At 41.7% G+C, this 143149-nt stretch overlaps 6 protein-coding genes and 2 pseudogenes across 14 annotated transcripts; 5 read left to right on the forward strand and 3 right to left on the reverse strand.

The window, feature by feature from the left end:
* Nucleotides 1-5640: 5640 nt before the first annotated feature.
* GFRA3 (GDNF family receptor alpha 3) lies at nt 5641-21133 on the reverse strand. The gene is made up of 8 exons (XM_032476841.1): nt 20856-21133; nt 14900-15190; nt 11102-11194; nt 9528-9840; nt 7199-7302; nt 6932-7066; nt 6485-6573; nt 5641-6306 (listed from the first exon to the last, which is right to left on the reverse strand). The coding sequence occupies exons 1-8, from the start codon at nt 20953-20955 to the stop codon at nt 6217-6219; spliced, it is 1215 nt and encodes a 404-aa protein (XP_032332732.1). The 5' UTR covers nt 20956-21133; the 3' UTR covers nt 5641-6216.
* A 6523-nt stretch (nt 21134-27656) lies between these two features.
* Nucleotides 27657-28278, forward strand: LOC102523488 (annotated as a pseudogene).
* On the reverse strand, nt 27783-52677 carry CDC25C (cell division cycle 25C). 7 transcript variants are annotated; one of them, XM_032476837.1, is made up of 16 exons: nt 52440-52677; nt 52256-52274; nt 51824-52033; nt 50992-51086; nt 50269-50314; nt 49059-49092; nt 48854-48943; nt 47795-47893; nt 45253-45411; nt 33980-34132; nt 32830-32931; nt 32094-32156; nt 30726-30824; nt 30058-30191; nt 29580-29691; nt 28423-29379 (listed from the first exon to the last, which is right to left on the reverse strand). In XM_032476837.1, the coding sequence occupies exons 3-16, from the start codon at nt 52015-52017 to the stop codon at nt 29230-29232; spliced, it is 1530 nt and encodes a 509-aa protein (XP_032332728.1). In that variant the 5' UTR covers nt 52018-52033; nt 52256-52274; nt 52440-52677; the 3' UTR covers nt 28423-29229. The 7 variants fall into 7 exon arrangements, with proteins under 7 accessions (XP_032332725.1, XP_032332728.1, XP_032332726.1 ...); XM_032476835.1 differs by having other exon boundaries at nt 52217-52274; XM_032476834.1 differs by having other exon boundaries at nt 27783-29379; nt 51824-52274.
* Nucleotides 52678-52941: 264 nt separating this feature from the next.
* LOC102523738 (histone RNA hairpin-binding protein-like) lies at nt 52942-57108 on the forward strand. The gene is made up of 6 exons (XM_014555564.2): nt 52942-53178; nt 54037-54117; nt 54224-54328; nt 55791-55943; nt 56086-56194; nt 56956-57108. The coding sequence occupies exons 1-6, from the start codon at nt 53135-53137 to the stop codon at nt 57031-57033; spliced, it is 570 nt and encodes a 189-aa protein (XP_014411050.2). The 5' UTR covers nt 52942-53134; the 3' UTR covers nt 57034-57108.
* LOC102516938 lies at nt 54402-57743 on the reverse strand (annotated as a pseudogene).
* Nucleotides 57744-57994: 251 nt separating this feature from the next.
* On the forward strand, nt 57995-67964 carry FAM53C (family with sequence similarity 53 member C). Its single transcript, XM_006180321.3, has 5 exons — nt 57995-58365; nt 61237-61466; nt 61864-61921; nt 63246-64030; nt 64957-67964. Exons 2-5 carry the CDS (start codon nt 61389-61391, stop codon nt 65212-65214), a joined length of 1179 nt encoding a protein of 392 aa, XP_006180383.1. The 5' UTR covers nt 57995-58365; nt 61237-61388; the 3' UTR covers nt 65215-67964.
* Nucleotides 67965-70883: 2919 nt separating this feature from the next.
* KDM3B (lysine demethylase 3B) lies at nt 70884-130367 on the forward strand. Its single transcript, XM_032476833.1, is given in 25 exon segments — nt 70884-71179; nt 84623-84790; nt 89917-90030; nt 91666-91771; nt 93338-93462; nt 95183-95257; nt 97929-98528; nt 102317-103553; nt 104430-104515; nt 104517-104632; nt 107412-107626; nt 108395-108547; nt 115404-115511; nt 116551-116678; nt 117930-118209; nt 118964-119220; nt 121596-121862; nt 122651-122822; nt 123212-123302; nt 123435-123565; nt 124242-124361; nt 125373-125512; nt 125794-125970; nt 126461-126595; nt 128935-130367. Coding segments are annotated over 25 exon segments (5274 nt in total). The 5' UTR covers nt 70884-70987; the 3' UTR covers nt 129016-130367.
* A 1854-nt stretch (nt 130368-132221) lies between these two features.
* Nucleotides 132222-138391, forward strand: REEP2 (receptor accessory protein 2). Of its 3 annotated transcripts, none has more exons than XM_032476842.1 (8): nt 132222-132404; nt 134213-134285; nt 134574-134650; nt 135842-135962; nt 136183-136296; nt 136647-136794; nt 136895-137025; nt 137111-138391. In XM_032476842.1, the coding sequence occupies exons 1-8, from the start codon at nt 132373-132375 to the stop codon at nt 137177-137179; spliced, it is 765 nt and encodes a 254-aa protein (XP_032332733.1). In that variant the 5' UTR covers nt 132222-132372; the 3' UTR covers nt 137180-138391. The 3 variants fall into 3 exon arrangements, with proteins under 3 accessions (XP_032332733.1, XP_032332734.1, XP_032332735.1); XM_032476843.1 differs by having other exon boundaries at nt 136653-136794; XM_032476844.1 differs by lacking the exon at nt 136183-136296.
* Nucleotides 138392-143149: the final 4758 nt, after the last annotated feature.

Below are 143149 nucleotides of genomic sequence, written 5' to 3' on the forward strand. Positions count from 1 at the left end.
GGGCCGTGAGAAAATTTAAATTGGAAGACACAAGTGAGACAAAGAAAAAATATTAACTATATATAGTTTTATATATATATCTATAGATAGATAGATATCCATGGTGTAAATCTCTCCTCTGAGGATCATGGAGTGAGAAGAGGCTCTGTGGAGAAGGCTACTTCGTGTGTGCAATAGAGAGAGACAGATGGGGAAAGAGGGTTTCAAGTTTGCTTTATATTTTTTTCAAGACTGTACAATAATGATTTTAAATTTTTTTCAAATATTGTGGATGCCAGATGATACTACGTAGAGACAAGCTTGTGAAGCAGCTCAGCTGTGTTTTCTTCCTTTTTTCTTTATGGCAGCTCAGCTTTTAAAAGGATACACCTGTGAGGCTCTGAGTGCGGTGTTCCAACATGTATCAATTCCTCGAATAATGATGTCTGTATAATTTGTATCTCCACCACAAAACTTGTCTTCATCTGTATGCCAACCTACCACCTGCCTTACCCAGCCCACAGTAGGTGTAGCAGGAAGAAACATCCAAGGGAACCCCAAAGCTAACCAAAGTCTGGGAGGACCAGATTCTTAGAACAAATGCCCTGACACTTCAGCTGACTATAGCAACCGGGAGCGGGGGTGAAGGGGCTATCTGCTGGTATCCCTCTGTGGGAGATGGGCTCTCCTTTCCTGCTTGTCACCATTCCCAGACCAGAAGACCAGACACAGGCTCACTTTATCCTTTTACCCCCACACACTGACCTCTGTGTCCTGGGATGTCACTGGGAGGTCAAGGGGCCATGGAGCTCCCCATGGCCAAGGAAGTCAAGCATGCCAAGCCAGAGTTCTGCACGCCAGTTCCCCAGGACTCTTGCCTGCTACACAGGCTTTACAACCACAGCTCTGCAGTTGGATCTTTCCTCAGAGGAGACCTCTCCCCCAGGACAGTGGGATAGGGAGTTAAGTGACAGGAAGACCTGGGAGCACCTCCTCTCAAAGAACTCCAATCACAGCAACTACTTGCCATCCTCCTAGCACTCCCTGTCCTTTCAAGCTCTGCATTTACTCACTCTGATTTTGAGGTGCCCTTTCCCCATTTATGCCTAATAAACCCTACTGATTCAAAGTTCAACCCAAATATCTTCTCTTTCAGTTAAATCATGTTTGTAGCCTAAAAGAGCTCCTTCTGATCCCACACTCTTCATTATGGCCTCAGTTGTAATTTAAGACATGGGGTCTCACCTCATCACTGGACAAACACAATGAGAATCAAAGACTGTGCCTGGGAGTAAGGGAGATTGAGGCTTGATTCCTGGATCACCCAGTTGCTAGCCCTGTAGCCTTGGTCAAGTTGCTTAGCTTTGCTAAATCCCCTTGTAAAACAAGGAAAATAAACAGGATACTTCTGAAAAGTAAACAAGATAATGCTCTTTAAGCCATTAAGCTCATAATAAATGTAAGTTATTATTGTCTGTCTCTCCTCCACCCCCACACCTACAGTATGTCAGAAAAGGCCTTGACCAGTTCAGTATCTGAGGGTGGGATTTTCCTAGTCCAAGTTTCCCATGTAAGTAGACTTTCTCCTACTCACATCTAGAGATGTGAACAGGCTTCCTCCTGAGAGAAGCCAAGATGCTGAAAAGATACTGGAATTTCTGAGAACCCAAGATTCTCAGAGAGGAGTGTGAGCTTATGCCTGTTGGTAAGATGGGATATAGAAGCAAAGATGGAGGGTTATCTGCCAAGGACGTGGCAATGCTTCTGTTGGGGAGGAGAAATCTTTTCCTCTACCCTGTTAGGTTCAGTGAATGGAAGCCTGTGAATTAAGCTCCCAGAAGACATAATAACAGGAGATAAGGCACAAGTTTCACTAGTATTTACCTGCATGGGAGTTTACAGAAAGGAAGTAAAATTCATAGAAGACTTGGGGCCTCATATACCCTTTTAACAAAGGATAGAGGGTTTGGGCACCAAGGGAACAATAAATTGTGTGAAGTAACTAGGAAATATATGGGGGAATATATGGAAGATAAGAGCTATTTTAGTGAGGTCTGTTTATGCAGACTTATCTTGATGTTGACTCCCTATCTTCAATTATACCGTTCAAGTAGTTAAGAGGAGGACAGAGAACTCTTCCTGTTGATTCTTAACTGCCTTCAGGTCAAAATAATCCTTATGCCAAAGTGACATATTTTGGAGTGGCATATTCTGATCCCTTGACTTTGTGTTATTCTTCAACTGCTGGGACCAGAAATCAAGCAAGTTCCACAGTAGCAAAGCCTCCTTCTGCAGCCATAAAGAATCTCCATGTTGGTCTCAGGATGGTTCTCAGACTCAAAGGAGCCACAGCATCTGGCCTGCATTCCTACATTCCCATCCCTTCAGAGCATCCGAGAAGGAAGCTCAAAGAAGACACTCTGAGACCAGGAAGGAAGCTACAAAAGACGTAAAGCTGGACCTCAGGTGATTAAGATCCACCCTGATTCCCTGCCAAGAGTCTGTGCTTTTGGGGTCTTGCTGAGCCACACTGCCTTCTCTGAGAACTGCCCTCCACTAACAGGCCTAGGACTCTGTAATTACTTCAGTAGTATATGGATCTATGTTTCTTTTACCCAGATGATAGACCTGGGATGGACCCTCAAACTAGGAAAGCCAATCTAGAACCTGTGCACAATCAGATTTTCTGTGAATTTGGAATTGGGGTGGGAGATCATTTTTTTTGATGGTACTGGCCCTGGAAGGTCATGCAGAAGAAGTAGGTCTGCAGAGAGAACGAAGTAGATGGCCCAAGATGTCTAGGACTTCAACAGATGGGGCTCAAGACTGGTTCCTGACTTACCTGTCCCATCTCCCCTCAAAGCCTGGCTGAACTTCCTGGGATTGGATTGCATGACATTCCCCTTTTACTAAGTAATTTCAATATTTCTGTCACTTGCAGCCAAAAGATCGTTGACTAAGACACTGACTGTCTTCAACTCCATGCCTGGTCCAAGGTCCCTCGGGGCCTGAGCTACATATCCAGAGCTCTGGCTTCCATCCTGGAGTTCAGAGCTTGACTAGTGAGTCTCCTAGGAACAGCCCCACCCAGAATTCAGCCCACTATTGGAGGGAGAGCCAGTACCATCACTCACCACTGTTTCAGGGCAGGGAGCAGAGTATATGTACCCATAGATCCCCTCCCAGAAGTAATATAGCAATAGTTGCCATTTATTGATGTTCATCCTGAATCAGGCATTATGTTAAGTGTTATAATTATTTCTAATCTTCAAACAACCCTGGTTGTTTTAATATTTTTACTGTTATCTAACTTAAATATACATGGAGACCAAAACGAGAACACATTCCTCATGCTTATAAGCTTTTATAAAGCCAAAAAAATTGCCAACCAAAACCATTTAAATGTATATAAACATTAGTTGAGACTACCAATTACTGTTTTGGCTGAAATTAAATTGCTAGTGTTGTATTTATTAAAAATGAAAGCACACAACATTGTAAAATGACTATAACTCAATAAAAAAATGTTAAAAAAAATGAAAGCAAAACAAAAACTGCAACCCCTGAAGTATTCCTATTGGCATCCCCACTGGAGACGAGGTTATGGTAGCTTAGAGTGGTAAATAATATCTCCCAAGGTTAAACACTGAGTGTTATAGTTGACCAGGATAAATGAAAAGTCCCAACTGCCTAAAGCTGAGATCCAGCTGCCAGAGGTCCTGGGCTGCCCTTTCACTGAAATGGTGAAATGGACAGGGGCATATCTTGAAAACTATAGCTGAGCACAGAGCAAATGCTTGTCAGAGGTTTGTTGAATGAATACATGATTGAATGGATACATTTGAAGATAGTTGTTTAAAAGAAAGTCTGCTTCACCCAAGCCATGCAAGAGTCGTGTAATTCAGCATGTTCCACTTACCACTGCTGCCAGCAGCCCTTCCCACCTCATTACCCAGAAACTAGTCTAATGGCATTAACTTTCCCAGCCAGCCAGGATACCATTAAAAGCTTCAGTCCAGCCACTGTGCCCCCACCCTGGGTCTTGGCTCTGGGCCCTAGGCTGGGAGAGTGGTCTGTTTGTTTACCAGGAATTTGGACCTTCTTCAGAGAAAAGTACAGATGACCTATTAGTCTAATTCAAGCACTTAGCAAGGAATGGCTGTTCTATTCACACCACCACCCTCGGGATAATGGAGCCAAAGCAAAGGGAGAGGCTTGACAGTTCAGAGATCTTCCTGGGAGAGGAGGAAGGGTAAAGTTCACCCAGTGCCTGACTGAAGTTTGCAGGAAGGCAAGTTGGCTGGACATTTTCTGGGGCAGGGTGGGGTATGGTGATACAGGAATGTAGGAAGAGGCTTCCCTTTTCCACCCACCATCTGGCAGCTCTTTTGTACTTCACACCCTCAGTCACCTCCTCACTGCCTTAAAACTTGGCTCAGAAAAAAATGGGAAGACAACCAAATACTCATCAATACAGAACTAGTTAAATAAACTATGTATGTAGGAATATGCATTCATACAAGTTCATGTTATACAGCTGATAAGAAGGATGATGTTTTTCAAGCTCTACATATGGATGTGGAAAGATGTCTGTGGCTTACACATTGATATGCAGTGTCCGATCTCAGTTACCTAAAATTATACATACCCATAGATTCTCACATGCACAGATATAAAGGGAGTAGTTTGGAAGTTTGAGAATGAGATTTTAAAGATTTTCATTTTCTTCTTTATAATTGTCTGTATTGTCCAAATTTTCCACAAAAAAACATACGCTGTAATTTCTAACTTTTTTCAGTTCTTATTATGTGTCAGACACATGGATTTCTTTCACATGGGTTATCTCCTTCCTAGTGAGGCAGTTCTATGCCTTTTCATGTTACAGATGTAGAAAATGAGGCACAGAAAGGTTAATACCAAGGTCACACAGCTACTGAATGACAAAGTCAAATGTTGTTGAAGGATTAAATGAATTATGCAGATACTTGCACACAGTAGGGACACAGTCATACTTGGCACACAGTAGGGGCTCAGTAACTGAGGATTATCATTAGTATTTATCACACTGCATTTTCTTATTGAATGTCTCATCTGTTCCCCTGCTGTGATGTGTGAAAGGCTTAAAAATAGGATCTGAGCATTATTATCTCAGAACCTCCCCCAGCGTCTCTTAGAGATAGCACTCATCAGATACGTATAAAAGAGTAAGCAAATGAATTAACGGACAAACGTCCACAGTTCTATAAATATATTTTCCCAACTACACTGCATGGGTGGCTGTCTCCTTATCCCAACTGGATTGCACACGAGTTCAAGGACAGTCTCTCCTTTCCTCTGGCCCCCATTATGGTTTGGGGCAGACCAATAACACAAGCAGGGGATCAAATGTTGTGGCTGCCTATGGACCCTCCCCATCACAGCTGCTGTGGCAGATCCCAGACAGTACCCCAAAACGGCTGTAAGTGGGACAGGTACCAGGTCCACAGCCTCCCATAAGCTATTTTTCTTCCAGCTCCACGTCAAGTACACAGAGAGGCTGAATCTTGCCTGGGGTCACAAAGCAGTTGGTGGCAGGGGTCCTGTGTCTCCTATATCACCTGGTCTGTGATGCTGTGTCTGTAATACCCGTATTTCTGTATAAACTCACAATGTGAGACAATGGGAAAAGAGCAAATTTTTAAGTCAAAATGTTTAATCATGATGCAAGAGCCTGGGGGGACTTTGGGACAGTAGCAGGAAGAGAGCAAGGCCCAAATGCTTTGCAGAATCCCAGGATCCCAGGGCAGGGCAGGGCAGGCAGTAGGTTCCCACCCCCTATTCAGAGGAGGAGACAAAGGGCCAGTAGTCTTGCTCTAGCCTTCCTCGTCATGAGGAATGTCTTTTTAGGCTGCCTCAGAATACCCAGCCCTGCCTACCTGGAGAACGCAACAGAGCATGATTAATTTGTTAGAGCCTGGGTGATCTGCTGGGCAGAAGGAAGGAATAAGGAGAGAGCCTGGTAGAGCTGGACACCACCAGAAGACATGGCTAAACCATGGTAACCAAGTCCTAAGGAAGGGAAAAGCCTGAGTCAGAAGTGGAGGGAACGAGAACTACACTAGTCCGTTTCTGTGGGCTGGGACTAGGGTTGCAACATTGTTCACTGAACCTCCTTCCTGATGCTGTCCTTTCCTCACCCCTTCCAGGCAGCAGGTCAGGCTGGGTGTGGTAGAGAAGAGAGCCACCCGGGAAGTCCAGCTACCAGAGGCTCGGGAGCAGAAGCAATGTAAGTACACAGGAGAAAAGAGAGGGCACCCAGGGCCGTGACCTCAGAGCAGGGTTTTTGTTCTGTGGAAGAAATGGAATGGAGTCAGCTCCACCCTTTCCACCACCTCAGCCTCAGTCAAGGCCTATCCCCCCTCCCGAGGTGTCCATCAGAGGAGATCACCCCTCTCCAACCCCTTGTCTGGGCTTCCCCCAGCCGGTCTGGTAGAGATAGGAGGGGGCGTAATAGAGGAGTCCTTACCTGGCGTTCCATCATGGAAATGGTAGGGTCTGCCCAGTCCTGGGATAAGAGTTGGCTGTGAAAATGCATCTTAGCTGCAATGGCCTCCACTAAGGAGAGAGAGAAAGTGGGTTGGAGGCAGGCAGATGTTCGAGATTTCTCAGGCTCCCAAAGAAGGAAAGGGAATGTCTCATGGACCCTGGGGTATAGGAGGGTAGGTGGGTGGCAGGTGGGAATGGGATGTTATCTCATCCTGCTTGCTATTCCTTGAGCTGAAGACTGTCCCTGGGGCCCAGAGAAGTGAAGAGGCAGCTTGGGGGTCACTCAGTGGGTGGGAGAAGGCAGAAAGTCCCAGGCTGGGGGGATGCTCTGAATGCAGGAGATGGACCAGAATGGACCAAAGAGCTGACCCCTTCCCTCTCAAGCTGAGCCAGTCTCAGGGACTGGGAGCAGGTGGAGCGCACTCACTGAGGCAGGGGTTGTGGGAGAAGGAATCTTCCAGCCGCTCACACTCCTCCTGCAGGTTGCCACTGCCTCGGCAGGTGCAGCTTAAGGCAACACTGGTGCTGACGTTGCTGACAAAGTTGGGAGTCATGGCAGTCCCTGTAGGGTGAAGAGAGGATGGTCAACTTTAGCTCCCACCCTCTCCCACCAGTCTCAGGACCACACCATCTGGGTTCAGCCTCCAGAGCATTTTCATTGCAAGAGCTCCCTACACATGCCCCCCAGCCTCACCAATCAGCCCCATGTAGGCTCGCAGACATCTGGACTGATCTGTTGCACAGGTCCCTAGGATGTCAATGGGATGGCAGTGGGTCTGAAAATCCGCCAGGCGCGATCTGGAAGAAGGGAATTTTAAGAGACCCTGTTGAGGATCTGTCCTGCAGCCTTCACCTTGCTGCAGCCTTCACCTGTGCTGCCCCTTTAGTTGACATGCCCATCTTAATACCAAATCCTCCCCTGCATTTCAGAGCCTTGTTCACAGTTTCCTCCATGAAGCATGCTCCTGTCACAATTAAATGCACTATCACCCTAGCCTCCACAGCATATCACTTTGAATTTGCTCTCCACAATCCCTAATTATGAGATATCAAGCAGCTTCTTTAATCTCAGCTTCCTCGACAGTAAATAGAGATGAAAACAGCACTACCTTGTGGATTTTTGTGCGGATGAAAAAGAGACTGCATGTATAGCATTTAACATAGTACTTGGTGTATAGTAAACTATTCAGTAAATGTTAAATATTGTTATTTTTAACACTCACCCTACAATAGCTAAAGCTGGTTATCTTTAAGTGATAGAATTATGAGTATATTTTTCTGTACATATTTCTGCCGTTTTCCATTTGGCCTTGTGTTAGATTGGTGGATTAGTTCTCTGTCATCCCACTCAATCATAAACTCCTTGAAGGAAGGGACATTATCTTAGTCATCTAGTCCAGCACTTGTTATGTAATAGTAACAGCTACCAGCTTGATAACAGGCAGCACAGCACAGCCTTTAGGAACACAGACTCTAGGCCAGACCTTCCTTCATCCCAAATCTCATTAACAAATCTGACTTAGCACCTAGGTGAATTTGAGCAAGCTATTTAAACTTTCTCCACTATAGTTTCTTCATTTGTAAACTGAGGATGATAAAAAAAAAAAAAAAACCCAGCATCTATTTTATAGGGTTCTTGTGAAGTTTAGATGGGTTAATACATGCTAAATACTTAAACAGTACTTGGCCCATAGTAAGTACTTAGCCTAAGTATTATGATTATTGAGAGCTCTGACTATGTAATATTTACAGAAGAGGAAGTGGGACTCAGAGAGGTAAAGTAACTTTCCCAAAGTTACAGAGAAGTGGTAGAACTAGGTTGCAAAACAAGGTTGGTGTGACTCTGTCAACAAATATCACTTGAAAGGATGATAACTTCAGTTTTGTGAGAGTTTGTCCTGAGAAGGCTAAGGAAACAGAGACCAGAGTTTTGCTTAAGAAAATGTATCAGACACCTTATAAATCTTGATGTCCGTTGATTTGGTTATGCCATTTGTAGCAACACAATCTAAACAGTAATTAGATTTGTGCATGAAGATTAATGAATAAGAATGATATTTTTTGCAGCATTATGTATAGCAATAAAGAAAGGAAACTAAATATCTAAAAATAGAAGGACGAATAAAGTATGAGGCATCCATAAAATGAAATACAACGTAGGCACTTAAAAATCAAGTTACCAGGGGGAGGGTATAGCTCAGTGGTAGAGTGCATGCCTAGCTTGCATGAGGTCCTGGGTTCAATCCCTAGTACTGTCATTAAAATAAATAAGTAAATAAATAAACTTAATTACCTCCCTCCACCAAAATAAAAAAAAAAAAAAAATCAAGTTGTCAAAGGCCAGAAAATGCAAAATAAACACTACCATTTACTGAGTGCTTACTCTATACCAGTAAACTAACTCTCTTCATAAATTATGCAATTTAACTCTCACCAGAATCCCATGAGGTCTGCATTACAATCCCAATTTTTACAGAGGACTAAGTGGAACCTTAAGTTAAGTGATAGAATTTTAGGTTAAGTGATGGGCTCAAGGTAACAGAGACCCAGGATTTAAATTCCAGTCTGACCTCAGAGCCTGTCTTCATGAACTCTATTCCATACTGCCTCCATCTGAAATGTTCACCAGATGCATACCATAAATGAAAAACAAAAACAAAAACAAAACTATACAAATATAGTCCCAGAATGTTTGATTTTGTTTATTTGTATAAGGGGGAAAACAAACAAACTAGAAGGAAATCCTCCCCAAAGTATGGTAGATTACCTTCTGGTGACAGATTTTGGGTGATATTTTTACACATTTTAATATTTTCTAAAGTTTTCACACAAAGGAGAAAAAATATATATGTGTGTATATATATATATATACACATTCTTTTTGAGAAAAGAGTTTCAGGAAGTATCGAAGGTAGATAGTGGCGAAGTCGGTCCATGGGCCCTGGCGGGGGTCAGCCGGGCACAGGAAGGCGTCCCGGAAGGAGTGGCGCCCACCCTGCCCGCCCGCACCCAGCACCCCGCACCTGCACAGCGGGTCGGCCAGGCAAAGGCGCCGCAGCTCCAGGCAGTTGCGGGGCTCGGAGGGCAGCGCGCAGCCGGGGGCGATGGTGTTGCGTCGGCGCTGTCCGCAGCCCTGGTCGGTGGGCGCGCACGGGCAGAGCAGCAGGCCCTGCGCGTGAGGCTCCGACGCCTTCTCGAAGAAGGCACGTAGCTGCCCTTGGCAGGCGTGGCGCTGGCAGCGGGACCCGGAACACGCCTCCCCGTAGGCCTTGCGCAGCCGGTCACACTTGTCATTAAGAGTGCACAACATGGCGAACTTGAGGCAGAGATCCGAGTCTAGCGGAGAGGGACACCAAGTCAGCGGTCCTCTCTGTAAACCTGCAGCCCAGCCGCCCTGGGAACTCCGGCAACCCTCTGATTTAAGGACGGTAGTCGGGGTAGGAGGAAAGGGAAGACTGCCCAGAGTAAGGCCACTCCACTCCTAATCCAGGGCGCTCCCTCTACCCACAAACTATATCTGCTCCTCATCATGACTAGGTTAAAAAAACAAAAAACAAAAAACACCTCCAGATACATCTAACACAATTATCTAGAATTCAAGCAGCCAGAAAACTCAAATAACCAAAACCCTTTCCTCAGTCCTATGCAGTGAGTGAGAGCTCATGGTGGAAAGCATAACCTAGAGGCCCTACAACATTCTAAAGTACTTTTTGAATGGTCCCAAAGAGATGCAACCAAACTCTATTTAGGATTTTCATTTTGCATCTGTCTATTGTGCTCAGTTTTAATATCACCTGCCCATCTTTCATTGACTGATACATGCATAAACATTCTCCATACTCTGAATCTTAGAAAACTATAGTGATATGTCTATTAACAGAATATTCCAGCAGCCAGAACAAGGGAGTAACTGGAACAGGTTATTCCCAGATTCCCTGTAACTAAGAGTTTGTTATGTATAAATCTTCACACTTTTCTCTCAAAATTCTAGTAATTCCAATAAACAGACTGTACAACAAAGCACACATCTCTCTCAAAAAGACAGTGCATGTGTGTGTTCTCTTCCAATTAACACAACAGCCTCACTTTCCTGAAAAACATGCATCATAGTACTTGGCAGACAGATGACTCCCCTTCCTCAGTCACCCCTGAGGAGTCACATTCTCTCTCACCATTTTCCCTGCCCAACACCTCACCCATCCCATTAAAATGGTTGAAAACAAGCAATTTCCTACTCTTTAGGGACAAAAGGCTGCTTTCCTGGCTGCCTTGAATGTGTGTAAATACTCCATTTCAGCACATTTTTTTCTGGGACTGCTGCCACTCCCACCAAACCCTTTGCAGAGACCCATCTTTTGGAACCAGGGAGCCCTAATGGGCTCTCTTCAAATGTCTCCCTAATAACTATTGCTCTTTGTTGACTCATGAAACTAGACTACGCCTCATAGCTCAAACTTGCACCCTGAGAGTACTTCTTTAGTTAGCCAGCATGCTAGAACTCTCCCCAGCCATGCTCCCAGCTTGTGTTCCTCACCAGCCACCCTTCCCTCAGGGTCCAGCCCCCCTCCCACACCTGAGCCCCAGGTTGCCTCCACACCTGGTTTGAGCATGTTCAGTTTGCTGAGATCCATTTTCCAAGGTTTTCTGGTCACTGTGTCTTCATAGGGGGAGACATCCAGCTCATAGTCACCTAGAGAGAAAGGTGGGGAGCAGCAGAATCCTGAGCACTGGGCTGGGGGTGGCGGCAGGAGGGACTGAGACTGCTGGGTCAGACCTCAAAGCCCTTCAGGGGAAGGGAAAAGGCAGAGTCTCTACCTAACTAACTGCATGCTGGGCAGAGGTAAGAAAAAAACAAGACCATAAATATACAGGCTGGGCTCAATGAATAAACTGGGTTTAATGATAAGAATAATAAGCTATCACTGGATGAGCACTCTGTACTAGGTACTGTGGTGTAAGTGAAAAATATATTCAATCTCAGTTAGTCTTCCTAGAAGTTTCTGGGTGAGTAAGAAGAAACTGAGGATGAGAGAGGTTAAAGCACTTGCTCAGGCTCATATAAGCTAATATGTGGAACTGGGATTTGAAACCCAGATTATCTGATTCCAGAGTCTCTGCTCCTGACCACTAAACACACTGCCTGTGGGCACATAAGCGGGCAAGTGGACTTGTTTTCTCTTGGTACTAGAGAAGGGGCAGTGGTGGACTGTGTTCCAGGCCCGACCACTTGGCTATGGAGATGCATCACATGCCGAGGAGAAAGAAATGAGACCAGGTCTGGAACTGAATTTGACTGAGAAAAGCAGAGAAGTCTTAAAAAAAATAAACTTAAAAATAAAAAATAAAAAAAATAAAAAAAAGTGAAGGAAGAGGCAATGATCTCAAAGGAAACAGCTTTCTCAGTCACCCTCATGGGGTTGTGAGCTCTTAAAAGGGACATACTAGGTCTTATAAAATCACTGCATAGCTCATACACATGGCAGGTGTTCAATAAATGTTAGTTAATAAATTTTGTTTGAAGGGAGAGGTGAGCTTGCAGGGATGTTACCCAATAGGCTTTTGTGAATGCATCTTTAGGAGGGAAGGGATATGGATGATATCAAACAAACAGGAAAGGATGGTTTAGATACTTGGGAAAACCTGGGAGCTCCCAAGGGAAAAGGAGGGGGGAGACAAGTGGATTCAGGGAGATGTCTCACAGGAAGTTCTGAAAGAGAGCTGATTAGGATGAGGTGTAGGAGTATGGTGAACTCTATTAGTGTTTCCAGTTGCTTGCTGTGGGAGGGTTATACAACCCCATCTGTTGCCATGTGATTTTCGGGCCCCCTATGAGAAGACTCTACTTTTCCACCCAACTGCAAGGCCTGGCCATGTGACTTGCTGTGGCCTGTGAGTTGTGAGCTGACGAGATGCAAATCATAACTGAACAGAAGCTTTCAGAACCATCACATGGTCCTGCTGCAGCCCTTTTCCCTCTACTATCCAGGCTCTGAAGAAGACAGGTGGAGCAAATACAAAGCTAACTCAGGGAAGCCCGCAGCAGATGTGTAATATGAACAAAAGATACATCTTTGTTGTTGAAAGCCAGAGATTTGGGGGTTGGTTGTTACTACACCATAACTTAGCAAATTCTTACCAAAAATGTAATTGGTATCTAGAAATGGAGTGCTGAAGTAACAAATGAAGATCTAAAATAAATGGTATTTGGCTTTGGGATTGGGCAGTGGGTGGTGAATAAACTGTTACTGGGGGCTGGGAAGATGGCAGCCCTCATTATGCAGTGGCAAAGCATTTGGTAAAATTGTTGTCTGCAGTAATTTGGAAGGAAGGTGATGTACTGAGTGAGCTTATACCTTAAAGGGAAGAAAGCAAGAAGCTGAAGATTACTAGTATGTCTTGACTGCTGATGGCTACATTTGGCAAGGTACTACAAGAAAGAAGCAAGCTCAGAGAAGAATTGACGAGTTTACAAATAGGGAGGAAACATAAAAGAGAAAAATAGAAATTCTAGGACTTGCAGGGTCCTAGAGATGCAATTGCTTCTCATCTTCAAATGGTAAAAGATAAAACTGAAAAATGCTTTGAGTAATAAGGTTGATTACAACTCAGCCTTGGGGGTAAAGACCAATTCAAGTTTGTGGCTATCATGCCCTTTGTGGAGATCTCTCATTGATTAAAATGGTATCCAATAAATCCTGCCAGTTGGATAAATGTGCTTAGGGAAAAAGACTAAGATAGTGGCTCTCTCACAGAAACCTGATAAGGGTAAGGTACTTTTAATTAGGTCTCGAAAGAGACGCATGTCTTGGAAAGGATTATAGGAAAGGCTACTGGCACATGAGGTGACAGTCAAAGGTATAAAAAGCAATTATGTTTTGAGAGAGTTGTATTGCTAGCAGCCACCAGCCTGGATTAAAAGAGCTTCTGACTATTTGAGACTTAAGGTGCTCCAACATTCCTCAGGTAGGAAGCAAGCTAAGAATGCTACTCAGTCCCTAAGGAGGTTGTAATTTCCAGTGCCCTTTTCAGATGTAGCCCAAGAAAATAATGGAAAAGAAAGGACCTCCCAAGGGGCTGGTAAGCTCCTGGGCTTTTTGCTCCCCAGTGGAGCAAAAGCAGGTCCTTATCAGAGAGCAATCCCTACTCCCAGGGAGGATTCATGTAGCAGGACTTCAGAACTGCTATGAATCAATGCTGTGTGCCTCCAATTACTCCCCTTTCTAACTGAGAGAGTTTGCTGTGCTTCTCCTGTTCCTGTTTCATTACTGTATATTAAGTACAGATGGGATGTAGGTGACTTTTCAGTCCATAGGCTTCCAGATTAAGAGGAACCACATCCAGACCTGATACAGAAATTATCACAAGATCCTAGACTTGGAGCCCGATGTCCTGCTTGGACAGAACTCTTAGGGCACCTTCCTTAGAAAGTGGGTTGGTATATTTTGCTTGTGGAAGGGAGGAAAACGAATGTTTTGACCAAGAGATGGACTATGGTAGATTGCATTATTGTTTCCAATCATTTTTGCCTTCTCTGTAAAAGTATACATCCTCATTTATGACCATGTGATTTTCAGTGTGTTCTGTGGGAGGAGTATACTTCTCCTTCCTACTGATGTCAGGCTTGGCCATGCAATTTGCTTTGTCAATGGAATGTGAGCAGATGTATTTTATGTAACAACTGAGCAGAAGCTATTAAAGGCACCACATGGTTCTGCCATTGCTCATTCTCCTCTGCCATGAGAAAGGAACATCCCAGGTAGAGGCTGCACCGGATCCCACAATGAAGAGGACACATGACACAGCCAAGATGGAACATCAGCAAAAACTTGACCTTTGTTTTACAAGTCCCTGTTTTGTCATTGCAGCACAGTCTAGTAAAACCTGACTCATCCAGAAAGGGATCTCTAGAGTCAGAGGAAGCTCCTCTCTTTGGCTCTTTCAGTGCCTTCTCTCTCTTACCATCTCCTGTCTGGTTAATGAGTACCCTCTTCATTAAAGGCTGGACCAGGACATTGCCTCCCAGTTTCTCTGAACTTATGGATTATGTTGTATTTGCAGCCTGTTTATGGGTTAAGACCATTTCCCTCCATTTGCTTGCTCTCTATACTCTTCTGTTCCAAGAGCTCACCAGGTTGGGCCTCAGCCTGGTTCAGAGCTCTGCCAAAAGGCAGCTACACGTTGCCAGGTAAGAAAGGGGAAAGTAGCAAGAAGGGAGGGCACTGCTGTGGGGGCCCAAAAGGATACTGTCAATTCCTCCTTCTACTTCTTACTGATGTCAAATGCAGAGTTTCATTATCATCCCTATAAAAAAAAAAAATCTATGTGGCCCAGATCTCACGGAATTTAAAAATAACCCCCAACAGCCATCTTAGCCCACTCTAGGATGGGGCCTCACCAATGCTGCGGGCAGGGTGAAGAGTCCAATAGATGTCCAGGCAGGTGGCTTGGTTCTTCATGCGCCGGTGGCAGGTACACCTCATTAGAGAGCTATTCCTAAGTTGCTGTGCTGCCTCCATACAATCTTCGGATATTGAAGGCTCCTCTTCAGAAGGTGATGGGATGCTTGTACTAGAGGCACAGGAATTCAGGTGGTGGTAAGTAGCATTGCAGATGGGGTCAGCCTTGCACTTCCTCCTGGCCTGGATGCAGCTGTTCATGAGTCGACCTTCTGTGGGGAGAGGGTCCCCTGTGGAGGGAGAGGGACCAGATGAGGCTCACATAAGGTCAGAGTAGCTGTCTGGGAGTACCAAGTCATAAGGCTGGGAGAGGGGTTCTGGATGAACTCTTTAGCAGGAAAGGCTTAGGGTAGCACAAAGGCCTTTAGGAAGAAGTGGGGAGAAAGAAGTCCAGCAGGAATGGAGAGTCTGCAGCTGTCACAATCTGGACAGAACAGATCAGGCTCAAGAAGAGGTGAGGGTTTGATGAAGAGAGGCTGCTTAGCCTCCTGGGAGGGGGAAGGAGAAAGTTGTTTGAAGCTGAGCCTGATGACTCTGTCAGGCACAGGCAAGAAGGCCTGAGCAGAGCTATGCCATGGGCAGGGCTAGCATCATAACCAGAGCTGAGAATGTGCACAGGGGTGCTAAATGATGGTCAGCAACAACTCTGAGTCTTCTACTAAAAGGCACTTAAAGACACCTTACAGTGGAAACTAGTTGGGGTTGGGGTGGGGAGTTTTTGTTGCTTCTTTCACTTACTCAGGAATATCAAGGTTGGTTATAGCTCAGCCCTGGAGAAAGGCCCTGCATCCTAGGACTTAGGATTCCTATCAAGGGGTAACACCACACCATCATCCCTCGGTTTTTCTAGGCAGAAAGTCTAGGAGTCATTCATTATTTAAAAAATATTTTACTTATTTATTATTGTGTTGGTTATTTTTGGCGGGGGAGGGAATTAGGTTTATTTATTTTTAGAAGAGGTACTGGGGACTGAGCCAGGACCTCTTGCATGCTAAGCATATGCTCTACCTCTTGAGCTATACTCTCCCCTCTTAGGGGTTATTCTTAATTCTTCTCTTTCATTCACATCCTATGTTCAATCCAACAAGTCCTGTCAACTACACTGAATATCTGGAATCTGTCCACTTCTCTACACATCCATCACCACTTCCTTAGCTTAAGCTACCATTAACTTTTGTCTGAACTAGCCAAGACTCCTTATTGGTCTCCCTGATTCCATCTTCCAAATTCATTCTTCCATACCATTCAGTCATCCTTTGCTTTCCAGCTTTATTGAGATATAACTGACACGTAACATTGTTTAAGTTTTAAGTGTACAATGTGATGATTTGATTTTTGTATATATTATAAAATGTTACTATAGTAAGATTAGTTAACTTCATTTCACATAATTACCATTTTTTAGTTGTTACATCTATCTTTTTTTAAGAAAATTTTTTTAGGTTGGAAAACATTTTTACTGAGGTAAAATTCACACCTGGTGATCGTTTTGAAATGTATGGAAATAGCAAATCATTATGTCTTACACCAGGAACATAATACTGTAAATCAATTATACTTAAAAACAAGCAAACAAACTCATAGGAAAAGAAATTAGATTTGTGGTTACCAGAGGCAGGGGGGAGGGGGAGGGAGAACTGGATGAAGGCAGTCAAAAGGTACAAACTTTAATTATTTAAAAAAAAATACATGCAACATAAAATTAACCATCTTAAAGGACACAATTACATGGCATTTAGTACATTCACAATGTTGTACAACCATCACTTCTGTCTAATTCCAATACATTTTCATCACTCCAATAGGAAGCCCATACCCATTAAACAGTCACTCTCCATTCTCCCTTCCCCCTAGACTCTGGCAACTACTAGTCTGCTTTCTGTGTCTGCAGATTTACCTATTCTAGATATTTCATGTAGATGAAACCATAAAATATACACTCTTGCATTTGGTTCCTTTCACCTAACATACTGTTTTCGACGTTCAAACACATTGTAGCATATATCAGTACTTCATTCTTTCTTATGAATAATATTTCATTGTATGGCTATACCATATTTTATTGATCTATACATTAGTTGATGGACATTTGGGTTGTTTGCACCTTTTGGTTATTGTGAATAGTGCTATTGGGAACATTCATGTACAAGTATTTGCTTGAATACCTATATTCATCTCTCTGGAGTATATACCTAGGAGTGGAATTGCTAGGTCATATGGTAATTCTATATTTAACTTTATGATGAACTGCCAAACTGTTTTTCACCATGGCTGCACCATTTTACATTCCTACTAGCAATGCACGAGGGCTCCAATATCTCTACACACTTGCCAACTCATGATTTCTGTTTTTTGCTCTGTTTCTATAGCCATCCTCTTGGGTGTGAAGTGGTATCTCATAGTGGTTTTCATTTGCATTTCCCTAATAACTAATGATATTGAGCATATTTTCATGTATTTTTAGTCATTTGTATATCATGTTTGATAATAAATTAACTGAAATATAACATACAGAAAAATACATGAATCAAAAATACATAGTTCAACTATATATAAAATAAATTTTAAAAAATCTCTTCTGTGTAGCACAGCGAACTATATTCAACATCCTGTAGTAACCTATAATGGAAAAGAACATGAAAACGAGTATATGTGTGCATATGTGTGACTGAAACATTATGCTGTACATCAGAAATTGACACATTGTAAACTGACTGTACTTCAATTAAAAAAATGTTTAGTTCAATGAATTTCAAATTATATATATCTGTGTAACCAGACCCCAGATAAAGGACCAGAACATTACCAGCGTCCAGAAGCCTTCTGCCAGTCACCATCTTCCCAACAAAGCCAATACAATAACTTGATTTCTAGCATGAGAGATTAGTTTTGCCTATTTTTCAATCATGCAACACGTGCTTTTGGTGTCTTGCTTCTTTTGCTCAATATTAACGTTTCTGAAATATATCCACACTGTTAAGTATAGTTGTAAAGCTTATTTTCATTGCTTTATAGCGTTTCATTGTGAATCTAACATAATTCTAATGCTGATTAACATTATATGGGATCACCTCTTAAGAATTATAAATCATATCATCTCATTTCTCTGCTTTAGTCCCTCCAACAACTTCTACTGTACTTAGGTTAAGATACAGTTTATGTACCCTGGTTACAAAGGCTTGTAAAGACTTGGTCCCTGCCCACCTCTCTAACCTTACCTCCTGGTTCTCTCTTCCTCTCCCACTTCCCTCCATTTGCACTGGCCTTCTTTCTTTTCTTTTCTTTTTTAAGTTTTTTTTTTTTTTTGTGGAGGAGGTAATTAGGCTCATTTTTGGAGGTTGTACTGGGGATTGAACCCAGCACTTTGTACACACTAAGCATGCACTCTACCACTTGAGCCATACCCTCTCCCCGGCCTTCTTTTTGGTTGCCATTGAATAGAAAAGCTTGTGTTCGCCTTAGGGTCTTTGCCCTAGCCTTGCTGCCTGGAATGCTCTTTCACATGATTTTCACGTGGCTGGCCCCTTTTGGTAATTCAGTTCACAACTTAAATGTTATCTTAGAAAGGCCATCCCCAGCCAACAAATGTAAAATAGCCCCCAGGTACTCTAACACATTGTTACTCCAATTCTCTGCATAGCACTTATCACTACTTGATTTTTTTTATCTCTCCAGCTAGACTTGGTGGCTATCTTACCAATACTCTTTTGCCAGTACCTAGTGCTTATTCTTTGTAAGCTCCTACTAACATTTAAAAAACAACCAGATAACAGAGGCATTCTGTGAGCCACCACTATCACTTCTTCTGGGCCCCTTCCCTCTACTTACAATCAAAGAGTTCCAGGCCCCTCTCTCTCTCCCTCTTCAGAGTCTTTAAGATGTAGACTTCTGAGCCCCAGCCCCAAACTACCGAAATCAGAATCTGTGGTGATAAAACCTGGGAATCACTGGAGAGGCACCCTGAAGTTTGAAGATTGATGCCATATCCAATGTGTAAATAAAGACAAGATTAGTAGTACTGTTTTCTCCCTTTGCTTCAGGCTCCAATATGCCTCAGCATGACATAGTTATCCTTTTACTTAAAAACTTTCATATTCTGTTCACCATGGATTCTTTGGCATTAATTTTGATTTTTAAAAGTACTTCATTAAAATATTCTTTATTAACTACTGAGTTTCTTGGGATCCCCCTTCCCCCCAACCCTTTACTCACCTCACCTTAGTCCCAGCCCAACCTAGGACAATGTACTTCACATTCTGGACCTTAGTTTTCCAAATGTAAGATGAAGGGATTGGATTAAACCAGAGTTTCTCATTGCAAGGGATGGGGAAGAGAGAGTATAGGCCCTTTTGGGGGGTATATCAGAATTTCCAAGGGAATATGTGGTTCAAAAAAGCATATATGACAATTTTATATGTAGAAGATGAAAAAATTTTTTCTGAAATTTCAAATTTTACTCAGGGAAAGCATGAGATTTTTATCTTTACCAAAAAGGGTACATGGACTTAAACAGTTTGAGAAATGCTAAATGTTTAAGATGTTACTGCTGTTAGGTACCCAATAAAGTGCTTGCTGAAAGAAATGTAGCAGGTCCGAGTCTCATTGCTTTAACTGGACTAAATACTGAGTCATAATCCTTTTCGAAAGGAAACCTCTCTAATTTCTTAGCTGATAGTTCACCAAGTCGGAGCGAACAGTGGTAGATTAGGGGCACTGCAGCTCAACAAAAGAAGGTGGGCGTCATGTTAAATTTCATCATAATAGGGTAGAACTTGTTCCTTTAAACCGGTTATGAGGAAGGTGTTTAAAGTTTACCCCTAGTCCTGACATGCAACCATACTGTTAGGGTTAGTGAAATTTCCTAGGCAGTCAAATCAGATCAGTGATGTATTGCTGCCCTGATTTACTGATGAAGCCAGTCTGGACCGACCAGTCCCTTCTCACCTTCCTTCCATATCTGTCTCTCAGCCAGGACTGCATTTCTGCAGTACTACTACCTTGTGGACTGAGCTCACGTGTAGATTGATGGTCTCTGCCTCAGGACTCACTCCAGTCAGGCTCTGGACAGGAGCCCTACAATGAGATTTCATGTACCAATCCCACCCGCAAAGGCATGTTCCTTGGGGGAATGGCATACTTCTAAAACCAGGCTTGAACTATGTTCCACAAAACAGCTGTTGTGGATCTGTAACAGGGCAAGGCACTATGCTAAGCAGCTTGTGGTTCTAGAAAGGCTATCTTGCCCAATAACGACTTTTTTGCTCCAATTAAAATAATAATGGAATAGATCTTAAAGAGTGGGGTTTGTTGATGGTGAGCAATGTTCTCAACAACACAACTAAATAATGATATTGCTAAGTTCTGGGCAGCAGTTTTCAACCCTAATTTGTGACAAGTCAGTTTTAATAAAAACTTCTCTATCTTCATGTGTACCTAGTGCCCCCTTCCCAGTCCTTACAGGTAGTGAAGTTGAAGCCCCTGTGAAGCAACGGCAGTCCTGCTTCTGATTCTCCCAGCCTCCTAGAGATACTGTCTTGGTAGTTACCTGGATGCGAGTTGTTCTGTGACTGTGTAGATGCACCTCAAAAGAGGGAAGTGGGGGAACCGGGAATGAAGGCATGCTTGGGTGCCCTGGCCATGTCTGGCACTCAGTCTACAGGTTCAGACACGGGACTAGGCGTGAAACCCAGCCTCTTTGTGGCACTCTGGTCTTCCTCCTCTAGTTCCCTCGTCTCGGACAGACCGTCGCCCGGCCCCAGGCAGCGGTGTGGCGACTGAGCCCTCTCAGGGCAGCAGTACGCGGGCCCCGCCTACACGCTCCCCTTCATGCACCCCCTCCACCCTCGGCCCGGCAGCCGCTGAAGTGGTCTCCGCGGACTCACAGACGACACTCACCTGCTCCGAGCGACAGCGGCAGCGGCGGCGGCAGCAGCAGCAGCAGCAGCAACAGCAGGAGCGCCAGCGGCGGCGGTCGCGGGCTTCGGGGGCGCACCATGGCGGGGGGCGCACGCCGGGTGTCCGGGGGCGCTTCTCTGGCACCTCGCGCTGGAGCTCTGAGAGGGGCTCCTCAGCCGGCGCCTCCCACCGCTGCCTCCTGCCCCTCCTCAGGCGCGCGGCGCCGACACTCTCCCACCAGGGTCCTGGGCGCCGCCCTCCAACTCCGAAGCGGACGGACGCACCACGCCGCGTCTTCTACTGGACGGCGACAGCGGCAGGGGAGGGGGCGAGAGAGGGCGCGCGCTCAGGAGCAGCCTGGGCTTGGGCGCGAAAGCGTGCTCCACCCTGACCTGCCCACCTGCTGTCGCCTGCCAGCTTCGCTTTGAGGAGGCTTTCTATTCAAGACACTGTGGAAGCTACTGCTGGAGATTCGCCATCTCCAGGGTCCAGCTATTTACCTAAAAAATCATCTAGTCTCACTTTCCGGAACCCCCTCCTCACTGCCACTAAGGAATCACCCCAATGAAATCTTGTAATAAATACATATGTTAAAGTTATACGTACAAGGCACTTGCGTTTCTAGTATTTTTTTCTCTTAGATTTGCCCATCTATGATTTCATTTCCCCTCGTAAATATCTTCAAGAGTGAGGTTCGGTTGTCATTAACCCCAAGATTCTGCAAGGATGGGCCCCAGAGAGGTGAAATGGCTTTGCTGGGAGCAGACCTGAAACTAGATCCCAGGACCTTTGCCAGACCAGACTCCTCTCAAAATTCAGCCCCGTCAGTATCGTGAAGGATGATCCAAGGATTAAACTTCTCTCAGACTAAATTACGGAGATTTCCCAGGACAAAAGACAAGATCAATGTGGAAGGTGGCTGGAGAAGCCATTTAGGAGACTCATCATCTTCAGATGATGCATAAGAGAGCAAGCTACTCTACCAGGATTAAACAGATAGGAGAAACCCAGGATTTCTACCCATAAAGGTAAGGGTAATTGTTGGAACTGGAGCTGACTCCCACCTGCTCCCAAGATAAAGACAGGCAGAATGACTTGGAAGAATGAGAACTAAGCAGTACTTAGAGAGCAGAAGATAATAAAAGGAAGTAAAAGATTTCTTCCCCTAACCAAAGCCCTCCCCTACGTCCACAGACCAACTGGCAGAGGGCCAGGAGGGAGGGTACTGAGAAGTGCAATATAAACCTCTGAGATTTACTGGCTGCTGCTTCTGAATATGGCCATCCTGCTGTGGCCTCTGGGGGGCATTTGCCGATGTAATCAGCCCAGAAAGAGAGTCATTCCAGCCAGGGGTGTAAATCACCCTTCAAAAAGCTAAGAGAGAGACATGTGGCCCTAGATAAGGAAGGAGACTGATGTGGCCTCTTGCGCCCTTTCCTCCCTTCTCCTGCCCAGGGGGAGCTGATTCCTGAGCTATAATGCACTTTAAATGGAGTTTGTGCTTGGTTTTAATCTATATCTGCCCTGCCAGTCTTACAGGAGAGATGTGAAAGTGAACATCTGGCTACTCAGCTTTGGTACAGGGCCTGTTTCCTCCAGCTCCACCCTACCCCTATGTAAGCCCCCCTCTCCAGTAAGGTTAGGAAACCTGTGGCTGGGGAGCTGATGGCCCCCACTTTCTGCTTCACTCTGGTGATAGTTTCAAAATGGGATTTATAAAGCAAAAGGTAACAATCTCAGGTGGTTGGGATGCTAGGAAGGGGCTGAGACCTATGCATCAACAAAGATGTGGGGTACTCAGGGAGTATTACCTCTGCTCTCCTCTCCTTCAGCAACCAAGGCAAATCAAGTTTGGGGTAGGAGGGTAGGTTGGGAAAAAGCATTTGCTGACAGTGCTTACTCAGTGTGACTACTCAATGCTGTCCCCAAGTAATGGACAAGGAAGGCAGGAACAAGTCAAGCTGATGGGCTGAGAGCAATGCCCAACTTCACCTGTAAAAGGCCAGCCTCTTTCTGAGAGTAAATGAGATGCTTGGAGCATATTTGTCTGGGCACTGAGGTGGAGAGCTTGACATCATTGGACTTTTAATGAGGATTGGTAACCAAGGCTAGGGGAGGGTTGAGGAAGCCTATGCAAATAAATATGACTCCAAGACTAATATTGACAGCTCCTCCAGCACACTCTCTCCCTACCAACCATGTCCTCTGTGACTGCCAACACCTGCTAGATAAGCAGCATTGCCGTTGGGAACCTTGTGGATAATGACAAATGAGCCAATCCTTTCTACAAAGATGATGTTACTCAGCCATCATTCAATTCAATAATGTTTTTTGAGATTGATTATGGGTCCAGCTTTGTGCCAGGTGCAAAAATGATTAAAACACAAACTCTGCCCTGGAGGGGCCCTGCAATCCACTGACTGGGGCTCAAAGGTCCAAAGACTGTATTTTACTCCATTTTCATTTGTAATCTTGGTTTTCTGCCTTCTATCAGGCCCTCTTTCACTGTTGAGCTTTAATTCTTGCTGCTATCCTTAGCTAATCCAGGATGTTAGCAATGTAGTGAATAACAGTTGACAGAATAAGCTTTACAGACTGCCTGGGTTCAAATGCCATTTCCAATACACATTGGGTGATCTTGGGCATGTCACTTAATTTTCCTGGTGCTTCAGTTTATGTGTAAAATTACTAACCATATCTACTCCACATAACAGTTGTGAGGGTTAAATAAGTACACATTGAGTAAAGGGTTTAGCTTAGTGCCTGGCACAAATAATATCATCCCAGGTGGTGTGCTTGAGTTAATAATTCTGTGAACTTGGCCAGCCCCCATGACTCAACCTGCTGCTTTGCAGCTGGAGGCTACAGTTCTTCCTTTTGCTGAATATACTAGTGAGCCAGAGTGCTCGTAGGGATGGGAACAAAGAGAACTATTTTCTTTTTTTTTTTTAATTGAAGTATAGTCAGTGTACAATATTGTGTCAATTTCTGGTGTACAGCATAATGTTTCAGTCATACATATATTCCTTTTCATATTCTTTTTCATTATAGATTACAATAGGATATTGCATATAGTTCCCTGTGCTATACGTTATAAACTTATTTATCTATTTTATATACAGCAGTTAGTATCTGCCCTTCTTGAACTCCCAACTTATCCCTTCCCACATGCTTCGCCTCTGGTAACCATGTTTGTTTTCTATGTCTCTGAGTCTGTTTCTGTTTTTTGGTTTGTTTTTTTTTTTAACATTTTTTAATGATTTATAATCATTTTACAATGTTGTATCAAATTCCAGTGTAGAGTACAATTTTTCAGTTATACATGAAAATATATATATTCATTGTCACCTTTTTTTCTCCATGAGCTACCATAAGATCTTGTATATATTTCCCTGTGCTATACAGTATAATCTTGTTTATCTATTCTACAATTTTGAAACCCCAGTCTATCCCTTCCCACCCTCCGCCCCCCTGGCAACCACAAATTTGTATTCTATGTCTATGAGTCTACTTCTGTTTTGTATTTATGCTTTGTTTGTGTGTTTGTTTGTTTGTTTGTTTGTTTTTTCAGATTCCACATATGAGCAATCTCATATGGCAGTTTTCTTTCTTTCTGGCTTACTTCACTTAGAATGACATTCTCCAGGAGCATCCATGTTGCTGCAAGTGGCGTTATGTTGTCAGTTTTTATGGCTGAGTAGTATTCCATTGTATAAATATACCACATCTTCTTTATCCAGTCATCCATTGATGGACATTTAGGCTGTCTCCATGTCTTGACTATTGTAATAGTGCTGCTATGAACATTGGGGTGCAGGTGTCATCCTGAAGTAGGGTTTCTTCTGGATATATGCCCAGGAGTGGGATTCCTGGGTCATACGGTAAGTCTATTCCTAGTCTTTTGAGGAATCTCCATACTGTTTTCCACAGTGGCTGCACCAAACTGCATTCCCACCAGCAGTGTAGGAGGGTTCCCCTTTCTGTTTCTGTTTTATAAATAAGTTCATTTGTGTCTTTTTTTTTTTTTTCAGATTCCACATATAAGTGATACCATGTGGTATATTTCTTTCTCTTTCTGGTTTACTTCACTTAGAATGACAATCTCATGTCCATCTATGTTGCTGCAAAGGGCATAATTTTATTCTTTTTATGGCTGAGTAGTATTCCACTGTATAAATATACCACAATTTCTTTACCCAGTCATCTGTTGATGGACATTTAGGTTGTTCCCATGTCTTGGCTATTGTAAGTTGCACTGCTATGAACATTGGGGTGCATGTACCTTTTCAAATTCGAGTTCCCTCCAGATATATGCCCAGGAATGGGATTGCTGGATCATATGGTAAGTTTATTTTTAGTTTTTTAAGGAAAGAGAATAATTTTCTTTCAGTTTCATGCCTTAGTTTCTTGAGGGCAGTGGACTGTGTCCTATCTAAATACCTGTGCTACTTAGAACTGACAACCATAGAAAGGAATTGGTATTTCCCTAACATTTGCCTGAACCAAACAGGGAAAGAAAATCCTCCATGCCTCCCACTTTATATGCCTAATAAGGAAAGGGAAATACTTCTTCCCTCTCGAAGAAGTCAGCTAGGTCCTGGGGCTGAGACTGCAACCAGAAGCAGTTTTCAGATTGAAAGGTTTCCATTCTTTATTACCTGACTTCATGATGAATGAACACCCATCCGTGCAAGGACTTCAGAGCAGTGATAACCCCTATGTAGCTTTGTGTGGATGTTCCTGGGCTGGGGCCTTAGTTCTGCCCTCAGCCTCATTTCCCAAGCCCAAGCTACCCTGTGGTCCTGACTTCTCAAGAACCTATAATTGAGATTTTTACATATTTAACACCTAATACAGTGCCAACTTAGAAAGACACATTGTTCACTGATGAGGATTTAGTAACAGCAAAATCCATTAAGGGCACAGACTCTGAAGCCATATTGCCTGGGTTCAAAATCTCAACTCCACCATTCATTAGTTGTGGGATCTTAAGCAAGTTACTCAATCCCTCTGTTCCTCAATTTCCTTATCGGTAAAACATGCATAATGAGTACTTGCCTTAAAGGACTGTTGTAAAAATTAGTGTGTATGTATGTGTGTGTGTGTGTGTGTGTGTGTGTGTGTGTGTGTGTGTGTGTGTGTGTGTATGAACTAATTTTATATATATGTATTTATATATAATTATATATATTAGTTCATAAAGTTCATAAAGTCTTGCATGCAGTACACAACTGAAAAGTGTTAGCTACTATTATTGTTTTTGAAAATAACATGAATCACATCACACTATACCTATACAGTTGGAAGATATTACAAAAAATTGTATGGGAAAATGTTGCCTTTTAGGTAAATATAATTTTCCACAAAAGAGGTATCTGATTAAGCTCTAGTTTTGTGTTTTGTAACTCCGAACTTCCACTTAAGATTACTGAACTGTGGTCAAAAAGAGAAAGAAAAATACCATATCACTTACATGTGAAATCTTAAAAAAAACAAAAAGACAAATGAACTTATTTACAAAACAGAAACAGACTCACAGACATAGAAAACAAACTTATGATTACCAGGGGTGGAAGGAGGTGGGAAGGGATAAATTGGGAGTTCGACACACTACTATACACAAAATAGATAAACAACAAGTTTATACTGTATAGCACAGGGAACTATATTCAATATCTTGTAGTAACTTACGGTGAAAAAGAATATGAAAACGAATATATGTATGTTCATGTATGACTGAAGCATTGTCTGTACACCAGAAATTGATACAACATCGTAAACTGACTGTACTTCAATAAAAATACATATACAAAAAAAGAAAAGATTACTGAACTGTGAACACATGTGAACCAGTCTTCCCAGGTGAGGGCTTTGTTCTATCTTTCTGGGGAGAATTATTAGGAAATGACCCACTAGGGTGGGCAGTGAGTTGGGGACCCCTCCTCACACTTGGCAGTGGAGGTGCTTTAAGCAGTTTCCTCCTCTGGAAACTAGGAGTTCCTGCTTGGTGGGGGTTAAGTGTGTGGAGTGGGAAAGAGAAACAGCATCTCTACCTAATGTAGCAGCAGCATTTCTCTCCACCCCCCTACGCCCCCCCAGCCCTTCTGAGCTCTGACCTCAAGGACTCAGGGAGAAGGCCAGAGAGGCAGCTTTCCTCTGGACAGATGGGCAAGCTAGGAGTGGAGGCTGCAGGCTCCGGTGGCTGGCTTAGAGAATGCAGCAGTGCCCTCTGCTGTGAGGCATGCACGTGACACTCCTGGAGAAGAGCACTTGGGAACCTTGTGAAAATCAGTCCAGTGAGTCACTCAGGCACACTGGTGGGCTGCCCTATGGCTAGTGTCCTCCTTCCCTCCCTCCCACTCACTTTTAAAAAGTCTCCCTGCTGTAGAACCTGGGAAGATGTCATTTTTGTTTCTATTCTGTCTCGTTCTAGGCTTCAGAACCCTTTGTCCTTTTCTGGTCCAGAGCTGTCACTACTACTAAGTTAATGCCAGAGAATGACAATGTTTAGTCAACTCCACTGCCACCCAGGCCAAGTAGGGCTGTATCTTACTACACAGATAAAAGCCTATTCACCCTAACGAGCTCTAAGGAAGGAAAGCCTGGGATAATACTGAAGAATGCAATTTTAAAACTCTCTCTGAAGTCTAACTGATCTTTGCTTGGTACTTTTATTTTCTTTTATTCCTATCTTCATATAGCACAAATCTCTACCTCAAACCATATTAAATTCTAAAGATGTCTTTGTGAGAGAAAAAGCTTTGGAAAATGAGAAAAATCAAAACTCCACTGAGCTGGTCTTTTGATTTTTGGCTCAGAGGAGGTCAAGGAGCAACTTTCTTTGGTCGTCCTGAATCCAGGTTCATCTGACGCCAGTTGCCTCCACCATGCCACCTAAGTTCGACCCCAATGAGATCAAAGTTGTACACCTGAGGTGCACTGGTGGGGAAGTCAGTGCCACATCTGCCTTGGCCCCCAAGATCAGTCCCCTGGGTCTGTCTTCAAAAAAGTTTGGTGATGACATTGCCAAGGCAACTGGTGATTGGAAGGATCTGGGGATGACAGTGAAACCGACCATTCAGACAGACAGGCCCAGATTGAGGTGGTACCTTCTGCCTCTGCCCTGATCATCAAAGCCTTCAAGGAACCAAGAGATGGAAAGAAGCAGAAAAACATTAATCACAGTGGAAACATCTCTTTTGATGGGATTGTCAACATTACCCAACAGATGCAGCACTGATCTTTAGCTAGAGAACTCTCTGGAACCATTAAAGAGATCCTGGGGACTTCCCAGTCTGTGGGCTGCAATATTGATGGCTGCCACCCTCACGACATCATAGATGACATCAACAGTGGTGTGGTGGAATGCCCAGCGATTTAAGAACTACAAAGAAAAATGATTTAACAAAGGGTTATCTGACAAGCAAAAAACAAAAAACAAAACTCCACTGAGGCTGTAGACAAGGAACTTTGGAGCTGAACTCAGACCCATCACCTACCTTAGAGAATGCTGATCATTTTGGTTTTCTGAACCTAGATACCAGAGTGCTGAGTCTGGGGCACATTTTTAAGCAACTCATACCATGGAACGGTCTAGGAAAGAAGAGCCTGGAATATTGCTGATTAATGCAGTTTAAAAGGTTTTCCTTAATTCCTGAGCAGCGGTTCTCAAGGCTTGGCAGGAATCAGAATCACCTGAAAGGTAGATTTTTAAAACCCTAACCTCAAATATTCCGATTTAGTAGGTGTGGGGTGGGCCATGAAATTTTGCATTTCAAACAAGTTCAGATAATGCTTGATGGACCAGGGCCCAAACTTTGAGAACCACGGTCTGGAGAAAAGCCCCTTGGCCTCAGCTATGAATAGAGATGGCTTCGCGTTTGTCTGAAGGGAGTTCAATTTGGTGATTACTTCCTTATACAGATCTTCTAGGAGCAGACTGCACTCACCACATTTCTCATTCTGCAATGTTTATTTTCCCATTTAAAAAAAAAAAAGGAGAGAGAGGGAAACAGAGAAGGAAAATATAGAGAAAGAAGATGGGCAACTCCCTCGTGAATAGCCAGAAGCGAGGAAGAGAAGGATCTGGCATATAGTTAGGAAGAGGAATGCAACAGCTTCCTGAAGCAACACAAATCTCTATGCACCCCAAGGCTACAGCCTCAGAGAGCCAGCTCCAGGGCTTCACCATCAGCCAGTAGCTCTATGGAAACCTAGCAATTCTCAGGCCTGGGATTTCACTAGTTTGGCAGCGTGTTGGTTTGCAGACATCTTTTAACATCTTGGGTTTAGCCACATAGAAGATGGTCTCTTTCTGCTCAGGGTTTCTACAGTGTCTTTTGATAATTCCTGGGCACCAGCAGCTAATCTGATATCATGGGCTCACGTCCTTCACCAGTAAGGCAATCTGCTCCTGCAGATGCCGCTCCCCTTCCCATGCTTTGCTCTGGCTTCGACACCTCAGCAGCTCAGCCTTATGGTCCTGGTGATGCATAGGGCAGTAGCTCTGTGGTTCGCACAGCTCCTGAAAGGCAGGGGGCAGAGTAAGGGATCCTCTTGATGCCTGAAGTCTGCCTGTTAAGTATAATGGAGCTGCTGGAGGTAGTGGCAAAAAAGGAGGAACAGTTTCTTCTCAGAGGGCTTTGCAGGCCCTGGGAGGTGCATGCTAAAGTTGGCTCCCCTAAGTCTGGGTTCCCCCATTGCCCCACATGCCCCGTCCTTTACCATATATTCTGGAAAGAAGTCTCTGTAGCCCCCTTTGAGGATATACAGCTCTGGGTAGTACAGTGCAGGGTACCGGTTCAGGGCTCTGTCCTCTGCTCTCAGAGAGCGGCACCTTTAGAGAAAACCCAGAGATGGATGTGGTGGAAAGAAGCAAGGTCAGGATTCCATGAGCCATTCACTGGGGAGGGGGAGGAAGAACAGACTATTGCTAATGCTAAAAAGGAACTCCAGATCTCGCTATTCTTGCAAGCATAACAAGGTCCAAGAAGCTTTCTTCCATTGGTACCCAATTACCAATTCTTTTTACTTCACTGCTCCAAACTTTTGAATTGTAGAAACCCCTTTCTTCCACCTTCGTAACATTCAAACCACAGTGGAAAGCATTCATTCATTCAGTCTCTGTCTGAACTGATTTGGGAAGATTCCCTGGTTGTAAGTTCTATTTCTACCACTCACCCTACCCCATATAGACACTCACATTCGGGGACCCCTCTCTGAGGAGAATTCACAGTGGAACACGATGATTATTCTTTTCTGGTTATCCAAAGGGACAATGGGCTTCTTCAGAAAGAACTTATACAGTTCTTCTTGACTGTACAAGTTTATGGCTCCCTGTAGAAGAATTTTAATAAGTATTTCCTTAAGGGTCTGTGAACAGTGCCAACACTTAGAAATTACTAGAATACCATCTCGGGATATTTGGGTTAGGAAGGATAGACTATAAGTACTTTCAGAGCAGAAATCTACCTGTATCTATCCTCAGGGTCTGACACAGAGCTTGGTATGTAGTAGGTGCTCAGTAAATGCTCCTGAACTAAACCACCTGAAGTGTAGGGATCACTGTGAGGAATGTCTGTAAGTATTAAATGTTTGTAAAGTGCTACTCAGTCCTTGGATTAATGTTTTTATTTCCAGGTAGGAGCTCTTGGCTCCTATAGAAAAGAGGGAGATTGGTCTAGGAGGGAGAGGGAAAGTAAACTACTCAAGGTATACAGAATTAGAACAGGAATGAGGACTGACAGCTGTGATGTGCTCCAAATATATGTCTGTCCTGGTTCTAGCGTTCACAGGACCCTTTATCCAGAGTCTTCTAAATAAAGCGTTCTCTCCAGCCCCTCCCCTGCTAAGCCCTCAGCGTAATCTTACCTGGATGTGTCCTCCCAGGTACTCATATGGATAGCGGCAATCAATCACATAAAATTTCTCAATCAGACCCTGGAACTTCCCCGACAGTAAGGCAGCCACCTGCACAGAAACTATGGTTGAATATCCTGCCTCTTCTGAGAGACAGAAGAGCCAGACATACATTTCCTGATTTGACTCCCTTTAGTCACCCATCCACTGTGTGCCCAGCTTCCAAAGTCCCCCTACATTTGAAACATGGCAATGGTTCAGCCCCACCCCACATAAGAGGATAAAATAGGAAATGATCTCTTTGGAGAACCAAAATAGCTGGTATTGCCAGGATACCAGGGAAACCCATATTCAGGCTACTTATTTGGAGGCAGGCATGGCTCATTCAGTCTCTCAGAAGATAACCAAGGACTTCTGCAAGGACACAAGTAGTAGCCAGAAGTCCTGATTTACAAGTAGAAATGTGAAATGGGTCCCCACCCTCCACTGAAAAGGAAGAAAGCAAGTCTTTCAGAAAGGGATATGGAAGGAAATGGTTGATATCCACAGAAGGAAACTTAAGCTGCTTGTAATTGTGTAATTTGGTTCAGCCTTTCTGGAGGGAACGTCGTCAATACATACAAAAATAAATGTAACTACACTTTCAGCAATTTCTTTCCTAACACCTTAAGTAAATAGAGAAGTACATAAAGAGAGGGCATAATAATATTCACCTCACCACTGTTTTAGGTTATGAAGATATAATAAATAACTTAAATATTCAATAAAAGGGGTTTCATTAAATAAATTATACATTATCAGTATAGCAAAATATTATATAGCCATTAAAAGGGTAATATAGATATCTTTTTACTGGTATAGAAAGATGTTTACAATGTCTCACTAACTATTTGCAAAATTACATGTTAATTATGATCCTATTTTTAGAAACCTTATGCCAGAATAAAATCTGGAAGTCTATAAGGAAAGTATTACTAGTGGTTATCTCTGGTGGTGAGATTATGGGTAGAGTGACCAAATAATTATTGCACAAACTGGGACACTTTCAAGAGTGAAAGAAAATACTATTAATAATTACCCTTCACTAATAGGCATATATGGAACTGTAATGTGTAAACCAAGATGTAAGGTCACCCTAATTGGGTAATTTTTACTTTTTTTCCTTTCTCCTTCCTTCCTTCTTTCTTTCATAATTATATATTATTTAATTTTTTAAAAAGGCGACATAAAAGACAGTCCTTTAATACAGCTCTAGTTGAATAAGAAGCCTATGTGGGTGAACTCAGTGAAAGAAATACAAATAGAAGTGGAGATTTTAGGGACAGAATAGACCAGATGGTAGCTTATGTAACCAGTTACCATCTCCAGAAATCTGCTTACTGTTTCTGGGTTGATGTACTTCAGATCTTGGTGTCTCCCTGACACGGTTGGCAGTGCACATACCTAGAAATACCCAAGAGCTGAAATAACAGCAAGTTTTCTATACCCAAATTTGAGATCATGACCCATATACTGTCCTTCTTTCCAAACAACCTTTAAAACACCAGATGCCCTCAGAAATCAATGGTCTTTATAATGTGCATATGCAGCAATTCCATTTCTATGAACTGATCCTAAGGAACTAATTAAGGATATATGCAAAGTTTTAGATTTAGCTACAAATATGTCTATCTAGCTATAGCTCATAAGGAAAAATTGTAAAAGTAAATATCCTACAAGAAGGGATTTATTAAGAAATAATAGGCAGCCAAAAAAAAAATTCTGGAGGAATGCACACCAAGAAAATAAAAAAAAAGCAATAATACTGATTGCTAAGATTTGGGGTAGATTTCATTTTCTATCTTTTCTGTAGTGATGGAGTATTACTTACATAATTTAAAAAGAAAGTAGAAAGCCTCATACTTTCTCCACTGCTCTGGATTTTCCCAGAATGAATAAGGACTACTTTCTCACTTGAAAAGCTTAGGGCCTAGATCTACCACTACAGCATCTTCAGGTTATCAATGAGAACACAGTGACAATGCATAATTATACCTAGTGTCCTCTGCAAGCAGAAAAGAGAAGATTCACATCCAAAATATAGGATGAAATATAGGATGTGTGTAACCAAACTCACCTTGGAGAAATCACCAATCAGAGGTCCCTGGTTAGAATCTTCCTCCAGCATCTGAGTCATATTAATGTCACAGAGAGAGGCCATTTTCTTTAGACCTAAGCCCTAAAGACAACAAGAGTCCCCCCACCCCCAATCCTCATGTTAAAGATTCAGATACCCAGGGATGGATGGAGTGGAGGGAGACTCATTAAAAATATGCATGCCCTTTGATCTAATAATTCCATTTGTTTTCCTAAGAAAATAAAGACATGCACAAAGATTTGGCTATAAGGATGGATACCCCAGCATGTTTACAAAAGAGAAAAATTACTAATAAACTAAATGTTCAATAACAAGGTCTTGATTAAACAAATCATATTCCATACATTATAGATTACTATTAAGAAATAAGTATGTTCATTGACATGAAAATGACATGATATCATTAAGTAGGTTAGGCAAAATGTACTTTGTAATGCCACTTTACTAAAAGCAAAAATATATCTGCATTACAAAATGTTTGAAAGAATATACATCAAGTATTAACAGTAATTATCTATAGCCTAGGGGTTATGGGCATTTTGCAATGGCTTCTTTTTGCTTATTTGCATTTTCCATTTTTCTATTACATCATATACTGATTTTACAAAATAGCCAAATGTATCTAGATTTTTTTTTAATTGAGGTACTGGGGATTGAACCCAGGACCTCGTGCATGCTAGGCATACACTCTACCACTGAGCTATACCCTCCCTCTTAGATTTTTTTTTTTTAAAGAATAGATAGGGGATGAGGGATAAGTTTTTCAGAAGCTGCCTTCCACCAAACCAGTGTGCTCTATGATGTTATTTCTATCAGAATACATGGAAAGCAGCAATAAATGTCCTTAGTAATCAAATTTCCCTTGTATTCTCTCAGGTCTTAAAAAAGGTTGCGAAGAGAGTACAACAAAATATCTTCCAAAATTATAATATAACATGTGTTTTTATTATTAGATACTTTAGATATGGATGCAGATGTAGAAAAGACAAAAAGGACGATGGAAAGAAGAGATAAAAGTAAAGTAATGAGGAAGAAGACCAAAAGATAACTAAAGCAATCCCCATGTCACAAAAGCAGGGAAGACAATAAGATGCAAGATTAAAGATTCTAATCTTTAAAACATTCTTACCTTCCTGAGCTCTTTCTGGCTAGAACAATACTTCAGTTTCACTTTATCTAGCATTGTGTTGTCCTTGAATTTTACCACCTGCTTCAGTCTTGGACTGTTCAAACTGTCTGGCACTGAAAAGGAGCGATACAGGCAGCTTCTGTTCAGAGATGCCTGTTTGGAAATATGAAACCACAAGGTTCTTATTCTTTTAAGTGTGTCTGCAGGCCAGCATCATGAACATCTCCTGGGAGCTTGTTTAGAAACGCAGAATCCCAGATGCTAGGCTTCACCCTACACCTGCTGAATTAAAATTTGCACTCTAACAAGATGCCCAGATAATTCCTAGGAACACTCAAGTTGGAGAAACAATGCCCCAGGGTAAGCAACCTGTCTTCTCTTCCTCATTTACATTTTTCTTCTCAGACTGCACGATGTTCCATCTCTCCTAGATGTTTTAACTCCAGCCAGATTCTCAACCTGACCATCTTACATGTACCAGTTCTTGTAGGAGAAAGCAAATGCAAGCTCAGTTCTTCCCAGTTATATGGTAAAAAAAAAAAAACAAACCTAATCCCATTGTTTCTCTACGGGGTCCTAAGACCCTGACAATCAATATTTAAGAACCCCAACAAAACTGAAGATGATGAGCCAAAAAAGTTAGCCTGGGTGAAAAAGTACTGAGAAGCAAGAGTATATAGTTGTCCCTTGGTATCTGTGGGGGACTGGTTTCAGGACCCCCACGGATACCAAAATCCAGGGTGCTCAAGTTGCTTATTTAAAACCATGTGGTATTTGCATATAATCTATGCATATCCTACTATATATTTTAAATCATCTCTAGACTATTTATAATACAATGTAAATACTATATAAATAGTTTCCTGCATGGGCAAATTTAAGTTTGCTTTTTGGAACTTCCTGGAATTTTATTTTTTTAATATTTTCAATCTGTGGTTTGTTGAATCCATGGATGTAGAAACTGTGGACATGGAGATCTTACTGTATACCATTTTTTTTGTTAGTTTCTTTGAGTGGCAGAGAAAAAATATCATTCAGTGTTCTTAAAGGGGGTTAATGAGGAAAAAAATAGCAAAATAAGAATCATGCAAGGGAAAAGAAAACACTAGAATATGAGTGTTATATACCCAGAGGGAGGGGGATATATTAAATGAAATCTGATGACAACTTTCAGCTAGTCCAAGATTTTTATCCACTGTCTCTTCCTCCATATGCCTACCTCACTACTGCCATGCATTGATTTAGGAAGGGATTAGACCATAAGACAGCCAAATTAGAACACACATTGATGGTCAATGGTTTCTGGGAGAAGATGCCAATATTTCACTTTACAATAACTAAATCTATTACAGTGTTTGCCACATCCGTGGTCCTGTCTAAAGGAAATTCCAGTGCTCATGGTACCAGCAGAAAGTACAGTTCACATCTGGCATAGCAACATTCCATACCTATCTTTTCCAGTGGACCCTTGCCAGTCATTACCCTATGTCTTCATAAGCCTACCCCAAGGCACTGATGACTGGACCACATTGCTGGCTGAACACCCCTATTTAATGGTCAAGAAAATGTAAACATAATCTGGGCCAATCAGGTTCTGACAGTTAAACTTAGAAAATGTCAGAATAATTAGGCAGCAGCAGAAGCCAAAGCTTTATTAAAAGAAAGAAGTCAAGAGATACAGTCAAGGCCATGAGGCCAATGATGAATGGATGGATGACCCAAAGGTACAGTGGTAGAGGAGATGCGGTGAAGGACTGAGGAGCTGGCTACCCAGCCTCCACGACAGAATTTCCTTCATATAACTTCAAGTTTGCCCTGAGAAGAAGGCAGTGGGAAGCCAGATCAGAATTTCAAATTTGCTGGCCTTAATGAAATCTTTGTCTCTTTTAACCAAAAGAGCCTCTCTAAAACACACTGTAATTATTAAGCTAAGGCCTCATTTTGAAGACTTTGGATTAATTAGCTAATAAGTGAAATGTACCCATTTTTTAGTATTATATCTAAGAAATCTTTGCCTAACACAGGGTTACAAACATTTTCTCCTGTGTTTTTTTCTTCAGCTGTTTTATGGTTTTAAGTTTTATATTTAGGTCCATGACCTATTTTGTGCTAATTTCTATGTATGGTGTGAAGTATGGATTGAGATTTTTGTTTTCATATGGATTTTCAATTGCTTCAGCACAACTTGTTAAGAAGACTATGCTTTCTTCATTTAATTGCTTTTGTACCTTGGTCAATTATCAGTTGACCATATATGCATGAGCCTATTTCTCGAATCTCTATTCTGTTGCATTCAAGCTTTAGGTTCTTGGTAGCTATTATGATGGTGATAATGAAGGTGATAAACATCTTTTTGCATTTCATATAGTCCAAGGATAAGAAATAAATGATAGCAGAAAACTACATTAACAGACAGAAAGAGCCACTACTGTTCTGAAAGATGCTTTCCACTATTTATATACAAATAAATGGCCACTTACTGCAAAGAGTGTTAAGTGCTAGGTCATGGAGGAATGATGATGATACTTTAGCTTTGTCTAGCTAGTCAGAAGTTTCCCAGTTCCCAGCAGCTGGTGTGGGGCAATCCCAGGACCAGCTGGCTTAGATTCTATTCAACATCTATCAATTAGTAATTTTCTTTGCTTAAGGAATCACCGAACACTTTCCAAATTTGGGAGTTTTAAGCACTGAAAAGGCCAGAAAGACGACAAGGAAGCTTGCTCAGCTTGAATCCACTTACAGGTTTTATAAACTGTAAACTGAGGAGGCACCACTAGTTCCTCATGAGCTGTATGCTTTTCAAACACACATAGACCTGGCTTCTGTCTGTACCACTCTATTGCTCTTGTCAAGGTTATGAACAATCTTCGTATTGTCATATCTGATAGTCACTTCTTTAGCCATGTATCTTACTATGGCCATGTATCTTACTGTGGCTTCCATTGACCTGACTACTCCCTTGTTCTTTGGCTTCAATGGCACCTCCTAATTTCATAGTTTAGTCCTAGTGTAGGCAACCCCTATACTAAAAGAACTATGATGCTTCTACCTCTCTGTCGCTCCTTCTCAGTCTTTGTCAGGCTTCCTCACCTACGAACCTCTAGTAGATGTTGGATTCGGGGATAGGACCTGACTCATTTTTATCTGCTCACTCTTGCCACAGGTGATTTTTTTCTACCCATGAATTTAAATTTTCCCTCTATGATGATGACTCTCAAATTTCTTGACTCCAGTCAGGATCTCTGCTCTTACTTCCAGACTTCCACATTTACATACCTGGCCTGACAATTTCTGAGTACCTATTAGGTGACATGGCAATGAATAAGACAGTGGAAGAGACAAACAACTAAATAGACTCTGTACTTTTATGTAGTGATAAGTGCTGTAAAGAAAAAATTAACAATAAAAGATAGGAAAGTTCAAAAACTGAAGCATCTTCTGTACAGCACAAGGAACTATATTCAATATCTTGAAGTAACCTATAATGAAAAAGAATATGAAAACAAATACATGCATGTATATGTATGACTGAAACATTATACTGTACACCAGAAACTGATACAACATTGTAAACTGACTATACTTCAATTTAAAAAAAAACAAACTTAAGCAACACTATAAACCAACTAGACCTAATAAACATCTGTGTATCCATGAACATGCCAAGCACACTCCCATCTCAAAGGCATTGTACTTGCATTTCCTTCTGCCTTGAATAACTCATTCCTCTGGTAACTCTTTGTTTGGCTCCCTTGTCACTTCAGATGTCTGCTCAAATGTCACTCTCAGAGAGGTCTTCTTTAACCTATGCAACAAACTGAAAATACCAACTCCCCCTCTACCCTACCCCAATCCAGGTTCTCCCTATTCTCCTGACCCTACTTTTTTACCAAAGTATTTTTACCATCTAACAATTATAAATGTAATTGTTTGTTTCCTCCAGACAAGAATGAAAGCTCCATGAGAGCAGAGATTTTGTTGTATTACTATATCCCCAGCATTACTGAATGAATGAATGAGATGCAGTGTGAAGGGGTGGGATGGGGCTTTAGATTGGAGCAGGGACACTTTATGTAGTCCTCTTGTTGCAGGACAAGACTTTACATAGTTTGGTCCTGTATCAAGAGGGATGACAGATTATATAGATATCAGAGCAGATAGGTTGCAATATTTGGTGAGAAAAGGTAGTTTTCTTCTGATTGCTTGTTTTCTCTATGAAACAAAACACTTGATTTGTATCCAAAACACATTTTAAATTCATCTATTTCTCTCTGTCTCATAGCCACCACCTGAGTTCAGGCTATCACCAATTCTCCCCAGGACTACTGCAATAGCTTCCTAATCTCACCTCCTCCCAACTCCTTTTTTCTCACCTCCTTCCAAATATTAGTCCTCTCTAATCTATTCCTCGTCCAGCAACAAGTGTGGTCTTCATAAAACAAATCAGGTCATATTATTCCCCTGCTTAAAACCCTCCAATAGCTTCCCACCTCATTTAGAATAAAATTTAAACACTCATAGCCTGAAGACCCCGTATAATCCTTCAACTGCCTACCTCCTCTTTCCCACTTGAGGCAACTTTCCCCCTCACTGACACTGGCTTCTCAGTTCCTTAAACACACCAAGATCTTTTCAACCTTGGAAACTTTGCATCTACAATATTCCTGCTTTATGGAATGCTCTTGCCTCTACTCATGTCATGTATGGTTCCTTCACAACCAGAGCTTCACCCCAATTCATCCAGGACTTTTCCAGTTTTAGCACTAAAAGTCCCATGTCCTAGGAACCTCCTCATTTTCAGACAAACTGGGATAGTTCATCAGTCTGTTCTCAACTAAATATCTCTTGCTTAAAAAGGCCTTTCCTAATTACCTCCATTTGAAGGTCCCCTTCTGTTAGTCTCTATATCAGTCCCCATTTTGTTTCTTTCATTACACTTGGACAATTTGCAATAGTTAAATTATTTTGTCTCTATGGCAGTCATTTGCAATTTGGCTACTAAGCATCCTATTTTAGTAAAATCTCAGATTCGATGGGAGGCAGCCCTGCCTCCTGATAAGGAAGCAAAAGGGGGGATAGACATTTCCTTTTCTATTCTTTTATAGCGGACTTGATATTCCTGCCTGGATTTTGAAACTTAAAGAGCAACACAAAAGTACAGGGTTGGCTAAGACTTTTTTTATGGTTGCTGCATCACAGTGGAAAATATGGTGGGTGGCAGCAAGCATCCCTCAGCAGCAGAGTCCAGCAGCAGGTCGGGTTATGTTCCATGGCAGGAGGCCAGTAATGATGGCACTGAGTGTCCAGCCAGCAGGTGGTGGCATCCTGAGCACAATGTTCCTGTAGTAGCACTTTGGCTGGGCCTTACCTTATTTTCCAGCCTTCCTGGTAATTCTCTGAGTTTCTCAATACCTTCCAGAAAAATCTCTTTTCTGCTTGAGGTAACTAGAATCAGTTTCTGTTATTTGCAACCAAGAATTCTAACTAGAACACCTATGAACTTGATAAACATGCATTTGTTTTTTGATAGCTCTGTGCCAAGAATGAAAACTGCAGGAGGGCATAAACATAGTCTGTTTTGTTCATCACTGTATCATCAGAGCCTAGCACAGTGCTTGACACTTAAGTGCCAATAAAAATTTTTTTTAAAAATGAGTCAGAAATCACTACGATTACAACAATCTCCTTGCTGTATAAGATATCTTTTTCCATTTAGCATCAAAGAGGTAAACCAATAAGAAAAAATTCCTATACCTTTTCTAACCTAAAATCTACTACTATGCATATTCTTATACAATGGGCTGTCAAATGAAAATGACTTTATAAGTCACAATTTAAAAAAAAGAGCCCATAAAGGGACTTAATATTTATTACAAACCAACAAAGTAAATATCTAATAGCTACATACTATTCTTCTCTGTAAACAAACAAAACTTCCAGAGTATTTCCTGGGGTCAGTCTACTTCAAATCCACCATCCTATAATGTCTATATGATACAATTCAGAATGAATGATGTTTCTGAGACTATGAAAGATTTTCAAACAGCAAAGAAAGATTCAGTCATGTTCATTGTACTGTACTCATAATTTCATAAAAGCAGATTAAACACCTTAGACAAATTTCCAACAATTGAAAACAGAAGGACTTTCTTTTTAATCAACATTAATTTAATCAACTCAACTTTATTAAGTTAATACCAGTTGAGATTTGACTATATTAACTACAACATTTCACAAATATGAAGACTAATGTGTATTTGTAAGAGCAACACTAAATGTTCATTTTATATTGTTCTTTTTTTCCCAGAAGCCCCAGTAACATTTTCCGCATGCTACCTATCCCTAACTGCTTGCTGTTTTTCCACAGATCTACTCTGCATTATCAGCAAGTCCTCAGAAACATTTACTTCAGGAAGGTCGCTGTCCATTCTCCCAATAACCATCCTGCTCCTTTCAGTTAGTAACTTGGTTCTGTGGTTTTCCCACAAACCAAGGAAATTAAAACAAAACAAGACTTAATACGTTTATAGCACAGTGGCTCTCAAACTTTAGTATGCAGCTAAATCACCGGGAGGGACTGTTGAAACACAGATTGCTGGGCCCCACCCTCAGTTTCTGATTCCAGTCTGGGGTAGGGCCCATAAATTTGCAAAGGCAAGAAATTCCTACCTGATACTGATATTGCTCTCTGGGGACCATACTTTATAGAGGGTTCTAGATCAGCACTACCCATTATAGTAACACTAGCCACACATGACTATTTGCATGAATTAAAACTCAAAAAAAAAAAAAAAAATTCAGTCCCTCAGTTGCACTAGTCACATTTTAAGTGCTCAATAGCCACAAGGTTTTATACTGGACAAATACAAAATATTTCCATCATCTCAGAAAGTTTTACTTAACAGCATTATTCTAGATAATTGATTAACCATCCTTCCTAACACTTAAGTTCATTCAAATTCTGGATATTCAACTTTACCAACCCTACACAAAAAGCAACTATCATTTTTACATGTCCCTAGTACAATTTTTACCTCCCAGGTATTTTCAGTAGAAGACACCATAATACTGCCAAAAACATAGGCTCTGGAGTCAGGTAGATCTTGATTTAAGTTGTAGCTCTGCCATTTGCTAATTTTGTAAACTTGGGTAAGAGACCTTACCTCATGGCCTCATGCTCTCCTCTCAAAAGAGGATAATAATAAAGGGAAAAAAAAAAAAGGCAGGGGATAATACTCATCTTTCAGGACTGATATGAGAATTAAATGTGATGATGGATGTAAACTGCTTGGCACACAGTGCTTAGTACAGTCTACTCACTAAATGGAAGCTATTATTATTACCTGGCTCTCATTTTTCCTTTCCACTCTAGTCCCTGTTACTACCTAAAATACTGAAACCCATGCTACTTCTTTCCCAACACTCATACAATGTTCACTGACAACCCTCTGAGGGCTAGGCCTTCATAACCCCTGAAACACTTGCATCAACCTTCTCCTGCATTCCACATTAGCTTCTCAACAAACAGGGATTTAAAAAAAAAAAAATCTGCAACCATCCTCTATTACGCTACCACCAAGAATGCAAACTTGACATGTCCTCAAACTGACCAAAATCTCCTCTAGTTCTCAGAACTTTCTAAACCAGCTGTTTTGTTCCCCCTCAGCAACTTCCAATCACATTACTGTTCTTATTTTACTATTCATCCAGGGACATGTGGCTCCTTATCCACGCTTTGATTCATCCTCATCTACTTCTCTGTTGCCTTCATTATCACCTAGGTTACCTTGACCCCTTTTTCATCTATCATCGACAACCTGCAACCCTCACTTAACCAACTCTGGAGTTCCAAAGTCTCCAATCTTGCTTCTAGGCAAAAGTATTCTTATAGGAAGACACTATGCATGCAGGTCTATCTTATAGGACCTTATAAATATCATTTTATTAGTCTTTCAATAATTCCCTTCTGCAGTTTCCAGAAGTTGCTTATAACCTTCTCCATATTCTTCAAGGCCCTCACCTAATAATCTCCTCTGAGTCATAAGATTACTTCAACTCTCACTTGGCTCACTCTTCATAACTCCACACATACTTATACTAATTAAGTATGTACACTATGCTACACTATAATAATTAAGCACCATTAATTGGCAAGTGTTGTTCTAAATGTTTTGTGTGTAATTTACTCATTTAGTCCTCACAACAACCCCATGAAATAGTTACTAAAGCAATTTCATGAAAAGATACATGCACCTTAATGTTCATAGCAGCAAAATTTACAATAGCAAAGACATGGAAGCAACCCAAGTGGCTATCAACAGACAGTTGGTTTAAGAAGATGTGGTACATATATGCAATGGAGCATTACCCAGCCATAAAAAAGAATGAAATATTGCCATTTGCAGCAACATGGATGGACCTAGAGAATATTATGCTTAGTGAAACAAGTCAGGCAGAGAAAGACAAGTGCTAGGTAATATCACTTATATGCAGAATCTAAAAAATAATACAAATGACTGTATATATAAAGCAGAAACAGACTCACAGACAGAAAACAAACTCATGGTTACCAAAGGGGAGAATGATGGGGGGCGGGGAATTAGGAGTATGGGATTAACAGATACAAATCACTATACATAAAACAGGTAAGCAATAAGTATTTACTGTATAGCACAAGGCATTATACCCACTATCTTGTAATAACCTACAGTGGAATATATTCTGCAAAAAAAAAAAAAAAAAAAAAAAACAACGAAATTACTATGCTGTACACCTGAAGCTAACACAATACTGTAAATCACATAAACTTCAATCAAAAAATTTTTTAAAAGGAGAGAGGTATTGACACATGCTAAAACATAGATGAACTTTGAAAACATTATGTTAAGTGGAAGAAGCCAGTCATAAATATTACACATTGTATGATTCCATTTATATGAAATGTCCATTCTGGTTGCCTAGGGTTGGAAGAAATGCAGAGAATGGGGGATGACTGCTAAAGGTTGTGAGATACTTTTTGAGTGATAAAAAGTTCTAAAATTGATTGTGGTACAGATTTTTGAACATATTAAAAACCATTATATTTGTATACTTTAAGTGGGTGAATTGTATAGAATGTGCATTGTATTTCAATAAAGTTGTATTTTTAAAAAAGATTTTTTAATCTTTTTTATAGATTACTAAATTGAAACATAAGGAGAGCATATGACCTACACATACAGGTAAAAGTGGCAGAGCCAACCTATGAACCCAGGCAGTCTGGCTGTAGAGTCTATACTTTTTAGATCAATATACTCTACTGACTCCCATGCTCTTGACTTTTCCCCAGCAACAAATAATTTCAAAGTCATCTTTCAAAGAGATAAACATAATAGCTAAGGTTAATTAGCCCTAATTTCCTTTCAAGGAGAATATATTTAAGTATACCTTGTGAAATAAAAATATATATAAAATGAGGTCACTACAAAGCTGCAGTAATTGAAACTACAGTACCATAAAGACACACACAGACCAACAGAACTGAATAGGGAATCCAGAAATAAGCCCTCCTATACACAGTCAAATGAATTTTGACAATGGTGCCAGGACCATTCAATGAGGAAAAAACAATCTTTTCAACAAAATGGATCTGGGAAAACCAGATATTCACATGCATATAAATGAAACTGGACCCTTACCTAACAAGATACACACAAAATTTAAAATGGAACAAGACCCAAATTTAAGAGCTACAATGATAAAACTCTTCAAAGGGTTTCTGCTTGGTGTGATGAAAAAGTTCTAGAGATGAATAAGTACATTTGTAACAATATGAAGGTACTTAATGCCACTGAATAGTACACGTAACTATTAAAATGATAAATTTTAGTGTGTTGTATTTTACCATCATAAAGAAATGTATAAAATGAGTAAATATATAAAACTGACACCTCTGTGTCCTAGATCTCTCCTTTCTGATCCTTGAATGATGTTATTCTTGTTTATATCTACCTCGTTATTAGTCTCTTCAGAGGCTATCACTCCTTTTTCACAAGCTCTTCCTCTCTGTTTTTAAACTTGGAGTCATTAGCCTTCATTTTCTCTTCTATGCAGTGGTCCTGAAACATACATTTCCAGTCCTGATGGCTCCAACTCCTCAGTATTTCCATTTAAGTTTCCTGTTATCACCTCTAATTCAAAAGTGCAAAACAGAACACATCTTATTCCCTTTGAATTCACCCTTCTCTTCAAATTCATTACAGTGTCACCTTTCTCCAGTTACTTGGGTTAAAGTTAAAAATAGTACCTTCCCAAACTCCTAGGCCCTTTTTTCATATCATTTTGTCATTCACAATACTTTTGACAATCTCTCATTATCTTGAGTATTGACTTACTTACTTATATTGTCTATCTTCTTGACTAGAAAAAATATAAACAGGAGCTCCATGAAAATTAGGAATCTTGTCCATATTAATCATGACTCCGTCCTCAGTTCTAGTACAGCACCTGGCATAATCAGCCTCATAATAAATATTTATTGAATGTTGTTACAGCTTATACTAGTTTTTATTAACAATAATAAAGTACATAGACTATCATAAACTGTTCTTAATACTTTATCATATTCACAGAAATCCTCTTGAAGGATTTTTTTTTTCATTATTATGCTCTCCATTTTACAATTGAGAAACTGAGCCTTAGGGTGGTTAAATGTCTTGCTCATGGTCATAACACTAAATAAGAGAGTGAGGACTAGAAACCAAGGGTTCTAACTCAGCTATATCATATATGCCTGTAAAATGAATAAATTTAAAAAATACACCCCCACACATATTTGTTTCAAAGAAGTGACATTGATTCAGAAAATCTAAATGCCTCAGAAATGATCTTTGACATATCAGTACATTGCCAATAAGCCAAAAGCTTCAGATATTCCTCTCAGTGGTACAGGGAAGATAAAAGAAGGCAAAAGTATATATTCTAAAATACCTGAAAAGTCATACTAAGTATATTCCATATTACTATTATTCTGGAGGCATCACTTACACCAGATTACACTGGTGGTAATCTACTCAAACTACTAACAGAAACCTTCTCACCAGCAGTAATGAGTGTCCCATTGTAACATGACACCTTCTCAGTCTGGTAACCCTTAGATACAGAGACCATGTCTTCTTGATCTCTGCAGACCTACCACACAGTACAGTGGCTGCAACATATTAGATACACAATATTATTTATTCAAGAATGAAGGAATTTGAAAAATGTAAAGATATTACCAGAGAGTACTTTACCTTGGCCTCTTCTTGATCTTCCAGAGAAAACTCCATCAATTCATCTGAAATCTCCTCTGCTTGGTCTTCTCCTAGCTCTGGATTTTTATCTAATTTTGAAACTGTAGTAATGGGACTGCCCAGATGTTTCATTTCACTTTCCACCAAGTTTCGTTTGTCCTATGAAGTAAATTGACAATATTAAAAACTATCCAGGACCCTTCCTTACATTATATACAAATATTAACTCAAAATGAACCAATAACTTAAATGTAAGAGCTAAAACTATAAAACTTTTAGAAGAAAACAGGAGGAAATCTTCATGGCATTGGATTTAGCAATGATTTCTCAAATATGACACAAAAGCACAGCAACAAAAGAATGGATAAACTGGATTAAAAACCTTTGTTCATCAAAGAACACTATCAAGAAAGTGAAAAGGTAACTGACAGTATAGGAGAAAATGTTTGCAAATCATATATCTGATAAGGGATTAATACTTAGAATATATAAAGAACACCTACAACTCAACAATAGCAACAATAATAACTGAAACAAACAGGACTTGAATAGACATTTCTCCAAAGATATACAAATGACCAATTTTCACATGAAAAGATATATAACATAACTAGTTATTAGGGAAATACAAATCAAAACCACAATGATACCACTTTATACCTATTAATCCTAATGGGTACTACTATTAAAACAAACAAACAACAACAACAAAACCCAGAAAATTACAAGTGTTGGCAATACAGAGAAATTGGAACCCTTGTGCATTTCTGTGGGAAATGTCAAATGGTTCAGCTGCTACGGATAACAGTATGGTGGTTGTTCCAAAAATTAAACACAGAATTAACATATATGATCCCGGAACGCCATTTCTGGGTATATACCTCAAAGAATTGAAAGCAAGGATTTGAAAAGATATTTGTATATCAATGTTCATAGCAGCATTGTTCACAATAGGCAAAAGGTGGAAACAACCCAAATGTCCATCAGCAGGTGAAAGAATAAACAAACTGTGTCAGATACATACAATGGAATATTTTTCAGCCATAAAAAGGAATGAAATTTTGATGCATGCTACAATATGGTTGAACCTTGAAGACATTAGGCTAAGTGAGACAACACAGACACAAGAGAACAAATACCATATGATTCTACTTACACGAAGTACGTAAAGTACTCAAAATCACAGAGACAGAAAGTAGACTAGAGATTACCAGAGGGAGAAAGGAGGAATTATTGTTTAGAGTAGAGCTTCTGTTTTAAATGATGAAAACATTCTGAAAAGGCTAGTGGTGATAGTTGCACAACACTGTGAATGTATTTAATGCCAATGCATTGTACACTTAAAAATGGTTAAAATGGTAAATGTTATGTAAATATTACTATATTTTAAAAAATCATACACACATACACAAATAATATCTAGTAATTTACCATGCTGCAAGTTCTTTCTTACTCCAAGAAATCAAAAATCTGAAACATGATCAACTTTATCTACTTAGTATGAGATACGTTAAAATGGTTTTCCCATAGAGTTGACATTAGAATCCATATCTCTGGAGTATCTGAGTCCATAGTCTATTAAAAGTAAATGAGTGGCTGGGTAACTTAAAACTCCAGCAGCTAAATGGACAAAGGACACAATCATTCACTAGAGGAAAAATACGTGGCTAAGAGTCACATGAAATCATTACTAATTACTTTTAACATAAAATAAAACATTTTACTCATCTAATTAGCAAATTTTTAAAGGTGACAATAAATCACTTATCCAAATGAGTCTTGGATTGCTCATGAAAATGTAAATTCTTAGAACTTTTTTTGGAAAGGAATTTGGCAATATGTATCAAATATCTTAAAAATATTTATATCTCTTAATCTAGTAATTATAATTCATAGTGCTAATCCTAAGGGAAAAAACCCTCTGCAACATAGGCAAAGATTTGTGCTCAAGAACTTACAAGATAGCTTTATTTGTAAAAGTAAAACATGAATACATTAAGTGTCTAACAACAGAGAAGTATTTACACATATTATGGTCCATTTATTAGAAAAATTAGAAAATAATGTTTACTAAGAGTTTTAATATTAATTTAAAAAAACAAGACATAAAGTTTTATATATATATATACATATGATATGGCCTTGACTTTACACATAGTTTAAAAAATGAGGAAAAAAAGTGAAATGTTAATAGCGGTTTTTCTCTATGAGGTAGCTATTTTCTCTTTTATAGTTTACTATATTTTTTTACAATCTTCACATTGGGCACATAGTACTTTTAAAATCAGAGGAGGGGACACACTTAAAGAATAAAGCAGAAAAAATGTTAAAGGCCTAAGAAATTTTTCTTCTCTTTAAATTTAAACAAACAGAGATCAGAGGACATGTCTCCTCCTCCCTTTGCCTGCTCAAAGGTTACTTCTCCAACCCCTTTCTCACTCAAGTCGGCTTAGAAAAATTCAAAGGGGCATAAATCCAGATCTGCCATCCTCTATCCCACAACACCTCAGGTGACTCTTGAGGATGATGTCCAGTGACTCACCAGTAGAGAAAGAGGAGACACGTAAGGTCCCCGTGGTCTCTTTTGAAACCTCAGGTTCCTGGGTGTCCACCACTCCAAGGGCTTTGAAGTACTGTTTTCCTGCGTAAGAAAAGCTACATTGGCTGCAGGAAGAGAAGTGTCAGCAGCCCTTATCAAAAACTTTTCATCTGATGAAGCCATGAATAACCGTCACAAAACACAGTGTATGTAATCAAGGTTGACTATATATCCTGAAAATGCAAAATTATGGTTTGGATTTGATGTATGGTATATAGATTTGCTTTGGAGGATATTAATTTTATGATCACAGGCCAAAGGAAGAGAGGGAAAAAGGAACCTGAGAGGGGAGGGAATGATGAGATTTTTAAAAAGTGATTGTAAAGGGAGATTAGAAGGACTGTATTAATTCAAGAAAAAGCTGATTAGAACAGGCACAAATATGGGTATAACTTAGTCAATGTGAGCAAAGAGCAGCAGCTATCTTTTATAGACACTGACCTGGGGAAAAGGATGGGAGGCAGGGAAAAGAAAAAGATAGCTAGAAAAGGGGATTAGTTGAAGGGATTAGTTAGAGAATTATCTTAGGAGGCTCTGGAGAGGACAGTTTCAACTTGGAACTGAAGGATGGCCTGAGGCTCAGAACAAAAAGGACAATGGCCTCCTCAGAAGAGGGGCTAAGAAGCTAGGCTGAGGGGGAAAAAAGAATGAAGAAATCCAGACTTGTATTTGAAGCCATGCAAAGAATATGTGAACAAGTTATGTAAGTTATACCTATTTTTTGGAAAAAAAAGTCCTAGATTCCTTACACTACAATCAACTGAACATGAATAATAATGATGACCTGCAGTGAAGACTTGGAGCTAAGTTTCAGTCCTAGGATCAAACCTTCAAGAGAAAAAAACAGAAAGAGGTTTTTTTCCCCCTACAGTGATGCAATTTGCTTGTCTAGCATACTGAGGCACAGACAGCTCTAGGTCTCATAATGGATACAGATGAGTGAGTTGCTTCACTCAAAAGAAGAAAACTGCTAATGAGTCTAGTTTTCCATTAAACACTCACATTTTCTTTATTTGCAGATGAGCTGCATACAGTAGCTTTCTTCCTGTGGCCACGGTTCAAGGTATTCGGGGTGCTGCAAAGCAGGTGTGCCTACAAGAAATTATTTTCTGAGAACATCCAGAATCCTTAAGCCACAGGTAGGTTGGAAATCCTCTGCCTCCCACCTGACAAATAAACCCAAATCTAAGAAAGTTGAGTTACTCACTGAGCTGCATTTTATAAGTTGTTGATGATAATTCCTGTAGATTAAAAAAACTTATCAGTTAAACCCTAAATACAGTTTGGTTATTCTTAACTGACTTGAGGCATCCCAACTTTTCCTTTGTTCCATTCTAGGAGCCCTATCCCTAGTTGATATGTCTCTTTTAATAACAAAATGTAGGGTGTTCTCTGTGGTAAGTATGAAGACATTGAGTGAAATCCTGTATATAAGGACTTCATTTCACTTGCATAACCATATATATAGATTCATGTCAAAGGTGACAAGTTTGTCCTATATCTTATATAGACACAATTTACAATTTAGCAATTTTTCAGCATTGCTATTGGGAGCTAATATTTACTTTCTATGAATTTCTATTTTCCCTTCCCAGATTTTACCTAGTCTACATGGGTTAGGACATATTAAGCAATTAAAAAAAAAAAGCAATACAAAGTAAAATCTTCACATGTATTGATAAAAATACTCATGGAAAGCCTTCCCTAGTGCATAAAAGTGGCATCTAATTCATCTAAACATTGAAGGATAAAGTTCTACATAATTAAAACAGTCAAACGGAAAACTTGCGATAAGTTTAAGAAGTGAATTAAAATTACTCTTCATTCCTTGAATATTCTCTGACTAAACATTTTTAAGATTGTCAACAAAGAACCTTCAATAATAATAATAATAAACATAAAATGCTTGGTATGCATTGGGTACACATTTTCATTTAATCCTCACAAGAACCAGTTATGAAAAGTACTATTATTATCTCCATTATTATTATTATTATTTCTTTATTACAAATAAGAAACTGAGGTCCCTTGAAGCTAAAAAACTTGTCAGAGTGAGTTGGTAAAGTAGTAAGCCACTCTTACCCAGACACACTCATTCCAGTCTGCACTCTACACTTTTAACCACTAAAATACAGTACTACTCACATGCAGATAACAGCCTATGTCTAAGTGCAGTATATCATTTTCCTGTATTTTAAAGACAATACTACTTGTGTGATGGTTAAAATGAACAGCCTTCATTTTCACAACACAATTTAGATCTGAGAAACTTAAAAAACTTTTAAGGGAACAATCTAGGCCTTCACACCCACTCACATCCAAAGTGAAACATTCTCTACAGAGTCTGCAGAATATACTATCCCCATGCCCGTGCTGAAAAGGCTTTAGCATGGGGTTCATTTAGAAAAAGAACTTACATTCCAGCTAACTGTATTTCCTCAGGTACTGAAGAATCCAAGGGACCTGCAATCAGATACAGTTATTTTTGTCCATGCATTCTGTCTTTCCCTCTAATTTTCTTCATTACCAGTGACATATTAATGTCAAAAGCTGACCTTTTGAACACAAAGGCTCTTAATAGGTGCCAATTTCATTGTATAAGGTATAAGTTCATGGCAATATAAGAATTTACATGTGTCACTGAAGAAAAAAATACTGAGAAGTGCACTATGCTAATCTACAGAGATTTTTTTTCATAAGTAGAAAGGAAAGCTTATCATTCAGGAAATCAAATTAGAACAAATATTAAAATGGTTGACTAGTAAAACACATTTTATAAGGCACACACCTTATAAAAATACATAAGAATTAGCTGACAAAGTATTTCTTTGTGTTGGTTTCTTTGCCTCTACTGAGAGTAGACTAGGGTATAAAACTTCTCATCTTAACTACCAATTTAATTCACAATCAGTCAACAAAACATTCCTTCCTGTCTAACTTTTTCATTGCAAAGTGACCCCTATTAGGGTCAATTCTCCTCCCATCGGCTGAATCATTCTACTCAAAAATCCTCTAGGTACCCAAAGCATTCCAATTTCAAGGTTCTCTATCTACTTTTATCACCTTCCGTCTCTATCCTCGTATCCTGTCCTCTCCCCTAAAAGTTATTTCCTTGAGGCCTTTGTTTTCCTTTTCCCTACCAGTTTTATCAAGGTCTGTAGAAGTAGTAAACTGAGTGGCAGACATCTCCCCGCTGCTAAGATTTGAAAGATCAAGGCAACGCTTTGGAGTTCCTCTGTTGAGACATAATAGTACATCAAGATTCCCATTAGATTGTAATATCCTTAAAAGGAAAGATCACATTATCCTCTTCATTTGAAACATCCCTCAGTGACTATCATATAATGCGAACAGTGTCCAAATAAATCTGATTGTTTCTTGGAAATATTTCAGACTAGGCTGAGAAAAACCTCCCACCTTTTCTTTACTCCAACTACCTGTACCTAATTTTCTCCTCACCAACATACTGAGAGAAGATAATTTTTTTTTAAAATTGAGAACCAAAGTTTATTGTTCATAGAAGGTCTTGACCCCACATCTTTTGCCCTTTGCACCATGAGCACACAGATTTGATTTCTCCCGGGAGTCTCTAGTACTTCTCAGGCATTTTGATTCTCCAACTTTGTTGGCTAGCTGAGGCAGCAGTGAATGGCATGACCAGAATTTAAAGTACAATAACAATAACACTAATTGTAACACTAATGAAGTGACAATTCATATAATGCAACAGAGTTTTCAAAGACTTTTTCCAGACATCATATCATTTGATTCTCACAAGATCCTAATAAGATAGGAAGAAATTGATATCTCTATGCTACAGAAAAGAAGCCTGAGATTCTAAAGGGTCAAAACGGTTAGTCAAGGCACACCTAAGACTTAAACTCTGATCTTTGAGCCAGGATCATTTTTAAAAACCAAAATCTGTTTAGAAGAGCGAAGGAGATAAGGTGTGAGCAGAAAAAGTGGATTTACCCAGACAAAATGCTTGAGTCTGCAGAATCACCAAAAAGTTTCTCCACTGGAGTTCTAGGGAGATCTGAACAGATGGTAAAGGAAGTATCTCTCTCCAGGAGCAGGTTTAATACCTTCCTCTGATTAGACCTAAAACTAGGTCCTGAGCCAGTGCTTCTCTCCTCTCTTGTAGACGGAAAGAATTCTGCAGACATGGTCTCCGAGTTCTCTCTAAGAAAACATAAAACCTAACTAAGAAAGGGAGAACGTCATCTACACAGGTACACCACGGAAGGTCCAGCTTTCACAACCTCCTCCACCCTTTCCAGCAGCGGCCAAGCGGATCAATATTGGAGAAGGAGGCATTCCCAAACGGTGAATCACAGCTTGGCTCGAAGGTTAAATAATACTTGCCCGAATCGGCTTGGCCTTTCCGTCGGAAACTGAACTTACCCCAAGGCAACCTCAGGACCTTAAAGATGGAATAAAAAGAGGACTTTGACTTATTAGGGGCCACACAGCTCATGATTCCTGACAGGAAGGGGCTCAGGTCTCCTAACTCACAATAATGCCCATTAGGTCCCTCTAACCTTTTGCGCAGGCCCTGATTCCGCGGAGGAGGCGGCTTTGGGCTTACCTCAAGTTTGAATCTGAGACGTGCCTTCAGGAGGAAGGGAAGTAAGTGGGAATCGGATCCAAACGAAGACTCCAGCAGAATTAAAGGAAATCTAGGGAAAGGAAGCAATTTAATCAGACGACAGTTATACTTCTCGACTGGATAGGCGGGGGTCCGGCTTCGCCGCTTCTCTCAGCAGACGGTCAAAGTTACATCCTCAGAGAAAGAAGACCAACAGCCAGCCGCAGGCCTTGACCATTCAAACCTTCCGCCCTCTCAATAGCCTATCCCGCTCGCCTCTCAGCTGAGTCAGCCAATCTCCGGGTGCCTGCCCAGACCCATCCCCGCCTCGGCCAATCGATTGACTCGTACGTCACCCGGGGCGTGAGCTACTCCGGAAGGAGCGCTATTTGCCCCGCCCCTCCACCAGAGTAGGCTGCCAATTGGCCCACCAGCTTTCAGCAAAAGCTTAGGTAAGCCCCGCCCCACAAGGAGCTTGGCGCGTCATTGGCTCTCCCTCTGGCCAATCACCACACCCTTTCTGAGCCCTCCGGTCCCTCAGACCCTCAAGCCCCGGGATGTTTAAATCGCACCTTGCTAGCGACCACCACTCCTTAGGATACTACCTAATTTATGTGGGACCGTGTTTCAAACTATTTTTTTTTCTTCCCTGCTTCTTTCTCGTGTCATTACGTTTTGCTAGCCTTCTGCTGTAGATGGAACATTTGCCGCCGGGATGGCAGATGTTGCGACGAGACAGGTGTGTGTATTTCTGATGATCGGCATTGGCCCCTTCCAAGAGCTTTCCTTGGTCGGTGTCCCTTTTAAGCGCGCAATATCTGAGATTCTAGGTTATGTGGGGTAAAGGAAATTCCTTTTCAAGGAAAATAGGAGGGTTGAATCATCTCTTCGCTTAATTCTTACCACAGTCCAAAGGATCTCAAATTGTGGTTGTTTACGGAAATGTGAACATTGACTAGGTGATATTAAGAATTTATTCTTAATGTTGGAGATTTGCTTTTATAAAATCCTGTAGGAGTGGTGGTGGGTATACATGAAACAAGATTGGCCGTGAGTATTGGGTGATGTGTAACTGGTCCATTTTATCAGTGCTCTGAAAGTTTAACCAGCATACTAATCACCTGGGGAATCTTGTTAGAATGTAAATTCTGATTCAGTCGATGTGGGTTGGGGCCCAAGAGCCTGCACTTCTAAAAAGCTCCCAGCTGATGCTGATGCAGCTGGTCCTTGGACCATACTTTGAGCAGCAGAGGATTATGCTATTCTCTTTGTATATCTGAAATTTTCCATAATAAAAAATGTTTAAAATAACCTCAGAAGCTCTTTATAATTCAGGCCCCCAAACTGATGATTCAGTCTAGAGTGGGCCCCAGGAATTAACAAGGCCTCCAGGTGCTACCCATGAAGATGGCTTGCAGAGCACAGTTTGAAAAATAAATCAGAAATGCAACCTTTATCTTTGAGATACAGTAAGTCACAAATACAACATTTATCTGGTGTCAGGATTTTAGTAGTAGTAGTAGTGGCTGAGAGGTACAATGTAATTAGCAGGGTTTTATCCTAATACCCTTTTTATCTGTACAATCTACTTCCCCAGAATGGAGGTGTGTGAGGAGTCTTTATCCTATAGGATAGAGATGGTGAGTGTGGGAGTTAGCACAGAGCCCTGCCATGCCAGGTGAGTTTGAAAATCAGGCTGGGGATTAAGGGAATATGGGATGAGTTGGTTTCTGCTTTGATGACTATAATCACACTTTATGGGGCCACTATCTACTTCTTCACAGGTGGGAGGTAGAGACAGATGAAATTGTCCTACAACGGCGGCAAAAGCAGATAGATTATGGCAAGTGCACGCCTGGTTACCAGTGCTTTCTGCAGCAGGTTCCCAAGTGAGTGTAATTGTGGACAGTCACAACAAAAGTGTCAACCAAGTGGCTTATATTCAATGTCGGATGATGGAAAGATACTAGAATCTGAGTGCTCTCACAAAGAGATCTCACTTTGCAGCATTACTAAAATGAATTATCCTGCAATCTAGCCCCAAAAATAAGTTTAAAATTTTTTTCAAGTGGAACAAATAATATTTGGTCCATAAGATTTTTAAAAGCTCTAGCCATATTTGCTAATGAAGTTTTTTTTCTTTTTTTAGTTAAAATGCATTTTATTTTTAGACGACCTACATGACATGTCTTTTTTTTCTCAAAAACAATAACTCTGCTCCAAATAAATCAATGTCAAAATAAATGAAGAGCTCAAGATGACATCAGTCCCATTTGTCTAAGACCTGGTGCTGCGTGGATGAAAAGCAGGGGCCAGCCAGTTATGATGACAGGTGATAGATCCAAAGTAACAGCCAAATTTGTTAACATTTTTCCATTTCTAAACCATCCTTAAAGAAAATCATGTGTGGGGTCACGCCATCCTCACAGTGGTCTAGCAGAGCAACCATGCCATCTGGATTCATGTTTTCACCAATAAACAACTGATAGTTTTTGAAATTAGCAAGGATGTGCTTGATTTGTTCTGCAGTGCCTATTATAAAAGGTTTTTACTCCTTTTGGCCTTTGTTCGTCAAGCTTCCCTTTGATTGACTTCATGTAGCCTTTGATGTACTTCTTGTAGGTTTCTTTTGTGAAGCTGGTTTCCTGCAGGTTATGGTTCATGACAATATCGACACCAGTGATGACTGTGCTTTCGTGCCTTCGCCCTCAGGGCATTCAGTGGAGGCATTTTCACCAATGAGCGAGCCATCATTGTTACCCCCTGTCTTACTGGCCATCTTCCCCTCCATCTCCAGACACAGCCTGTCTTTGATCTCCTGGATCTTGTAGATGTCAGGGGAACATCTCATCATGGCTGATGAGATCCCAGTAGATGATCTTGATGGCGGCTGATGATGGCTGAGGCGCTAGCTTAGCAGGAGCTGGGAGAGGCTCTGGGGGCGGGGAGGGGTTTGGAAAAGCTAATGAAGTTTTTTTTACTTCCATCCATTTTCACCTCATACCTCCAGCTGACTTGGCTAATTATGATATACTTGCCTAATTACAGGTAAGCTTATATGAATACATACAAACTAATGTATAAGAAGGTAGAATTTATTTTAAAGACATGTCAAATACTGTCTTTTCTATCTATCTTGATTTCTGGGAGAATTAGGATATCTAATTTACCCTTCTCAGAAGAAAGAATATTAGGGAGTTGGGAAGTTTGGTGTTTAAAGATCTCTTTGGATTGAGAGAATTGATCCTATCTTATTCTCAGAGACCCTAATGAGTCTCCTGATTCACTGTGATAAGCAGTGAGCTGTGCTCCATCACCTTGACCTTAGTCTGACACATTTGTCATTGCCAGGGCACAGCGACAGCCAGGATTTCACCCTCAAACACCAAACAAGAACAGGAGGTACAGTCGTCGCTCCTGGGATGCCCAGATCAGGCAATGGAGAAGAGCTCTACATTCGTGGGACCCCCCTAGCCAGCCTCTGCAGGGCAGGGGGGCTGAGGGGTACGTGCATTATTCCTGGTTACTTCCTTGAGTGGTGGACTGAGCCCTACCTCTCCCCACTTTGCAGAAGTTTAGCTTTCACTGGCTGAAAAGGGAGAGTTTGAATGAGGTGCATGTTCTTCTGACTCTGTTGCCTCCTTAGGCAGGAAATGGAGAGTCTCTTAAAGCCAATGGATCCCACCCCTTTGGATGACTTGTCTCAGGCCATAGAACCCTCAGAGAATCTGGATGAGGAAAAGAAGGGAGCCTCTGCTGGAATCCACTGGAGCAGGGTCAGAGATGAGGTCTGGCTCAGGAGGTTACAATTTTGATGGGGTTCAAGGTAGTAGCCCAAGAACAAAAGAAGAAAAATGCGACAGCAGGAAAAAATGGCAGGACATGAGTAAAAAACTTTGATATATAAAACATTAGGATATTTAATTAGTAATGGAGGAAAAGTTGGGCTGCACTAGGGGCTATTTTATACTTGATGAAAATGGGTGTAATCTTCCTTTGAAATGAGAACTGAAACCTGACTTGCAAGGTTTGGTGGTTTTAAGTGTCTCAATGTCTTTGTTTTGCAAATGTACCAATGCTAACTTAACTTCTTATACTCAATCATTTAACTTTAATAAGCATGGTATTTTATTACTAAATAAAAAGGAAGATCACGTAGTGGTGAAGAACAAGGGCTTTAGAGCCTCAGACTGCTTTTTAATACTACCTTTGCCCACCACATGAGCAGTCACTTGACCTCTCCTACTGTTTCATATGTCAAATAAGGAGATTTTTGTCTCACTTGATGATTGGAGGCAAAAATGAGAATACATATTTAAAGTATGCAGCACAGTGCCTGGCACATAAGTGTTCCACAACAGCAATTATTGGAATCCATGTCTCCTGTCCTGCATGGTCACTGCCCCTTCTTTTGCCAAGGGGAAATGTACAAGACAAGCAAATGTGAAGTGCATCTTCCTTCCACTCCCATTTTCTTGATAAGTACCTCACATTCCCTCTACTCTTCTTTTTTCAGTTTGCAGATTTGGTGGCTCCTGCCCCCTCCTTTCCCTGGCTCTGTGTTGAAGATCCCACCACTGGCTGTACTTTCTAGCTGATCACAACTACTTATCTGTCCCAGACTTGAGTAGGGCACAAAATAGGGAAAACATGTCTTTCGGGGGACTTGTTTCTGAATGTAATAGTGAAGATGACTTGCATTACTTCTACTTTCCAATCAATTTAAAAAGAAATCTAAAACTGTCCTACAAAGAGATCATAACACGAAGGCATTGTTTAAAATCTCTCCTGTTCCCATCTTTTCCCCCTCTCCCTAAAACCTTGATAGCTCAGAAGCAAATTTACATAAGAGCCAGAAATCAATCTAGCTGTTCCACAACTTCTTCGCCTATTAACTGCTATATTCAGGCTCTTCAAAAAGGACTTAAACTTTGGCTGAGGTGGGAGGTGGTGGTAGTAGTGGAGATTTAATAAAAGGTGGTTTTCTCTTCCTTAAGAGGAAATACAGTGCCATCATCATCTTTCCCTCCATCGGCCTGTTTCCTCCCTCTCTTTCTATCTTAAAGAAAAGTGGTCCAGCTGTAACCACCGTACTGGCCCCCCCTCCCCCCACGCAAGTAATTGAACCGCCTATGATGTCATAATCACAATCCCATTACCTCATCCTGCTGGGAGGGGGGCGTAGAGGGAGGAGACGTGAACAGCACTGGGCCCTCGTCAGCTTTACAGCGTTTTGGGTGATACCTAGTTATAGAACCAATTGGGAACACCCCCGCAACCGTTGTAAGTCCTTGGTTTGTAAGGTTCGAGCGGATCCGGCTGCTGGAAAAGGGGCTCCTGGGACTCAGAGCAGGCCCTAATCGGCGCTTGGACTACACTTCCCAGAAGCCTTCGCGCCGCGGACCGGTCCTCTGCTGGGGGAAGGGGGATTCCTTCAAAGAGGCGGCCGTGGAGGGCGGGACAGGAGAGCAGGTGAGAGGAACCTTGGCTAATTCTCTTACGCCGCTCGAACCGAGCTGGGGGCTGTAAGTGGACAGATGTAGTAATGGAGGGCGGGAGCGATGGCTTTGTTTATCTTCATTCGACACGGCCTCCCCCGCGGGTTTCGAGGTTTGCCTCCAACTGGGCCAGTTCACCTTCTGCACTGTTTTGGAGGGGGTGACTAGATAGTGAGGAAACGACCCTAATCCCTAATCAAAGAGCCAGGCCTCTTCCCGACAGCGCTATCCAAGAAAGACTTTTCGGGAGAAACGACGCGTGGCTCAAGCCTCCGCGGACGGTTCAGGCGGATTCTGCGAACCGGAGCTATCTCCCCACTCTCCTCAAGGACCCGTTGGTTCGCTCCGGCGCCTTTTAAGGGCACCGTGGGGCGAACCGAGCGCTCAGAGCTGCTCCGGCCGCGGCCCTGGGAGCTGGAGGAGCCGCGGTAGGTGGCGGAGGGCAGGTGGCGCTGGGGCCTCGGGGCGGGTACCTCGACCGTCCCTCCCTCCTTCCCTTTTTCCCCTCCCCCAGTCCTGCCGCCCGCGAGGCAGGGCCTCGCTGGCCGCCTCCGCGGGGAAAGCACGGGACCCAGTGGGGGAGGGGGTGGCGGAGTGCTAAGTCCCAGACCCTCTCCATCCCCTGCATCCTGAGTTCGCTTCCCGCGGCCAGATGATGGAAGCTGATTGGGAAAAGGCGAACGACAGCCTCCCTGAGCGTGCTCTGGCACCCCCCCCCCCACCAGGGGCCAGCGGACGCCCCATGCCCCACCCCGTGGGGACAGACAGGGCAACCGAGGGAGAGGTTGAAGATTGGAGGGGGGGCCTAGTTTTTTGCTTCTTCATTGGAGTGGGGGGAGGGGTGCTCCCCACTTGTCACCCCTGTCCCCTCCAGTGCCATATGGAGGAAGAGCGGTCAGATCTCCACTTACCTGTTCGTGCACCTCCCTGCCTCTCTCATGTTTTCCTTCAGTATCCCCCAGAGCTGTGGGACTGGGACCTGGGGGGAAGGTCCCCAGGGGATATGTGACTCTCCTCCCCCTTGGCCTGACTTGATCCTAGGTTCTCCAGGTTTCAACACAACCTCAGCATCCCTAAACCCGAATGTCAAGGGTTACTGCCACCCATTAAGGGTGAGGGTCTAACCTTTATTTTAGGGGGATAATGGTGGAGAGAAAGCCTGGATTGAGAGTTTGGGCCTGGTGGTGTTTTGGGGAGGGCCTAGCGGCCTGCTGCTTTATATAGGGCTGAGCCCCGTGCCAGTTGTTAAGCTGAGAAGTTTTAACTTGTTTAGTGAACGTTCAGGGCTGTCTCTGCCTCTCAGATGTACAAAATGGAAGGGGGAAGGAAGGCGGCAAGAGAGGGCTTCTTATACTTTTTTCTGTGCCTGCCTAAGAAAGAGGAGGCCCCTCGCGAAGCTGGTTTGCCTTCTTTTGTGTCCTGGTTTGATTCCTTATGGCTTCCGTTCTGTTCCCCCTCTCAGCCTGGCCTGTTTTAGGAAACTCAGACTGAGAGTATCAGTTGCCTAGTGGTAGTTGCATTGTTCCAATTACCGCCGTGTGTGGCCACATCCCAACAATTAAAATGCAGAAAAACACGAAATCACTCTCTTCACTTGATCCCAAAGAGGACTGGGAGTTTGCTGTTTGGCCAAATGCCCCATGAAAAGCTTGAAAGAGTTTGCTTCACTCCCTGCGCCTCATGGCTGGTCAGCCTGAGGCCTGGGATCTATGAGGGAAAAGCCTGCAGTTAGGTTCCCTCTCTGGTTGATCTTTGAGGGCAGAGTTAAGAAACCAAGAGCAGAAGTGTTATAAGCTTTAGCTTTTCCCGCAAGAACATAGGGGAAGCCGCTGAAGGGAGCTCTCAGGAAGCTGGAACTTTGTTCAGTGTGGTAATAATAATTGTGCATGAAAATGTTATTTGACTATAGTGATGATTGACTTCTCCCACACCTTTTTTTCCCAACTCCAAGTACATCGAGGTGTATGTCTGCTTTTCCTTTTGGCCTGCCTCCCTCTGAGGTGGGAATGGGGTAGAGACCATTCTCTTTTTTTGCATAAGTAAAAGTGATCTGCCCTCAAGGTCACAGAAGAGCCCTTTTGGGCCTCTGATTGAATGCCAGTGAGGGAGGTTGGCATCCAGCCAAATAGATCAACCCAGTTGCCTTCTTCGTCTTTATAGTATCACTTATGGCATTCTGAGGTTTTGCAGAGCAACAAATAGGAGGGGTGAGAAACGGCAGTCTGTATGGACTCCTGATTTGTATAGGCCAGAGGGTATACTTTTTACATTTTGATATTTTGCGTTATGTTGTCCCTGTGACAGATTAAGATTATTCTGCCCATTTTACGTATGGATAAACTGAGACTAAGCTTAAATGATTTGCCAAGACCATCACAGCAGATCCAGATTTGATTCTTGATAGTTTGTTCTCTCTGCTAGCAAAAGCAAAAAACCTTCTGGTGAGCTGTCTGCCTGCTGGTCATTTCTGGGAACAAGCAGAACAGTATGGAAATGTTAGGTTTACCTCTCCTTCTCCCTTGAACAAGACCTTTCAGGCAATTATGTGGGTTTGAAGCTGCCTCCTTGATATAATTAGTTTGCTTCTACTAGAGACTATGAGAAAGAGTTTTGATTAATTGTATCCCTGGTCTTTGAGTCAGATCAGGCTAAAAACTTGGTTGAACAAAGTCAGAGTTGTTTTTAACATCTGTAGTTGAATGTAGTAGGGAATTATCCCAGGTACCATTTCCTTATCCTCTTATCATTTTATAGGAGAATATGTACAGTATCTGTTGGAGAACAATAACATATCAGCTGTTTAGGCTAAAGGGGAACATAATACCTTGTTTACTCTGGTTTGAAGCAGAAAGTCATTCTTATGACCACTGTTCCTCTCTGTTCTTTATTACTATTTCTGTAGTTTAGGAAAAGGGTACCTCTCTTTGCTTCTGACTGGAAGGTAAATATTGAACTAACCAGGATAGAAATGACAATTTGGGCATTCCTTTCCCTCATTTGAGCTGTTTTCTAAGTGGTACTATTATTCTGGTTAGACAGAGCAGAGTATGAACCAGGTTAGGAGCAGCAAATAGGTTTCAACTTGTTTGCCAACACCATTTCATTTTACTAGTTATCCAGTAAATTCAGAATGTTTCTGAGGTTATGTTTAGACTTACCAGGAAAGTGCTGTGATCAATTAATGATGTCTGCCAGAGGCCTGACATGGGGATGCTGTGGTATGTGTGCCATGCATTTTCCATCTCTGGACTAGGTACATCTCTAATATCACTTGGGGTTGGTCCCCCTGTAATTGGCAGACTCAGCAGGCATGACTGGAGAGGGAAGTCCCAATGGTGCTAGAATGGTGCTGCAGTGGCAGAAGACGGCTCACGAGTGAGGTCTGGAAGAAGAACAGGGAAGACATCCATCATTTGCTCCAAAGTGTGCAAGTCAAATTCCGGGGAGAATCATGATAACCCTGATCACTGAGCAGCTACAGAAGCAGACTCTGGATGAGCTGAAATGCACACGCTTCAGCATCAGTCTGGTAAAAGACCAGTCTTCCTGCTTCTCCACAACCCCCTCCCCCTTTTTTCTGAGGCTGTTTGTTTTACTACTACACCCTTGTCCTTTGCTATACGATTCATGGTACTTGTACTGGAAGAGCCCAGTGAAGGCTCAAAATCCAGCTCAAAAGGAAGGGGGCAGGGATTTTTCCACTGCTAGAGAAGGGACACCAGAACTTGGGTGGAGAAGGGTTTGAGATATTGGAAGGTGTGGATTATTTTACTCACTAACTTTGAGAAGACAAGCAAAAGAGAACACTTAGGAATCCCTAACATCCCTGTAGCCCATGAGATGCAGGGGTGAGCTAAAGAGGGCTTTCTGGAGGTCTGTGTCCTGATCCAGAATCATAGTGGATGTTCTCTCTCTCTCTTACTTAGCCTTTGCCTGATCATGCAGACATCTCCAACTGTGGGAACCCTTTCCAGCTTGTGTCTGGTAAGACATTGTGTGTATATTTGTGTGTATGCCCATGCCTCCATCCATGCATTTCTTTTACTGGTTTCCAGTAACCAGGTTAGGTAGCCTGCCTCTGCAACTTTATTGCCAGGGTCACCTGAGACTGACACTTGTCTCCATTCTACTGCACTAGCATAGAAATTCTCTGTTTAGTTTGCTCTTAGTCTAGCCTTTTGGGGACTTTAATAATTTAATTTTTGTTTGTTTTGGTTTGGTTTGGTTTGGTTTTGGGGGGGGTGGAGGAGGTAATTAGGTTTATTTATTTAGTTAGTTACTTTGATGGCGGTTCTGGGGATTGAACCCAGGACCTCTTGCATGCTAAGTGTGTACTCTAACCATTGAGTTATACCCTCCCCCAGTCTAATTTTTGAATAGGTGATATAGTCACATGTTACAAAATTTTTTAAATAGCAAAAAGTTTATACTGAGAAAAGTCTCCCTTCCTCTCCTATCTCCTATCCACCGAGCTCCCTTAAAGTAACTCCTTTTATTAGTTTCCTATCTATCCAACAAGAGTTTCTTTATACAAATAGAACCAAATATAAATGTAAATTTTTATTCCCATTCTTTTAACACAAAAGGTTTCATTCTATATATGTTATTTGGCACTTTTTTTTTAAACTAACTATAATATATATCAGTATGTTACATTGAGCATTTCCTTGTGGGTGGCCAGACCCAAAGGAACATGAGCAGTTTTAGGGTTTTCCCAAGCATGAGTTCTACCATCAAAGAAAGGCCTTCCCCACTGTATTTGCTCTCCCTAGGAATACAAATGATCTCTTACCTGCTTGGTCACCTAACTCCTGTGTTAGTCTTGTTGACACATAGGAAGGGGAAAGGCAAAAGAAGAAAAGCATAAGCCTGCTTTTCCCAACTCGGGGCTGGTGGGTGGAGGAGCAAAGTAGAGCTTGGTGGAGTGGAGTGAGGAATGAGCATGGCACACACAGGCGTTTGTTTCTCTTGACTCATTCCACCTTTGAGGGGGGTAGCAGGCAGTATATGAGACTATATTTTCAATTTCAAGTGGTTCCTTACAGTGGAGGCAGTGTAATATAGTGGTTAAAAGACCTAGCTTTAGCATCAGACAAATCTGGGTTTGAGTCCTGCTTTGGTGTTTTGATTTCTGCACAACTTTTGGCAAGTTACTTGACTTTTATCATCTGTGAAGTGGGGGTAATTAATAGTACCTAACTTAAGAGGTTTTTGGGAAACTTGGCAAAAAGTATTCATTACATTGTGTGGCACATAGTTAGCTCTTAAAAACATATTATCATTAATTTTTATTATGACTGCCTTCCAGAAGGTGCTTCCTGGAGGGGCCTGCCCCATTGTTCCTGTGCCGAGTTCCAGGACAGCCTCAACCTCAGCTACCACCCCTCAGGCTTGAGCCTGCACCTCAGACCACCCAGTCCGGGAAGTTCCCCACAGGAACAGCCCCCTTCCCAAGTCCTAAGCCCTGAGCCCCCAGACCCAGAAAAGCTTCCTGTGCCCCCTGCCCCTCCATCGAAGAGGCACTGCCGCTCACTCTCAGTGCCCGTGGACCTGTCTCGCTGGCAGCCGGTGTGGCGGCCCGCCCCCTCCAAGCTGTGGACTCCCATCAAGCACCGGAGCAGTGGTGGAGGGGGTGGGCCGCAGGTGCCTCACCAGAGCCCCCCGAAGCGGGTCTCCAGCCTCAGGTTCCTCCAAGCTCCCAGTGCCTCTTCTCAATGTGCCCCAGCCCACAGACCCTACAGCCCCCCTTTCTTCAGCCTGGCCCTGGCCCAAGAGTCCTCTCGTCCCTGTGCCGCCTCCCCCCAAAGTGGCTCCTGGGAGAGTGATGCTGAATCCCTGTCACCTTGCCCACCTCAGCGGCGCTTCTCCCTGTCACCCAGCCTGGGCCCGCAGGCAAGCCGCTTCTTGCCCTCTGCCCGGAGCTCCCCTGCATCCTCCCCAGAGCTGCCCTGGCGACCTCGAGGCCTCCACAGTCTTCCCCGAAGCCGCTCACAGCCTTGTGATCTTGATGCCCGCAAAGCTGGGGTCAAGCGGCGCCATGAGGAGGACCCTCGGCGGCTGCGGCCTTCCTTGGACTTTGACAAGATGAATCAGGTGGGACTAGCAGGACTAGGGAAGCTTGGATGGAAGTAGGGGGACACTTCTCTTTTCACTTTTATGCTGTCCTCTAGCTCCATTCCCTCCTGGCAGGGTCTCCCCTAGAGCTCCTTTCTGTCTGAGCTTTTGCTAAGGTATTCTACCATCCCAATTTGCCTAGAACTATCCTGGTTTTAGCACTGAAATTCTGTGTCCTATGAAATTCCTCAGTCCTGGGGGTTTCAGAGAAACTTAGGGTGAGACCCATGTTAAACCTTCCAATAGAGATCCCAGATTGTCCTGCTAGAGGCACTTTCCCTCCTCTCTGAGAATACATGAACCACAAAAACCCCATCATCTGTGCCCCACCCCTCATGCTCAGAGCTGATTTTGCCACTTGCCCTTCACTGCTTCAAGTGGGTCTGTGAGGGCTTAAGCAAAACAAGCTGTTGCATCATTCATCTGCTCAACAAATGTTTTTTGACTTCCCATTGTGAGTGCAGTTGTTATATGCAGTTGCCCACTTTTTTCTTATTCTGCCTTCTAGACCACTGGGTCACAAACCTCTTTGAGAACTCACTCACTTACTGATAGAGTCATTCATTCAACCAGTCAGCAAACATTACTGAATACCTACTGTGCAGCAGGCTCAGACTAGGCACTAGCAATACAGTAGTGAAACACTAGACAGTATTCCTGCCCATGTGAATTTATAAATGAGCTTCTGGTCTTGAATCTCATAGAAACTATGGGCTATTTCCTCAAAATGTACATGTACAGTAAATTTTCCAAATTTTATCAGGAAGTCCACAACCTTACTCTAAAGCCAAGAACTCCTGCCTTCAAGGGTAACCACAAAGGACACTTTGAAATACAGCTTGGGCCAGGGTTCTTTGGGAAGTTAGCATCTTTCTTTGCCTTAATTTTCTTTGTTTGTTTGACAGAAACCATACTCAGGAGGTCTCTGTCTCCAAGAAACATCCCGGGAAGGCAGCAGCATCTCTCCACCGTGGTTCATGGCCTGTAGCCCCCCACCCCTCTCTGCTTCCTGCAGCCCCATTGGAGGTTCCTCCCAGGTGCTGAGTGAAAGCGAAGAGGAAGAGGAGGGGGCTGTGCGGTGGGGGCGGCAGGCGCTGAGCAAGCGGACACTGTGCCAGCAGGACTTTGGGGACCTGGACTTGAATCTGATTGAGGAGAACTAAAACTGAGAGGCTACTTCCTGGGGCCACACAGACTGACTCTCTTATGGCTACTAACAAGTGTCGAGGCCCCAAGGCCGGGGGCCTAGCCTGGGAATAGGGGTGAGTGGAGGGCTCCGACTCAGGGCAGCCGGAAATCTTCTCGCTCCAGGAAGCTCGACCATGCCGAGAGACTGGCCGGGACAAGATAAACGGAGCTGATGGCGGGAGGGACAGCCCCAGAGCAGACCCTTCCCATGGCGGCCCTGAGTGTGAGTATCCCTGCCACCGAGAAAGCAATGGGCAGGGAAGGAAGGGGTCTGCTGACCCCAGCTCGGGGAATTTCACTAGCCCCTTTGCTTCAAAGGGCACTTGTGTCTTAGAATTTGGCCAGGGTTGGGGGTTAATTCAGCCTCCCCGGAGAAATTGTGTGAGACTGTGTGTGTGCATGAGAGTGTACTTGAGGAAAGGTCTGTTTGGGTAGCCTTAGGGAAGGAAGGCAGTTGCTCCTTAACAGCCAAGCATCATGGAACCCTCAGGATCGTGAGTTTTCAAAGGACAGGGGGCTTGTTCAAGACGTCAAGGGCAAGGCACCAAGTTTTTCTTTTTTTCTACATAGCTCTGGAACCAGGCTTGTAATCCATTAGCATTGATGGCTTTGCAAAGGATTCTGTTCTGGGGTACAGCAGGGTCTTTTAAGTGCTGTGACCTCAGCTAATGGTCTTTTCCTCAGGCCCACACCCTCCCCTACGTAGATCTAGTACTGGCTGGAGAGTGCTCTCCACATTGATTCTGAGCTGGCCTTTTTTGCCCATCAGATTGCCTAGGCTGTATACAACCTGCCTCTCTTACTCTCTAAGTGGATGCAAGCACATGTGGGCAACAGGCAGCACTGAAGGGCTCCATCTCTCTCTACTGATGGGACCTTTTCCCCCTCACCCTCTAACCTTTGAGGATCCAGAACAAGGAAGGAAGGCCCTGTATGGAGGCTGACCTGCAGCAGAAGTGGTGTTCAGTCACCAGCAGGCATGGGTGAGCTCACCCCAGCACTACCCTTTGGAAGCAGACTGTGGAGAAACCTGTTCTTATAAGATCCAAGCCCGACCTCTTTTCTGACCTGCTTGAGAAGGAGGAAGGGGATGTCAGCATTTACCAGTTTGCTTGTCTTCCACTCCTGCCAGGAAATGTTTATTTGCCTCTAATTGGCCCTTAGAGACCTCAGGGAGGTTGAGGCTCACTGAGGGACTGGCTGAGGATATGTAAAGCAAAGGCTGTGAGAAGCAGCTGAAAGTTTTTTGTTGTTGGATTAAGTTTCCTTTTTTGTTTTACACCCACAAGTTGAGTCAGGACAGCAGGTCCTGGTGGCCATAGTGATAGGTGTAAGGACTGCAGGAGCCCCGGCAGGGCTGGCTCCAGTGGAGAGGCCTGCTGAAGCTGCCGCCACAATAGTTTGTGAGGCTTTGTCCAGCTTCGGTTAGACCCTGCAAGACCAAATTGGACCTGCCCTTCCTGTTTATTGGAAGAAGGGCATTTTTCCAGGGTGACGTAGGAACCAGTTGCTCATGTTAGGGAAGAAAACAAAAGTCTGTGTGTTTTCTTCCTCATGGAATTGAACCTGTCATTTTCTAGGTCTCCCACATGTCGGATAGGAGCATCAGTGAGGTTCCAGCCTCCTCACCTCTCCTTGGGAGGAGGTGGTTGTTTCTTCTCCAGCCTCCAACCCTCAGAGGTTCTACCCTTCCAGGACTCCTTCCCTTCTCCTGCGAGTTACCACATACTACCAGTGAGCTGCCAGGTCTGTAGGGGCCTGAGAGGCTCTCTGGAGAATCCAGGGAAACTGAGCCCAGGAGTTGCCCATTCTTGGTTTTATTCCCTCCCCCTGGCTCTTCTCCCTCATTAGGCCATAATTTCCCTGGTGACAGCTTCTTTTCCTCCTGGGGCATCCTCATCCCTGGGCTCTCTGTTGCAGATTGGCTGTGCCAGCTTCCAGTAGGCCACTGGAATGCCAGTGGGGTCTCTGCAAGCCCTAAGCTGAAGATGTGAGGGCAATAATTCTGCCTCCACCCTGGCTTCCCTAAAGCTATAGGGCACCACCCTTAGGGGAGAAGGTCTATAGATTCCATATCTGAATTCCATTACTTTACGATCTGGGAAGTTAAACTAGCTGGAGCTTCCCAGTCTAAGCGCCTGTGGCCCTGGGACAAGCCTTTATGAGAAGTGGTTCATTTCGCTTTACACAATAAATCTGTTCCAACAGTTCTGTGTAAACCAAATGCTATTTTTCAACACATTTGGACTGCTGACCATTTAAAAGCAGCCTGTGATTGCTTCTTTTGTAAAGCAAGCAACCTCCCTCTACTTTAGCTGTTTTGACTATTTGGATTTTCACATATTGGGCTTACCCAGAGTGGAACACACTCTACAGGGCTGTGGTTAACGCTGGGTAGACATCTGCATTTCTGTTGTGTGTGTGGTGTGGCTGATCAGTAGGTGAGTATTCCTGCGTGTGTGAGTGAAGCCACTCCCAGGCTGGTGCTCTCCTCCTGTGCCCGGTGACTGCCCAGTGGCAGCTCCAGCTGCCCTTCACTCCCACCTGCTGCCAAAGTCCCTGTGCTAATGGGATTACAAATACAAGAAGTGGAAAACATTTTTTTCGTAAACTTTGTTTTATATTAAAAAAAAATCCATTAAGTCTGTGTGTGTTAAACATGAGGTTCTGCCTCTGTGGCTGTGTTTGAAAAAATAAAGTTTTATTAGAATAATCCATTTTCCCAAGCAGCCTTGTGTACTACAGTGTCTTCTTCCTTTCTCCACAAAGAAAGGCAAGGAGGAAGCGGGGAGAAGGCCACCTAACTCTTCCAGCCTCTTCCTCTATAATGTGGCTGGGCCTTTGCCCTTTGAGAGTAGTATTTGGTCCCTGGGCTTTTGTGGCCACAGCAGTTATATCCTATGGCCCAGGCATCTGTTAAGGCCTTGGTTATTTCTGGCAGTCTGATTTGGTCTCTGGTTCCTTGGTACTTATAGGCATCTCTTCTTCCCTCCTGTCACTCTCATTTCCAGCAGGCTGAAGTCAAGTTTTAATACATTCTTGCTCCCTGAGAAATGCTTGATGGTGCACTAAGAAACTTGTCTAGATTGGGTTGTAGGCTTTGGGGAGAAGGCAGGATAGGAGACTTGACCAGGAATTTCTTCTAAGAGTTTTCACATGTTGTGTCCTGGAGAGATGGGAGATACAGTCGTCAAAATTCAGATTCCAAAGACTTAAGCAGTTTCTCCGTTCTGAAAATACTGATTTTGGAAAGTTATCCTAGCAGCAGAGCTTTTCTTTTGCTCTAAAAGGTGGTATTTTTCCTAATGCTTCAATTTGGAATGTTCATCTGCTGAAAGAAGCTGTGTGGCTCACTCTCTATACCTTTCTATTCCACCCTTTCTTCTCCCTATGTTAGCATTCTCCCAATGTGTGTGGGTGAAGTGTAGTTGCTTAGAGAGCGAGGCAGGAGCCTCTGTCCCTAAGCCATAGCCTTTCTTTACCAGTTGTGCTGACTTGTCAGGCGGCAAGAAGAGTCAAGTTGCTCAGCCTCCGTCCCAGTTTCCTGCTTCAAATTGGTGGCACTCATTGTTGAATACCAATGAAGTGTGCAGGAGGACAGGATTGGCTTGACTACCTGGAGCAGGAACCTTTAAAGGGATGAAAATATACTCTAAAAGGAGTGGGAGTTGTCAGCCTCCCTTGGAAACAAAGGAAGGGCTTTGAGGGGGTGGGCCAACAGCACGTGGTTAAAGCAGCTCAGAATTAGAGGTTCGTTTTTTAAAACTGCTGTTTCACTTCACCTGTTTGAGCAGGGGTAAAATCAACATCTAAAATTACTCCCTCCCCCCTTTTTTTCCTTTCTGTTCAATTTTTTTGTTGGGCTTTTCTGTTTATTTTCTGTGAAGGCAAGTGTGATTTCATTTTCCATTCCTGAAGCATAGGAAAGAATATAAACTCCATGAGGGCAAAGGTTTTGTTTTAATCACTGTTGTGTCACCAACACTTTGAAAATTTACCAGCATATGAAAAGTACCTGCCATATTTGTTGAATGAATTTCTCATCTTTGCCTTCCTATCCTTGAGCTTAGGCACATTTCTGTTTCTGGTGCTGTGAGAAGCCAGCTTCGGTTGCTGGGGCAGTAATTAGAACCCATATGGGAGAAAATCCCAGCAGTGAATTTTGGTAGAAAAGCTGCAAGGCAGCTAGGTTCTGTATGGATTTACCCTTGTTCCCCTCCTACCAACTAGAACTTACAGGCCATGTGCCCAAAAAAACATTGAGTCAGGCCTCACGTCGGCTATGGGAAATGGAAGTTCTAAGGAATAGGGAGAGAAAAAATCCAGGGAAGTATTTCCTTGGTGCTCCACAGAGTTAGTTCTAGAATGACTAGATGTTGTACTTTTACTAAAGTCAACAATGGACTCTCATCCCCAACCTTTGCTACAAGACAAGTAGATCAACAATAAAGAAGGTTATGGATAGATTTCTGGGTAGGCTTATAGGTCTTGAAGAAAGAACCAACTACTACTCTTTAACTATCTGTAGGTCAGATAGGTGAAAGAAATGGGCAATTTTAGGATAGCAGTGGATTAATATTAGACCTTTTCCTGGTTTATATCTGCTTCCACATGTACTCTGCATCCAGAAGACCATGGAACTTGTGCTTGTCTCTAATGTGACCAACGTTAATGACTGAGGTTTCCCATGGCCTAGTGTGAATAAAAACCTTGGCAAAAAATTATTCAGTATCTCTCCTTCTCTGCAGCTCCTTTCTAATAGGAGTATCAATCTCCCATGCTTGTGAATTCAGATAGGAGTGGTGGGGTTTTCTTTGCACCGAGCCCCATTACTTCCATGGTAAGATGAGATACTACTGAACCAGAGAAAAGAATCTCTTCTGGTCTCTTTCCAATTCCCCTAAAAGTTGAATTGAGAAACACCTGGACTTACTTAATAACATTGGCTGACTTGGAAGGGGAAGAAGCTCCATGGGGTTATGTCAAAATACCGAGATGTTGGAAGCACGTTGGCCTTCAGCCAATGGAGTGACATTATTACATGCAATGGATGTAACACATTGGCCAGTTGGAAAGGAACCTATGAAGTACTGGCAGTATAGAATGGTATGGTACCATGTTATGGGCCAGTGAGAAGAAAACTATTGTGTCCCATGGACCAATGGGAAGAAAGTTTCCTAAAGGATAACAGGAAGTGTAGTGCATATATTCAGGCTAGGAAATCAATAGGGTATTGGAGTGCTAACTTCTTAGCTCAAAACATCAACTCTTTAGGTACCTTGTGCCTCAGCCCCCCACCCCAGTAAAAGTCTTTGGTGTCCGAGGTGGGTAAACTGAAGCTTTCTCAGATATGGGACCCCACTGAAGGAAGGCTGGCACCAGGATGGTGCCATGGGGGGTCTGAAAGACACGCCCACTTCCTCACCCCTGCCGAAACTGCAATTCCCCTCCCTGCCGCAGGGGGCACTGCAGGCCCTGGGGAGGTTGGGGCGGAGCGCTGCGAGGGGCCCGGAGCTGCCGCCCCGCTCCGGAGCGCGGGGGGCGCTGTGCGGGGCCCGGGCTGCGGCTCCGCTCCCGGCCACGGGGGGCGCTGCGCGGCGCCGGTGGTTGGTGGTGGCTGTTGGGGGGGGTGGGGGGGAGCCGCGGCCGCGGGTGGTGCGGAGGGAGGCCTTGCGGGCGGATCGGGCGCTCGGCGGCAGAGGTGGTGGGAGGCGGCGGGCGGGAACGCGGGTCTGGCCGGCCCTGGCGATGGCGGACGCGGCGGCCTCCCCGGTGGGCAAGCGGCTGCTGCTTCTGTTCGCGGACACGGCGGCCTCGTCTTCGGCCTCGGTCCCCGCGGCGGCGGCGGCGGGCGGAGATTCGGGGCCTGCGCTGCGCACTCGGGCCTGGCGGGCCGGCACGGTGCGGGCCATGAGCGGGGCGGTGCCCCAGGACCTGGCGGTGAGTGGCGGCCGAGGCGGGCACTCGAGGCCGGGGCTACAGGGCCTGCGGGCGGCCTCCCCGGGGGCCTTTGTGAGGGGGGGGTGGGGTGTGGGTGACCCAGTTCCGCACCCCCAGATCTCCTTAGCGCCCCCCGCCGGCTCCTCAGCACACGGAGCTTCGACCGGCATGGCTTCCGCGTCGGGGTGCGCGCCCCAGTTTACCCCGGGGGGCGGCCAGGGAGCCGGGAGCTGCCGCCTCCACCTGGCAGGCCCCGCCTCCTAGGCGACCCCTTTCTCAGCGTCCAACCCCCTCCCCCGCAACACGCCTTCCGAGCCGAAGCTCCCGAACCCTGGGCTCCCGGGGCTCTCAGAGTTCCGCCGGTGCTGCTGCTGCTGCCTCCTGGAAGATGCGGACTTGTAGTCCCTAGCCTCTCCTGGGAGACCTGCGCCCTGTTCCCTTCTTCCCGGAGCCCCGAGTGGGGCGGGAATGTGGGCAGTTGTGGGAGGCACGGAGGCTGCATTCGGAGCTGCTCGGGGCATTTTTATCTGGCAGTTACTTCCTCCTTGTCTGAACCCGGCTCGGCCTGGCGGTCTCCAGAAAGGCCAGCTCTCAAGACTCTTCGGGCTCCTCTCTGCGCTTCTGGGTGACAGGAGCTGCCGTTGTGGCTGTTTTTGATAAGTTTGAGATCTATCTTAGCAGCTAAATGGGGCTGTTGGGTGGTGCTTTTTTGCTTCTAGCTGGGCTACTCCCCCAAACCTTGGGAGAGGTTTTGTTTTGAAACTTTGTGTTGAGGCTTGGCCGCTTTTGAATACTTGCATTGGTGTGTTTTGTGATTAAAGTTGTTCAGTAATAGAACTTAACTAGCACCCAGGACCATGATGTGTTGTTTTTGTTAATGTGGCGGCAAAATATTGCCTTTGAGCTTTGGCAAGCCTCCTAAGTTCCTCATTCTGATAGCGGCCCTAGTTTCTCTGTTGAGATAAGACTATGAAAAATGGGATTCTTTTGGAATGTGATAGAGCCGTAGGCAGAAGGAACTTTTTTTTTTTTTTTGATGAATTTGCTTCTGCAGATACTGTATTCGCTGTAAACGGGAACGCATCTTGTAAGATTTGATATTAAAAATGCAGGTTTCTGACACTCGTCTACTTTTTGATCATTGGTGTTAGGCTTATTATTGTTCTGATATGTAAGCTTTATGGGTTGTTTAGCTTGTGGCTGGCTTATGCTTCTGCTACTAGAGTTCATTTACTTTGCTTTGATCTTTATGCTCTGTAAGAAAAGGCTGCTTGGACATTTATGAGGCTTCAATGGGGGGAATTTGTAAAAAAGATACCAGGAATATAATGGAGTGAGGTTGATGATTAAGAAAGGGGACTTGGATTTAAATTCTTTTGCTCTTTCTTTGGAAGATTGCTTTTTAGATTGGCTTGGGGGAGAGTTCTCTCTCTGAGATCCAGTAATTTACTCTAGCCCCTTGAATGCAGAACATACTTAAGATCCACCATTATATGCATATTTTGACCGAAGGCCTAGTCCTAGCTTTTCAGTCGGAATTTTACATTCTAGTTGTTTCCTGCATCAGATGAATTGCTAATGAGCTTTGCACCTGAAATAGCTACCCATTCACTTTGTTGTTTGCTGGGCTCTCTAAGGGCCGAGGTTTCTGAAGCTCAGTGAGTTGCTGGACATCTATTAAGCTAAGTACTGAATAATTTTATCACTGGGCCCATGGAATTGTTTTCTCAAACCAAGTAAAAAGTTGCAGTGATTCTTGGAAGACTAAGTGTACGTTCTAACTGTGTTGAGGTCTTGCATGGAGCTGTATGCATCTAGAAGCAAAGGCAGTTCTGGGTTTTAAGAATACACTTACGCTTGTCGTGTACATATAATCAAGGGACATAGATGAGAAAACAGCCACAACAAAACTCAGAGCTTTAAAAATTTTTTTTACCAGCTTGCAGAATTGCTCAAGAATTGCTATTGCGATGATGAGGTTCTTTTAATGACTGTAACTAGTATAGGATCAGAACTGGCTATTGTTTTCCTTTTTCATTAAAGAGATTTCTTTTGAACCCTAGGCATGTGGGCCTTTCCAATTTGCACCACACACGGTGGTAAACACAACCGTCTTCCAATCAAAAGTGCTCTTCCTGTACTCAAGGGTGGAGTTTGCAAGCAGCTGGCTTGTGATTGGGCAGATTTTCATTCACTTAAGTTTAAGATGTTTTCAGGCATGCTTGATTTTGAGTAAGGCATAGCAGGGCGCCCCCTGTTAAGGATGAGTAATTGAGGATTGAATGAATGAGTTTTTGAAGCGTTTAAAAACATTTCACAATTTTAGATTCCATTAATATCCTCTTTGTAAATACTTTTTGATCCAGAAATCTTTCAAAATGTAGTCCTGATCCATTAATGAACCCTTAAAAAATACCAAAAGCCATGTGCTACCTTAAGATGAAATATGAAATAAGAAAACTTAGGAGGAGCCTGTTGATATAGAGTTTTGTTGATAAGGGTTTGATAGGTGAACATCTTCCTCACCAAACCTATGCTGACAAGTAACAATTGAGATTTTTAGATTATGTAGAAAAGCAGCCCCCTGCCCCCCCCCCATGGATTAGTAGCTTTATTTGTGTTTCAAAACAGGCCAGTTTTGGGTTTTTTAATTTTTTTTAAGTCTCATTGCGGAATGAATTTAATGGATTTTTATGTCTTTATCTCTAATTCTTTTCTAATTCAGTGTCCTCTTTGTGTCTTTGAATCATTATTGGTCTGTGTAAGTGGCAGAGACCTTAGGACTGTTAGATTTATAGATACGGTAGATAAACACACAAACCAAAAAAACCCGTGGATTTTCTTTGTTGTTGTTATAAAAGCAAAACTTAAATTTTGCAGAATGTCAAAAAAAATTTTGACATAGGAAATCCAACAATCTCCATCCTTCACCAGCTTCCACTTGCCAAAGAAAGCTTTATGCATCTTTTTAATACTGGTACAAAAAAATGTAAAAACATGTATACAAAAGTTTTCTTTTTTAAGCAAGTAGTATCATACTGCACAGTATCTGCAACCTGCTCTTTTTTTCTGTTTTCTGTTTAACATTCGACCATGGGCATCAATACCTAAAGATCTTACTCATCTTTTTAGGTAACTACATTATATTCCATAGCATGGATGTACCATAATTTATTAAGTCGTTTCCCCTTATGATGGGCATTCAAGTTATTTAAAAATTTTTGGTTACTTGTAACAAATGCTGCAGCTAATATACTTGTACTTGTATCTTTGTAATCATGGTTTCATTTCTGTAGTTTAGCCATCCAGGAGCGGGATTGTTGGGTTAAGGAAGTACATGTATGTATTATTTTATTAGGTAATGCCAGGTTATTTTCTTATGAGATTATAGTATTTCATACTCCTACCAGCAGTGTATGCAGGTGGTGCTTGTTTCCCTTTACCCTTGCTGTCACCGGTGTCGTCAGTCTTTGTCATTTTTGGCGATCTGATGGGTAAAAAATACTATCTAGCATTTCCATGACTACTAATCTTTTTCTGTTTATTGGCCTTTTATGTTTTTTATGGGTTATTTATGCCAATCTTTTGCCTATTTGAAAAAAGCAGGAGCTCTCTTATTCTGTACAAGTTCTGTGCAGTTAGGCATATTAACCCCTTTACCTGTCAAGTGTATATTTTCTGTAATTTGTCCTTTTTTAAATATTTTAATTTGTTACTGTATTATTTAAGTTTTGTGGGGGGTAACTAGGTTTACTTATTTTTAGAGGAGGTACTGGGGATTGACTTCAGGACCTCGTGCATGCTAGGCGTGTGCTCTACCACTGAGCTATACCCTTCCCCCTCTTGTTTGTCTTTTAACTTTGTATTTGGGTGCTTTGCTACACAGAAAAACAAAGTGTTTATATCATCAGATCCCTTAAACTATTCTTAATTGGTTCTGGGTTTACTTGCTTGGGAAGAGACCTTGAGCCTATATAAATATTCTTCAAATTTTCTGTCTAATTTTTTTTTTTTAAACTTTAGATCTCTGATCCATCTGGAATACTTTTATAAATGGTGTGTGTGAAGGATCTAACTTTTCCTACTGAGTAGTGACTATTTGTGGCAGCACTAATTTTATTGAATAAGCCATTCTTGCTGTATGGTAGAATTAAATGATGCTTTTAGTATCACTGATTTATTTTAAATGTGTACCTTAGCAATCTCAGCTGTTAAGAACTTGCAAGAGGAGTGAAAACATATCTGCCTTGTTTTTGTGTGTGTGTGTGTGTGTGTGTGTGTGTGTTTAATCCCTTAATCTTAATCCTTATTTGGGGGAAAGGTGGGCTCTAAAATATCTAAAATACTTCTTTCCTTTGATTTGAGATAATATGATAAATTTCCCAGAAGAGTGAAAGCATATCTGCCTTTTTTTTTTTTTTTTTAAAAAGTCCTCCTCCAACCTTTTCTTTTTGTCTCAGGTTAGCTTTAAAATACCTCTCTACTTTGTTTCTAGATAATGTAATAATAATAGTCAGGTCCAGGATGGTACCATGTTTCTTATGTACAATCCAACATTATTTATTCTTAACCTGTATTCAGACATAGAACCTCAGCCCTAATTGAAGTGGGAGTTTATGGCTTTTAATGATTATCCTTACTTTTTTTCCTATAATTCCAAAAATTAAATAAAAATCTGAATAATACTGTGATATCATATGCTCTGTTTATCAAAGTAAGTAGAATGTGTTATTGTGGATCAGTGTACAGTTTAGAGAACTTTAAATAAAAATAAGGTGGTACAAAAGAATACATAATGTTTATGTGTGAGGCCCTCTAAGTGCCTCTTCATCCTAACTCTCCTCTTAGAACAGGAGGTCTGTTTTTGAAACATTGAGCCACTGTTGAGTTTTTCAGGCACTCAGGTGCTTTATGTAAGTTTGTCTTATGTGTGTGCGTAATTTTAAACGCCTCTATCTTATTTTCTTTGAATTCTCTTTATTTCAAGGATGTGTAATATGTCCACCAGTGATCACTATACACTGGTTGTTTTGTCCAGCATCCTCTCCCTTTACTGCACAATCAGATCTTTCCTGTTAATTTTGCGTTTTCTTCTAAGAGTTGCTTTACTTACTCTCCACCTGCCAAGGGTTCATTCCCTCCTTGAGTACTCACTTGCCTGGTTCTATTCTCCACTTTATTCAGGTTTGGATTTAGTTTCCCCTCCACCCGCCTAAATGGTGGGTAAGTAACATGGCGCTTTCTCTTAGTGATTTTCTCCACAACAGCTGGAGTGGGTTTCTGTAGGCTTTGCTTCCACGAGGCCTGGGGAACATAACACCTGTTGCGGCTTCTCAGTTTTCCACTGCCTTTGACAGGTGGGTGGTTTTTAAGCCCTCCCCACCTCACTACTCCTACTGCCAAAGTGTCTTTTACCCTAGTTCTGTAAATGGGTAATACCCGCCTGATTGTTTAGTAGTGACTCATACAGTGACTTCTCTCAGTTTTGCAAGGGCAGAAGCTCCAGGGTTTTTTTTGTGTCTTCAGGGGTAATCAGGCCCTAGGGGACTGATTATCACTAACCAAACTCTGGAGACTGATTTATAAATCCATATGAAAGGTTATTTTACAATGGGAAATAAACCTAACCAGAGATCTGCAGAGAGCCCCCTCCTGGTCTACTCAAGAGGCCAAATTACAGATAAGAAGGAGCCTTAGCATGCAAAGAATCAGACAAGGAAAATAGGGTGTTGCCAAAAGGATATTTGCAGCAAGCAGTCCGATTTGGTGATCCTCCACTGTCCTAGTACTTTCTGGTTCCCATTGCTTTGTTCCCCCTTTACTCTTTGCTTTTGATTTTGTCATCCATCAAAATCCTATAAACGGCGGGGAGGGAAACGTGTACATTCTAGGTTCTATCACCTCTATAAAGCCTTTCTAAATCCCCAGTGTGTTTTTTTCTTTGCTCCTTTATCACTTTGTGGATACCTCTTTTGGAATATTTATCACAGTTTTTCTTGGTATAGATACATAACAAGATAGGTAGCTTATCTCCTCTGCTAGATTGAAAGTTCAAGAACAGAGAACATATGCATTTTTCTATTGTCTTAAAAGGCCTCTTCCCACCCTATCTTAACAAGTACAATATTTAGAAGCCAGTATTTGATTAACTTTCCCTTCTGATTTATAATGGATTTTTAACTCTGTGGCCCCATGTTATAAGTATTTATACTTGATCTTTAAGGTTATTTATTTCATGTATTTTTATTGATATTGACTCCCTACTAATATTTTGTCTTTACATTATTGGAATTATATTTGGGACCCCGATCCAAGATACATTTCCCATTGGTCCTTCCGATTTATATCTGGGTTGTTAGATTTAGAAGCATGAGGTTTTTTTTTTTATAATTCTCAATACGTACCTGTTATATAAACTGTAGAAATTATTTTAATAAAAATAAGTTAAAAAAATAGCCCCTGAAGTGTCACAACTCATTAGAAACTGCTGTCAGTGTTTTGATATATATTCTTCTAATCTTTTTTTAGAATTGTTAAAAGTTGAATTCATACTGTATTTTCAATGTTCAATTCAGCTGTATTTTTTTCAACTTATTGTGGCAATTATTTTCTTGTATTATCAAAAACTTTTGTATTATAGGTGATTTTAATTTCCTTTGTGCTTTTCTGTATTTTCAACAGGTAACATGTATTGCTTTTATAACTGAAAGGAAAACAATAAATGCTCTCTAAGAAAATATTATAATTTTTATTGACTGGATAATTTATTTAACTGTTCCCCTTTCACTGGATATTGAAACTGTTTCAGATTTTAGGCTTTATCAATAATGCTGTGATGAACATTTTTGTGACTAAGACTTTCCAGTGTTTAGGGTGATTTCCTAGGGTTCATTGCCAGGAGTGGTATTATGGAAACATTCTTAATTTAAGATTCTTAAAATATGTATACATGTACTTAAGATTCTTGATACATGGCAGATTTTTTTTTTCTTTTTTAAATCAAACCAGTGTATATTCTGACCAGTAGTATGAACTTGCTTAAGGAATGTATGTTTATCTGGAGTCCAAGGTCTGCTAGGAGTTTTATGTTTTTACTTCATTTAATCCTAGCACAACCCTTTGAGGTACTTTCCCTATTAATAGGCAAAGGAAGTGAGGCTCAAAGAGGCTAAAGTAACTTGCTCCCTGCTACACAGCTAACTAATGGGGATGTTGGGATGCAAATCCAGATCTTTGCAGCTCCACTGCCCCTAAGAACATGTGTATGTGTGTGTGTTTTTGTTTTTGTTTTTGTTTTGTTTTTTAATGGAAGTGCTGGGGATTGAACCCAGGACCTTGTGCATGCTAAACACATCCTCTACCACTAAGCTGTATTTCCCCCCACACTTGAGTTTTATTTAGGTTATTCCTATGGTACTCAAGTACTTAACATTTAATTTATTGAGGATGTTAAAAAGTAGAAAAAATGAGAATAATTGTTAGAAATCTATCTCTTTATCAAAAGAACCATAGAGAGAAAATTATTTTTTGTTCTAAAACAGCAGTGTTCTAGACATGCATCATTCCCCACCATAGCTGTCAAAATAATCCCAGTTTTGTAAAAATCATTTGTAACAGAATTCTTATTTTGTTCAGAATGTAAGTAGGAAAACTGGAAAAGAAAGTTTAGGCATCTTGGAAGTTAGTCTTCCATTTTCCTTTCCCTCTCACAATCATCATCATATCCTGTTATTTTTATCTCTCTCAAATATGCTTTTCAGTCATACAGCCTTATTGGTTTAGGCCTTTTTCATCTCTTACCTGGGTTTTCATTGCTTTATAGTTGATCTCCCTGTCTCCAGTTTCTTCTCTCTATAAATTCTCTTCCAACCTGATCCCAAAGTTAATTCTTTCCTTACAAAAGTTAATTATATAAATAATATCTGAATACCTATTTTAAGGGAAAAAAAAGAGGGAACATTTACTGATAAGGCTAAAATACTATTACGTCTTCTGTCCCAATCTTTCTCCTGTCCCTCCACCCCCTAAAAAATAATCTGCAGCTTGCTTTTTTCGATACAATATATCTTAGAGGTCTTTCATGTTAGTCTATTAGACAAATCTCATTTTTAAAACTTCTTTATGTTATTCCATAATATGAATAAAGTGTGTGTAGCCATTCACCTAATTATAGAATATTTTGTAATTTCTGTTTTGGTAGGTGTCGTGTTGTGTGTGTCTCTCCCCTTCCCCCACCATTTAAAACTATCAGTGGCTCCCCATGGCATATAGCAGACAACATAACTCACATGTGTCCAGGAACCAGGCTTGCGAGAAATAGCTGGGTGACAGACTAAAGGGTGTAGGGGAGACTGAGTACTGGAGAGTTGCCTAAAGATTTTCAAATTCACATTAAAAACAAACAACCAAGAAAAAACTACTCTGCTAACCAAACAAGAATCTTTGCCACCACGTTTCAATTTATCATCCATAACATGCCAACAGAGCACTTTACAGCTTACTTATTAGCTATTGCATCCTCCTCCTCCTCCAACAATCTGCTGTTATGTTCTCTGCCTTTGCACCTTCAGGAAAGTTTTTCTCCCTTCTTTACCAGAAAAATGCAGCTTGTCCTTTGAGATCCAGCTTGTATACCACTACCTCTTCTGTGAAACCATTCTAGTTTCCCAAGGCAGATGCCTACTCTAGCATGTTCAGTCTTTATTATTGCCTTTATTACATAGCGCTGTAATAATTTATGTACCTCTCAGTTGGCTCATTTAAGATATGATTCGCACATACACATACACATGTATATGTTTATGAGGCATTCTATTTTTGTTGAGTGTGTGAATAAATTATTTCATTAATTGTAGTAAGAATGGCCTTAGGGAAAACCAGAATCCAAACTGATGATTATATGATTATGTGATAAACCTGAAGGCCTGTAGTCCTCAGATTACTACCATCTGATATTATCAAACTTCAGTTAACTTATTTGATTCTTTAAAGAATTTATTTGATTTTAATGTCAATAAAGTGAGTGTAAATCACATATAGGCCATAAAAGGGATTTTGAAATGAAAGCAAGAGTTTTTCCACTAACTCTCCTTAACTAACAAAGTATTTTACACTTCTGGGTTCTACCTTGGGTTACACCTTGGGTTCTAGCTGTACAGTGTTTTTGGGCTTTTTTGTTTTTTCAGTTTTATTAGGTAGAATTATTACAGTTTGACTGCACATATACATTAAATTGCATGTAAATACATATATACAATATACTGCACATTTTTTTTAGTTTACATATGTATACTGATCATTGTTTCTAAGAACAGATTAGAGCTTTAGCTTTTTAAACTTACATAGGTATCAAAAGAATATAGTCAACCACAAAATAAGAGTCAACAGAATGTAGTTTGTATTTGTTTATAAAAATAAATTTGTGTTTGTTACTTTTACAAATAGTAGAAATTTTAAAAAGACTGTTGAAAAAATGAACTCAAACTGAGTCCCATTCAGATTATCAGCCTGTCTTGGCCATCTCTGACTCAGTCCAGCCACTGTCACTGATTTTTGTTAGTTTATACCCCTTCTTCCTGTCCTGTGACTACCACTACCATTTTAAGAGTTCATGTTCCATATGTTGATCTGATATGATTCTTCACCTTATATGTTCTAACTCCTTCCATCTTTAGCTAGGAGGTGAAGTACAGTGCTAGGGTCAGAAATAAGCCTTAATGCTGGTAGAACATGTTTACATATATTCACATTCCATATTGCTTTCAAAACAAATTCATATCGTTAGCCTAGAGCTGTCGCCTGATCCCAGAATGTATAGCACTGTGGTTGTTGTCAAGTTCAACACTTTATTCCTTTGCTTAGGCAGGTTAAGAGATAATTGCCCTTAAATTAGGAGAAATTTGGCTTTCAAATATTTCAACTTTTCCATGATGTTTTCCGATGTGTGATGATAGGGTTCCTGAATATTAACTTTTTAAATGTTCAAGTTCCTACATACAAAGAGTTAAAATCATTACAGCTTTAGTACAATGACTTCTTTTAGTGTTGTGTGTTGGTATGACTTAGAATTTTGTGAGTCACGTCGTTTTTAAAATGGTTGGCAGATTAGAACTGTAACATGGCACCTAGATGTCAGGCACCATGGAGCCTCATTCTCTGGTTTTCTAAGTGTTACCCTGTAGAAGACTGTGTCACTCAAGGTTAGGCTCAGCCTGGGTGATCATTCCACACTCCTTTTGATGGCTTGCAAGGTTTTGTCTGTCCTTCAGCCATTGCCTCCTCCTAACATCATTTATGACACCACTGTTCTAGTTTCTGGACCAAAATCCAAGTCATTTTTGAATTTTCCTTACCCTTATATCCAGCCAGTCATCATGCTTGATGATAGGACTCATTGATTCTCATGAGCACTAGTCACTTCCTTTCCTAGTCTCACTGCTCCTACTCTAGGTCTGGTAAGAACACACCCTATTCCCCACCCTACCCCCAACTCTAATCCATCTATATCCACAGCTAGCTAGCTTTAGCTAACTGAGTTTTCCTAAAACCAACTATTCTATTCATATCTTGACCTCATATCTTTTTTTTTTTTTTTTTGCACTTTGTTTGTTTGTTTGGGGGGGTAATTAGGTTTATATTTGTTTTATTTTTTATCGGAGATACTGGGGATTGAACCAAGGATCTTGTGCATGCTAAGCATGCACTTTACCACTGAGCTATACACTCCCGCCATGACCTCATATCTTTTAATAGCAGTTGCACATATGCACACTCACACCCATATATACACATCTCCCATCAGCAGCTGGAAGAAGTCCAGATTTTATCCCAATATTCAGGGTCTTCCACACTGACTTAGTCTTTCTAGTCTCATCTCCCACTTCCTTCCCACAGTGTGCTATATATAGCTCCTGGCCATCCTAGAACTTGAGGGACATTTTTTTTTTTTGTCCTCAACCTTTATCAGTCCCTTTGCACACCTAAAAGGTGATCTCTCCTGCCTCTGAACATTCCCTATACTTTATTTTATCTGTGTTTATCTTACGACATTATTGCCCAATTAGTGCTTTGCAATTGATCAAAGTGCTTTTGAAGCCATTACTTTATTTAATTTTCATAACCAGTCTGTGAGGTAAGACAGGTGTATCTTATCACAAGGGAGGAAACCAAGACTTGAGGAAGAAAGAGTGACTTGCCCAAGTTTTGCAGTTAAAAGTGAGTGGGTCTAAGATTCAAATCCAAGCCTCCTGCGACATAACCCCCAAGCTTTGTTCATTACTACCTTTCTTGGTGCCAGAGTCTGTACTTAAATGTAAGTTTTTTTAATACATCTGTTTCCAGTTATCTACAAATTACTTGAAGTTATATTTTATGCCCCTTGAACATGTGTGTATATATGAGTGAGCTGATTCATATATTTAATGCAATTTAGTGTTCTTTCTCTGTAAAAATCATGCTTCCCCTTTCTGAGCCTTATTTTCCCATCTTTTTTTTTTAAAGCAACTGTGAAGCTTAGTTGGTATATTCTAAATAATAAAACTAGAGCTTTGTATAATGAATTTAATTTCTGGGATAAGTTTTTAGCAGTGTACTTCAATTCACAAGTATTTATTGCCTTGAGGAGATTAAGCCTAATGCTAGGCTACTGAGCAATGGTTCCTCTATAAGTATCCTGAATTTTCATATAGTTCTAACTATAATTTTTAGGTTGACTGAATGAGAACTAATATACTGACAAAAGCTCTTAGGAATTCAGTAACAATTTTAATGGATTTGAATTTTATTCATTATATCATCTATATATATTTAAAAAATAAGAGTGATACATGTACCAGACCTCTAGTATTCAGTCTATAGGAAATGCTTGGTACCCCTAGTACTTACAAATCTTCCTGATAAATCTGCAGTTCCTAGTTGGAAGTGAATGCTTTGGGAATTCTGACATTGTCCTACGTCACTCATTATTGCCTTAGGAAGCGTCACATGAGAAACCTCTTGGAAAGCCAAGTAGTTGGAAAAGTGTTGCTTCCCTGAGTAATTGCTTTATGTATTCCTTTAGACAGTGAGGACTATGGCAACTGACCTTCTCTCCATTTTCAGACTGGCATTTAGGAAGCTCAGAGCCAAATCAATTGATCAGTCAATCATATATTATATATCACTCAGTCATACAGCTGCGTAGATCCTTATTGCCTGCTTAAGTTTTCCCTCTTTTTATACTTTGATATGACTTCCTGTTGCAGTTTGCTTAGCCCTGATTTTTTAACTTATATTTTATCATTTTATTGCATGTTTCCCAAAGCCAACTAGAACTCTTTGAAAATGAAATGGAATATAAATACTCTAGCTTTTCTTTTGTGACCAGCTATGTCTTAGGCACTGGACATACCTGTTCTAAATATTGATACCTATATACATATGACTTGCTTTTTATGCTGTGTTAAGCACTCTCAGATGTCAGAATTTACGTGGAAAAGTCAAACCTAAGCATACAATTTATCAGAAAAATGTAGTTTCATTTAATATGAACTGCTTTCAGAAACTCCTTACAGAATCTACTTAAGTGTATCTCAAAAAGTGGAGTGTCTCTTCTGGGATGAAGCAAAGCATTGTGACGACAGCATGCCTCTGCTAGCAGATATGAGATCACTTCTGGCAGTGGTACTTTAAAACCCACATGTGAGACTGGGAGGACAATTTTTTTTTTTTAGTGTTTATCCTTTTGAATTTTGTACCATGAGTGTATATAACTTATTCAGAATTAAAGAGGCTCACAGTTATTTTCAGTAGAAGTGTAAAAAATTTCCTATCTATTAGACTTTAAACCCTTTGAAACCAAGAAATGTGCTAGATTTCTCTCTGTATTCCTGAACCTAGCACACTATAAGAATACACAGTTAAGTCCCCAGCTAGTGTGCTTAGATGTGAATTGGAAACTCAGAATTGCAAAATAGGATCACGGTGAAAAATTACTAACTGTGGATAACTCATGCCCCCCTTAACTCTGTATCCCCTTTTCAGAGTGAGAATGAGACCAGCTTCCTGGCTTTGAAGTAAGATTAGTTTTTATTGAAACTTATTAAAGAAATTAAAAACAAATTAGTAGGATTTTACCTAGTCAGTTTTTCGTAACAGGAGGTCTGTACTTGTTTCTATATTATAGCATGGGATTTTCCCAAATGTGAATCAAGGTTTTTTTTTTACTATGTATATATATATATATATTTTTTTTTTTTAAGTAAAGTCAGTTTACAATGTGTCAATTTCTGATGTACAGCATAATGCTTCAGTCATAAATGAGCATATACATATTCATTTTCATATTCTTTTTCACCATAAGTTACTACAAGATATTGAATATAGTTCCCTATGCTATATAATATATAGTTGTTGTTTATCTATTTTATATATATTAGTATCAAGATTGCTTATCTCTTTTTGCAGATCTTTGTAGAATTTGATGGCTGTAACTGGAAGCAACACTCCTGGGTTAAAGTTCATGCTGAAGAAGTTATTGTGCTTCTGCTGGAAGGGTCTCTAGTGTGGGCGCCCCGAAAGGACCCGGTCCTTGTCCAGGGCACTCGAGTCTCAATTGCACAGTGGCCAGCACTGGTGAGTGACTTCTATTGGCTATGAACAGATTTGGGCTTTACTCCTATACTATATGGTATTTACCTATAGCTGAACTCTTGAGAATTCCCAGAACTCCAGTACTCTGTCCTTAACACACATTTACTCTGAAGTTACCAAAGCAAAAATTAGAGAGATCTTGAAAAGAGATTTCCAATCAAGATGGCAGAGTAGTAGGACCATGAGCTCACCTCTCCTTGTGACTACAACAAAACCACAACTGACTGCTAAACAACTATTGAAAATAAAAAAGACTGGAACCTACCAAAAAAGATCTGCTTCAACTGGAAACAGTGGGACGGTAGAAGGGACATGCTTGTGATATAATCGGGCCCCATTACCCCCCTGGTTGGGCGAACCACAAGTTGAGGAATAATTAAGTCACAGAGGCTCTCCCACAGGAGTGAGTTCTGAGCCCCATGTTAGGATACCCAGCCTGGGGTTCTGGCATTGGGAAGAGGAAGAGACCCCAGACATCTGGTTTTGAAGACCAGTGGGGCTTAACTCCAGGAGCCCCACAGGACTGGGGGAAACAGACTTCATTCTCTTGGCAAGCATACATGGAATCTCACATGTGCCACGTCCAAGGGCAGAGGCAGTGATTTCAAAGGAACCTGGGCCAGACCTGCCTGGTTTTGGAGGGTCTCCTGGGGAGATAAGGAACCATTGTGGCATGCCCAGGGGACATAAAAGCTGGTGGGGGACATTCCAGGAGTGTTCATCTACATGAGTTTTCCTGGAGGCTGACATCTTGATTGGATCATTAGCACCAACACCTAGCCCCACTCAACAACCTGTAGGCTTAAGGGCTAGGAAGCCTCAGGCCAGACAACATATCTATAAGCAGACTTTCTGAGCCACAGATGCCCCTGGACACAACCCTACCCACCAGAGGTCCAGGACCAGTCTTCACCCAGCAGTGGGCAGACACTGACTCCTCCTGCCAGGAATCCTGCATAAGCCTCTAGTCCAGCCTCATCCACCAGGGCACAGATACCAGAAATAAGGAAACAACAATCCCAAAGCCTCTGGAAGGACTCTATAAACACAGGCCAGACTCTATACTGGGACCACCTGGACCCTGGTCCTTGAGTGACAAGAGAGGAGTGTACTGCTGGGACACATAGGGCGTCTCCCACAGAGGGCCACTTCTCCAAGGTCAAGAAACGTAACTAACCTACCTAAAAATACAAATAGAAAGATAGACACTATGAGGCGGCAGAGGAATATCTTCCTAACCAAGGCACAAGATAAAATCCCAGAAAAAGAAATAAGTGATGAGGAGATAGGCAATTTATCTGAGAAAGAGTTTAAAGTAATGATGGCGAAGATGTTCAAAGAACTCAAGAGGAGTATAGATGCACAGAGTGAAGTTTTTAGCAGAGTTGGAAAATATAAAGAATACCCAAACAGAGTTGAAGAATAAAATCACTGAAATGGGTAACAGACTAGAAGGAACCAAGAATAGACTAAATGAGACAGAAGAATGGATCAGGGAGCTAGAAGACAGATTAGTGAAAATCACTACTGCAGAACAGAAAAAGGAAAAAAGAATGAAAAGAAATGAGGATAGTTTAAGAGAACTCGGGGACAACATGAAACACACTAATATTCACATTATAGGAGTCCCAGAAAGAGAAGAGAGAGAAAAGACCTGAGACAATTTTTGAAGAGATAATAACCGAAAAACTTCCCCAACTTGGAAAAGGAAACAGCCACCCAAGTCCAGAGGCACAGAGAGTTCCACACAGGATCAACCCAAAGACGAACACACCAAGGCACATAGTAATCAAACTGACAAAAGTTAAGGATGAGGAGAAAATACTAAAATTAGCAAGAGAAAAGCAACAAATAACATACAAGGGAACTCCCATAAGGTTATCAGCTGATTTTTCAGCAGGAACTCTACAGACCAGAAGGGAGTGGCACAATATACTTAAAGTGATGAAAGGGAAAAACTTAGAACCAAGAATATTCTATCCAGCAAAGCTGTAGTTCAGATATGATGGAAAAATCAAAAGTTTCACAGATAAACAAAAGAATTCAGCATCACCAAACTAGCTTTACAACAGATGTTAAAAGAACTTCTCTAGTCATCAAACCATAAAAAAAGAGAACAAAAAGAAGCAAGAGAAAAAAAAGACCTACAAAAGATTGCTTTGGCAATTCGGGGTCTTTTATGGTCCCATATAAATTTTGGAATTGTTCTAGTTCTGTGAAAAATGTCGTGAGTATTTTGACGGGGCTGCATTGGCTCTGTAGATTGCTTTGGGTAATACGGCCATTTTGATAATGTTGATTCTTCCAATCCAAGAGCACAAGATATCTTTCCATTTCTTTATATCATCTTCAATTTCTTTCATCAGTGTTTTACAGTTTTCAAAGTATAGGTAACCTCCTTGGTTAAGTTTATTGCTAGGTATTTTGTTGTTTTTGGTGCAATGGAAATGTTTATGCCAGTTATAAAATTCTAGTTTTTGAAGTGAAAAAAAAAAGTGAATGAAGGGCTGCAAATGGCAGAATATCCTTCTTTTTTATGGGTGAGTTGTATTCTAGTGTGTGTGTATATATATACATACATATATATATACACATATGCCACATCTTTACCCATTTATCTGCTGATGTGCCTTTAGGATGCTCCCATATCTTGGCAATTATAAATAATGTTGCTGTTAAAAAATAATAAAATAAATCATCAAAACATGTAAAAAAATTGGAGAGATCTTTTCTCCTTCGTATTCTGAAACTTTTTACATTAGATAATGATACTTTGTTTTTAAATAATTTATTCACCTTTCTTTTCTCATAGTAAGGTTATGAAACAATCTTTGTAATCCTTAAAGCTTTTTTCTCATAGAAACTATTTTTTCCAGCTTTATTGATACAAAATTGACATGTAACATTGTGTATATGTACAGCATGATGACTTTATATATACACGTACTGAAATGATTATCACAGTAAGGTTAGTTAACACATTCATTGGCTCGCATAGTTACCTTATTGTGTATGTGGTAAAAACTTTTAAGATTTGCTGTCTTAGCAACTTTCAAGTATACAATACAGCATTATTAACTATAGTCACCATGCTGTACATTAGATCCCCAGAATTTACTCATCTTGTAACTTCAGTTTATACCCTTTGACCACTTTCACCTATTTCCCTCACTCCCCCTACCCCTGGCAACCACCAGTATATTTGTGTCTGTGAGTTCAGTTGTTTTAGATTTCACATGTAAGTGAAATCATTCCATATTTGTCTTTTTCTGTCTGACTTATTTCAGTTAGCATAATGCCCTCAAGATTTAGCCATGTTGTTGTAAATGGCAGGATTTCCTGTTTTTTAATGGCTGAATAATATTTCATTTGTGTATGGTATTTGTGTGTGTGTGTGTGTGTACCCATTTTCTTTATCTGTTCATCTATCACCAGACGCTTAGGTTGTTTCCATGTCTTGCACGGAGGATATAGCTCAAGTGGTAGAGCACATCTGTAGCATGCATGAGGTTCTGGGTTCAATCCCAGTACCTCCTCTGAGAAGGCTATTATAAATAATGCTGCAGTGAACATGGGGGTACAGTCATCTTTTCAAGACAATGATTTCATTTCCTTCAGATATATACTCAAAAGTGGAATTGCCAGATCTTATGGTAGTCATATATACATATATATACTATTTTCTAGAGTGACTCTACCAATTTACATTTCTGCTGATGGTACACAGGGGTTCCCCCTTCTCTGCATCCTTGTCAGCACCTATTATCTTCATCTTTGCTGATAACAATTCTAACAAGTGTGAGATAATTACTCATTGTGATTTTGATTTGCATTTCCCTGCTAATTAGTGCAGTTGAGCCCCTTTTCATGTACCTCTTGGCCATTCATATGTCTTTGGGAAAAATGTCTAATCAGGTGATTTGTCCATTTTTAAACTTTATTTATTTATTTATTTATTTATTTATTTATTTATTTATTTATTTATTTATTTATTTATTGGTCAGGGGCAGATTAGGTTTATTTATTTATTTATTCTTAGATTAGGGACTGGGGATTGAACCCAGTACCTCATGCATGCTATGGATGTGCCCTACCACTTGAGCTATAGCCTCCCTGCAATTTGTCCATTTTTAAATCAGATTATTTGGAGGGGGGGTTGTTTTTCTGTTTTTGTTTTTTTGTACTTGAGTTGTATGAGGGTTTTTTTTTTAAGTATTAACCCATTATCAGATAAGTGATTTGTAAATATTTTCTCCCATTCTTTACATTGTCTTTTCATTTGTTGATCATTTCTTTTGCTGTGCAGAAGCTTTTAAGTTTTATGTAGTCCTACTTGTTTATTTTTGCTTTTGTTGCTGATGTTTAAAAGGTTTTTTAATTAGTAAGTTTTGAAGTCAGACTAAATAATGCAATAAAATTTAATTCTGAGAGTGTCCATTTTTTCTATCTGTCTTTTTATCAAAATATAGGCATAAAGAGTTAGATTTTTTTCTAAAAAATCTAATTCTCCCCATGGTTAATCAAATTAAGCAATATTGAAAACAATTTTTTTAACCTATTATACATGTCATCACTTACTGAACTGTCTTTTCTCATTTGTTTTTAAGGCCACCTTCCAGTTGAACTTAAATGGATCTAGTCCCCTGGGTGACTTTGTAGGCAATTTATTTATGAAACAGTCATGTGAATTCACCCACACATATTTATACCACTGAGTATTTTAGAAATCTCACAAAGGTATCAGGAGTTCTAGAGATGATAATGCTGTAACTCTTTATTCCGGGAATTTATTGTAATTTAGCCCTCTTGAAGCCTGGCAAGATTAGTCATATCCCTAGAGAGAATGAGGAATTTCTTGTTCTTCTTGTCCGTTTTATCTGTAAATAAGAGTATTGGGCTGACTTTCTGCTCTAGTTTGCTTTCTATGATTATTTGAGGGGCAGATGCTGGGTTGAGAATGTTTCCAAGGACTTAATTTTAGCTTATTTTTATTTACTGAGGGAAGGATACTAATAATGGCTGTTTTCTCTGAAGTTACATATTCAGTTGAATTGTTATTTATTTTCTTTTCCAAGTTCTAATCAATTTCTTGTCATTGTACTTCACAGACTTTTACTCCCCTAGTAGATAAACTCGGTTTGGGTTCTGTGGTTCCAGTTGAGTACCTTCTGGATCGAGAGCTTCGTTTCCTGTCAGATGCTAATGGGTTGCATCTGTTTCAGGTACTTAACACTTACTCTAGTCCTATATTTGTTTCTCTCCTTGCTAATTTCTCTGTTGATTATGACTATTTCCCCTTTTCTTATAGCACTGAAGCAAGTACCTCCTCCAGATAATTGCCTGTGCGTTTTCAAGTTTCTCTGCTCCTTTGAGAAGTACATTTGGTAGCTGAGGCTTCTTTCCTCCTCTACACACCCTCCCCCCACCCCCAAAACCACTTAAGACCACAGCTGTAAGGATTTCCTCAGAAAGGGTTGTTTACCAGAGGTGGCTGCTTTTATAACTTGAGTCTGAGAGAGCCTACACTTAGGCCAGTGGCAGGGAGGCTGAGAATTGGCTGGTTCTGAACAACATTAAATATTGAAGAGCTTAGTTATATTTTTCATTACCAAAAAAAGGGATAAGTTAATAGTTTAAACAAACTACCATTTGAGTTAGTTTCAGAATTTATGGATGGTAATATTTGTTTCTCACTTGTGAGAGTTACTGTCTAAAGGTTAAAGATTAGGAGACTTCTAAGACTCTCCTTCTAACTTCCAAGAGTTTTGTTATCTTACTGAGGCAGCCAAGAACAGTACTTCCTAAACTGTGTTCTGTGAAATATTAATGATGATTTTTTTGTTGTTGATAAATCCTCCTCATTAGGCCTCACTCCTTCGCATCAGCTTTGCTTTATTCATTTTTGTAATCCTAGTGCTCGTATGAGTAGGCATTCAGTGAATGTTGGATAAGTATCAAAATAAGCAAAAACCTTTACATGGAATAAAATGTTTTGTTGTCAGATAAGTATGAGAAACACTGACCTAAACAGTTTTTTTCCTGCATATCTTCTCAGAACCTTTAATATACTGTTGCTCGTAGAAAGATACAGTGTACAGGGTCAGTGTTGACCCTTGAACAACAGGGGTTTGAACTACACAGGTCCACTTACGTGAATTTTTTTTCAATAAACGTGGTACCTATAAGTTAATATGAGTTTCTTTTACACATCTTTTCATTTTTGATGTCTCGTGTTAGTATAATATATTGGTACATTAGTATATAACATATTAGTATATATGTATATTAGTTACAAAAACATTACAGTGTTATGTATTATATAAGGCAGCCTTGATGCAGTGTATTGACAGATGATTCATTTTGTAAACAGACATCATAAACTGAGGGTACCAATACAGTACAGTACTGTAAGTGTATTTTATCTTCCTTATGATTTTATTAATATTTTCTTTTCTCTAGCTTACTTTATTGTAAGAATACAGATATAATACATGTGACATACAAAATAAGTGTTAATCAGCTATTTATGTTATCAGTAAGGCTTCTGGTCAACAGTAGGCTATTAGGAGTTAAGTTTTGAGGGAGTCAAAAGCTATAAGCAGATTTTTGAGTGCATAAGGCGGGAGGAGCAGTTGGTACCCCAATACCCCTGTGTTGTTTGAGGGGGATATACTATTTCCTAAACCTAATTGATCCTAGCATCCTTAACTTTTGCAGAACATCTCATAAGACTAGGCTTCTATGAACATTCTTTGGCAAATGCTGATAGAGAGCTCCTCAGGGGTGTGATTTTTCTCATCTGGTTACGTATTATTGGTATTCATTTTAATATTCATTTACTCTTTTATCTTTACCAGACGGGCACAGATAGCCAAAATCAGATTCTTTTGGAACACGCTGCACTGAGAGAAACAGTTAATGCTTTGATCAGTGACCAAAAGCTACAAGAGATATTCAGCCGAGGTAAGAACAGGTGGTCTTCTGTCCCTGAATTCTGAATCAAGTGTATGGGCAGTGTTGAAAGTGATAGAATGGTAGGGACGCTATGCAACTCTAAACATGTATGCTTGTCTTCTTTTTGTGGGTAGTGTCAAGAGTATCTCCAATTAGTTGGATCTCTAAAAAAAATAGATTGGAAAAAAAGGATCTCACTCAGACCACTGTTTCCTTTTTATATTACATTTTATAATATGCAAATGTATCTTTTTTTTCATGTCTTAAATATTTATTAAGGACTAACTTGTACTAGACACAGTTTTAAGGTACTGGGGATGTAACCATGAGCTAGAAAGTCTCTACCCTTATTAAACGTACTATCTGTAAGGTTCCTAAGGACTCAAGACTGTTAACACTAACAGATCACAAGTTAGAGTATAAAGTATATTCATAAAGGAAGTTGTCCACAGACTCATTCACATTAACAGCATATTAATTTTTAAGAATTAAAAAAATTATTAGCTTTTGTTATCTTTTTCCAGTTCAGATACAGATTTTGCTTAAGATTCTACACAAAGGGCAGACTTTTGCTTCATTTATCCTTCCTTTTTGTCATACTCCACTCTTCTTCCTTTCTGACCCCCATGATAATCATGATTTTCAGTGAAATAGGGTCCTTGGTTCTCTTTTGTCAAACTAAATCTAAATAGTAAAGGTAGGAAAACTGGCCTATTTGGGGAAGGAGAGTATCAGGATAAAGTAATGTTTAATAATCAAGGAAAGGTATGGAGGAGGAAAGAATGTGAGGAAAAATTGATAGCAGAAAGAAGAAAATTGAGTGGACAGAATGAGACTTGGAGATGTATATGAATGTATATGGAAAAATTCAGGAAGCTTAATTGTAGCTCTGAAAGATAAAGTAAGCAATGGTTTAGCTGTATAGTCTCAAGTGTATAAAATATGCAAGAGAGAGAGAAACTGTCCTTCTTGGAGGACCAGCTGAAATTGCAGTGTAACATTACCTGCTGATAAAGTAATATCTTTGAAACCCTGTGTTCCTAGGAAGACAAGTGCTGTATTTGTTCAGACTATTATTAGTGCAGAGGCTGGAAACCTCATAAATTGAACTCTCCACCTCCTGTATGGAAAGTCAGATAACAGAGTGTAAATGGTTATGTGTCATTCCTGTGGTAACTAACAAAATAGTGTGTTCAACTTACTGGCCTCCCACTTTTTTTATGTGTATGTCAGATACACAAGTACATTTTCATACTACCTATAGTTTTTGATTTATAAATTTCCTTTCTGTATTACTTCTAGAATTAGAAGATTGAGATAAGGTGGAATTAGAGGCCTGGGAGATTCTAAGAAATCTCCAAATAAACAATTTACAAAAGTCACTGGGAAAAACTATTTATGTTTTGTTTTTAAGTTGCTGTATGTGGTAACTCTGAAATTACTTATTTATTCAGCTCCATATGAGAGGATTGAACATGCCACACATTTACACTATATAGTTTTCCTTCTGTTTTTAGAAACAATAGTGAAATACAGTTTAGCCAAAAATACTCAATCCTGACTGATTTCTCCTAGGTCCGTACAGTGTTCAAGGTCACAGGGTCAAAGTCTATCAGCCAGAGGGAGAAGAAAGTTGGCTCTGTGGTGTTGTAAGCCATCAAGACTCCATCACCCGTCTTATGGAGGTATCTGTAACTGAGGTGAGGCTTTGTGTTATTTTGTCTGAGGTCCACCCATCCCCTTAAAGAGGGTGATGCAGAGAAAGGGAGCACTTCATTGCATGTATGAAGACTTGGGTTTCATCTCTGGCTTTATCATTTAATGATTATATGACCTTGAGAAAAGTTGTTCAACTTTCTTAACCTTAGAGTTCTCATCTGTAAATTATTATTTTTTATTTATTTTTAAAAATTTTTATTAATACTGTTTTGTTAATGGAGGAACTGAGAATTGAAAGCAGCACTTTGTGCATGCTAAGCATGCACTCTACCACTGAGCTATACCCACCACCTCCCTCATCTGTAAATTAGAGGTAGCCACTCCCTGACCTGACAGCATCTGTTTTGGAAACTGAGATAATGTATTTGAAAGTGCTTTGAAATCTATAAAACAGTTTACAAATGTGAAGTGGAATTATTATATAGTTATATTCATAAAGGCTAGTGTTTAAAAATCTATAATCAATTAGCTTTTGCTTCTGTAATACTAATGCCACTCTGACTTAGATGCTGAAAAAAATGAATTGTTTCTAATGAAATAAATAGGAAAGCATAGCATCTAGAGCTACCTGGTGAATTGTCTAGGAAGAACAAGAGTGTTTTGAGGCAAACAACTATGTATTTATGATATCTTGAATTGGTTTCAGACTAGCCCTTAGCAGTCACATGTAAGCATAAATGATTTTAGTTATTTCTTTCTTGAATTTTTTAATTATTCAATTATTCAATTAATTTCAATTTTAAAACTTCAAATGAGGCACATATATGTAAAACAGAGGTTGAAACCCCTAACTTCCCCTCGGCAAATATTACTTCCCCAGTGGTAACCACCATTAACAGCTTGGTGTATATTCTATATGCTTCCAAGTATCTTCTGTGTGTTTGTATAATATTTATATATTGTCTATTTTTGTGATAACTATATAAATCACAGTTTATTTACAAATGAGATCATACAATAATATAATTCTATAATTTACCTTTTTAAATTTTAAATTGTCAACCTCTTTGTAAATATATGTAGAAATCTGCCTCATCCTTTTAAAATAGATGGATACTATTTACTGAATGGATGTATTATAACTAATTTAATCTGAAATTGATGGACATTTAAATTATTGTCAGTATTTTCACTAATACAAATAATGCTGCAGTAAGTTTCTTTGAGCATATATCATTTTACAGTTTCACATTGTTTATTGGAATTAATTCCTAAGTATGTAACTACTGGGTCAGAGGATACATACATTAAATCTGACAATGTCCGTCAAATTGGCCCCTCCCAAAAGCTTTTATTTTTTTATTGTAGAGTGGTGCTTTTAATGATTATTAGTTCTGAAAGTTTTTGTTTTTCTTTATGAATTACAGAGTAAGAAGATTTTAGAGATGCAGAATTTGAAATCAGCATCCCTATAAGAGACACTTGAGAATTGAACTCAATTATTTTATCCATTTGTTTTAACAAGTATTTTGAGGGCTTACCATATTTTATACCTTGTTTCAGTTGTTGTTATCCTGGCAGTGAATGAAATAGTAGCCACCCCTGCTCTCATGGAGCTTTCATTCTAGTAGGGGAATAGAAACAAATAGAGATAATTACATTTATTAGAAAAATACATAATTATTTATGAACAAGGCATTAAATCTCCCCCCCCTTTTTTTTTTATATTTCCTCCTATCTCTTATCCTGCTCCTACCATAGAGTGGTGAGATCAAGTCCGTAGATCCCAGACTGATCCATGTGATGCTGATGGATAATTCAACGCCTCAGAACGAGGTATAGTTATGGACTGAGTCCAGAGCAGGCTCATGAGCTTGCATTATCTTCTTATATACATTCCTTATATGTGTGTTATCCATGGATACCCTTTGGGTTTCAGCTCTGGCCACTGTACATTTTTTGCTTTCCACGATCTTATCTAGTTAAGGGAGTATAATCTCAAGAAAGAGACCTAGTCTTTGACCCTTTTCATCATGGCAATGCTGCCTAGCTGTTTTAAAATCCATGGCCTAACTATTTCTTCTTACATCTTTTTGGGACAGGTATATTTGAAAGATACAGTAGACAGTTAAAAGTGTAATAAGCAGTAGTAATATTTATGACATACCCAATAATAAGTGAAGGAGAAGCTACATCCTCTTTTTCTTTCCATTAGGTGGTAGTGAGCTCCAAGGAAATCTGAAATTCCATATCCCAAGAAGAATCATATCAAACTGGTGCCAAGTTCAGTGCTCAGCACACAGTGGATTACTCCATAATTACTGTGAACCAGGCCAACTTTTGGTTCATTCAGAATCATCATAAGCCATAAAAAGATACATTATAAATCAGTGCCTGAATCAGTCAATGAATCCTGTATGTTTCCTTCAGTAGGACGTTGACTAAGACAGCCATCTGTCCATATATTTCACATAGTCTCTTAGCACCTGTGTAATATTTCTCTCTTGGCTGCTCCTGCTAAGTGTATAGTTCTTCAGAAGAATTATCCAGTCATTTTTGATTTGATAAAACAAGATTAGGGTAGGAAAAGAAGAATCAGGGCTAAATTTAATAGCTCTTTAATTCAAACTATATTATCACAATAATATAAGTCTCTTGACTATTTATATGGCTGAATAACACTTTTTACTATTATGGCGCATTGCTTCTGTTTTATTTCCTTCCTCATTTCATTCATTCATTAAGCATCTATTATATGCCAGGTACCGTTCAGCTGGACAGATACAGCTGAGAGTATTAGTCTCCATGTCCTAGGCTGTCTACTCACATGTGAATACCTTACCATAAGTAGGACATATGTATAACTTGTTGCTCACGAAGATTGCTGTGAGCTAGGCTCTGCAAGTTGGCTGGATGAGTTAGAGGTGAGATATATGGTTTACAGCAATAGATGTTGATTCTTCCCTTTTCAGCTTTGCCTTGATGTGACTTTCTTTCTTATCTAGCGGAGTACAATTGACAATTCTGCCAAGTTTTACAGTAACCCTTCTTAGAGATCCATGATTATCTCATCTCATTGAATGAGTGAACAAGAAAAAAAAGAGATTTCACTGATCGTTCTTCTATAGTTCATAACACTGAAAACCAGGTGATGATAGAGGTTGAAGAAAGGATTGAAAGGTTTTAGAAGGATCAAATGAAAGCAATTCTTAGCAAAGACAGTTCTTGAATGAAAGATTTAGAAACTTAGATTAATATTACCAAGAGTATGGGAGAAACAGAAATAAATCTTGAGCTTTGGTTAAGAGTTACAGAAGGAAATTAATGGAGAAAAGATAGAAATGAAGGCAGAAAAAAAAAGAGAGGAAAAGAAAGAAACTAGAATTGGCAAGAAGAAATGTAGAATTTGAAGAAGTTTCTGTTGTAACTGCTGTATAATGATTACAACAAAGATACAGATCTACACCAAGAACCTATAAATATTCAAGTGCAGTGAAAGTACTAATCAAGTTGGTAAATATTAATGGCCAAATAACAGTGTGTCACTAGCTTACTGCCATCCTAACCCATGTTATCTGAATAAAACTATATGAAAGTTACGTAAATGAAGCTGAAAAGGAAACTTGCTTCATGCTGGGATACAAATCTAAGAATGGTCCATATATAAGTTGCTGGAGAGAATGTTAGCTGTATCCAAAGCCCCCGTCCTCTTGTCCTTCTCTGGGAAAGAAATTTTATTCAGAGATAGGAATTGCCCCTTTTAGTCATGTGTCTTTTAAGGTTGTCTGACCTCTCAAATAAGGTACAAATGAGATTTCATGAGATAGGCTGAAATTACTGGAAGGGCTAAAAAGATTTGCTTTTGTTTGGTCTTTGGTAGCCTGCCGTTTTTGCTTTCCTCTGTCTAATGCTTTGAAATAAGGTCTGGAGATTGTGTCTTTATAGTGTCCAGAGAGCAATTCAAATTTGTCCTGTTGGGCTGACTTTTCCTTGGATCACAGACTTATAAATGTTGATTTTCCTATTGTTAAGTTGTCACCAGTTTTTAATGACTTCTGGATATAGGAGACTTTATATGTCAGTATTTGAAATGCCAATTTTTGTCAAACAAGGAGATAAATATAAATTAAAACATTTTTTTTTTCATCAAGGGGCAAATGAGTTCCCAGCCTAGCTTTAGCAGTCTATTTTGTAAAAGAAATTCCACAAATGTTTAAAATCCTGAAAAAAGTCCATTTGAGGAAGTAGTGCATTTTATATACGGGAAGGTTTGCCAAGTGAGTTAACCTCTAGTAACCGTTATCTTGCATATGTGTGTTTGTAAACTGAATCATAGGAAGATTGGAGCTTTTTAACAAAGGGGATGTTTTAGAGCTGGCATTGGAATTTGGCAATCTATACCTGCTTTGATTGTCTGCTTCTAGAGATGGGAAAGAGCTAATGGTTTATGGTTTTCACAGGGTGGAAGGTCCCTTGTAATAAATCTTTTTTGAATTTTGTTTTGTAGGGGGGTACGTTAAAAGCAGTAAAATCTTCCAAAGGAAAGAAGAAGAGAGAGAGCATAGAGGGGAAAGATGGCCGGAGGAGGAAAAGTGCTTCGGACTCTGGGTGTGACTCTGCATCAAAGAAATTAAAAGGAGACAGGGGTGAAGTAGACAGTAATGGGAGCGATGGAGGCGAGGCAAGCCGAGGGCCCTGGAAAGGAGGGAATGCCAGTGGAGAGCCAGGGCTGGATCAGAGAGCCAAGCAGCCACCGACTACATTTGTCCCCCAGATTAACCGCAACATTCGCTTTGCCACTTACACCAAAGAAAACGGCAGGACTCTGGTGGTGCAGGATGAGCCTGTAGGTGGGGACACACCTGTACCTTTCACTCCATATTCTACAGCCACAGGTCAGACACCTTTGGCCCCAGAGGTGGGTGGAACCGAAAACAAAGAGGCAGGAAAGACACTGGAACAAGTTGGCCAGGGCATGGTGGCTTCAGCAGCTGTGGTCACTACCGCCAGCTCCACCCCAACCACGGTGAGGATCTCAGACACTGGCCTTGCAGCAGGGACTGGGCCGGAAAAACAGAAAGGCAGCTGGTCGCAGGCCCCAGGAGAGGTGAGTTGTTTCAGGGGCAGATCTGCAAGATTTGGGTTCACCCTTTCACCCTACTTTGTTTCTTAACACATTAAAAAGCATTTCAAATGCCATAGGAAAGGAGTATTTCTAGGATGTGCTTAAATTGTATTATGAATAGTCCTTTACTGCTCATTGGGCAAATGTGTATATTTTAATAACTTTATCAGCTCTTAAAAGTCACCTGAACAATTGGGCTAATCGAAAATTTACTATACAACCCAATTTAATGAGTTGTTAAAATAAATCTGGTGGGGAATCTTTTTAATTCAGTTATCTATTTAATTCACATAGTGGTTGAGCCTCCACCAGGCCAGTGAGAGGCAAGGTTAATGAATTACAGTGTTGGTAACAGTGAACGCTATAATTAAGGCTATGTGAAAGCTACTATTACCAACCCCTATTTTCAGTTCATCATTTTCTATGACATTTTCCTTTGAGGCTGGGCTTCTTTCCATAATTTGATATGACCATGAAATTTTTTTCCCCCTAACTTAATCTTTTAAAGCCTTACCTGGAAAAATTGATGGAATTAATCACAGTAGTATCCAGTCTATGTTCTTTATCTGATAATGCATGTATTGTTGCTAAAATGGAACTTTTGTTAAATACAAGTTTACATCAAGTTGGCTGCCCACTCAAATATGAAGCAGTATAAAATCAGTTCTTATAGTTTTTTGACTTTTATCTTGATCACCAAAGTGTGATTTATGATGCTAGTCGTATTTTTTCAAAGTAGCTCTTAACTCAAGCTGGAATATGAAATACAAATAAAATACCAAATGATGTTTTAAATTATTTATAGGAAACTACTGTGTGCTAAGTACTGTATATTGTAAATAAAGAATTGAAAATCCCAGTTTGAAGGAGCTCACGTCCTAAAATGGAATCATTTTAAGTATAACAGTGCTGGATAAAACATGGCATACACATTTCATCTGACTTCTTCCATTCTCTAGAAAATGCAGTTTATTAATCTCTAGTGTGCAGGGATGGGAAAGGAGGCGAAAGAGGAGAAGGCTTGTAAATGCAAATTTCACGCTCTTCATGGTTTGTTCTCTGTTAGTTTACCAGCATTCCCAAGTGAACCAGGTCTTCACTATGTGTAAGTCATTATATTGCCCCAATCAGTTAAAATCAAATCCATGTCAAAGGCAATGTGGTTTGTAAATGGGGATTATAAAATAGACCAAATATTACATACTGTAAGAAGAGATTCCCCCTAAATGCTGTTGTTCTTGGAGTAGCAAATCTAAATAGATGAAATGTGGATTCAAAGGGCATTTTTCCAAATGGGTTTGAAAAGTTTAGTTACTTTGCTAATGTGTCAGCCTTGATATTCTCTTGGAATATGATTGAAAAGTACAGAAATGGATGTTTCCATTATGATGTCAAACCTGAAATAGGGACAGATTCTCCAGGAAACCCTTACCCTAAATATTAGGTTGAAATCAGTTTGTCATCACTTTTTTATAAGGAAAGGATTTGGAATTTTATTGTTTGAAGGAAAATGAAAGAACATCCAAATTATTTTTCATTCATGTGCGTATTTATTTTTAAAGAGTAACTTTAGTAGTGAAACCTGAGATCCTTATGCTCATTCTTTGCAGTCGTACAGGTGTCAAGGCTCCTGGCCAAATCCTGCCAGTGAAACAACAGCAGAACCTCAGTGCTATAGCTGTCTGTTCTCTTTTTTATTTGAAGGAGGTTTAAGTCAATGGTTGCTGGTTAGTGGGAAGGAAAGGAAGAAAGAATAATGAACTAAGTTTTTGTCTGTTAAATGCCCTGAAGCAGTCTCTGGAGCAAATGTCAGCTGGAGACTAGCCATAGGTGGCCTGCCTGGTTCTTCTGCCTCTTTGCCACCCTCTAAGAAAGTCATAAATGTAGATTCCTCTTGCATATTTAAAGAATACCTTAAAGTCACTATGAACTCATCTACAAAACAGAAACGGATTCACAGATGTAGTAAACAATCTTATGATTAATGGGGAAAGGAGGTGGGAAGGGATAAATTTGGGAGTTTGAGATTTACAAATGTTAGCCACTATATATAAAAACAGATTTTAAAAAATAGTTTCTTTTGTATAGCACAGGGAACTATGCTCACTATCTTGTAATAACCTTTAATGGAAAAAAATATGAAAACGAACATATGTATGTATATGCAAGACTGGGACATTATACTGTACACCAGGAATTGACACACTGTAATTGACTGTAGTTCAATAAAAAATTTTTTTGAATTTTTTAAATTAAAAAAATAAAAGAACAAAAATTTTAAAAAGAGCTGCCTACGATTGATAACAACAACAACAAAAAAATAGATTTTCTAAAAAAGTTTCTGCTGTATAGCACAGGGAACTATGTTCAATATCTTGTAATAACCTTTAATGAAAAAAATATGAAAATGAATATGTGTATGTATATGCATGACTGGGACATTGTGCTGTACACCAGAAATGGACACATTGTAACTGATGGTACTTCAGTAATAAATAAATAAATACATACATACATACATACATACATACATACATACATACATACATAAAATGCCTTAGATAAACTGAAACTCCCTTCCCCCCCTTTTTTTAACAATAGCCCTTTCATTTATTTGGCATAAATTTTTTTAAATTGTAAAGTAACGCATAACATAAAATTTACCATTTTAAACATTTGAAGTTACAGTACCTTGGCATTTATACTATATATCCACAGTGTTGTGCAACCATCACCACTATCTAGTTACAGAAATTTTCATCACCCCGAAAAGAAACTCCATATCCATCTTAAGCAGTCTTGGCATAATTTTTATTTCCAATATTTTAAAGTGGTTGTAAGTATCACATAAGGGCTTGTACCTACCTATGGATGTTTCTCTGTATACGTATAGGGGTATGTGATATACCACATGAAAGTGATCCTACCCTTCTTTACATACACATCCTTTATTCAAATGCAGAAGTTAACATTTTTAAGGTTAAAAGAAGAAAGTGTTTTTTCATTCTCCAATTTGTTATGCTGAATGCTTTTGTTTGGTGGGTATATCAGTATCTACTCTTTTGCACTTTGGAGACTTGTTAGATTCCTAATGATAAGAAAAGAGTTCAGTAACCAGTGTACCTTGTTTAACTTAGCACCTTTAGGTCTAACTTTAATTGAAACAGATAACTTTTAGGTTGATTTGGACCTATAAGTAGATGGCCAAATTCCGAAAGGGTCCAACTTGGCGAGTTTCAGACTGATAAAGAAAATACTTTTCCTTAATGTACAGTAGGCTTGTCTTGGAGTTGAAGTCACTTCTGTAAGATGGACAATTTGCAGTGGCTTAAATAAATCAAAACTTAATCCATAGCCCCTCAAATCACTGAGGTAGATTTGTAACTAGTGATACTTCACTATTTCAAAGTAAAAGCTAATGTCTGTTCGGGAACCCTTTTCTGCAGATTCTGGCAAAGTCTTCATTTCTAAATAGATACTTAGAAGCCTACACAGCCTCCTAGTGCTCTCACAACCAATTGGCTAACAACCAAGGGAGTGGTAATATGTCATTCATCCTGCCATCTCTAGCTCATCTTGCTAAAGATTCCCTCTGTTTGGTCTGTTTTCTTCCCTCATGCATGAAATAATAGTTAAAAGAGCAGTTTTCCTTGAATTATAGGAGAGAAAAGTTGATTGACCCATAAGAAATGTTGGCCTAGGTCCAAGAAGGATGTCATAAGGTTGTCAGGAGAAGCTAGCATCACTAACTCAGACTATCTTCTTTTCAGAATTCAAGAAATTCTGTTCTGGCCTCTTCTGGATTTGGAGCATCTCTCCTGAGTTCATCACAAACTTTGACTTTTGGAAGTGGAAGGAGCCAGTCCAATGGAGTTCTAGTCACAGAGAACAAACCTTTGGGCTTCTCTTTTGGCTGTAGCTCTGCACCAGAGTCTCAGAAAGACTCTGATCTCTCAAAAAACTTGTTTTTTCAATGCATGTCCCAAACTTTACCCACCAGTAACTACTTCACTACCGTTTCAGAGGGTTTGGCTGATGATTCCTCCAGTCGAGACTCATTCAAACAAAGCCTTGAGAGCCTATGTAAAGGAAGATCTGCTCTTGGAGCAGACGCTAAATCAGGCTCTAAGGTTGGCAGCTCTGTGGACCGGAAAGTGCCTGCAGAGTCCATGCCCACCCTCACGCCAGCCTTCCCACGGAGCCTCCTAAATGCCCGCACCCCAGACAGTCATGAAAATCTATTTTTACAGCCCCCTAAACTGTCCCGAGAAGAGCCTTCTAACCCTTTCTTGGCATTTGTGGAGAAAGTTGAACATAGTCCTTTCAGCAGCTTTGCATCTCAGGCATCAGGTAGCGCTTCCTCTGCTACCACTGTCACCTCCAAGGCAGCACCCAGCTGGCCCGAGTCTCACTCCTCTACAGATTCGGCATGTTTAGCAAAGAAGAAAACCCTCTTTATCACAACTGACTCCTCCAAACTGGTGTCTGGTGTTCTGGGCTCAGCTCTTACCACTGGGGGACCGAGCCTCTCTGCCATGGGAAATGGCCGCTCCAGTTCACCCACCAGCGGCCTCACCCAGCCCATTGAGATGCCTACTCTCTCCTCCAGCCCCACAGAGGAGAGGCCAACTGTGGGGCCTGGGCAGCAGGACAATCCTCTCCTCAAAACCTTTAGTAACGTCTTTGGCAGGCACTCAGGCAGCTTTCTGTCCTCCCCAGCAGATTTTTCACAGGAGAACAAAGCCCCTTTTGAAGCTGTGAAAAGGTTCTCACTGGATGAGCGAAGCTTGGCTTGCAGACAGGACTCGGACTCCAGTACCAATAGTGACCTGTCAGATTTGAGCGACTCGGAGGAGCAGCTGCAAGCCAAGACTGGCCTGAAGGGGATTCCAGAGCACCTGATGGGGAAGCTGGGCCCCAATGGGGAGCGCAGTGCTGAGCTGTTGCTGGGCAAAGGCAAAGGAAAGCAGGCCCCCAAGGGCCGGCCTCGGACTGCCCCCCTGAAAGGTGATCCTGCTGGGGTTATACATGGGCTTGACTCTGGCACTAGCCTTTCATGCCTGTTGTGCTCTTGGACAGTAGAGGCCCTCTCTTTGATGGAAAGTTCTATAATCTCATAGAATTCCATAGCTAAAAGGGCCCAGTAGTGGTCTCTTATCAGACCCAGTTTGGGACAGGATTGATCTAAACCAGCACTATAAGAGGGGCCTCTCTCCTGTATAAAGATAATCCCAGAAAGGAAGATCCTTGATCTTCCTTGATAGTCCATTATTTTCAGTCATGAACTCTTTCTTTATGTATTTCTCTTCCGTTTGGCCCTTCCTCTTTAATTTACTTTACGGGGGTTACTCACTACTAGTCTTCATTCTCACATAGAAGCCTTTCATAGACTTGATGAAGCAAAGAGAACCACCCCTCATATATATATCTCACATATGTAAGGTTTTTACATCTCTTCCAAAAGTCATTAAGTCCTGTGGTGTGAGGTTATTGTCCCAAGTTGTATAAGGGCAAGTGTCTAAGAATCTGATGGTAAAAGTCACTATTCTTGTTAGGATTTGGTATCCCATTGGAGCCCCCAGAGGGGCTGGTGGCAAGTGGCTACCTTCTGCCATTTTGGGGTTTTCTTACCCATGCCCAGAGTTGTTTTGTTATCATGTGGGTACTTACCACAAATCCTCCATGGTCCTTAGCTCCTAGTTGAAGCCGATTTGTTCCCTCTACTCCCTTTCTGTCAAGGATGGACCTGGTGGGCACATGCCCATACAGTGCAAGGAAAAGTGACTTAGGTCAGGATAAGTATCTGTCTGCAAGAGGATTATGCTATTGAGTTTCATTTATACCTTTCATAACCAACCATTTCTCTCCCTCCCTTGCATACAGTTGGCCAGTCAGTGCTGAAAGACGTGAGCAAAGTGAAGAAGCTGAAGCAGTCCGGAGAGCCCTTCCTGCAGGATGGGTCTTGCATCAAGTGTAGCCCCTCACCTGCACAAGTGTCGTGAGTGTCGCCTGGAGCGGTATCGGAAGTTTAAAGAACAGGAGCAAGATGATTCCACTGTAGCCTGCCGCTTCTTTCACTTCCGGAGGTAACCAAACTCCTCTCTTTTTCTCCTTTCCAGTTTTATTAGTGATGTCTAATTCCCGCTCTTCCTCTGAATCAGTAAACATCTCTCACCATCTTTTCCTTATTTTCCTGAACTCCACTGCTCTCAAGAGTCTGTGCTAAGACTCTGCCATGAGTATCTACTTAGTTGTTTGGATTGTGAAATGATATGTGACTTTGTCCTTAGAGAATTGAGATTGAGCAGTCTCAACTACTACCCCCGAGCTGCACTGAGTTATTCCTAACTTGGGTTCCATTTGAAACCAGCGATGTGAGCAGAAGGACACCACTCTCTATTATGGGTGTACCCGACCACTTACTCCTCTTCAGTGCTAGAGTAACTTGAGTCCCCTAGAGAGAAGGGGAAGTAAGATTAGGAGATAATGTGAAGTGACTTTGAAATAGAGATAAGTGGTGAAAATCCTAGAAATATCCTTTGCTTTTTAACAAACAGCAGCTGTTTAGTTACTTTTATTCTGCTTGATCAGCTTAGAAAAGGAATTTCTTCTAAACAATCTTTCAAGAGTTTTTAATTTTTTAAATAAAGAAATCCAAGTGGTTTATCCATGTAGTGTGGATTCACTTATTCAGCAGATGTTTATTGAGCTCTCAGTGTGTGCCAGCCATTGTTGTGAGCATTGAGGATTAAGCAGTACACAAAGCCATCAAATTCTAGCCCTTAGGAGGTTTGTTGGGGATGCAGATAGTAAATAAGAAAAAAAAAGTCAATATATGGCACTAAGAGAAAGATAAAGAAGAGAAAGAGAATTGAAGTGTGGGGAGGCTAGAGAGACTATAGTTTAAATAGAATGATTTGAGAAAGTGAGATTTGAGTAAGGAACTGAAGGAGTTAAGGGAGTGAGCCATGCATTTTTCTGGGAGACAAGTATTCCAGACAGAGGATACAGCAAGAGCAACTGTTCTGAGTCTGGAATGTGTTCATGGAGCTAGGGTGGGTAAAAGAGACTAAGCAAATGGAGAGGAAAAGAATTGTGTTCAAAGAGTTAATGGTAGGTCAAGAGTTTAAAGGGCTACTCTTAAGAGCCTTGACATTTATGCTGAATAAGCAAGCAGTCACTGGCAGTTTTGAGCTGATGAGTGACACTGGTAAGTGTTCTAAGGATCACTGTGATTACCTTCTTGAGATTAGATTATATTGAAGCAAAAGCAAGGAGAGATTAGTAGACTGTTGGCATTATCCAGGTGAGAAATTATGGTGGCTTTAGTATAGGGAGGTATTGATAGAGGTGATGAGAAGTGGTTGAAGGGTGAATTTTGAAGTTAGGGTTACTTGATTTTCTGATGGATTAGATGAGAGGTATGAAAGAAAAGGAATCAAAGATGATTCTATGGCTTCTGGCCTAAAACCTGAGAGAATGGAATTGCCATTTACTGGTAAGGAGATTTCTCAGGGAAATGCAGGTTTGGGGAGGAAAAAAATGGGGAATTTTAATATAGGCGTGTAAAATTAGAGATGCCTATTATATTTCCTAATAGAGATGTTGAAAGGGCAGCTCTAGAATTGAAGGAAGAAGTCCAGGCTGGTGATAAAAATGTAGATGTCACTAGTTATTTAAAGCTCTGAGTCTAATTAAGATCACTTGAGGAGTCAGAGTCTAGGTAAAGAAGAGAAGTGGCCCAAGAACTGAGTTCGGAAGCTCTCCAGCATTTAGAGATGGGAAAGATGAGGAGTAACTAGTAAAGGAGGCTGAGAAAGAGTACCCAGTGAGGTATCCTGGAAGACAACTGAAGGAAGTGTTCCCAGCAAGGAATAATGAACTGTAGCAAATGCTGCAGTTGGATTGAGTCAGATAAGGACTGAAAATGACCACTGGATTTCACTAGGGGGAGTGGCCTTGTCAGAAACAGTTTTGGTAGATTGGTGGAGGAAAGCCTGATTGATGTGGATTAAGAGAAAATAAAATGGAAAAGAACTGGTGACTGAAAGTACAGACAACTCTTAAGAAACTTTTCTTCTTAAACACAGATACATGGAGGTAGGTGTGGGTGGGATTAAGAGGATTTTTGAGACAGCAAGTTGAACCACTGGGAATAATTTGGAAGAGAGGAAAATAGATGAGGTAGAAGAGAAAACTAGTGGAGAGATGCCTGTGCAAGAGGATAGGATGTGGAGCATAGGTGGAGAGATTGGTCTTCACTAGGACCTAGTTCATTCATAGTAGCAGAAAATAAGATGGAGTACAGTTGCAGGAAGGCGTGGTAGTGTGGTGGTGGGAGCTGGTTGGAATTCTCTTCTGGCTCCTTGGGGAATTTGTTCAGTGGAATACCTAGCAAGGTCCTCATGGGGAAAATAATTGGAGGTTTGAAAAGAAAGGAGAAGATATTAAATAGGCATCTAGGAGAGGAAGCACACCAGGAAACTGTTGTGACTGCCAGGCAATATCAAGGGTTCACCTGACATAAATAGATATGAACTTCAAGTGTGACACTAAGCACAGCTCTGTATTTTTCCTCTGGTCATGTTCAGTGGTGTGGGTGCTGGTGTCGAACAAGTGGTTGGATAAACTGATAGGCATTTCTGCGGATAGCTTTTTAGAGAACCCAGACCTACTAGTTGTTAACAAGCCTTCCTGTTGGTGCAGACAGTGCATACTGTGTTGGTCAAATATGGCAAAAATTCTTAACCTGATTCCTGTTAAGTGTCTGTTAATTTCTTTTAGGTCCTAGGATTTTAAGTGTGTGTTGGTTTGCATGGCTACTGTTGTTTACCATGTATTTGACTGTGTACCTTCCTGTCTCAGGTTGATCTTCACTCGAAAGGGGGTACTCCGTGTGGAGGGGTTTCTAAGTCCCCAGCAAAGTGACCCTGATGCCATGAACCTGTGGATTCCCTCTTCCTCCTTAGCAGAAGGAATAGACCTAGAAACCTCAAAATACATTCTGGCCAATGTTGGGGACCAGTTCTGCCAGCTTGTGATGTCGGAGAAGGAGGCCATGATGATGGTGGAGCCACACCGTAAGGCACCCTCTTACTCATCTTCTAGGCAACTCTAGTTGGAAACTCATTTTCTTTTGCTTAAAGGGAGGTGTGGAAGGAGTGGCAGATGGCATTTTCTATGGATAAATTAAGACTGATAAGACTTCTTTTTGTAGCAAACTAAGTGGCTGAAGCCATACCTATATCCAGCCGTCCTCATTCTTTTAGTCTTTGGCAGTTGACAGACTAAAAATTCCTTCCTTGATTGCCTTTCATTTTTGTAGTATAGTTGTCATAATTTATATTTTGATCCCTATTTGGGTTTGATTTACAGAATATTTTCAGTTTGCTTTGAACTAATTTTTATTAGTAAGCTGTACTTTATGATTTGTGAATAGATGAAGTGCTACTGATTGCCGTGTTTCACACCTAGCACCCACGATATTTAGACATTTTTGATATTTTCATGTTTGTGAGATATTGTACGCTATTTCTAGACCAAGGAATATTATACTATGAAATTATGCCCTGTATTTTAAGAATCTTCTTATTCCAAACTCCCCCAAATTGAAAATTTTATGGTATCTTCAGTGACAGCATGTGGCATTCATGCTCATAGTCACTTGTTCAGAAATATTAGAAATTCCCTGTATTTTGTATCTCTTAAAATTACAGAAAAACAAACCTCATGAATCTTTGAGTTTTATTGCTGGACAAAATGCTTAAGTAAGAATCAGTGGATCTGGGATCTTTTGCTATTATTCAGGATGGCCAGTGCCAACATATTCCTCTTCCTTTTTCCACCAGAGAAAGTGGCATGGAAGCGAGCAGTGCGTGGTGTACGGGAGATGTGTGATGTATGTGAAACAACTCTGTTCAACATCCATTGGGTTTGTCGCAAATGTGGATTTGGGGTCTGCCTTGACTGTTACAGGCTCAGGAAAAGCCGACCACGCAGTGGTGAGCAAATATTGTCCTGTGTATTTCTGAAGGTAAACTCTCAGTGGAGGTGTGGGACTTGGAAATTGAAGCAAAAATGGGTTTGTGCCCCTTCTTTAGCTATTGAGCTTTATTTATATTTTGTCATATATTCCAATACTCCAGCCTAACTGGGAAGACTAAAACAAGCCACGAAGGATTATTCTTCATCTTGTCTTGTTTTGTTTTTTTGCTAACATACTTAGTGAGATGTAATTCATATGCCGTGAAATTCACCCCTTTAAAGTGTACAGTTTAAAGGTTTTTAGTATATTCTCAAGATTACATAGTCATCATCACTATGTAATTTCATTTTCATTACTACAAAAACAAACCTCACTCCCCATTCCTGCCTTTCCTTAGGCTTTGGTAACCACTAATCTACTTACTGTCTCTGTAGATTTGCCTATTCTGTATGTGTTGTGTAAATGGAATCATATGATATTTGGCCTTCTGTGACTGGCCTTTTTCACTTAGCATACTATTTTAAAGTTTCATCCATGTTATAACACATAATTCATTCCTTTGTATTGCCAAATAATATTCCATTGTATGGATATACTACATTTTTTTTTTATCCATTCATCAGTTGATGGACATTTGGGTTGTTTCTACTTTGGGCCATTATGAATAGTACCACTAGGAACATTTGTGTACAAGTTTTTGTGTGAACATATGTTTTCAGTTTTTTGAGGATATACCTAGTAGTAGAATTGATGGGGCATGTGGCAGTTCTGTGTTTAACCCTTTCAGGCACCATCAAACTGTATTCCAAAGTGGCTGCACCATTTTATAATCCCACCAGTGATGTATGAGGATTCCACTTTTTCTACATCCTTGCCAGCGCTTGTTATTATCTGTCTTTTTGATTATAGTCATCAAACTGGCTATTGAAGTAGTATGGCGTTGTGTGGTTTTGATTTGCATTTCCAAGATGACTAATGATGTTGAGCATCTTTTCATGTGCTTATTGGCCATATGTTTACCTTCTTTGGAGAAATGTCTATTCAAATCCTTTGCTTCACTTTGTTCTTACTGTATTATATTACATGCCAAGATTCCTCCTTGAGCCTTGACTTCCTCATTCTTCCCTCTTCTGAGATACAGTGTAACCATTGTAATATAATGATTTAGAGCTTAGGCTACTGGGATCTGAATCCTACTTCCATATCTTATTATACCATCTGTGGTAACTTGGGCTAGTTTCTTAAGCCCTCAGACCCTCAGTTTCATTGTCTATAAAGCAAAGATAATGTGAGTACTTCTGTCACAACATTGTTGTGGGATTAAATGAGATATATGTAAAATGGTTAGCACAGGGCCTGACATCCACTAGGTACTACATGTTATGTAGTTATTAGATCTTCCATTTTTGCCTGTGAAAGATGAGCTTTTATGCAAATTGCCCTCCTGCCATAAACAACTAGAAAACCAGACAAAGTATGTGAAACCACAGTTTCAGATATTGGATAACAGGTAGCATGAGTCTGTGAACCCTAAGAAATGGAAAGAAACAAGGTGAATCGTACCATTGTCCCAGTTTACTCCCTGGAGGCAGTTTCTAGTTTTTAGCACAAGGAAAGACAACTAACATAGAGTTTGGCTGTTTCACTGAGTTTAGGCAGAGATCAGAATCTAAGAAGAGTGAGGCAATGTACTGAAGAAGTCAGAGCTGCACAGAGAGAACACCAGAGATCTGCAGAGAAATCACCTGTTTTTTGATTATGTATAGATCTGCACATGCATGAGACAAAGTTGTCCTCAAGGCAATCAACTGAATGGTATACTGAACTCACAGCTTCTATTCCCATCAGCCACAGTGGAGAAACACTGGGTAGAATCCAAAAGAGTCACACCTTTAGTAGTGAGACTAATGTAGTCCCAGAATAAAGGCTGCTCTGGAACCACCATAAAGAGTGTAAAGCAAGCTCAGAAGGATCAAACTGATCTACAAGTTGCTTAGTTATACACCAGACTAAAACCAAACACTCTTTAGCATGTTGATCACCACATCCACAAATATGGGGGATGATTGTGCTTCCTCAGGGGCACCTGATCCACAATCAGCAATCAATGTGTTAAAAGACTACAAGAAAATCCAGTGCTCTGAAACATCAAAATTACAAAGCTCTGCATTCAATGAAGAATGATAAGGTATACAAAAGCAGAATAATATGACCAGTAATCTGGGGGGAAAAACCAACCCAACTGATAGAAAAATCCAGAAATGACAGAGGTGATGGAACTATTATAAAAGGACCTTAAAACAGCTATTATAAATCTTTTAAATATGCTTGAGGACACAAAGGAAATGACGAGGAGAAAAATAGATATTTTTATTCTAAAAGACCCAAATGAAGCTTCTAAAGATGAAAAATATCTCCCCCACAAAATTATACTAGGTGGGATTAGTAGTGGATTAGACACTGCAGAAGAAACAGTGAACTTGAAGACAGCAATAGAAACTATCCAGAACTAAGCCCAGAGAGAAGAAAGAAAGTTGAAGAGTGCCTTGTTGAGCTATAGGATGTATTGGGCAGTCTAACAAACATATAATTGGAATTCCAGAAAGAGAAAGGGCAGGAGGGCAGACACAGAAAAAAATTTGAACAAATAAATCCAAAAAACTTCCAAATTTGATGAAAAAAAACTATTAAACCACAAACCCAACAATAATCTGCAAAGAGAAGAAACATTAAGAAAACCACACCAAAATGCATCATAATCAACTTACTGAAAAACAGTGATAAAAAGAAAATCTGAAAAGCACCAAAGGAAAAAAGGTACATTATGTACAAAATAACAGAGATAAGAGTGATCAGAAAACCTATATACCAGAGACAGTGGAACAGCATCTTGAAGTGCTGAAAATAAACCCATTAACCTAGAAATCAACCTAGTGAAAATATCTCTCAAGAGTGAACTAGTTTTTCAGACCAAGAAAAGCTGATAGAATTCATCACCAGCAGATACACGCTATAAAGTTAAAGGCAGTTATTCAGGCAGAAGAAAATATGCTACGGAAATTTGGATTTACACAAAGAAGTGAAGAACATTCTACATGGTAAATATGTGGATACATATAAAGGACAATTTTTTGTTATTTTTTACATTTTTAAAAATTTTTATACAATTTTTAAGGTTACTTTCCATTTACAGTTATTACAAAATTTGGCTGTATTTTCCATGTTGTACAGTACATCCTTGACCCTATCTTATACCCAATGGTTTGTACCTCTGACTCCCCAGCCACTATATTTCACCCCCCCACCCACTGGTAACCACTGTTCTCTGTATTTGTGAGTCTGCTTCTTTTCTGTTATATTCACTCATTTGTGCTGGTATTGTTTGTTTCTTGAGTGGGGCGTAACTAGATTTCTTCATTGATTTCAGCTTGGAGGAGGAGGAGGTACCAGGGATTGAACCCGGGACCTCTGGGGTATTGAGCATGCGCTCTACGTGTTGAGCTATACCTTTCCCCCTATATTCACTAATTTGTTATATTTTTTAGATTCCATGCGGTGATATCATACAGTGTTTGTCTTTCTCTGTCTGACTAATTTCACTTAACATGAATGCCCTCCAACTCCATTCATGTTGCTGCACATGGCAAAATTTTGTCCTTTTTTTATGGCTGAGTAGAATTCCATTGTATATATATGCCACATCTTCTTTAGTCATTCATCTATTGATGGACACTTAGGTTGCTTCCATATCTTGGCAGTTGTAAAAATGCTGCTATGAACACTGGGGTGCATCTATCTTTTCAAATTAGTGTTTTTGGTTTTTTCAGATGTATACTCAAGAGTGGAGTTGCGAGGTCATACAGTTCTATTTTTAGTGTTTTGAGAAACCTACATGCTATTCTCTTCAGTGGCTGCACCAATTTACATTTCCACAAACAGTGTATGAGAGTTCCCTTTTCTCCACATCCTTGCCAACATTTGTTATTTCATTTTTCTCTTATTTTTAATCTTTTGAAAAGGTAATTGTTTAAAGCAAAAGTAGTGATGATGTATTACGGGGTTTATAATGTATGTAAAACTAAAATTTGTACTAATGGCACAAAGGAAAGGAGGGGGAAATGAAAATATTTTGTTAAGGATCTTAGACTATTTGTGAAGTGGTATAGTATTTGAAGATAGACTGTGATAAGTTAAAGATACTACTAACCCTAGAGCAAACACTGAAAAATTAAGAGAAATAGCTAATAAGCCAAAAGTGGAAATGAAATCATATTATTAAAAATATTCAGCTAATTCAAAAGAATGAGGAAAAATGAAACCAAAAAAATAAAATGGTACAAATAAACAGATACACAGTATATCTTGTATTCAAATTTCTTGTGGTGGGTAGCACAAGTACCAAAAAAGAAGTCTAAAAAGATTCTTTTGGGGGGGGCGATAAAGAAAAGTTAAAAAACACTAAACTAGGTATATAGATAGAAACATCTTACATAATGTGAAAGATTGAACTTTTCCACTTGAAATAAGGAGTAGAGGAAGAAGGTCGCCTCTTCACAACTTCTTTTAAACATTGAACTGAAGTTATTAGGCAGCATGAAGAAATAAAAGACAAGGAAGAGCATTTATTTTTTTAAAGGCATATAGATTGGAAAGAGTAGTTTTATTCTCAGATGACTTAATCATTTATGTAGAAAATCCCAAGAAATTGACAGTAAAGCTACCAAAACTAGTAAATAAGTTTAGCAAGATTGCAGGACACAAAGTCAACATAACAGAATTCAGTTCTATTTTGCTGTCAGTGAACAATTAGGGAAAAATTTAGCCAATATGTAAAAGACATATATTCTGAAGACTATAGCATATTGCTAAGAGAAATTAAAGACCAAATAAATAAATGGAGATATGTACCATATTCATGGATAGAAGACTGAATATTAAGATGTCAGTTCTTCCAAATTGATCTGCAGTTAAATGCAATTACAATCCGAATCCCAATAGGCCTTTTTATAGAAATTGACAAGCTGTTTCTAAAATTTATATGAAATACAAAAGACCTAGCTTAACCAAAACAATTTTGAAAAAGAATGAAGCTGGAGGATTTATACTACTTCATTTTAAGACTTTCTATAAAGCTACAGTAATCAAGACACTATGGACAGAATGGATCCTAGAAGTAAACCCACTCATAAACAGTTAACTGATTAGTTGACAAAAGTGCCAAGATAAGATAATTAAATGGGGAAATATAGTCCTTTCAGCAAATGGTACTGGAATTATTGTATATCCATATTCAAATAAATCAAATGAACTTCTGTTTTTATTCATATTATAAACAAGTAACTCTAGTAAATCATAGACCTAAACATAAAAATTAAAACTCTAACCCTCTAGAAAAAAATTAGAAGATCTTTGTGTCCTTGGGTTAGATAAATATTTCTTAGATAAGACACAAAAAGCAAAAGAAATCAGATTTGAAAACTGCTTTTCAGAAGATATTAGGTAAATGAAAAGACAAGCCACAGACTGGGAGAAAGATTTGCTGATCACATATTTGCTGAAGGACTTACATCCATAATAAACACCTCTTAAACTCAATAACAAGACAGATGACCAAGTTTTTAAATAGGCAAAATATTTGAACAGGTACTTCATTAAAGAAGGTAGGTCAATGGAAAATAAACAGATGGGAGAAAACTGTCATTACTCACGACTATCCTCACAACCACTGTCCTCACTAGGATAGCTAAAATTTTTAAAACTGACAGTACCAAGTGTTGTCAAGGGCATGGAGCAACTAAAACTTATTAATCATTGCTGGTAGGAATGCAGATTGGTACCATCACTTTGGAAAACAGTATGGCCATTTCTTATAAATGTAAACATAAACTTACCATATAACCCACCATCCCATTTCTAGGTATTTACAAAAGAAATGAAAACATGTCCACACAAAGGCTTGTACTTGAACGTTTGTAGCAGCTTTATCATAATAGGCAATAATTGGACAGACTTATAGACACAGAATACAAACTTGTGGTTGCCAGAGGGGAGGTGGGTGGGAAGGGACAGACTGGGAGTTCAAAATTTGTAGATACTGACAGGCATATGTAGAACAGATAAACAAGATTATACTGTATAGCACAGGGAAATATATGCAATATCTTGTGGTAGCTCACAGTAAAAAAGAATATGACAACGAATATATATATGTTCATATATAACTGAAAAATTGTGCTCTACACTGGAAATTGACACAATGTTGTAAACTGACTATAACTCAATAAAAAAAAAAGTTTAAAAAAATAGCCAATAATTGGAAATAGTCCAACCATTCACTACCTGATGAATGGGTGAACAAAATGTGGTACATCTATAATATGGAATAGCTCTCAGCCATAAAAAGGAATGAATTACTGATAATGCAATAATATGGATAAATCTCAAAATCATTATGCTAAATCAGAAAAGCCCACACAAGTGACATACTATAATGCTTCCAATTATATGAAATTCTAGAAAACGCAGTACTTAAGTATTAGAAAGTTTATCATTGGTGGCCAGGGTTTGAAGAAAAGATATTGACTGCAAAGGGCTGAAGGGAACTTCAGGTGGGGGGTGGAAATGTTCAATGTCATGATTGTGATAATGTTCTACAACTCCATTTGTCGAAATTCACTGAAGTGTACACTTTTAAATTGTTGGATTAATTTTATGTGAATTATACCTCAGTGAAGCAGCATTTTTAAGTGTTAGCTGTTATCTTCTTTGACCCATGAGAAAATTGGCCTTTAGAGTCTGAAACTATGACTCAGTGAGGATACATCTCTTGTGACCCTTATAAAATAAGTGAAGTCATTTCATTCCTGTTTTAGAGACAGAAGAGATGGGTGATGAAGAAGTTTTCTCCTGGTTGAAGTGTGCAAAGGGGCAGTCCCATGAACCAGAGAATCTTATGCCCACACAGATCATCCCTGGCACAGGTAAGGGAATTACTTTTTTTAGATTTGTTCGGGTGGTATGTTTTTAATTGAGCTATAATTTACCATAAAATTTGGTGAAATGGTTTATCTCAGCCTGACTTTTTTTAAGCCTCACCAGATTTCTCTGAGAATTTGAATCTTTAGAAATGTTAGATTGTATGCAGCTAGTGCACACACTTTGCCTCACCTTTCTAGTGGAAGAGGTTGGTTGCTTTTCAGATGTCATTTTACATTCCTATAGTTGGCAGAATAGAAAAAGCCAGTCCCCTCACTTCTAGAAAGACCTTTGGTTTTAGGCTTGTAAAAATCCAGCTAAAGCTAATCAAACCTCTTGAATCCATGAAGAAGGCAGCTTAACAGTAGGAATGAATGGTCATGTGGTAGCTTACTTTAGTGATTCCTCCAGAAAGTCTGTTTCCAGCTTCATACTTCCATTAACATACACACATTGAAGTTGGTGAATCTACTGCCCATATTCTCCTCCACTTTGGGGAGGTACCCCCTGGATCCTTTATACCCCAGTGCTTTCAAGCAGAAGAGCTCCCTGAGTGCAGTGGTTAGATGCCTGCTCCCTGCTGATCTAAGCACTAGTTAAATGTTTGTGTGAAGTTTATATTGGTCTATTTTTTTTGAGGTATAACTTACAATAATGTACATGAATCTCAAGTATACAATTCAAAATATTGACATATGCTGAACTATTAAGGAATCTACCCCTACAGTTTCGGCTGGAGGACACCTTGTTAATGTTTACTAGAGGAGGGAGAGAATGTAGCTTAGTGGTTACAAGTGCACAGAACTTTAGTGCTAGATATACCTTGGTTAAAGTCTTAGTACTTTCATTTACCAACTTTATGTACTTAAGCAAATAACCTCACTCCTCTGAGCTTCAGTTTCATTGTCAAAAATTGAGGGTAAAATCGGCTACTTTGTTGAAATGTGGTAAGGCTTGAGGGAGATCATATAAAGAAGGTCTTTAGCACAATACCTGGCACATTCAAGCAATCTAAGGTTAACTGTTATTATTATCTTTTTTCAGCTCTTTACAATATTGGAGATATGGTACATGCTGCCCGGGGCAAATGGGGAATAAAAGCAAACTGCCCTTGTATTAGCCGGCAGAACAAATCTGTGTTGAGACCTGCTGTCACTAACGGGATGTCACAGGTAAAGTAGTGTGTACAGGTACAAATGAGAGAATCTTAAGTTCTTAGGACTAGGAAATGTCCCATTTTCATCTCCACTGTCCCAGGCTGCTGTAGGACTCCTACAGATTTAGGGGATAGGAAATCCTGTCTAGAGAAAGCCCCAGACGTTATTCAGGGGCTTTAAATTCCCTGACTGGAATGACTTTCTCTTCATTCGTCCTCAAAACCAATTCTGGCTTGGCTGATAAATAGCACAGAGTATTTGCATTATGTCAAGATTTATACCTCAGAATCCTTGAGTAGGTGAAGAGTATAGAAAAGGTCACAAGGAATATAGTCCTGTCTGTGTGCATGGTCCCTGCCATGTCGTATTAGGTACTGAGGACAAAAATGTGACTATTGGTCTGCTGATCTGGAATATTTCTACCCTGAAAGCAATCCAGAGCCTCCAGAGAGAGGCAGTGGTTTTTCTCTTGCTCTGTCAGAGTTGGAGGTCATTCCGGTTTGATGGCAACTATTTTGAGTAAGAGGCTATTTTAAGAAAATAAAAACCACACACACTGCTTACATTTAGATGGCTTTCCAGGAATGCCACTAACACATGATCAATAACATATACAAGAAATAATGCTGAACAGGGAAGTATATTTAATGTCTTGTAGTAACTTATGGCGAAAAAGAAAATGAAAACGAATATACGTATTTATAGGTATGACTGAAATGTTATGCTGTACACCAGAAATTGACACATTGTAACTGCCTATACTTCAATTTAAAAAAAAAAATGAATTAATGCTGAGAGATATCAAGATATATTTTCAGTAGAGTTGACATATTAGAGCAAACCATCTAGAAAATTCAATAATAGAATAATAAACATTTTATTGAGCATTTTTGTATGTCAGACCCTGTGCTGAGCTCTTTGCATATACTATCTCATTTAATCCTCAGAACAGCTCTGTGTGTATGTGGTCAAGTTATAATCACCAATTTGCCATTGCAGAAACTGAGCCTCAGGCATGCTAAACAAAAACCCTGTTTTATTTTCAAGTCTTGTTCACTGCTCTTTCCAGAGAAACTAGCATAGTTTCTGTCACGTTGTAGGACTCAGTAAATATGTTAAATGAATGAATGAATGAGATAGCAGTTTACGGGACAGTTTCAAATTGTTTTCCCAGACCTCTTTAGTGTCAGCAGCCATTACTATTTGCATTATGTTTTTTTCTGCACAAGGACAGCACTTTAATCATGTTGGCTTTCTGTGCTTTAGCTTCCTAGCATAAACCCTAGTGCCTCTTCTGGAAGTGAAACCACCTTCTCAGGTGGAGGAGGAACTGCATCAGTAACACCACCAGAGACCGACCATGTTCCCAAAGCCAACAGCACTGACATCAGATCTGATGAGCCTCTGAAAGCAGACAGTTCAACGTCAAATAGCAATAGTGAGCTAAAAGCCATCAGGCCCCCTTGCCCTGACACAGCCCCACCCTCCTCTGCCCTGCACTGGTTGGCGGATTTAGCAACTCAGAAGGCTAAGGAAGAAACAAAAGGTGAGATTAACACAAGCCTCTTCCCTGCCTGTGGGTGGAACACTTGAGTTATTCTGGGATTCTTCAGACTCACACATTACCATCCACATTTATGAAACATACTACTTGCTTTCTCTGGCTGACCACGTAAAATGAGGGAATCTCTTTCAACTTCTTTCTAGAAGTGGAGCTTTTTTAAAAAAGGCACATAGGTGCCTGGGCTCTACCCCAGACCTCTTTAGTCAGAATTGATTTTTAACAAGCCTCCCAGATGGTTCTGTAACTCAGCCAGGATTAAGGGCTAGATTTGTTTTTCAATGGGCACAAGAATCACCTGGGGGATTGTTAAAAATGCAGATTCCTGTGCCCTCCCCCCACCCCAGAAATATTAAATGAGAGAATCTCTTAGAGTAAGACCAAGAATCTCCATTTTTAACAAGCACTCCAGGTGATTCCAATACAAGTATACTGGAGACCCACTTGAAGAAACACTCTCTTAGAAAGTGAGGGAGACGAAAGATGGATGGGAACAAAAGGAAGTTTGAAATCCAGATCTGGAAAAAAAGGAAGAAGTAGGAGAGCTTCTCCTTGGCCATGAGACCTGCCATAGTCATAGCTCGTCAGGCTTGGCCCAGACAAACCGTACGTAGTTTTGGGGGGCAGGGGAGGGGAGAGTCTTTCCTCCTTCCCACTTGGCTTATTTTTAGGAGTCAGTTGCCTGCTAGGTATTTATTCCTTTTTGTGCCTAATGCTGTTCCCGGTTATGTTCTTACAGAAGCAGGGTCCCTGAGGTCGGTGCTCAGTAAAGAGTCTCATTCACCCTTTGGGCTGGACTCATTCAACTCTACTGCAAAGGTCTCTCCGTTGACTCCAAAGCTTTTTAACAGTCTGTTACTGGGTCCCACTGCCTCCAACAACAAAACCGAAGGCTCTAGCCTTCGAGACCTCCTTCACTCCGGGCCCGGAAAGCTTCCTCAAACCCCCTTGGACACAGGCATACCCTTCCCCCCGGTCTTCTCTACATCCTCAGCAGTAAGTGTCCTCTCTACAACTCTAGCCTTTGCTGCTTTTCCATGAAGGAACCATCAGAGATCTGGTAACTGGGTTAGAGAGTATGTGGGTGATTTGTGTTCTCTACATTAATCTGTCCAGCTGACGAGATCTTTCTTTATATTAAATTTTGGAAATGTTTGAGATCGTTTTAAGTAGCAAACCTTTTGTGCCATGTTAGGAAGTCAGTAGAAATTGAGATGTTGAAATTTTTTAGTCATCAGCAGAAATTTATCTTCTTGACAGTAACAGACATTAAAAAATTTTTTCTTGTAACCAGAGCAGTACATTCATATTCTCTTGGATATCTAAAAGATGCCTCAAACGTAATACATCTGAGACCACACTCCTGATCTGCCCGTTATCCTGCTCCTCCTTTAGTTTGCCTCTCAATCAGTGGCAACCAGTTCCTCGGCCAAAAGTCTTGGAGTCATTTGGGACTCCCTTTTCTCACATCTTCATATCTAATCTGTTAGCAGATCCTTTCAGTTTGATCTTCAAAATGTATTTAGAGTCCACTCATTTCTCATCACCTCCACTGCCTTCTCTCTGGTCTGAATTAACATCCTCTCTTGCCTGAATTTTTGCAGTAAACTCCTTACAGATTAGATCCTCTTTATTTCTTCCCTTTCTACTCTATAGTCTAGTTTCAACACAGCAGCTAGAGTCACCCTTTTTAAGATATAAGTCAGATCATGTCACCTCTGCCTGAAATCCTTCAAGGGCTTCCTATTTCATAATATAAGCAGAGTCCTTTCAGTGGGCTATAAGGTTCTAGCCCTAACTTCCCCTCACTTCCCTGGCCTTAACTACCACTCTCCCACTTGTCCCCTCTGTTCTGGCCATATCCACCTTCTTGCTGTTCTTTGAATATGGCCAGGCACTCTCCCTCTACAGAACCTTTGCACTTGTCCTTTCCTCCACCTACAACTCTCTTTCCCATGCCACCACATGGCTTCATCATCAGCTTCTTTTCTTCCCTCCTGAAATGTCGCCACTTCAGTAAGCCTTCTTAGATCACCCTTTTTAAAAGTCCATATCATTCCCATCTTCCACTCACATCTGCTTCCTCTGCACTTATTTTTTCCATGGCAGTAATTACCATCTGACTTTCTATATATTTTGTTTATTGTCTGTTTCACCTCCAATTGAAGGCATTTTTGTCTGTTTCATTCACCACTATAGTCCTAGTGCCACAGTGTTTCATTCATATTTAGTAAGCACTTACTGAACGAATAAATTCATAAGGTACAAAATTTAAAAGCTATATTGAAAAGTCGTTTTCCCACTATTGCCTTCCTTTCTGTAGAGGACCACTGTTTCATGAGTGTCCTTTCAGTGATATTAACATATGTACATAGTTTTTTTCCCCCTTTTTTACACAAATGTTTTTACACATTGCTTTTCTGTTTTCAGTTAATATATCTCAGAGATGATTTCAAACAAGTACATAAACATGGTTCTCATTCTATTTTATGAGTGATAACTGAAATTTGATGAACTGTGGGTGGTTGAGCCCTATACAGTGTGGGTTATTTGTTTCTCTTTTGGATAAATAAGTTTAAAAAAAAATACTCTGAGCTCTGTTTTATTTGTACTTGTTCCAACTCCCAGTTATCCTTTTTCTTTTTTAATTTTCCCAGGATGTTATATGATTACGTGTACTCTATAGAGATAATGATTAGTGATACTTCAGGCATTGGGTTAAGTTCACAAAAGCCCTCCCCTTCCTTCAGTTCTGTGGCATTAGGTACATCACCTTCATCTTTGGGCCTGAGCTTTCCCACCAGCTGAAAAAGATGAGAGATTCTTGGTAGGGGAAGAACTGAGGAGTTGGTGACTACATTGAGAATATATAGTTTTCTTGCATACTCTGGTACAGCCCTCTATTGGGGTCCAGGCCCTGGTTTGAAAAAAAAATCACTGCCTTGATAAGTCAGTTACTTAATTGAAGTATTATATCCCATGGGCATGCTGGCCAGAAAAAACTCATAACCCTCAAAGTAAATGTTCTTTTCCACTCAGTTCCAGCATTTTGTGAACCCTGCAGTCTGAAGACATATGCTTAAAACAGGGCTGAATACCAAAGATATTTCTTAGGTCTCAAATCTCTTGTGGCACAGGGAATCTTTCTGTGCTTCTCTTTCATAAATATAAAGCAAAATATGAAGGATAGAGAATTATAAAATATAGACTTTAATAGATTCTCCCCTTCAACTACAAAAGACCTTTATGTAAATTTTATGAAATTTAATCAGGTAGATCAGAACTTGTGAATACAAATGTGAGAGATATTTTTTGAATGTGCTTTTTGTGGTGTCTCAGTCATACTAACCTTATGGATTTGTGTCTGGCAGGGAGTGAAGAACAAGGCCAGCCTACCCAACTTTCTTGATCACATCATTGCCTCAGTGGTAGAAAATAAGAAAACCTCAGATGCTGCAAAGCGTGCCTGTAACTTGACTGATACCCAAAAGGAGGTGAAGGAGATGGTGATGGGGTTAAATGTGCTAGACCCCCACACCTCTCACTCCTGGCTCTGTGATGGAAGACTTCTTTGTCTCCATGACCCCAGCAACAAAAACAATTGGAAGATCTTCCGGGAGTGTTGGAAGCAAGGCCAGGTGAGCAAGAATAAGCAGTTCCCAGAGTCACCTGTGTGCCTACCCACCATAGCTACCAGGGTAGTTTCAATTCTCTCTGGGAGATTTTTTGCCAAGGAGATTTAGACATATAGTAAGTTTGTTGCTACTTCGAGTTTTCTTGGATTTTTAAAAATCAGAAGGTTCCTAAAAATACATAGTGGATCCTTTTATTTTCAGCTGTGTGGCTCTGTGTTCTTAAAAGGGCAGTTAAAATTCCTTTGAGGTTGTGATCTGGCATTAATAACACCTTTAGAGGAAAATCCTAAAGTGTGATATGGAGTGAGGCAAAGGGGGTGCAAGTGGGTGGTACTTTGCTAGGTGAATGTTATAAGGCCACACAAGTCTGTGTGATAGTGTAATAGCACTTCCTGGTTTTTATACTTCAGCAGATACTTGAGGAAGGGGAAGATTATGGAATTGTCTGGACAATTTTTCATTCTAGATGCGAGGACATATTCTCAGAGTTGCATTTGTCACTTTTTCATCCTCTCACCTCAAAATAGTGATAGATACCAGAGCAACAGAAGTGATTTCTTGAGGGTTCTCCCCCACTCCCTGCAGTGAGAATCAAGTATAGTAATGGAGTAGTAGTTTCCATTTGCTGTAGCTGACGTGTTGAAATCCATAGATTCTGAAACTGGGAGGGAACAGTAAATCGTCATGGAGAAGAAGAGGCTGTCCACAAAAAACCCTCCTATTCTCTCCCTTAGCCCTGAGCTAAACGTATTTCTTAAATGGCTCTGATAGAGATATTTTTGTTTCCACAGCCAGTGCTGGTTTCAGGGGTGCATAAAAAGCTCAAGTCTGAACTCTGGAAGCCAGAAGCCTTTAGCCAGGAATTTGGAGACCAGGATGTGGACTTGGTGAACTGCAGGAACTGTGCTATAATTTCTGATGTGAAAGTCCGGGATTTCTGGGATGGCTTCGAGATCATTTGCAGTAAGTAGCTTTGATATCTGGTTTAGTAATGGCATACTAGAAAGTAAGCATCTTTATGCCCAGCCCTACCCCTGAAATGACAAGTTACATCCTCTTGGCAGGAGGAATGTTCCCTCCTAGTGCTAGCCAGGTAGGTCACTTGGCAATCACATGGCTCCTAGAGCACACCTGGACATGATCACACAAGATGTGTGGAGCACTTTCAGTTCGAGATGGAAAAATGTGGTATGTACTAAAGCAGTGGCTGAGGAAAACAAAGCCCACCTAGTCCATTATGGGGGTTTACAAGTCTGAAAGTAAGAGCTTAGTCCCCTAAACCTTTTAGTCACTGGAGATTCAGACAGCAGCCAACCCAGCAGATGTTTGTAGGAGTGCTTTCTGTCTTCCAGAGCGATTGAGGTCTGAAGATGGGCAGCCAATGGTGCTCAAACTCAAGGACTGGCCTCCTGGGGAAGATTTTCGGGACATGATGCCAACAAGGTTAGTGAAGGTCATCTTGAGAGACCTGTGCCTTGCTGAAGCCATTACAAAGTAATCACAGAAAAGTGAACTCTGCCTCTTTTCTTCCCCTACCCTCTAACAAGCTAAGTCATCTTTCATCCTCTTTTGTAGGTTTGAAGATCTAATGGAGAACCTTCCCCTGCCAGAGTATACCAAACGGGATGGCAGGCTTAATCTGGCCTCTAGGCTACCCAGCTACTTTGTAAGGCCTGATCTGGGACCCAAGATGTACAATGCCTACGGTATGTGGGAGAGGCCATAATTGACCTTTTTGGACACTGTTGTTTCTATTTCACCCATAGAGGGAGATTGGTAGTCAGGGTTATGTGTAGAGGTGATACACGGTGAAGTGGCAGGTGCTGGAGAAACTAACAATATCCAGAATAGTTTTTAATATGTTTGCTTTTGTCATTGATTTCCATAACAGCCAGATAGGCCCAGTCCATAAGTTAAATATACAGTAGTTAGAAAGTTTCCTCTCAAAGATTCCATCCAAGGAGATGTGATTCTTAGTTTTGAAGATACTTTATAAGATAAAAGTGAAAAATAAAAGGATGAAAGTCTGAGTACTGTGCTATACAACCACCTCTTTGTGAAATCATCCTAAATCACTGTGAAAGCCACACTTCATTTGAATATTCATAATGCCTGTATCTGCTTTGTTTTTGAAGGAGAGATCATTTGGGAGGATAGAATTGATTCAGTGGCCAAAGCTAATGACAGTATCAGTTAAGCTTGAAATCAGTCTTAAAACACTAGAAAAGAGATGGCAATTATTTATTGATAAACACATATACTTCATTTTCCCAGCGTTACCCATTTAAGAGCATCCTTGAGTATGTTTTCACTTGTAAGATCTATAATGTAGTTTTCAGAATGTTGCCCTTTCACTTTGCATGTCTTCCTTTTTACCTTCAGGCTTGATAACAGCGGAAGATAGAAGAGTTGGCACAACAAATCTTCACTTAGATGTGTCTGATGCAGTTAATGTAATGGTGTATGTTGGGATCCCCATCGGGGAGGGTGCTCATGATGAAGGTATGATTTCTAGAACCCAGTACTTCTGGAGCTTGAGGTTTAGCCTCAGGAGTAAAATGGGGGTGGAGTGTCTTTCTTCTCAGTCAGGGCCAATGGCTTTTTCTTAAATCTCTCACAGCCCTGATGTGTAGTAGGTGCCCAGACAAAGGTATGATTGTAGCAGAGATGAGTGGTACTTCTGTATCTTTGACCAGAGTTACTCTCTTTTTGGGAATGCTGCCCTTTAACACTGAGTATGTACCGTCACAAAGGGGAATAAAGAAGAAAGGGCAAACCAGCCTACTTGTTCCATCAGCCAGTTCAACTGTGGGGTGACAGGTGAAAAAGCCAGGTCACTTGCACAGAAAAATGAAGCATAAAAGTAATGTTTTGCTGCATTTGCAGTCTGCTGTCTCTGTAAAATTAATGTGTGTTAATCTTGAAAGTTTTAAAAAACAAAATTTTTAAAGATAAATAACTCAAAATCTCAGGGTTCAGGGATTATCAGTATCATTTCTTTGGTATATTTCCTGCCACTCATTTGCTTTTGATGCTACACACTTGCAGATCCTTCTCTTGTACTGTCCTTTAATGGGTTACAACAGATAAAGATTAGAAACCAACCCTCTTAACTTGCCAGAGAAGCTTTACTCTTCATGGCCTTAAATCCATAGGATCCTAGAGTTTGAAGAGGTCTTGAGAAAGTGTACAGTTAGTCTACTTACAGCAGGACATAACCTGCAGTTTGAACATAAGGTATGGCTACACAGTTTGAGCAGGAGATATGTTTTAAAGGAAAACAATACCTCCAAAAAATGCTGAGTCTCTATTAAGTAAGGAAGATTAGAATCGCTCTTCTTATGTATAGGAAGTTTAGGGCAATGTGAGTTTTGATTCTTTGGTTCTATATTATATTATTCCAAAGCATTGGAGAATAGTGGGGACTAAACTTGTTTGAATTGGACATTTTGCTTCACTCAGAGGTACTGAAATCGCTGATTACATTGGAAAGTGTCATTTTGCTTTTTTCAGAGGTGCTCAAGACAATTGATGAGGGAGATGCTGACGAGGTGACAAAGCAGAGGATTCATGATGGAAAGGAGAAACCTGGTGCTTTGTGGCACATCTATGCAGCCAAGGATGCAGAGAAGATCCGGGAGCTGCTCCGAAAGGTATGTTCCTGGGTGAACTCCCAGCCCACAGATTAAGGGTCTAGGGATGCTGAGACAGCCTGCCCAGGGGTTTCTCCTGTGGAGTCCCATGGCATTGAAGACCTGTGCCCTTTGTCAAAATGACCCAAAGGGCTGAATCTGCACTTCAGAGGATACTGAATAGAATAAAGTAAAAGCTTTGGCCCACCAGTGACATTACTACAGCAAGTTGGATTTATGCTACTAATAATTTTTATGTATTTATTGATTTTTTCATCTTTGGGGTTTGGTCATGACTTTAGGTTGGAGAAGAACAAGGCCAAGAGAATCCCCCTGATCATGATCCAATTCATGACCAAAGTTGGTACCTGGACCAGACCCTGCGTAAGCGGCTCTATGAGGAATATGGTGTGCAAGGCTGGGCCATTGTTCAGTTCCTGGGAGATGCCGTCTTTATACCTGCTGGAGCCCCACACCAGGTGGGTTCCACCTTAGGGAAGGGGCTCCACAATTCCATTGGCTTCCTTATTTCTGATTTCTTGCTAATTTGGCAATAGCTATAAATGGCTGAATTAGACTGCTCTTAAACTGCAACTTAGTTTTTGCTTTTTAATTTTCTCCCATGTAATTTTAAATGATCACTTAAAAATGTTTAAATAAATAAGGGAGACTATTAAAGAAAGGGTCAAAGTCTCAGCTCAGCTACCTATGCCATATCCCTTTTCAGTCCCCTCATCCTGCCTTCCCCAGAAGGAGCCTACTGTTAACAGTTAGGTGTGTATTTTTCTAGATCCATTTCTGTGCCAGTACTAACATTTTCATTTATAAATTTATACTTACAGTTTTTCTGCATTTGTTTTTATACAAGTGGAATATTAGAAGTATTTGTAAAATTTTTTTATGATGGAAGTTTCTGTGTGTCATTGAATCTCTAATGCCTGATGTTTGCCTCTGCTTTTCCTCTCCCAGGTGCACAATCTATACAGTTGCATAAAAGTAGCAGAAGACTTTGTATCTCCAGAACACGTAAAGCACTGTTTCCGCCTGACGCAGGAATTCAGGCATCTCTCTAACACTCATACAAACCATGAGGATAAACTGCAGGTAAAATACTCCCTCTCCACCCACACTCTGTCTTCCCATCTCCTCCTAGGCTGCATACACAGGAAGCACATTTCTGTTTCCTAAAGATACTATCTGGGCAGTGTAACTGTAGAGAAATAATTAAGGGAACCATGTCTGGGATATGGAGTCCTCCCACCGGGAAGTATTTAATCAGTACTCTTCAGGTTTGCTTTTAGAGAATACTAATCTTTTAACCTCATCACTTACAGTGTGACAGTCTTCTATTTCTCTGCTCCTGGAAGATAAACAGTGTTTCAGTATTAGTAACTGACTAGACTGACTACCCTAGTCAGATGGGAAAAGCACTGTGGCAGTGTGTTCTAAACCTGTTTCCTGGAAGCTGCTTCTCAGAGCAAATTTCTATGTAGACTCAATTCCTTAGAGCTCTGCTAAGGACTTTAATCCATGTCCCTAACAGTTACTTCCCCCTTGTAGATCTAAACAATCAGATTAGGTTTTCCTCTGCTCAGAAATGGATTGGAACTTTAAGGGCAGAATTTCATCGTTTATACCCTTGGATGCTTTAGTAATATAAAAAGAACAAAGAATAAGGAACCAACATTCCCCAGGCAGAACTTCAGCAACCTGAATAGGAACTCTCCCAGCCTCTCACATGTGGCCTGTTTTTCTCCATCAAGCCTGAGTCTCAAGTGTGTCTTCCTGGGTCAGTGACCAATGAGATTGCAGACTTTTCTTGGTTGCTGGTAGATTTTAATCACCCGTAACCCTGAGTCTGATCTGTTTTGCTGTCCTTTTTCAAAATTATGGAACATTTCAACCGTAAAGTTTTTATACAAAGTACAGTCACACTGATAAATAGATAACATTGATATTTAGTTCTAGTGCAACTATTCACGCATACGTATTTCAGATCCCACCTGCATTAGGTCTCTACTTGCAACCTGTCACCTTCCAATCCTCTGTCACTGCTTTTTTTTTTTTTATAGTATTTTTTACCATCTAACATACCATGTATTTCATCTGTTTCCATCCCTACTAGAATATAAACTGTTTAAGCTCCATGCAGTCAGGGATTTTATTGTTTTATTCACTGCCTTTCCCTAGCACGGTATCTGACACATAGTAGATACTCAGTATTTGTTGAATTAATACGAAAAGTGTAATAGAGAATAGTATAAAGGGGCTTGTGTGCTTAAGAAGTAAAACAGCATATACATACTGCCTATACAACATGTATGTGTACAGCAGCTATATGATTGAAGCCTGCATGTACCTTCCCATCCCACCTCCTCAGAAATAATCACCATCTTGGTTTAAAACTGTCTTTAGTGTTTTCACTTTATTTTAATAACTTTATTGTGTCTTCCTACTTCACACACTATATTTGTTTCTTTTAGACAAATTAGAAAATACAAATAAACACAAAAGAGAAAAATACCCAATAAATCCAACCCGGCCACTGTTGTTTTAGTGCATTCTTATTAGCTATAGGACCTTAGGCAAGGTTCTTAACCATGGAACCTCACCTCTCATCTGTAAAATGGGAATAATAATAGAATCTTCTTCCTCATAAGGATTAAATGAAAGTCCAAATAAAATAATGCCATTTGCAGCAACATGGATGGACCTGGAGATTGCAATTCTAAGTGAAGTAAGCCAGAAAGAGAAAGAAGATTAACATATGGTATCATCTATGTGTGGAATCTAAGAAAAAGACAAGTGAACTCATTTACAAAACAGAAACAGACTCACAGACATAGAAAACAAACTTATGGTTACTAGAGGGGGAAGGGGTAAATTTGGATTTGAGATTTACAGATACTAACTACTATATATAAAATAGATAAACAATAACTTTATACTGTATAGCACAGGAAACTATATTCAGTATCTTGTAGTAACCTATAATGAAAAAGAATATGAAAACAAATATATGTATGTAATATGTATGACTGAACTGTTATGCTGTACACCAGAAGTTGACACAACATTGTAAAATGACTATACTTCAATTTTTTAAAAATGAAAAAAATATTTTAATATAATCATGTTCCCAAGCTTTAAAAAAAAAGGTCCACATAAAGAGCTTAGCAATAGTGCACAGCACATAGTAAGCACATAGAGGATGGTGATTATATAGCCTTTCAAATGATTTCATCATCCATTTTAAAATATAGACTACATATCCTGTGTGACTTTGTAAACCATCTTTGGGATTGACTTGGGAAGCACACAGTCCTGGTTGAGGGCTTTCCTCACTAATCAGTAGGTTTTTAGTCAGTGTAGAATATAATTTTCAGTTGCAGAACACAATTATGTGGCTGCCATGAACTGACTGTGCTGATTGCTCTCTCCAGGTGAAGAACATCATTTATCATGCAGTGAAAGATGCTGTTGGCACCCTCAAGGCTCATGAATCCAAACTGGCAAGGTCTTAGGTGTGGAGAAATTCCAAACTCCCCTGTGAAGCAGGTCTTTTACTCACAACACATACAGAGAACGGCAGGGTTCTCTGCTGGAGCAGAGGTCCTTCACTTGGAGCCAGTGTGGTCAGTATTACAAACTCTCCAGTCACTCTTTTCTACGCTGCCTCAACACTGAAGGTTGACACAGGAAAGTTCACTGTTCACACACACAGTTTCAGACTCCAAGCCGAGGGTGCCACATCCCCATCCTGTGGCCTTTTGGGACTCTGAATTGCCTGAACATCGCTGGGCTTTCCTGCACATTCTCAGTGATTTGAGATTCATGGAAACCAGGAATGTGGGCACACCTTTCTTTTTGTTTTCTCTCGTGCCTAGTTAGGTGGGAATGTGTTTGGAGGTAGGGGGAATCACATAACTGGTACAAGTGGAGGCTAATTGCTTAAACATGCCTAGTGGAAGCCTGACAGTGTCTCTGCACACAACCTCTGACACAGCCCATCCCGGGAGCAGGGTGAAGCCATTCCCAACTGTCTCTCCCACAAGCACTGGAGTCTTGCGGGACCCAGGGAGAATCCACTGCTTTTCCCAGGAGGCTCCAGGATTAGGAAACGTGTGTATTTAGTGAAAAATAGGTTTGTAGTGAAATAGTTACTATTTCATGAAAGTAGATATTTTTAGAATTTTTGAAATACCACAGTTGTTTTCCTGGATTATGAGGAGAGGCACATTACATTTAGTCTTCCTTTCGATAAAACTCTTTGAAGAAATAAGATTTTTAGAAATCAACTGCCCATTATAGCACAAAAATCAGCCAAAGCAGAATTTAAAAGGATTGGCTTTTTAGGATTCTTTTAATTTCTCCCCCTCCCATCTCAGTCCTATCTTGAGGGAACAGCTGTCTTGAGAACTTTGTCATGTCTGAGCTGTGGTGTGTTCCATGCATACACACACTGGTGACTCCAGGAACCATTTTCACCTACTACCAGCGTTCCCTTGGGACTCCTCTTACAGTTCCAAACGCAAAGGAAAGTTTTCTTTCCTACATGAGGCTTTTTGTTTTGGGGAGGTTTTGGTCTAGAAATATTTTCAGCAAAACTTTCCAACTCAGTGGAGTTTTATTAAGAATTTATTTGAAAATGATGGGATTCATTGGCCCATGGGTACATTGGAAAATGTATCTATCTTCTTCCTGGCTGTACTGTAGTGCCCTGCAGGCTTGTTTATATGTTCACAGTTACTTTTTTTTTTTTTTTTAATAAAAGTCATTTACTGTAGAATACTTTTAATTTCACTTTCTGTATTTTAATTTTGTTGAAGGGCTGATTGGGATTTCCATGTTCTTATTAAAAATCTAACAAATCTGTTTGGAGTGGAGTAAATTCTTCCTTGTGCCAGCCATTCTAAAAAGCAGGGCCAGGTTTAAGGCGGGGTTGGAGATGGAGAATGGTTCATTTTCATATCATCGTTACATTGCTGCATCCAATTTTTATTCTTTGCTTCCTGAATTTGTGCCCATATGGGAGAAGGAAGTGCCAAGTCATTGTGGTTTGAGGCCTTGAGGGTGAGGGGAAGGTACTACATGTATCAGAGGGTAGGAGCAAAGATGGGCTTTCTATAGTTTATGCACTATAGATAGGAAAGGTGGGTACCTACCTTCCTGGAGCCGTCAGAGGGGAAAAAGCCTTGGGGAATGGCCTGAGCAAGGTTTTGGGCAGTCATTGGTGAGGTTCCTCAAAATAGGAGGCCTGGCTACATATGAAAAAAATGTAGCTGTAGATCTACCTCCGATTTAGTGGAAGAAGACCCAGATGAGATTTATTCTTGTTTATTAAGAAGCGATTAAAAGTGGCCTGAGGGGCAAGGACAGGCTATGTTCCAATTAGAAGAAAGGCCTTTTGAAGAGGAAGTTGTAAAGAATAGTTTAACACAACATTGTAAAATGATTATAAATCAATAAAAAATGTTAAAAAAAAAAAAAAAGGAAAGAATAGCAAGAGGAGTCATCAGAGGCTGCTTCTCTGAATCCTATTGGGAAAACATCTTCCAAAGTGTGTGAGCCTGGAAATACAATTATCAGGGTGGAAATAGACCATTGTGTGGTTCAAGGATACTGAGTTTGAATAGGACTGTAACTGAAATACAGAGTTCTGAACATGTCCTTTCAGCCTGGATGGCCACGGGTGGATGCTGTGATCACCAGAGGATTACACCTCCACATAAAGAATGCAGAAGCTCTGAAAAGGGACAGGAAAGGAAAGCGATGGGGGAGGGGGGTTGCAGAGATTGCTGGAGTTTTGTTGCTTCAGTGAAAATCAGGAGGCAGGCTAGCCTACATTCTGGATATAAATGTCTTCAGAATTAGGGCATTCACTGCCGCCAGTGCTTGCTGACGGGGGTGAAACGGGAGCCCCTGGATCTATCTCCTACCTAGACCCCAGGCAGCCCCTCCTGAGGAAGAGGATGATTCCCCTGCCGCAGGGTACCTGCCTTGAGAGCGCTGTTCCCCTACAAAGCTTAGGAACTGACAATCTGAAAATGCAGATTAGATTGGGTGTGGTCCTCTTCCAACTGGAGTGATTAGTGACGGCTGAGATGGGGTAGCATGGCAGATGCCCCTGTACTCTTTGGCTTCAGGAGTTCCTAGGTGGGTGTCTTGGCATCCTGCGATGAGGGAGGAGGGTTTGCTAGTTAGCAGTTGGTGGACGTAGCCCTGTTTAAAGTAAGACTTCCTGAGTTTTTATCTTAGCAGCATGACTTAGTGGCTTTGTGGCCCTTGGCAAATTATTGAACCTCTCTAAGCTTCCCATTTTCTTATCTTCAAAATGAGGATAATTATAACCCCTGCCTTATAGATTGGTGGGTGAACGCGTGTGAAGCTCTTAGCAGAGGGCCTGGCATGCAGTAAGTACTCAATATGACCTAGCTATTATTCCTCGTTGGATGTTTAAGTCTTTCAGCCTGATGTGGGCAAGGTAGGAGGGCTAGGATGTGGGCTGGGGTGTCAGTATGAAACCATGTAGGGCTCCTGAGGACCTCAGCCCAAGGTTTCAAACCCAAGAAAGGTGAACAAACGATCAGAGGAAGGTAGGGTACTGAGGGTCAAAGGCGCATGCCCCGACAGCAGGTGCAGGGGGGCGCGCCGCCGCCGCCGCGGCCTCCCCTTTAAGAGCCGCCGCCGCCCACGGCCCGCCGCTGCGGCAGGAACCTCCCCTTTAACGGCGGCGGCTCGGCGCTCCGCGGCCCCCGCGGCGGCTGCTGCTGCGGGTGCTGCTGCTACTGCGGCTCCTGCTGCCGCCGCCGCTCAACCTCCAGCAGCTGCATCTTCGGCCCTGGGCCGGGTCCCCGCCCCGCGCCCCGCCTGGCCCCGCCATGGTGTCCTGGATCATCTCTCGCCTGGTGGTGTGAGTGTGGCGACGGTGGGGTGCGGCCGGTTGGGAGGGGGATGGGGGTTAGGAATGAGGGGTGAGAGGTATTGAAACCCAGGATGGACCATTCTGTGGCCTCATACAGCAGAGTCACCTAAACCACAAGGTCCCTCTTTGGGGTCCCCAGAGACATGGAGATGTGGAACCCAGGACTGGAGGGGGGAATATTAGAGAAGCATGGCAGGCCTGGCTTCCCACCCCTTTTATTTTCTGCTCCTTCTCCCTCCCTCATCCCAGGGACTGGGCAGCATGGCTTGATTTATGAGGGGAGGTGCATGTCCCTTCCCCCACGTAGCAGATCAGTGCTGGAGGAGCTCCTTAGACCTGGGCCCTCATCTCCCTGAGGGAGAGATCTAATGGAAGAGCCCGTGAGCAAGGCAGGGCCTCTTCATTCCATAGTTTAGGGCCATGGCATCCTTGGCCTCCCCAAAGGGGTGGATTTCTCCTCCGTCTTCCACTGTCAGGGGACTGGGGATAAGGGCACATGCTCTGAAGGCCTCCCAAGGAGAACAGGGTATCTGAAGCTGAGATGCTTGGAGGACAAAGTGTGGGAGGTAACTGGGAGAGGATGTGTGTGCTCAGCCTGGGGTTGTGAAATCTGTGGAGGGGAGGGTGTTAGGTGGCCTTCATTCCAGGCCACTAGCTATGTCCCTCCCACCTTCCCCAGGCTCCAGGAGGAAACCCTGCTCCCACAACCCCAGACTTTGTCCTTGAGTATTCCACCCTCCACCCCATTTCCACAGGCCATTCCAGAAGTATCCTGCCTCAGTGAGGCAAATCCATGTGAGAACAGGCAGTACCCACACATTGTCAAGGGGCTGGGCCTGGCAGGGGCTCCACATGGGCCCTAGCCAACCTCTGCCCCTCAGCCTCCACTCTAGGGGACTGACACCAAAGAATCCCCTCCCTGCTGTCATCTTCCCATTCAGTGCTGTCATGTGCTTATGTTCTGGCTTCCTCTAGACCCACAGGAGTCTCCCTCCTGCCTCTCTGCCATTCTGCCCCAGAGGGAATCCTCCATGTGGCCTTCAGAGTGGCTGCTTCTCTGTAGTCTGGATGAGCTCCCTGAGGGGCATCGGTCCTCTCGTTCCCTCCTTTGTGTCCCATATGTGGTCTCTAGTAGGACCACCACCAGACTCCAGGCTTGAGCCGGGGCCTCAAGCCCAAGGCACTCCCCTGAGCCTGGTCCCAAGAGTGTCTACATGGGGGAATGAACCTCTTTGCCCCTCTCAGGGCCTCCTGCCCCCGTGCCCTCTGCTCCCCAGGTCCCCAGGGCTACAATGGTACCTCTGACTGCCAGGCAGAGTGCCTTGTTAGGCGGTGTCAGCTTCCCTTGCAGACCTGGCCCTACCCAGCTTGGCTCTGAGACAGGGAGGTAGAGGGTAAGGGCAGATCGGTACAAATGGGCATGATGTCTGGAGAAGGAAGACACCCCACCATGCAGTGATCAGAACCCCTCCCCCCATTTCCCATGATGTGTTTATGCATAACTAAGGATCAGGGCTAAAGAGGCCACACTGGACCCTCTGGCCTCTGGGTCTTTCTGTACCTCAGGGGCTGGAGGAAAACTGAACAATAAAGGGGTATAGGGCATCACCGTAGCTGGTTGGGGTCTCCATGCATGTGTATCACCTCAGGCTTGACTGCTTTCACCTGAGTTCATCAGTCCAGCTGATATGGCACTCTGGAGTTCTGTCCATGACGAGCTGGGACTAATGACGAGCTGGGAGGGAGAGGCCACTGCTCTTGGCTGACGGGCCCAGTAACCATGCCTGCCTTCCTAGGCTCATCTTTGGCACCCTGTACCCAGCCTATTCTTCCTACAAGGCGGTGAAGACAAAAAACGTGAAGGAATATGTGAGTGTATGACTCTTCATCTCCCACCCAACCCACATGGTATAGATTGGGGAGGACAGTGGGTCACATGAAAGATGAGGATGACTCTGTACTAAGACTGTCAGCACTGATGAGACCTGGTTCAAGGGATGTTCCTGTGTGTTCCTTTTCCCCAGCCCTGGTGTGATGTGCAGGCAAAGTTAAGGTCCTGAGTGTCCCCTGCGGCACCTCCAGCATGTTTGGCAGGCAGAGGTGGGGTCCTGGGTGTTCCACAGAGGCCCCAGCCAACACCACCTTCTGTACCTTCAGGTGAAATGGATGATGTACTGGATCGTCTTTGCCTTCTTCACCACGGCCGAGACACTCACAGATATTGTGCTCTCCTGGTGAGGTCCAGCATCCTCTCCCTGCATCTCAGGGGCCAGAGCCTCTGACTTTTTCTGCACAGCCAGCAAAACAGAAGACTGAGATCCAGGGTGGAATCCCCCAACAGTTACACGGGGTTCTAGATGTCCCCTTCCTCCACCTCCCATCCAGGCCTGGCTTAATCAGCAGAATAAAAACAGGCATAACCCTCACATTTCTTTCTCGTGGCAGTGAAGGCACCAAAATAGAATTCAGGAAAACTGCTGCCAGACTTACTATGACCTTGGGCAGGTCATAGTTCTCTAGGCCTCAGTTTCCCTATTTTTAAAATAGACATACGAGTCAATCTTACAAACATTGGATGCTTACATTGCAAAGGCATTTTCCAGGCACTACTAGACTATGTATATGCACAGGACACAGAATGTCCTAGTCATCTGCATATTCACAGCAGGCACTCAAAACGTTTGAGTGAGCAAATGCCTCTGGGAAGAGAGGACTAACACAGCACAGTACACTGGAGGTCAGAAGAGAGTTTTACAGAGAGGTAGAGGACAAAAGATCCTTGCCTTTATAGATGACAAGGGCCTATTGCCATTGAGAAAAATAGTTTTAGCTAAGGAAGTTGAGTGGGGTCAGCTTAGGAAAGAGGAATGGGTTAAAAATTGAGACTAGTGAGTGTAGATGCCTTTTGACACAAGCAAAGGAGGGAGCTTTGATGAAGGCTTCATGAGGATGGAGGAGGCCAAAAGGAGTCTGTGGCCTGAGAAGAAGCCGTGGGGAGTGAAGAATGGTCCTTAAAAGTAAGGGGCATGTCATGGCAGCAAGGGGTGGACCAGAGCACAACTGGAGAAGCCCACCTCTTCTCCATGGGCGCAAGGGAAGAGGGTAAGGACCCAAGAGTGGACCTAGAAGTTTAGGGAGTTCATCTTGGCGTTGACCGCAGGACAGAGGAGTAGGGGTCTTCTGTCAGTGTGAGAGGGCTGGGACTTGGAGAGAGAGGAGGGTGAGGAGAGCCGCTGCTGCAGGGAGTTCCTGCCGGGGCTGCCTCTCACCCTCCCACTTGGAGTCTCAGCTGAGTCTCCCCTTGACTAGTCTCCTGAGCCACATGGGGACCTCTCATGTGTGGGGGGCCAGCCAAGGTCAGAGGGTCAGCACACCTCCTGTCTCCCTGCCCCGAGCTCCGCCGCTTGCCTCTCTTCCCCCAACAGGTTCCCCTTCTACTTTGAGCTCAAGATCGCCTTTGTGATATGGCTGCTGTCCCCTTATACCAAGGGCTCCAGTGTGCTCTACCGCAAGTTCGTGCACCCAACACTGTCCAACAAGGAGAAGGTTTGTTGGGACAAGGAAGTTCGCCTCCCACCTGCCCCAGGTCAAGGCAGCCCAGTGCCTGCAGCCATGTGCATTCATGGCTCGCCCTGTGGGTGACCCAGCAGATCTCTGGCATCCTGGGGCAGGCAGTGCCTTTGTCCAGGCATGAACCAGAGCAGGGCAGGGCCTGGCCAGCAGGGCCCACCCCTCACCTCTTCCTCCTTCCCCTCCAACCCCTCAGGAAATCGATGAGTACATCACACAGGCCCGCGACAAGAGCTATGAGACCATGATGAGGGTGGGCAAGAGGGGTCTGAACCTGGCTGCCAATGCCGCGGTTACGGCTGCTGCCAAGGTGAGATGGTAGAGACTCAGCTCCCAGGGCCCCACCTGGCTCATCTTGTCCCCCTGGCCAGGCCCCATAGCATCCACCCTGTCCTTGGGTCTGTGAAGTCTGGGGGCTTGTGGAGCTCGGGGTTCCTTCCAGTCTTGCCTCTAACACCCTCCACTAAGTGACTTACACCCTGAGCCAGTTTCCTCATCTGTCCAAAGGGAAAGCATGGCCCCAGGCTGTCACCCCATAGGACAGGGTGAGGACACTGCAGGGAGAGCACTGAGCCTAGTGGCTGCCTAGTGCCCCACGGTGACCTCTGTCTCCACCCCGCCCCTTTCTCCGGTTCTCCCGGTGCGTGGTGGTGACCCTAGGGCCAGGGGGTGCTGTCAGAGAAGCTCCGAAGCTTCAGCATGCAGGACCTGACCCTGATCCGGGATGAAGATGCCCTGCCCCTGCATGGTCCTGATGGCCGCCTCAGACCCAGCCCTGGCAGCCTTCTGGACACCATTGAGGACTTAGGTACAGATGGGCCCAGGGATGGGCAGAAGGGCATGAGGGCAAGGAGGCCAGGTGAGAAAGACACCCAGACACCCCTGTTCTCCTTTCTTCCCCTAAACAGGAGATGACCCTGCCCTGAGTTTAAGGTCAGGCACAAACCAGGGAGATCCCCGGACAGAGATCTCTGAGGATGATACAGGAGACAAAGCCACCAAGAGGGTCAAATCCATCAAAAAAGTGCCCAAAGCTGAGGTGAGAGCCAGGCCAGAGCATGGGGAAATGGGGAGGGACTGTGGCTCCAGGCTGAGCCCTCTGTCTTCCTCTGTCCTTCCCACAGCCACTGGCCTCCAAGACGCTGAAGACCCGGCCCAAGAAGAAGACCTCTGCAGGGGGCGACTCAGCTTGAGGTCCCAGCCCCCAGGCTGCAGAGCCCCAGCTCCACACTGTGCCAGTAGCCCTCGCGCCTCAGGCCCCAGGGCCTCTCAGATGGCTGTTTCTGGTGCCTGCCCAGTGGCCACTCCTCTGGAAGGGCTTGGAAAAGAGGAGGGAGGCCCTGCTGTGGGGGTTGAGGGTAGAGGCTGGACCAGGAGCTGAGGACTGAGCCAGCCAAGGAGATGCGGGCTCCTCAGAGCCTGAACGCTACTCTCCCTGCTCCAGCCCTGCCCCCGCCCACCCAGTGCCTTGCTGAAGACCATGGCCATCCCCCTCCCTGAACTCCCTGAAGTCCTAATGTGGCCCCCACTGCTCTCCCTGAGTCCAGGTCCAAGGGCCAGTCACAGCCCAGATTGACCAGAGACAGGCCTGAAGGCACCGGAAAGAGGGAGGGAGTGGGGAAGGCCTCAGAGAACCTGGGCAGGGGCTCCGGCTGAAGCTGTGAATGGAGGACAGGGCTTAGTGTGTGCTTAAATGACTAGGAGAGCCAGGCCAGAGCTGCAGCTGGGGGCGTCGAGTTGGGCTGTGTGCTGCATGTGCCCACTGAAAAGAGGTGGGGTTCCAGGAGTGTGTGAGTGCGTGTGTGTGTGTGAGTGTGTGTGTGTGTGTGTGTGTGTGTGTGTGTGTTTCTCAGTCTAGGGCTGGGAGATTTTGAGTAAAGGCCTTTCCCTCCAGCACTGATCTCCCCCCACCTTCAGCCCCACAGCCAGCTGGCCCTTTCCCCCTTTCAGCCCTCCCTCCCTCTGAGCTCAGAGGACCCCAGCCCACAAGAGAATAGGGCATTGAGGGGCCTCTCACCTCTTTCTCTGTCCTCCATCCTCTCCTCTCTCCTCCTTGCATTCCTGTCCTGCCCCTGGGCTGGGCTCCTTCACCCCTCAGGGCCCTCTGTAGAGGCCCCCACTGAGCCGTTCCTTTCCCCCTTAACCTGGGGGCCCATCCTCCTGTCCCCTAGGGTCCTCTTCCAGTGCCAAGCAGACTAGGCCCCATGTAAGCAGACCCCTGTCAGAACCCAGCCTTTATCCCACACTCTGCCCCAGCTTCTGCTTTGGCTTCAGAAGTCAGACTAGGAGGAATGTGTGAAGAAGAAAAAAACTTAGGAGCCAGGGGTCTCCCAATTCCATGGAAAGAGGGTGCCCAAAAGACCTTTGGCACTGGAAGAGCCAATAAACCAAATTCTGGCACCTCATTTATTTTGACCTCTGTGCTTTGTTCTTGCTCTACCCATCCTTCCCAGGTGGGAAGGACTTCAGGTGAGAAGCAGGGCTCAGCTGTGGGATGGAGGGTGGAAGAGGTCAGACTGTGAACCCTAGGAGCTCTTATCTCCAAGGTAAGAGATAGGTTTGAGGTGGTTCAGTCTGGGAAGATGTTTTTGGGCTTCAAGATAGAGCCAGGGGACTAGGAAGGCCCAGGACTTAAGAAAGGCTAGGGGCTCCCACCCTCAGAGGTTGTCTTGTCCCTCAGAATCCTGCCCTGAGGCCCCTTCCCATTCTGGTACCTCACAGAAAGTGCCAGGTGTAAGCTGTAGGGACAAAGATCCTGATAAGGCCCCCAGGGAAGAGAGGATGTGATATGGGGGCTGATGGGCAGAGTGGGGGGATTGGATGTCCACAGTGCCTAGAAAGGCTAAAAAATATTGGAGCAGGACAATGAGCCAGACACTGAAAGGAGGAGAGGTGGGATGAGGGAAGAGGTGGAGATGAGAAACCAGCCCCATGGTTCTTGTCTGACCTGGGGACAGATTAGGAGGACAGGGAACCAAGAGCTGGGGCCAGAAGGGTGGATCTCTGAGCTGCTGGGCTGGGCTGCAGGAAAGAAGGAGGAGGAAGGCTGCAGGGCATGGGGTCTGAGTCCTGGGGAGGTAGAGCCAAAGCCACCAGGGACTGAGGGGCACAACCAGTGGGGACGAGGCCCTAGAGGCAAAATCTAGGAGAAGGGAAAGGATAACAGGAGCAGAGGCCACATCGGAAGAGACAAAGGAAGAGTAAAGAGGAAGAGAAGAGAGGGAGGGAAGAAGGAGGGAGGGTGAAGGAAGCAAGAGAAACAGTGGTCAGCCTTGTGGAAGGAAAATGAAAGAAGCAGAGCCTGGGATGGGGTAGGGAGTGTGAATAGGGACCTAGCTCCAGGTCCTGGGCACAAAGGTTGGCAAAACATCCCTACATCAAGCTTTCCTCTCCCTCCCTTAACATCACAGGGGCATGTCTTCCTGCCACATTTGAGCCAGCTGGCCAAGAACCTTCTGAACTGAGGTCGCAGTGGAGGTGGAGTGTGAGATGCCCTTCCCATCTTTCCTGTAATCTTCCAGTCAATAGCCCTCTGAAGGGTATTCCTTTCACCATCGGCCTCTGGGCAACTTGGCCCCTTTCTCTATTCTTCTCAGAAAGGAGAGGAAATGTCAGGGGAGAGACTCCCTTGTTCTAGAAAGATCTCCAGAGAGTAAGACGCTGCAGTCTCATGCTAGCAGCTACCATATGGTCAGGAAAGCAGGTTAGGCCCTCTGTAACCTAAATCCCATTTGCTGCATATTGCAGACACACACACGCTCACACTCAGATTACACACTTGCACCTACAGTGACCAGTGGTTAAGGAGGTCACTGCCAGATTCCACAGTGCCAGCCTCTCCATGCACATCTGGGTTTCCCTGTGTCAACAGAAACATGCTCAGATTTCCAAGTTCATTGGTCCGTTGCCATGGAAACATTCAGTCTCCTAGAACTCGGCACAGGCCCTGGCCCCTGTGGTGCAGGGGAGGAGAGGAGATGGAGTATAACAAACAAAATGAGGGGGGAAGGCTGGTGGGACACATCTCGGTGACCCTTTGCTGTCTCATTCCCTGGGACCACATCCCTTCTCCCCTCTACCTCAGTAGATCTCTCTAGGCCAGGGGAATGAGGAAGAGATGTCAAAAGAGAGGTGTATGGCTACAGCTATGTGGAGGGTGCTTGACCACTGTCTGGATCCCCACTGGGCATTGAGAGAGATCAGCTGTGGAGTAGGCGCTGAAGTCTAGCCCTGTGTTCCATGCCCAGACCACGTTGGGGACACTGGGCAGCCTCCAGGCCTGAGGTCCCTGGCTAAAACGGCCTCAGGCTTGGAGTTGCTTCAGCTGGCTCCCCTTCCCTTTCTTGTGTTGCCCCACACCCAGAGAACCTGCTTAAAATGGGATTTCCAGGCCATGACGTCAGAGGAAAGCCAGCAGCTCCAGCCTGTGCCAGCTCTTCCTTGATCAGCAGAGCTGAGCCCAGCCTTGCTCAGCATGGAGGAAAAGGAGTTAGACAAAGGAGGGAGGGGCTCTTGGAGCACTGGGCCATGGTCTTCACATATGTGGTATCCAGAATAAGAGGAGAGACTGTTTCCAGGCCAAAAGCCACTGCTGGCTTGTCCACTGCCTGAAATATCAGCTGGTACATAATCATTGCCCTCACAACCCCCCCCCCCAGTTTTTCCTTCTCTGAGCTGGGTCAGGCTTGCCTGGAGAAAGAGGGCACCTTAAATCTTAGAGCCATTTGTGTTCAGTGGGAGAGCTTGTCCCATATGGGCAGGAAGCAGTGACAGGTGGGAGGAATGCCTGCAAGAAGGAAAAATCCCACTAGGTGGCGCAGCTCCCTCCCAATGTGGGATTTCCTGGCCCCTGCAGGGGACAGTCTTTCCTGCAGCCAGTCACTTGAGGTCTGGTCTGGTGAGCAGGCTGCTTCATGCCCCACTCCCTGGAGTTGGAGGTTCATGAACAAAGCATTTTTGTGTATGGATAGGACAGTTATGGGTTCTCAAGCAATTACTTCCTAACCCCAGCCTGTGTGCTCAAGAGATGGTCAGACCCAGCAGGCATGTACTCCCTTTCAAGGAGGACCAGGCGCCTTCTGGGATCAGGGGAATTGTTAAGCTGATCCCAGGAGGGTCCTGCAGCCTAAGGGACCCAACCTGGGCTTCTGAAATTGTATCTAGAAAGGCTGCTGTTGCTGATTTAAAGGTCAGGTGAGAAGACCAAAGGGGTAGCAAGGGTAGGGAATTTAGGAGGGGCAGGCTGGGCCTTGAGGGAGGGAAGCTCACCTAGCTGCAGGACTCCCTGGATATTCTCTCTCTGATGGCCACAGTGGCAGTCCCAGGCCTGCCCCCAAGTCTCCCTGTCCCCTCCCCCTTCCCTTATTTTCAATTTTCATCTGGGGTACTTACTATTGGGCTAAGAAAAAAAGGAGTCAAAGACTCTCATCCCCAAACCCTGGAATCTCAAGGTATTTTTCCAGAAGCCAGGACTGAGTCTCTTCAATGACCTACCTTTTCCTGACCTCTTTCCCAAAATGACCCTACCAGCCCTGCATCCCTAATGAATTACTTCTCCTTTTGTCCCAGCCAGGTGAGTGATCAATAAATAATGCTGCCTGAAATATTGATGGCGAGTTTTACACCAGGATCCCTTAGATGTGCCTGTCATTGGGGACCTCAGGAGCTGACAGAGAAATGCATGGCTCCCCAGAGAGCTCATTCCTGTCTCTGCCAAGAGAAGGTCCTTCTTTGCCAAGATTTCAACCTGTTCCCATCTCAGCTAGACTCATGATTCATTGCCATTAGGTACGAAGAGGACAGATCCCCCAGAGACCGACTCAGCCAGCCCTCCAGGGAAGGATGGGGTAAGCTAAACCAAGCAGGGACCCCTTGATTCCTTTGTCTCCTCTGATGCAACTGAGATCTCATTTCCCCTGTTCCATGTCCATCTTGGATCTGCCAGGTTCAGCTTTCTGAGTAGCAACTCAGAAGGAGACTTGTGGTTTCCCTGGCCACTACCCCAACTATTCAGAGTCTGGGCAGAAGGGACTCTCATGCTCCTGAACTTCTCTGGCCCAGCCATTTTCATCTGGCTTTGTTCTCCCTGGAAGAAGGGGAAGAGAGAGGAAGAGGAGGAGGTAGAAGCTCTTAGCCCAACTGGTGGGCTCCCGGTGCCAGTGCGCTCCGTCAGGGAAGCCACGCCCACTCAAATCTTTGCATTTGCAGTGCCTTCTGCCCAAACACTCTTGGTCTCCTCCTTCACTTGGTCAGCTCCTGTTTGTGCTTCAAGTCTCAGCTTAGATGTGACTCCCCACCTGTCCAGGCCTCTGTGGCCTTCTGCTCTCCTCCCTGACTGCACACATCACCCTGTTTGGTCATTGCCTATTTCCCCATTACACTGAAAGCTGGGGCATAGGCGATGGGTCTACCTCATTCACCACTGTTTCCCCAGTGTTTAGTACAGGGCCTGCCCACAACAAGAATTCAGCACATTTTTCCAGAATGTTCGAATGATGTCCCTGAAAAAAAAACCAACCTTCCAACCTCAGCATCTCTCTGCTGAGCTGTTTGCCTGCACCTGAGGATGGGTGCCTGTGCTCAACAGCAGCTGCCCCGATCAGCTACCCTCGCTCTGCCTCCCCCCGCATGTGCTCATGCTCACTTGCTCTGCTTTTCTCTCTCACGCACACAGATGGGAGTCAGCTTTCCAGCCACATTCAGTTCGCACTTTAATTCAAAAGCTAAATTGGGAAGAAGAGCAGCTTCACACTCTTAATTTAGCCAGGGAGAGAAAAGGGGAGGCAGACTGGATGTTGCCAGGGAAAGGAGAAAGTTGGGTCTGGGGTGGGTAGTGGTGGCAAACGTCCCCAGAGCCCAAGCTGAAGATAATGAAACCCTCACCACCCAGCTCCCGCAAATAAACCATCCAGAGCTGTGACCCCAGAATGACCCCTGTAAAGCCTCTTTCCTACACCAGTGCAGCTATGGCGGGCACTACCCCATCCAGGGGAGGGATTACAGGACGTGGAAGTGACTCAGGTTATCAAAACTATCCAAAGAGGGAGATGCTGCTGCTTTGGTCACTGGTAGTAGGAAACCAGGGAGTCCTTGTTAAATCTAAGTTTAATCCGTCTTGTAATTGCTGAGACAAATGATAAATAAAAACAGAATCCATAAACAGA

This window comes from Camelus ferus, chromosome 3, assembly GCF_009834535.1.
Source record: "Camelus ferus isolate YT-003-E chromosome 3, BCGSAC_Cfer_1.0, whole genome shotgun sequence".
Taxonomy (NCBI): Eukaryota; Metazoa; Chordata; class Mammalia; order Artiodactyla; family Camelidae; genus Camelus; species Camelus ferus.

Bases quoted from the DNA above. Each gene is read 5' to 3' on its own strand.
- CDC25C (XM_032476834.1), bottom strand. From the start codon at position 52,017: ATGTCTGCAGAATTCTTTCCGTCTACAAGAGAGGAGAGAAGCACTGGC. The intron at 50,315-50,991 runs GTAGGGAAAAGG...ATCTGATTGCAG, and splicing joins TACAGACCTTGATAAAACTG to GTCCCTTGGATTCTTCAGTA. The intron at 32,157-32,829 runs GTGAGTTTGGTT...GGGTATTTCTAG, and splicing joins TGATTGGTGATTTCTCCAAG to GTATGTGCACTGCCAACCGT.
- LOC102523738 (XM_014555564.2), top strand. From the start codon at position 53,135: ATGGAACATTTGCCGCCGGGATGGCAGATGTTGCGACGAGACAG. The intron at 53,179-54,036 runs GTGTGTGTATTT...CTACTTCCCCAG, and splicing joins CAGATGTTGCGACGAGACAG to AATGGAGGTGTGTGAGGAGT. The intron at 55,944-56,085 runs GTACGTGCATTA...TTGCCTCCTTAG, and splicing joins CAGGGCAGGGGGGCTGAGGG to GCAGGAAATGGAGAGTCTCT.
- FAM53C (XM_006180321.3), top strand. From the start codon at position 61,389: ATGATAACCCTGATCACTGAGCAGCTACAGAAGCAGACTCTGGATGAG. The intron at 61,922-63,245 runs GTAAGACATTGT...ACTGCCTTCCAG, and splicing joins CCCTTTCCAGCTTGTGTCTG to AAGGTGCTTCCTGGAGGGGC. The intron at 64,031-64,956 runs GTGGGACTAGCA...TTTGTTTGACAG, and splicing joins ACTTTGACAAGATGAATCAG to AAACCATACTCAGGAGGTCT.
- GFRA3 (XM_032476841.1), bottom strand. From the start codon at position 20,955: ATGGTGCGCCCCCGAAGCCCGCGACCGCCGCCGCTGGCGCTCCTGCTG. The intron at 9,841-11,101 runs GTGTGGAGGCAA...CCTCTCCGCTAG, and splicing joins ACTGAACATGCTCAAACCAG to ACTCGGATCTCTGCCTCAAG. The intron at 6,307-6,484 runs GTAAGGACTCCT...TTTCTTCCACAG, and splicing joins TTTCCATGATGGAACGCCAG to AACAAAAACCCTGCTCTGAG.
- REEP2 (XM_032476842.1), top strand. From the start codon at position 132,373: ATGGTGTCCTGGATCATCTCTCGCCTGGTGGT. The intron at 132,405-134,212 runs GTGAGTGTGGCG...CTGCCTTCCTAG, and splicing joins ATCATCTCTCGCCTGGTGGT to GCTCATCTTTGGCACCCTGT. The intron at 134,286-134,573 runs GTGAGTGTATGA...CTGTACCTTCAG, and splicing joins CAAAAAACGTGAAGGAATAT to GTGAAATGGATGATGTACTG.